The sequence below is a fragment of the Phyllobates terribilis genome, unplaced genomic scaffold, assembly GCF_046119375.1.
Source record: "Phyllobates terribilis strain yellow unplaced genomic scaffold, ASM4611937v1 Scaffold_1__5_contigs__length_1240528914, whole genome shotgun sequence".
In the NCBI taxonomy this organism is placed as follows: domain Eukaryota; kingdom Metazoa; phylum Chordata; class Amphibia; order Anura; family Dendrobatidae; genus Phyllobates; species Phyllobates terribilis.
In genome coordinates this window covers 314,125,373-314,242,649 of record NW_027362761.1, presented here as the reverse complement: position 1 = coordinate 314,242,649, position 117,277 = coordinate 314,125,373, and the positions used below count along the sequence as shown (strand labels likewise).

The 117,277-nt window shown below is 43.8% G+C and overlaps 1 protein-coding gene across 1 annotated transcript; it reads right to left on the bottom strand.

Annotated features, from left to right (window-relative positions):
* Nucleotides 1–827: 827 nt before the first annotated feature.
* Nucleotides 828–111,775, bottom strand: LOC141259249 (tRNA (32-2'-O)-methyltransferase regulator THADA-like). The gene is made up of 31 exons (XM_073674889.1): nucleotides 111,617–111,775; nucleotides 105,441–105,618; nucleotides 105,143–105,229; nucleotides 88,280–88,307; nucleotides 87,963–88,111; nucleotides 82,231–82,353; nucleotides 79,855–79,975; nucleotides 79,478–79,623; nucleotides 75,814–75,895; nucleotides 75,611–75,735; nucleotides 74,938–75,135; nucleotides 70,176–70,842; nucleotides 67,938–68,090; nucleotides 63,321–63,430; nucleotides 57,916–58,073; nucleotides 56,823–56,965; nucleotides 34,098–34,277; nucleotides 25,425–25,570; nucleotides 25,218–25,346; nucleotides 21,405–21,509; nucleotides 21,128–21,322; nucleotides 20,501–20,651; nucleotides 20,182–20,407; nucleotides 19,863–20,090; nucleotides 17,292–17,499; nucleotides 16,241–16,438; nucleotides 15,897–16,120; nucleotides 15,487–15,672; nucleotides 15,169–15,414; nucleotides 14,853–15,061; nucleotides 828–1,201 (listed from the first exon to the last, which is right to left on the bottom strand). Exons 1-31 carry the CDS (start codon nucleotides 111,709–111,711, stop codon nucleotides 918–920), a joined length of 5,478 nt encoding a protein of 1,825 aa, XP_073530990.1. The 5' UTR covers nucleotides 111,712–111,775; the 3' UTR covers nucleotides 828–917.
* Nucleotides 111,776–117,277: the final 5,502 nt, after the last annotated feature.

Sequence of the window (117,277 nt, the reverse complement as noted above, 5' to 3'; positions counted from 1 at the left end):
TCAGACCAAAGCACAGATTTCCACTGGTCTAATGTCCATTCCTTGTGTTCTTTAGCCCAAACAAGTCTCTTCTGCTTGTTGCCTATCCTTAGCAGTGGTTTCCTAGCAGCTATTTTACCATGAAGGCCTGCTGCACAAAGTCTCCTCTTAACAGTTGTTGTAGAGATGTGTCTGCTGCTATAACTCTGTGTGGCATTGACCTGGTCTCTAATCTGAGCTACTGTTAACCTGCGATTTCTGAGGCTGGTGACTCGGATAAACTTATCCTCAGAAGCAGAGGTGACTCTTGGGCTTCCTTTCCTGGGGCGATCCTCATGTGAGCCAGTTTCTTTATAGCGCTTGATGGTTTTTGCAACTGCACTTGGGGACACTTTCAAAGTTTGCCCAATTTTTCGGACTGACTGACCTTCATTTCTTAAAGTAATGATGGCCACTCGTTTCTCTTTACTTAGCTGCTTTTTTCTTGCCATAATACAAATTCTAACAGTCTATTCAGTAGGACTATCAGCTGTGTATCCACCAGACTTCTGCACAACACAACTGATGGTCCTAACCCCATTTATAAGGCAAGAAATCCCACTTATTAAACCTCACTGGGCACACCTGTGAAGTGAAAACCATTTCCGGTGACTACCTCTTGAAGCTCATCAAGAGAATGCCAAGAGTGTGCAAAGCAGTCATCAAAGCAAAAGGTGGCTACTTTGAAGAACCTAGAATATAAGACATATTTTCAGTTGTTTCACACTTTTTTGTTAAGTATATAATTCCACATGTGTTAATTCATAGTTTTGATGCCTTCAGTGTGAATGTACAATTTTCATAGTCATGAAAATACAGAATCTTTAAATGAGAAGGTGTGTCCAAACTTTTGGTCTGTACTGTATATTTCAGTATACATGGATAAAAACAAATCTTTGCTAAGACATGGAGTCTCCATTACACAGCAAAAGTTTCCTGTATAGACTTGTATTGGTCACTATATTAAAGAATCCCAGCTGATCAAGTGCAAGCTCTTTCTTTATCTGAGATATCTCCTTGGTCAGAGAGCCTGGAAACAGTTTTAAATGTGTGATCTGGATGTCAGGGTCTAGTAATATCTCCTTGGCCTTGAGGAGCAGATTAGTTCGAAATAACAAACTTAAGACAGCGGCATGTACATGGGAACAAGCAGAGGCTCTCAGTGATGGAAGCGATATGCATCCTAAAAGAAAAAAATGGTTGAACATTTTAGTAGAATTAAGCTATAGAGTTGTAGGTTATCAATATAAAAAAGTGAACATGAGAATAGATTTATGTAAGTGCTAAAATACATTTAACCTCCTTACACAATAGTTATATATAAATCTTATTGGTAGTTCACAACAAATGTCCTCTCTTTATACTGTGTAAGCTCAGAAACTGCTGAAGATTATAGAGATTGGGGAGTATTAATCTTGATAATGTACTTTATATACAGTGGGGAAAATAAGTATTGGATACACTGCTGATTTTGCAAGTTTTCCCACCTACAAAGAATGGAGAGGTCTGTAATTTTTATCGTAGGTACACTTCACTGTGAAAGACAGAATGTAAAAATAAAAACCCGAAAATCACATTGTATGATTTTTAAATAATCATTTTATTGCATGAAATAAGTATTTGATCACCTACCAACCAGCAAGAATTCTGTCTCCCACAGACCTGTTAGGTTTTCTTTAAAAAGCCCTCCTACTCTGCACTCATTACGTGTATTAATTGCAACTGTTTAAACTTGTTACCTGTATAAAAGACACCTGGTCCATACACTCAATCAATCACACTCCAACCTCTCCACCATGGCCAAGACCAAAGAGCTGTATAAGGACACCAGGGACAAAATTGTAGACCTGCACAAGGCTGGGATGGGTTATAGGACAATAGGAAAGCAGCTTGGTGATAGAGGTAATTCATAGGAAAGGTAGCGATATAGTCCGTATATATAAATATCGAAATTAATATATTCAGATAGGGTATTGGCTACCCATTATTGGACTCTAAATAGCCAATCGTCATATACATGAAGGAAACCAAAGCAAAAAGAGAAAGACGATCAAAAAGGCCACAAAGTTTGTACAATCCTAAAAAATTCTTTATTGACAATGATTAACAGGAAAAATGGGGTGGGGTGGGGTGGAGGAGTGCAAGTGTACAGGTAGCTATGTGAGCAATGGACACACAGTAGTGGAGCTACAATTCATTAAGATATTAGTAACACAGTATACAATATATCTGCATCTCTCAAATACCATAAATCCATAGTTGTATACATAGATATATTACCCCTATCAAGCACTCACTAATGTGCCACAAGATTATCATATAATCATATAAGTCATAAAGGTTTGTAAGGCACGTCTAGAAGTCTGGGCTGATGGCCTACACAGGTAAAGTCACATTGACATATAGAGCAAAGTCATGCCAGTTATACCGAAAATTCAATACCTGGGATGCAGCGGGGAGAGAGAGCACAGAGGACTTCACTAACAGCGCATTCGCCCCCACACGTTTCGGTCCTGTCTTCGTCAAGGGGAATATGAAGTGAACGGTGGTGGTATTTAAAAAGGGGCACCAAAACGTAATCACAGTCCGGAAGTGACGCAAGCGTCACTACTGCAACTGCGATGCCAGCCGGCCTCCGCGTCATGTGACGAATGACGTCAGGATCACATGGGGACCACATGTGACCTGACGTCAGTCGGCACATCAAGATACGGAAAGCTGGAGGGGCCCACCATTAGATAACTCAGTGCATATCCACATGGCCATGATAAGGACCAACATGGACCATACACAGTTTTAAGGGCACCCATATATATACATTGTCGTTGAATATAACAGCATCAATATAAGGGGAGTCAATAGGTATATTTAATTAAAGAGCGGCCATGCAATATCATTAAGGTTTCATAATGTATTAACTTCGTATTCTAACCGACATATTTCTTTAAGTGAATACTGCATGGTTGTTCGACAAGCAACCTGTACATAACAGCAGCAATATAATCCATATATAGTACTACTCATATACCCATTAGATCATCCCCTCCAAATCAACTGTATCTATACATGGACATACAGCATATACAGCACTAAAATTACATATGTCTACATCAAAAAAAGACAACAAGATTTAACCATACATATATGTACATATAAATCTTGACACCATAGGTGATGATTAATCCAATAAGGACAACTTATGGCCACAAATCCTAATAAGATACACATATGCGTCTACATAGGTGACTCCTGCAGCCACAGGGGTGCCACGGAACAGCAGATGACAGACCACAAAGCTTCCACTACGTACATGACGACATAATTGGAACCCTAATATAAAGGAAGATAAGGGGGTGACAGATTCCCTTTAAGAAATATGTCGGTTAGAATGCGAAGTTAATACATTATGAAACCTTAGTGATATCGCATGGCCGCTTTCCTTTGGCTTGGGTATGTCCTCTTTTGCTTATTTAATTAAAACGTACCTATTGACTCCCCTTATATTGATGCTATATTCAACAACAATGTATATATATGGGTGCCCTTGAAACTCTGTATGGTCCGTGTTGGACCCTATTATTGCCATGTGGATATGCAAAGAGTTACCTAATGTGGGCACATACAGATGTAGGTATAAACCTCTCCACATCAAATCTTTGCTGTATTTCATCCTGACCCCGCACGCATGCGTGCTGCGGCTCTGTGGTCCTCACTGGCTTTCCGTATCTTGATGTGCCAACTGAGGTCAGGTCACGTGTTCCTGACGTCATTCGTCACATGACGCGGACGTCGGCTGGCATGCGTCGCTTCCGGACCGTGATGACTTTTTGGCGCCCCTTTTTAAACACCACCACTGTTCACTTCATATGTCCCCTGACAATGGCAGGGCTGAAATGCGCATTGGGGGGGGACGCGCTGTTAGTGGAGTCCTCTGTGCTCTCTCTCCCCGCTGCATCCCAGGTATTGAATTTTTGGTATAACTGGCATGACTTTGCTCTATATTTCAATGTGACTTTACCTGTGTAGGCCATCAGCCCAGACTTATAGATGTGCCTTACAAACCTTTATGACTTAATATATCCATGTATACAACTATGGATTTATGGAATATGAGTAGTGATAAGCAAGCATGCTCGCTACTGCTCGGTGCTCACCCGAGCAGCTCACTGCTCGAGATGTTTGGCGCTCGCCGAGTATTTCCAGGGTTGCTTGGCGGGAGCTCGGGTCTTCTCTCTGCATGTTTGGCGCTCTTTAGAGCGCCAATCAACATGCAGGGATTGTCTGCCACACACTGTTATTCCGCAGCCATGTTGGTTGTGGCATTACAGTGATTGGCTGGCCGCACAGCGTCATCAGTTCTATATCAGACCTGACACCGCTGTGCTCGTCACAGTCACTCCGGAATCAGACAGTGTAGGGAGAGATTTGCTTGTTTCTAGTTAGTGTAGGTATACCAAACTATATTAGAGACACATATCCATCTCAACTAACAGTCCTTCTGAGGACTAATCCAGCTGCAGAGATATCAGTGCTAAGCAGGCAGGCAGGGTATATAGCAGACTGCAGCAAGAGGGTCCATTCCAGTTCTGTCTGCTGTTCGCTTTTACAGATATTTGTAGAAATAGGCCAAGGTATCAGGGGCCAGGAATATTTTTTTTTTTTATCTTAATCCTGATTATTTGCTTAAAAAGCAATCCAGAGAACACCGTGTATCTGCGCCATTTGCTTGTTGGCACTGCAGAATACAGACACTTCCTTTTCATATTATAGCGCTAAAAATCATGCGATTTAAAACTGTGGTTTGTCCGTCACACGGATCACATATAATTGCGCTGAAAATATTGCCATTTCTGGCCTCCATTAAAATTTTGTTTCAGTGTGTCAGTGAAGTTATTGACACCGGTTTGCTGTTAAAAATAGTTACCTACAGGCCAGCTATTTAAAACTATGGTTTGTCTGTCACACGGATCACATGTAAGTTCGCTCCAAATTCAGCCATTTGTAGGGAGTGTGGAAGATATTGTCCTCCATTTAAAATGGGCAAAGCAAGGGACGGGGAACTGGACGTGATGGTGCATGCAGAGACCGAGGCCATGGGCAAGCTGAAATTGTGCCACAACAAACACCACTATTGAACACAGAGCAGTGTGAAAACGTTATTGGTTGCATAGCAGATAATGCTTCCAGTCACTTAGCCACTAGCACTTAGTCTGGACCGCATATTCCTCACCCTGATCCTCCTTCCTCCCACCATGCAGAGTGCCCAGAGACAACTGATCCCACACTTGACACTCCGAAGAGCTGTTCACTTTTCCATTTATAGTTTCGGGCCTCTCGCCTGGTCCACTTGAAGCGGGGCAAGAGGAGATCACATGTAGCGATGCCCAAATATTTGAGCAGCCTCGGTCATACGAAGGCGACGGTGGGAAAATGTCAAAAAAGGTGGACAATGATGAGACACAATTGCCAGAAAGTCAGGAGGAGGACCAGTGTGCAGAAGTGAAAGACGAGGTGGTGGATGATACAGTAACTGACCCAACCTGGCAGGATATGCAGAGCGAGGACAGCAGCACACGGGGAGGGAGGCAGAGCACCCCAAGAGGCAGGAAGAAGCAGTGTGGTGGCTGCAAACAGAAGGCGGGCAACCATTCGCCGTAACACCAAACACAACGAACGTTGCCAGTACAACTGTTAGGTCTTCCCGAGTCTGGTTGTTTTTTAAAGACTCGGCCGATAACCCCCAAAAGGCCATTTGCACCACTTGCCAGCATCAGCAGGGGTAGCTGACCACCACCAGCATTGATCAGGCACATGGCAGCAAAGCACCCAACTTTGTGGGCCGTACCCCAAGGTCCAGGAACAGTGTCTGCGGGTGACGCCACTGCTTGTTTCGCTGTTGTGCGTGCAAGCCAATCCCCTGTCCATAGTGTATTCGAAGATGCCTCCTGCCCTGCACCTGTCGTTGCTCACTCTCAACTAGCACCATCAGCAAGCATGTCCTTGTCCCATCAGCAAGCGCGTTCAATTGTCCATACCCCAGTCCTTGGAACGCAAGCGCAAATACGCAGCCAACGCCCCACAGGCCACACTACTAAATTCCCACATTTCGCGACTGCTTGCACTTGAAATGTTGCCTTTTAGGCTCGTGGAGACAGAAGCTTTCCGCAACCTGATGGCAGAAGCTGTCCCTCGGTACTCGGTCCCCAGCCGCCACTATTTCTCCCGGTGTGCCATCCCCACATTACACAAGAACGTGTCCCATAACATTAGCTGTGCCCTCAACAATGCAGTTACAGGGAAAGTCCACCTAACCACGGACAAGTGCTTGTGGGCAGGGACGGTACATCTCGCTGACGGCACACTGGGTTAACATAGTGGAAGCCGGGACCCAGTCGGACCTTGGGGCGGAACACATCCTCCCGATGCCGAGAATTGCGGGCCCTAGGTCAATCAGGGTTGGCCCCACAGTCTACAGCTCCTGCACCTCAGCCTCCTCCTCCTCTTCAGACTCCATCTCCCAAATGACCACACCAGTCACAAGCTGGAAGCACTGCCTCGGCCAAGCGGCAACAGGCTGTGCTGAAGCGAATATGCTTAGGTGACAAACCGCACAATGTTGAAGAGTTGTGGACAGCTCAGAAAGAGCAGGCAGATCTGTGGCTGACACCGCTGAACCTACAGCTAGGCATGGTCGTGTGCGACAATGGCCGGAACCTGGTGGCGGCTCTGAGGCGAGGCGAGCTCACACACGTACCATGCCTGGCCCATGTGCTTAACCTCGTGGTTCAGCGGTTTTGCAAAAGCTACCCGGAGTTGCCGGATCTGCTTGCCAAAGTACACCGCCTGTGTGCCCATTTTAGAAAGTCAGCTACAGCTTCCGCCGCCCTTGCCGTGCTTCAGCAGCGTTTGCAGCTTCCGCTTCCGGCTCACCGACTGGTGTGTGATGTCCCTACGCGTTGGAATTCTACACTGCAGATGTTGGGAAGGACTACCAGCATCAACAAGGCAGTCGGTATTCAGCTCAGACTCCACACATAAGACCCCAGGAGTGGACATGGATGTCAGACATCTGTACCATCCTCCAAAACTTTGAGGACTCCAAGATGGTGAGCGGCGATGACGCCATAATTAGCGTCGCTTCTCTGTCTTCTGAAACGCTCTCTGCTCACAATCAAAGAGGATGCATTTCAGGCGGAGCACGATGAGATGGAGCAAGGAACCATACAGGGTGATTACACACAGCCCAGCCTCATCTCATCCCAACATGGATTGGGTGACAATGAGGAAGAACAGAAACTAATTTCATGTGCTGTAGACGGTACTACCTGCACAACTGTCATACCGTCTGTTCAGCGTGGATGGCCTGAGGACAGGGAGGAGGAGGAAGAGAGCATGGTCAGTCGTCCTCTTGGTGAGGACATGGAAGTCTTGCCTGTTGGCAGTCTGGCACGCATGGCTGAGTTTATGTTACGCTGCCTTTCTCGTGACCCTCGCGTTCTCAAAATTTTGGGTGATAGTCATTACTGGTTGGTGACACTTCTAGACCCACACTACAAGGAGACCTTTATATCTCTTATTCCTGAGGTGGACAGGTGTACAAAAATGGGGCAGTACCAGAAAGCCCTTGTTGCAGAACTATTAAAAAAATTCCCATCTAAAAACACTGGCGGCAGAGGTCATACTTCGTTGGACAACCAAGGAGTACAGCCGAGAGAGACACAACTCCAATCCAGCAGAGGCAAGGGAACACTGTCAAAGTTCTGGGAGAGTTTTCTCAGCCCCTCCCATCGCACAGTCCCTGAGGCGCGGGGTACTCTCACAAGGAGTGCAAAGTTTGGGAAGATGCTGAGGGAGTACCTTGCCGACCGTACCAACGTCCTCCGTGATTCCTCTGTGCCTTATAATTATTGGGTATCCAAGCTGGACATGTGGAATGAACTGTCTCTCTACGCCTTGGAGGTCCTGGACTACCCTGCCACTAGCGTTTTATCAGAGCAGATTTTTAGTGCCGTTGGTGGAATTATAATTGATAAGCGCATCCGCCTGTCAACTGAAAGTGCTGACAGGCTGACTCTTATAAAAATGAACAAGGGCTGGATTGGGCCAGACTTCTCAACACCACCGAATGATAGCAGTGTAACATAAACTCAAATCCAGTGTCTTTTTGGGGAGGTTTATTCCCATGCACCTTTTCACACCCACACATGGGTATAACGCTTCCTGATTTTGGCTATTTGCTTTTGTCCTCCTCCTCCATCACCATATCACCAGGGTGACAGTGGTCCGTGATGCAACACCCACATAATTTTTTTAAAGGGTGTTTATGATGCCTGTAAAAAAATTTTTAAATACAGTACGTTCATGTATACCCCCCAGGGGTAAATGTTTGTCAGCCCATACACTTAGTGCATGGGCATTACAAGTATAGGAGACCCACTCCTTTCTAATGGGAACATTTTTTTATGAGGCCCTCCACGTCTTTTCCAAGATGCACTGGAGTGCCTCCCAATTTTTGTCAGCCCCTGCATTCACTGCATAGGCCAACACTATCGGAGACCCACTTCCTAATAATGGGAACATGTTTTTTCAGGAGGCCCTCCTCTACGTCTCTTCCAAGGGGCATTGGAGTAGGTCCAAATTTTTGCCAGCCCTTGCATTCACTGCATAGGCAAACAGTATGGGAGACCCACTTCCTAATAATGGGAACATAGAGGAGGGCCTCCTGAAAACAAAGTCTCTTCAAAGGGGTATTGGGGTGCGTCCAAATTTTCAAAGGGGTATTGGGGTGTATCCAAATTTTGGGCAGACCTGCCACTCACTGCATACGCAATAACAGTATAGGAGACCCAATCTTTAGTAATGGGAACAACAAAGAATAGCCGGCTGATGGCTCTCTAAGAATAGCGAGGGCTGACTGCTGGCCCTTTAAGAATAGTAAAGGCCACCTGATGGCCCTATAAAAATAGGCTTTGTGACCATGTCTCACACACCACATGGCCAGATAAGGTTGTAAAATCTTAAAATGACATTTCCCGGTGAATGCATTTGTCATGGTTGAAAGCAACGCAAAAGTGCAAAAACACATCAAAAGCGCTACGTGTGAACATAGCCCAAGGTGTGGAGGAGTATTTTTCCTGTTAATCATTGTCAATAAAGAACTTTTTATAATTGTACAAACAGTGTTGCCTCTTTGATCGTCTTTCTCTTTTTTGCTGTGGTTTCCAAGCAGCTTGGTGAGAAGGCAACAACTGTTGGCACAATTATTAGAAAATGGAAGAAACAAAAGACGACTGTCAGTCTTCCTTGATCTGGGGCTGCATGTAAAATCTCGCCTTGTGGGGTAAGGAGGATTCTGATAAAGGTCAGGAATCAGCCCAGAACTACACGGCAGGATCAGGTCTATGACCTGAAGAGAGCTGGCACCATAGTCTCAAACATTACCGTTAGTAAAACAATACGCCGTCATGGATTAAAATCCTGAAGGGCACGCAAAGTCCTCCTGCTCACGCCAGCACACGTTCAGGCCCGCTTGAAGGTCACCAATGACCATCTGGATGATCCAGAGAAGGCATGGGAGAAGGTCATGTGGTCAGATGAGACCAAAAATAGAACTTTTTGGTATCAATTCCACTCACTGTGTTTGGAGGAAGAAGAAAGATGAGTACAACCCCAAGAACACCATCCCAACAGTGAAGCATGGTGGGAGAAAAATCATATTTTGGGGGTGCTTTTCTGCAAAGGGGACAGGATGACTGCACTATATTGAAGGGAGAATGAATGGGGTCATGTATTGCGAGATTTTGGCCAACAACCTCCTTCCCTCAGTAAGAGCATTGAAGATGGGTCGTAGCTGGGTCTTCCAGCATGACCCGAAACACACAGCCAGGGCAACTAAGGAGTGGCTCCGTAAGAAGCATTTCAAGGTCCTGGAGTGGCCTAGCCAGTCTCCAGACCTGAACACAATAGAAAATCTTTGGAGGGAGCTGAAGTCAATGTTGCCCATTAACAGCCCTGAAACCTGAAAAATCTGGGGAAGATCTGTATGAAGGAGTGGGCCAAAATCCCTGCTGCAGTGTGTGCAAACTTGGCCAAGAACTACAGGAAACGTCTGACCTCTGTAATTGCAAACAAAGGTTTCTGTACCAAACATTAAGTTCTGTTATTCTATTATGTCAAATAGTTATTTCGTGCAATAAAATGAAAATTAATTATTTAAAAATCATACAATGTCATTTTCTTGATTTTATTTTTAGATTCTGAAGTGTACCTATGATAAAAATGACTGACCTCTCGATTCTTTGTAGGTGGGAAAACTTGCAAAATCAGCAGTGTATCAAATACTTATTTTCCCAACTGTACACTGCTCCATAAAATTCAAAGGAACCCTTAATCATCACAGTATGGGCAGGTCTAGATGGTCTAGTTGCAGTGAGGCCGAAGCTCTGCCCACACTCAGCAGGCCAATGGTCACAAGATGGTGATACAAAATCATGCGGCAATAGGCAATTGCGGTAAGCAGACTTTCTGATGCAAGCAGCAGAACATACCAGTTGACCGTACCCTATAGCCCCAAGTCAACCAAGCTTCAGGGATATTAATATAACCAGATAAGATGAGGCCAGATGGAGCTGCCCGCCAAATGCGGATAAAACTGCCCACTGCCATTTCCATCTGTAAAACCAGATTCCACGACCATTGGACAGCCACAGGTTAGAGGAGCTTTGGGAATACAGTCTGGCCATATCCTTAGGTCGCATAAGCATTTCTGAATCACTCTCATTGGCTTTGATGGAAATGAAAGCGACAACAGGTGCACTGGAGAGGTAACAGCAAGACAATCCCCAAAATGAGAATGGTACAGATGTATGCCACAATTACACTCTCCTTATCCTTCCTGAAGGAGTCTTCTCTAGTTTTGCTCGTGTCCTTGTTATTTTTGGTAGAATGAATCCTATTCAGGTTGCATAGGTAGTCCAGCTTCTCCATATACATGCTGTCGCAAAAAGGATTGCAGTGTAGCACCAAAGACTGTACCGGAACTCACTGATGCTCTAAGCCAGATGTACTAAGCGAACCCCAAAGACACCACCCACCGTCTCACCTGGAGCATGCTCAGATGTTGTCACCAGTGCATACAGGCGGTGGGGGGTGCATATACTATACACTGTGAGCACAATTATTAGGCAATTGGTATTTTTAATGATACATTTTATTAATGAACAACTACATTGCTGTTGGTCAAGCCAAAAGGTTAATAAACCTGAGTATTTAAGAAAGTAAAAGTGAGATTTTGTCTTTCTTAGGAGAATATTTCGGTGTGCAGAATTATTGAGCAATTGTTTGTGTGCTGGATTTTTAGCCAACTAAATGAGAAACGTAAATTTTCCCTTCTCAATTGTTTATTTTCATTTGTTAAAGTGAGAATAATAATCAAATAATTCAATGTACAAAAATACATTTCTGACATCTCAAAGAAAAAAAATAACAGTTACCAATATAGCCCCTGTTCTTTCCAATAAGTCATAAGCCTTCCATTCATGGAGTCTGTCAGTTTCTTAATCTGTTGACGATCCACCAAAGCTTCCTAGACAATGTTCAGAGAGTTTTCCTTCACCATAAGGCTGAGTTCACACGATGCGTTTTTAATGCGTTTCCACGGCGTTTTTGCAGTTGCGTAAACGCCGCGGAAACGCATTAAAAACACATGGTAGAAGGGCAGCAATGTTCCCCAATTGAAATCTGCATGTGCTGTGCCCATGATGCGGATTTTTCCGCAGCGTAAACGCTGCGCTCAAAAATCCGCAGCATGTCAATTAATTTTGCGGAAACGCTGCTTTTTTGGCGCCATTGACTTGCATTAGACCGCATGGAATCCGCATCACTGTATATGTTGATGCGCTTTTCATGCGGTCTAATGTGCGGATGGTACCCGGGTGTGGATGAGAGGACTCTCATCCAGACCCAGGTACCATTAAAAAAAAAAGAATAAAATAAAAAATATATATATACTTACCTTCTGACGGCAGGCGCAGCGCTCCTGCTTGGTTCCCCGCACTTCGCGGTTGAATGAAGAAGGACCTTCGCTGAAGTCAGAGTCATGTGACGGGTCACGTGACGCTGACGTTGGCAGGTCCTTCAGTCTTCACTGCCGGTAGCCGGGACCGAGCGAAGCAGGACACCGGGGGCCATCAGAGGGTAAAGTATATATTTATTTTTTGACATTCACACACTATATAAATCCATGCCGGTTGCATGGATTTATATAGTGTGAAGTTGACAAGAACTTTCCAAGTGATGCTAAAATCGCTTGGGAAGCGCTTGTCAACCCGCATGCGGAAATGAAAGTGAAGACCGCTTCACTTCCGCAAGTCCCTGGCAGGAAACCGCATGTACAATCCGCATGCGTTTTTTCCTGCCAGGGAGATGCAGAAATGCTCAGGAAAAAATCCTGAGCATTTCTGCATCGTGTGCACATACCCTCAATCACCCGTTTACGTAAGGCCCACAAGTTCTCAGTAGTGTTTAGGTAAGATGAAGAAGGGGGCGGTGTAATTATTCTTTCATCTTTAAGGCCTTTACTGGCCAGCCAAGCAGTAGAATACTTTGATGCATGCCATGGAGCACTGTCCTGGATAAAAATCATAGTTTTCTTGAAAGCAGCAGACATTTTTCTGCAACACTTCTTGAAGAAAGTGTCTTCAAAAAATTGGCAGTTGGTTTGGGAGCTAATTTGGAGTCCATCTTCAACCTGAAAAGGTCCAACTATTCATGAAGGTCCGTGCCCATTACTGATCCAGCCACAGGCCCATCCATCTGATCTGTCAAGAGCCACTTTCATCTCATCAGTCCATAAAACGCTTGAAAAATCTGTATTCAGATATTTCTTGGCCCAGCCTTGACATTTCAACTTACGTTTCTTGTTCAGTGCTGGTCGGGTTTCAGCCTCCCTTACGTTGGCCATGTCTCTGAACAACTTTGAACTTCTGGGCACTACAGGGAGGTTGCAGTTCTGGAATATGAAAGCACTGGAGGATAATGGGTACCTGGTTGCTTCACGTTTGAATCTTCTCAAATCTTTGGAAGTTAACTCCTTCACCATCTTGGGCTTTTCAGTTTACGTTTTTTTCTCCCCTTCTTCCCAGAGTCATAACTTTTTTATTTTTCAGTCAATATGGCCATGTGAGGGCTTGTTTTTTGTGGGACTAGTAATACTTTTGAACAGTACCATTTGGTTTTACCATATAGTGTACAGGAAAACAGGAGAAACATTCCAAGTGCAGTGAAAGTGCAATTCCACAATAGATTTTTTTTTTTACCATGTTCACTAAATGCAAAAAACTGACCTGCCAATATGATTATCCAAGTCATTACGAGTTCATAGGTACCCAACATGTATAGGTTCTTTTTTATTTAAGTGATGAAAAAAATATCCAAAGTTTGTCGGGGAAAAAAAAATGGCGCCATTTTCTGAGACTCGTAGCGTCCCCATTTTTCAGGTTCTGGGGCTGGGTGAGGCCTTATTTTTTGTGCCTCGAGCTGTCATTTTTATTGATACCATTTTGGTGTAGATACAATGTTTTGATGGTCCGTTACTGCATTTTATTGCAATGTTGCAGCGACCCAAAAAATTCTGGCGTTTTGATTTTTTTTCTCGTTACGCCGTTTACCGATCAGATTAATTCTTTTTATATATTGACAGATCAGGCGATTCTGAACATGGTGACACAAAATATGAGTATTTTTTAATTGTTTTATTTTGAATGGGGCGAAAGGGGGGTGATTGTTTCTATATTCTCTATGGGAGACTAGAAGCTGCTATCATCTGATTGCCTGTTGCAGAAATGCTCATCTGCTTTGAGCGCCGACCAATGGGCGGCGCTCATAGCAGATTGGCTATGACAGCCACAGGGGTCTCCTGAAGATCCTGGGTTGTCATGCCAACCCCATGGCGCCCCGCGATCATGTGACGGGCGCGCCAATGGACAGGTCTTATGACCCGCTTCCGGCCATGTTAAATGCAGCTGTCGGAGTTTGACAGCGCCATTTAAAATGTTAACAGCAACGGGTGGATCGCGATTCCATTCGCGGCTGTTAGAGGCACACGACAGCTGATTAGATCAGCTGTCATGTGACAGAAAAGATGCGGTCTCATCGCTGGAACCCGCATCAAATAGGGGGAGGCGACCTTGGACGTATATATACATCCAAAGTCATAAAGAGGTTAATGTGCATCTTTTTTTCTCAACACATATTTTGCGATCCTGTTGGCCATTTGCAACAAAACTTTTGATGGTTCTGTGACCATGCTCCAATATCTCAGCAATTTCAAAAGTGCTGTATCCCTCTGTAAAACTTTTAAAATTGTTTGAGTTTTCATAGTCAGTTAAATATTGCTTTTGGTCCATTTTGCCCGGGGAAAACAAGCTGCCTAGTAATTCTGCACACCTTGATAAAGGATGATTACATCTTTAGGCCACATCCAATCTCATTTGACAAATACATATCACTTGATATTCTTCATCTAATAAGTATTCACATTTATACAGCTTGCAGTTGGAAAATATGCAGAAAAATGATGATATGGACAAAATACTCACTTGCCTAATAATTGTGGACATAGTCTATTGACTGTTGGAATATAAAAAAAAAAATTCTCAACGAATTCCACATTTTATAGCAGTAAAGATTTGTGATTTAAGCGTTCCTTTATATTTTTTTGAGCAATAAATATGTGTCTTTAAAAGATTACACAACTTAAAAGAAAATAAATAACCAAGAAACATTGAATTTATTGTATGTGTTATCATTCATTCTGTCATCATTTTGTTACTTACCCTGTTCCTTCACCCAGCTGTGCCATCTTTGTATCTGTTCTCTCACTTGAATGGCTGTACTTTCTGCCCATTGAACCACCACAGAGCATAGAGACGATTCCTGAACCATAAGATCCAGTAGCTCTAGCATCATTGGACATAGCAGGTTACAAAGAAAGTTAGAGTCTGAAAACACATTAGGCACATCCTCCTCATAAAGTGACATTGACCTGCAAAAACAAGGGCCATTTATATTTTAGATGGCAAAGAATAATATTTTTTACAGCTGATCTGATTCTATATATGCTGATGATAGAAGTAGTGTCCTTTAAATCACCTGTCAGGAAGAGAGGAAAGTGCAGCATGAAGATCATAAGGGGGAAGGCGAAATATGAGAGAATGAAAGGTCTCCTCAAAGCTCCAAAAATTAGCCTTCAAAAGATCCAGGAGACCAAAAATAGCCCAGTCACTGTGCAAAGATGTCCCAGCTGGCTGGTTCAGGGCAGAAACAGCAAATTTAGCAGCAATGTCCCTCACACCTCGGTCCTCATCTTGTAGCAAATCCACTCCACAGAGTATAACCCTGAAAAAAAAAGGTTTAAAAGAAAAGAAACGTGCAGTGAAATATGCCAAGACCTTAAGGGAGTTTTCTAACCTTACAGCCAATTGTGAGAGACCAGGTACAGAACATGAAAGTGCTAGTCTAACCAGGTCACCTCCAGAAAAGTGCAAAGCCTCCGCTGCAGCCAGTCTCAATTTCTCACATGATATTGCGGGGTCTGCACACACACAGAGAGCAGAGAGCCAACGGGTAGAAAGGGACAGATCATTCCAAATGCCACTGTCAAGATTAATTGAGAAAAACAAGAATTATTTCATAAATTCAAATTGCTCAAGTACACATTTCTTTCTGTAGGATAAATACATTTTCTAACTAGTTGACTTTATTCCAATAGTCATAATGAAATACAGACCTACTCTATGACCGATGTATTTCTCATATCACCAAATTTTTTTCTTGCCTATCTGAAATCCCCATGACATCAGCCTTAAGCTTTTAATTACCAATGTGTTAGTAGCAGGCTTAGTGTAGAAAGGGCATTGCCGCGGACTTGAGGACCTTCTTCCCTTGACTCCAGGAGGGACAGGAGACTGTCAACACACTGAGTAATATTAGGAAAGGAAGAACGATAAACTGCTAGATGTGGGCTAACTTTGTGCAGGTGAACAAAACCTTCCAAAAGGAGACACATAGAGGGATTCGTGGTCAGCTGTTTGCACAACATATCCTGGCACATAAAAAGAAAAAAGAACAATTAATACTAAACCGATCTATCCTAAAGTGACTATGAAGTTCAGATGACTAGAAAGATTTACATATTCTTGCTTAGTTTTAGATTTTATCATACCTGCAATACCTCTCTTAGTAACTCTCCCAATGCTCCAGGAATCTCTCCAAACTTCTTTTCAATTACCCAATGAAGTACAGCTGAATCTCCAGACTGAAGAAGCTGTGCCACTAGATGGTAGCCAGAGTGCCCCGAAAAACTGATGGCTTCACTGCAGATGTACCGGACACATGCTTCATGAAAAATGTCAGCACCAATCTGTGTATAATAAATGAATCTTAAAGTGAGACGCTCTGTACTCCTGGGACGTCTTTTTCAGGGATTAAATATATTTATCATAATTTACCAAACATGGAACTTCTTTCCTTAGAACTTTGCATTGCATTTGTATTGTATTTGCATTGCATCCTCTTAGAAATGTATACATAGATAACTTGGTGTTACCAGACATGCCTACATCCACTGCACAGTCTGACATTGTCCAGTAAGTGTTAGAGGGTTTAGGGACACACCCCTTTGGCAAGATGGGAAACACCCAATTTTCAATTTATTCACACATTTCAAAAAGGAACAATAGAGGCGCACATAGGGGAATAAAATAAAACTTCCTTCTCCCTGATCTCTGAAGATACAGCAGAGGGGAGTTATATATCATTACAAACCTTTTTGGATCTTAACTCACGGCAGTCAGTGAGGGAGAGGGTGACAGCTGACACCACCGTGGGATGAGATCTGACAGGGTTTGTAATGAAAAAAATAACTCAGCTCTGCTGTATCTCAACACAATAGATGCAGAGATCAGTGAGGAGGGCGTGGTCTTTTTTCCCCCTGCATGAGAAGGCCTGCTTATGATTGTTCAACCTCTTGCAGAGGAAGAAGTTCATGCCCCGAGAGAAAAATCTCTGGAAACAGCCAGTTGAACTATAACATAAATTATAACGTCAACTTTACAAGTTAATATCTTTGCAATGGAGAGGAGAAATTAAAAATTATGTTGAACTCAGCTCTGCATCCAACAATCTATGATATGGCCAATTTAACTTGCTCAAACTGGTGAAATGTCATCTTTAAATCATCATTTTATTGACAACTGCTCATTTGATGCTCTCACCTTTGACAGGAGATTTTCCTCAAAAATCATCTCCCGACAGACTGTCTCATGTACTTGACTTACGATGTCCCCTCCACCACTTGGCAGCAACAGGCAAAGAACTTCCAAAAAGGTACTTCTAACCAATGCACACTTTTGCACTGGTGATAGCAGCCAACGAAATGTTAGAAGCTGCTTTGCCACCTCCAGCTTGACATGTTCCGAAATACTAAAACGAAAAGACACAAATATAAAGAAAATAAAAGCAATGTAGATGGAAAATAGAAATGAAAACTGCTGTCACACATACAATAATAATTGTGGAGGTAAATGCCATTTGTAGGGATTCACACTCTGAAGGACAGAGTTCAAACAGGCACTGGATTCTTGTGTCATCTGCTGCTGAAACTGTTGCAGCTGCTGTAATTGCTGTTGCCGCAACACCGGGACCAACTGCTTAACAAGCTCCACCATGCTTCCAGACTGTGCTTGCAATGCTGTAGCTGCCTTTACTCAGGACACTCAGTTTTATATAGTAATCATCTGTGATCTTTGGGACTGTGCTCAGCATTCAAACAACAATTGTTGGCATTCACGCTCTGCAGTAGGCAGCATTCACACAGACACTGGATTCTTGTGTCCAAAACAATGTGACGTTTATTTCCACAGGTTGCACAGCACCAAAAACAAAACCATAAACACAAAATCACTAGTCTTGTTCAGGTGCTACCTAAACCAAAAGAGACCCTGGCTACTCATACACGCCTGAGCTAGTCCCAGTTCGGTCAAACACAACAGCTATTGTCCATAGCAACCCTTGATACTTGCAGTTTGGTGCACACAGCCTGTGCAGTCTCCTCTCAGAGAGATTCTGGCTTATCTCTCTGCAGCTCCACTCTGCTCAGCTCCCCCAGCTGAGTGAACAACAACTGAACACATGGCCTGGTTCTAGACATAGCTAGCCAGGCGCACGTAAACAGAACCTCCAGTGCTAGGATTTAACCCTGTCCTATTTGGCTTTCCTACACATTGTTAACAATAAGCCACAAACTACTACTTGAATCCTCTATCCTCCCCATTTATGGCCAAATATAATTTATGTGCATTAACTTGATAAAATATGTGAAAAAAAAAATGAAATGCTGCTATAATATGTTACACATAATGGTAACCTGTCAGCACTAATTAACCGTTTAAACTAGGCACATTGTGTTGGAGTCATCATATATAATTTGAGAATGAAACATTAATACCAAAAAGGTGTTCTCCAAAAATATAATAAAAAGGCTCCTGTCACATAATTCAAACTACATCCTGTCCAAGTCAAGTGTCAGAACGGGCTGCAGTCTGAGGAAAGACAGATCTCGAGACTTATATCTTAACTGACAAAAGAGCTGTATCGTAAGCACATATAACAGCACTGCTGGAGAAGTGCTATGACAGGAGTAAAAATAAGTCTTCTTCTTGGCTGACTGAGCAAAAAGGTTTTTTTTTTCAGACTCAGTCCTTTGTGCTCAGTCAGCCGAAAAGAAAATATATTTCTTCTCCTGTCATACCACTTCTCCAGCAGAGCTGATATGTGTGCTTACAATACAGCTCCACTGGCAGTTGAGACACAGGTCCCTAGAGCTGGGTTTCTTCAGACTGCAGCTCATCCTGACACATGACTAGGACTTGAAATACCCCTTTAATATGTGAATGTGAAGTTTTGTGTGCTGTGCACTAGCTTCCAAGAAGAGAACCTCCATTTTCTTTCATGAGAGTTATAGTAATAGTCATGTGCACTGCTATTACTGCAGATTATATATGTCACATTTTCACTGCAGGTATACTGACTTGGTGTTTTGTTCTCATACAGGATACAAGTGAGCAAGTGACAACATTACTGTGGTTAAATGAGTGAGGACTTACCCCATGTTCATAAAAAGCCAGACTTGCATACTTTTTGGTATGCCTGGCGGACACATTGGGATAGAATTAGAATTGATTACTGTATTAAAGTACACTATTGAAACATACGGCTATGCTTCTGTATGTATGGATGCATGCATTATTTAAAGCATTTTATCTTTAGAAAAATGAGAAGTCTTTACTTGAAGATAAAAATCCTTGATGGAGTTTGATGACAATGAAGGGGGTTTTCTACACCAGGGCAAATTTTCAGCAAGCTGTGCAGTGTGATGAATATAAACAGTGTGTAATGTAAACACTGTTAGGATACGGCTTTGAAAGCCGATCTGCATACTTGTGGTCATGTGCTGACTAGTTAATAATCTATTGAGAGTAGTAGCTGAGAAACTACTTGGCACAGGACTGTAAGAATGCCAAACGTATACTCATGGTCACATAACAACCACGTGAATCAAATAGCAGAGCAGAATCCTCACAGTGTGTACATTACACACATTATTTGGCAAACTGCTCTTAGACATTTTTTACCATCGGTGAGATAAGTACATGAGCCATATATAATAACTTTAGGGGAAAGCTATGAAAAATAATAAAAAATACAACTTGTTTCTGCAATCCTGTCAAGTGTCTTGACTATAGGCAAATACTAACATTGGTCCCACGCAATCAATGTATTCTCACCAGTTTTCCTTCATAGCTAGTGACAGCAAAGCAAAAATCTGCTGCAGTCGTCCATGTAAGGTATTGTGAGACACTCCATCCTTGGTATGAGGAAGGTCATTTATCAGTTCAACTATTAGTGCATGATAATCCATCACTTGGACAATAGGCACAAGAGCACGGGCAGCCATGACACGCACCGCATAAATGGGGTTCTCTCTCAAGTCCAACAGAGGCTCCATAAAACATCTGTATAAACAATAATAAAGATATTGCTTTATGATATAATTGCGTAAATCTAGCAATGCTCAGTAATAAATGCCTCCCAAAAGTTAATCACCTGGCTTCACTGTCTCCCCCGGGCTGTAGCTTGGAAAGCAGTGTAAGGATAGAATGCAAACTGGGATGCAGCATTTCTTTTGCCCGTGAAGCCCTTTGCAGTTCTTCCAGCAATACATCACTCAGTCCTGGGTATTTCCGCAGAAGAGCCCCAACATGCAGTGTGCTCTGCACAGAGCAATCTGTATCACTGCGAGACAATCCCAGCATGCCAACAGTGAGCGCAGCTTTACAAAATGTAAGAAAAAAAAAAGAGGATTCATTCATTGCATCAAGAATTCAATTAATGTCAGATACGTTTTTAGTGAGACAACACTTACTGAACAGCTGTAGAGCTGCATTACGCATAGCCCAGCAGGGAGAGCACAGACTACTGACTGCCAGGGACATCATGGGAACTGCATGGTTAAGTAGTGTAGAGCGAAGGCCAGCAGATCGGAGCATTGTCTGAAGAGCATGAACAGCAGATACCTAGAAACCAAAATATACAGAAATTAAGGGATATAATCTAATATCACAAAAAATGAAAACTTTATAAACCTAAAAATGCTTAAAGGTGTTGTCCTCTACTCGGATAAAACCATCTCTATCAGCATGTTAGCCCCCATTATGTCACGTGATACCTACACCTAATCAGTGCTGGCTTCACTCCCCCTGCCTTCATATGAATCAGACATTAAAAGCGGCCAGCCGCAGCTCTGACTTCCTCTTGATGTCTGATTTGTACGAAGGTGGGGAGAGTGAAGCCAGCACTGATTGGGTGCAGAGATTGCAAGACCTAACAATGTGACGCGATCCCCGGGAGAGCGCATGCCGACACAGCTGGAGCGGCGCCTGCACCAGAAGTGAGTATAAGTGTTGCTATTTTACTGGGGGCAAACATGCTGATTGAGATGGGGCTGTCAGAGTAATGGACAACCCCTTTAAGTTTAATCCAAGCTCTGTACCTGAGGAAGGTCGAGTGTGTGGTCCCAGTTAGAGGGCAGGGGCTCTTTAGCTAATGTGAGTAAGGACAGTACACCGGTTTCAAGAAGTGGGTGTTGAGGGCCCTCTGCAGATAAGATGCCCTGCAGGAGAACTGGAAAGCCTGCAGCTCTACGAGTAACAGAGAGAGAGTGCTGAGACTTAGTCAGCAACAAGGCCTGCAAAACACACAACACTGTAAGAGGAAATGCAGCACAGACAGGAACGCTTGATTTATAGTGTACACAATGTATATCACACCTGCTCCATCATCTTTCTTGGCAAGTCTCTCAAGTTTTGATCTTTATGGTGAAGTAGTGCAGAGCAAAGCCTGGTAAACCCTGTGCTGCATCCATCTACAGCTCCCTGCAGGATAAACAAGTGACATACAACTGTGAAAAAAGAAAACAGGGGTGCATTTTAAAGAAGCACTCCCATCAAAGATTGTATCCTCTTAGTTTATTGCAATCATCATATTATACAGCACTGTGTACTTACAATTGCTCATTTTGCCTTTTTACCCAGCTAATTCTTCTCTTTTCTCTGCTCTATGTAGAAACAGGAAGTCTCTTTTCCCTGCATTTATCATTCCCCTTTTCAACTCCTGACCTAGCTGCTCCGATCCTCCTCCCTATCAGGGACTTTTGCAGTGACTTATGACTCATACAGGGAAAATGGACTTCCTGTTTCTACATAGAATTTAGAAGGATTCAGCTAGTCAGTTTTTAATCACGTGATGTCATAGACCTAATGGAAAACAAAAGCGTTAACTGGGTAGAAGGGCAACATAAACAATTGTAAGGACACAGTGCTATATAATATGACTGCAATATTTTAAGAGAATAAAAACTTTGATGGGAGTGCTTCTTCAAGACCTTGTAAATTAGTTCACTACCGGAGGAAACAAAACTATCTCGCTAGTGCAATCCAATGAAGGTACAGTCCTGCTCATCGTTATTGTCACCCATGAAGTTTAAGTACATAATGTGGAATATCTCCTGAAAAACATGAATCAAGTGAAACTGTTTTTTTGTCATTTTTAAAACAAAAAACAATGGGATGGAAAAACAGTAAATACTAAAGATTGCTGTGTCACTGGTATTGGCACCCTTTACATTAAAGTAGTATGGAAACACATTTTGACTCGCCTGTGGTAAATCGCAAAAGAGATTCACCTGTAATTAATCGTCGGTGCCTCGGTGACATGAATTAGCCAATGAATGATGACTTCAGTGTTTTAAAAAGCCACATTCTAGGCCCTGTTCCTTTGTCACAATGGTGAAGATAAAGGAGCTGTCTGAGGACATCAGAAATACTATTATTAGCAAACACAAGACTTCCAAAGGGTATAAAGCCATCTCCAGAGACCTTGGTATCACGGTTTCACCAGTGCGCAATGTTATTAAGAAATTTGCCAAGCATGGAACCATCAAGAACCTCCCTGGACGTGGGGGAAAGAGGAAAATTGACAAAGGTTGGTGCGAATGATGGAAAAAACACATCAAACAACCAAAGACCTGAACGCCAACATGGAACAGTCTGGGGTCATGGATTCAACAAGTAGCATACGCTGCACAATAAACCAAGCAGAGCTTTATGGGCGAAGGCCAAGGAATAAACCATTGCTGAAGAAAAGATATAAAAAGGAAAGACTGATCTTTGCCAAAAAGAGTACCTTGACAAACCACAATCCTCCTGGGAAAATGTTCTGTAGACAAATGAAACAAAAAGAGCTTTTTTGCAATGCAAAGCAACAGTTTGTTTACAGACGGTGCAATGAAGCTTAAAAGAACACCTTACCAACAGTTAAGCATGATAGAGGATACATAATGGTGAGGGGTTGCTTTGTTGCATCTGGTACTGGAGGCTTTGACCGTATCACAGGAATCATGAAATCAGAAAATTACCAAGAGATTTTAGAGCGAAATGTCCTACCCAGTGTAAGAAAACTTGGTTTAAGTCCAATATCATGGGTCCTCCAGCAAGACAATGACCCAAAGAACACATCCAAAAGTACACAGGAAGAGTTGAACAATAAAAAATGGACTGTTTTAAAATGGCCAGCAATGAGTCCTGACCTCAATTCCACTGAAAATCTTAGCTGAAATCCGCCATTGGGAAAAAGAACCCTACAAACATTCAAGAGCTTGAATAAACTGCAAAGGAAGAGTGGGAGAAATTTCCAGCTGAGAAGTGCAAGAAGCTTATAGATGGCTACGAGAAACGTTTGGAGGCTGTCACCAATGCCAAAGGGTGTGCAACCAAGTATTAATTAGGGGTGCCTTTACGGTTGAACATGCAGTTAATTCTGTTTCTTCTTTGAAATTGCAACATGCAAGTTGAAAAACAATGTTTTCTTGTTGTATTACTTTTGACCATTAATGAAAAAATCCTACGGATATTACTTTGGTACATTTCCATTTATTTCTGACGATACTGTATAGTCTATGAAAAAAATGAAGGGGTGCCAATAATGGTGAGGAGCACTCTAGCTATCATATAAGTCAATATGAGATCCTTTAACGAGACTTAAAACATAACAAACCAGGTATCTTAGCCAAGGCACATGCCGATCTGCAGACAGCTGTTAAAAGGGTTTTCAAACGAACAAAAGTTCATTTTAATCAATAGATCTTGGAATAATAATAACTTCCACAATTGGATGTTTAAATAAAATGTTCCTGTGCTGATATAATCTTATAAAGGTGTAACTGCTGTGTACTGTGTAATGGCTGTGTCTGACCGTGCAAGAACATAGTCTGATCATACCACAGATCAGATCAAAGAGTATACAGACATTACAGCAGGGATCACAGCTGATTCTTTCTTTGAAGTAAAACATTGTTTAAAAACAGACAGGGAAATGTTTTACCTCACAAAAAGAATCAGCTGTGATCCCCTGCTGTAATGTCTGTATACTCTTTCTTCCTCCCCTGTGGTATGATCAGACCATGTTCCTGTACGGTCAGACACAGCCATTACACAGTACACAGCAGGGGCACATTTATAAGATTATCTCAGCACAGGAACATTTTATTTAAACAAATCCAATTTTAAAAGTTATTATTATTCCAAGATCTATTAACTAAAATGAACTTTCGTTCATGGGAAAACCCCTTTAAGGGTGAACCTTCCGCCTCACCAGTACACAGCAGAGTTTGGCTGTATGAATGTGTCGTCCCATATTGCAGCATTAGGACTGAGGGAACAGTCTCTCAATAAGGAAACCAGTGGTGTATGGAGTCTTATTGGCAATGCTCAATGAGGAAAAAAAATTCAATGAAGAACTTGTGAAAACATAGATATTTAAAAGGTCACTGCCATTCCAACAAACTTTGCCTAAATCGAAGGGGAGGAAAAAGCAGAAGTGCAAAAAAGAAAAATTGACCAGTTCTTAAGGGGTTAAATAGTAACTGTACAGTATATACCAATGCTGATGCTAATATTTGGTTAGAAGTAAGTGGGGAGGCCCACTAAAACTCTTCATTATGATCTGACAAGGAATAGGAGAGTCTGAAAAGTGTCACTTGTGGAGGCGGGGCTGGTGTCACTTGTTCTCTGATTACAATGCACACTGATAGTGTGCAATTTTGCTGGCTCATCACTTCACATCAGAACCGGCGAGGGAGCACATTGTCACTGTGCACAATGACAAGATTCTACTGAGCATATGTCAATTGACAACCACCACATGCTCAGTAGAGCAGGGACTAGCCCAGCCCCTGAAAAGGACATCACTGATGACGCTTCGTTTCAGGGTGAGGGCAGAGGCTGCAGCAGTGACCGCAGCCTCGGGCTCTCGATGACAACTCATTTCAGTATCCCAGCATGCACTGGGATTCTTAAACGAACAGTCATCAAACAGGAAGTAGTAAAAATAAAGAAGTTAGATAGAGTAGTGAGGGAACGTTAGGGAATTTTTAATTAAAGTATATTAGAAAAAAATATTAGATTATGACATTAAATAGACAGACATTTAGGATTAAAATACATTCTACAGTAGTATCCCGCCACCCAGTTAAGCCTGGATAACTCCTTTAAGTCTGTATATAAAAACTATACCATGAGACTTACCCAGTGACGACATCTCATGAATATATCATGATATGCTGCCATAGAAGCCTCTACTGCAGCATCAGAAATTATAGGCGTAGGAGTGGCAATCAACTTTTCTACGAGTGGCCCAAGAAACATTCCAATTTCCTGGCAAGGTCAAATAAGAAAATGAATTAAGAGAATGACTTTGTCAAGCAAACGTTTACTATCTGATTAAAGTCTCACCTTTAAGGACACCCAGCAACAAGTCATGATGAGGCTGTGCTCTTCTGAAATAAGAAGGTCTTCCTGCAATTCATCGAGGCCTCTATCATGTGCGATTAGGACACTGACAGCCTTCCCCATATCTTGAAAAGATGGTGCAGCTACTTCTGTGTAAGGTACGCAACTTTGTTAATGCCATGAATAAAACAGGCACATATATGGTTCACCTTGCAGAAAGTCTTACCCAAACAATAGCTAACCAATTTGATGCAAAAATACAACAAAAAAAAACCAAATTAGCCACTGAAGTAAAAGAATATAATATTGTACATATATGGGCAGCACGGTGGCTCAGGAGAATATGATGGTGCTTTATAAGCTAAGCATAAATAAATAAAGAATAATAATACACTGATCAAAAAATAAAGGGAGCACTCAAATAACACATCCTAGATCTGAATGAATGAAATATTCTCATTGAATACTTTGTTCTGTACAAATGAATGTGCTGACTACAAAATCACACAAAAATCATCAATGGAAATCAAATTTATTAACCAATGGAGGCCTGGATTTGGAGTCACCCCCAAAATTAAAGGGGAAAAACACACTACAGGCTGATCCAACTTTGATGTAATGTCCTTAAAACAAGTCAAAATGACTCTCAGTATTGTGTGTGGCCTCCACGTGCCTGTATGACCTCTCTACAACACCTGGGCATACTCCTGATGAGGTTGCGGATGGTCTCCTGTGGGATCTCCTCGCAGACCTGGACTAAAGCATCCGCCAACTCCTGGACAGTCTGTGGTGCAAAGTGACATTGGTGGATGGAGCGAAATATGATGTCCCAGATGTGCTCAATCGGATTCAGGTCTGGGGAACGGGCGGACCAGTCCATAGCTTCAATGCCTTCATCTTGCAGCAACTGCTGACACACTCCAGCCACATGAGGTCTGGCATTGTCCTGCATTAGGAGGAACCCAGGGCCAACCGCACCAGCATATGGTCTCACAAGGGGTCTGAGGATCTCATCTCGGTACCTAATGGCAGTCAGGCTACCTCTGGCGAGCACAAGGAGGGAAGTGCGACCCTCCAAAGAAATGCCACCCCACACCATTACTGACCCACTGCCAAACCGGTCATGCAGAAGGATGTTGCAGGCAGCAGATCGCTCTCCATGACGTCTCCAGACTCTGTCACGTCTGTCACATGTGCTCAGTGTGAACCTGCTTTCATCTGTGAAGAGCACAGGGCGCCAGTGGCGACTTTGCCACTCCTGGTGTTCTGTGGCAAATGCCAAGCGCCCTGCACGGTGTTGGGCTGTGAGCACAACCCCCATCTGTGGACGTCGGGCCCTCATACCACCCTCATGGAGTCGGTTTCAAACCGTTTGTGCAGACACATGCACATTTGTGGCCTGCTGGAGGTCATTTTGCAAGGCTCTGTCAGTGCTCCTCCTGTTCCTCCTTGCACAAAGGGGGAGGTAGTGGTCCTGCTGCTAGGTTGTTGCCCTCCTACGGCTCCCTCCACGTCTCCTGGTTACTGGCCTGTCTCCTGGTAGCGCCTCCAGCCTCCGGACACTACCCTGACAGACACAGCAAAACTTCTTGCCACAGCTCGCATTGATGTGCCATCCTGGATGAGCTGCACGACCTGAGCAACTTCTGTGGGTTGTAGAGTCCGTCTCACACTACCACGAGTGTGAAAGAACAACCAACATTCAAAAGTGACCAAAACATCAGCCAGAAAGCATTGGTACTGAGATGTGGTCTGTGGTTCCCACCTGCAGAACCACTCCTTTATTGAGTGTGTCTTGATAATTGCCAATAATTTCCATCTATTGTCTATTCCATTTGCACAACAGCATGTGAAATTGATTGTCAATCAGTGTTGCTTCCTAAGTGGACAGTTTGATTTCACAAAAGTTTAATTTACTTGGAGTTATATTCTGTTGTTTAAGTGTTCCCTTTATTTTTTTGAGCAGTGTATATATCAATCATAATTGTAAACACTCAGAAGCTAAAAAGGGAACCTTGTCACCTTGGAAAACGCTAATTACCTGTATTTGTAGAGCTAATCTGCAGCTAAATAGTGATACAAAAGCAGCACCAAAGAAATGAGCTGGAACCCATGTTGATATAAGTGTAACAAACATAACCTAGAATAAAAGCAAAACGAATAAATACCCTGCGATAAGTAAATGGTAATGGTACGTGTAAATAACATAGGGTACTTAGCTGGCACGGTTTTTATCAAAAAAGCATATAAGATATCCCTCCTGGGTCCTGCTCTGCTTGCATCTATTGATATCGGCTGGCACATAGAGAGGTTTTTACGTTAGAGATAGGACCTTCCTGGTTGGGTACACCTTGTCGCGGTGGGATGGCTTATACACTTTTTTGACCAAAACAGTATCAATTAAGTACCCCTTGTAATTTGCATATACTATTAGTATTTACTTACTGCAGGGTATTTCATAATTTTGTTTTTACTCTATATACTTTTACAATGCTGCCTGGTTGCCTTACTGAAAGTATAGCTACTAGGTCAAAATTAATTTATTTCTTCTTTTTACTCTTTTATTTCTCATCTCCGTTGTGGAGATATTAGTTTGTAAAGTTTAGACTGTAATTTCCTCTTCAAGCAATGAATCGTTAGCAGAGATTTTTCTCTGGGTGTGTTTACTTTTTCCACTGCATGACATTGACCTATCAAAAGCAGGAGGTGTCATGCAGGGGGAAAAAAAAGAACACACCCCCAGAGAATGGCAGACCCAGCTTTCTCTGTGTGAGACATGTCACGACACAGCCCTGCTCTCCTCACTGATTTCACTGCCGGCATCTACTGTGGTTACAAGCAGTGAAGGGGATTAGCGTTCATCCAAGGTCACTGCAAACTCTGCTCTTCTTGCTTGAAGAGGAAATTAGAATCTAAATTTTACAAGCCAATATCTCTACGATAGAAATCACAGTAAGACTCAAATTACTTGGTACCAACAATAGACAAGAGAGCTCACAGATTTGGTATCCTATACTTGCATATAAAATTTAACCTTTAATATATATCTCAAAATTAGACACCGTTCGATACCATAAAAACAACAAACCACATTATACATGCAAATGAAGAAAAGAAGGGGAGTGCCTTTCCCTATTATGGCACTATCTTACCCTACCTTGTTGCGGAGGTTGGCACCCTATATCCTGCGCAATGGCGCCCCGGCTCACCCTGCTTTCCCTATATCACCCTATAGTGACCAAAAATTAAAGTGCAAGGTGCAAACAATAGAATTATTTCCGAAACATTAGCAAATGGTAGGGTAAAACAATATACATAAGCTGCTCTGACGAGATGTCGTCAAAAAAGAGACTGAAGATATCTATGTTGGGAATGCTTTGCATCCCCAGTATATAACCAATGACAATTTCTTGTTATAGTGTTAAGTACAGATTCTCAGAAGAATAATATAAGAAATATGATCATCTAGACCCATAATAGGCAAATGCATAACAGAAATTTAAATGCCAACATATTCTTTGTTAGAATGTTAAATATCAACTCTCCATAGAAAAATTTAATACTTAGGGTAATGATAATCTGTACAGTGTCATAACAGATTTGGTTAATCAAAACATAATCAGTGTAGCCTAGTCTATACAAATACAGGCTCAATGTCATAACAGATCTGGATATTCAAAACAGGTAGCCTAATCAATACAAATGCCAACTCGACGCGTTTCTCCTTTTACAAGGTTCATCAGGAGTAATCAATTAGGCAGACTTCATAATCAAAAATTATAACTTATCTGGCTCCTTCAGTTTTTCAAACATAATTCAATAGGGACCCGGCCTCATGATAGGGCATCTTATTGGGGTCCGAGGTGAATCCCCTGCAGCCCCATATCCTTATGATGGGACAGCCTCTCTCATCAAACGACTCTTCTTAAATAAGCCAAAACAGAGCCATAGCGTGCGCCTCCCCTGCACGTGCTTTGCGTTCCGGACATAGCCGGCAATCACTGCGTGTCAGGAGTACCCGGAAATACGTCACCGGAAGTGCTTGTGCGCTCCAAGAGGCGGAATCACACCCCCGCTGCTGTCATAGCTAGATCACATGCCCGGAAAACAGTGTGCGTTCCACAGTATACCATCCCACCGGAACCACCACTGATCAAACACCGGTATTAGATCACGGTCCCCAAGTGTCCCATTATTTAGGCTATATGATATTCAATGACCATTTGCTATTTAACACCAGATTTAATTTGCATACTCAATGGGTCCGTTTACATGCATGATAATAATGCTAAAAAACAGATGCAAAACGCAGATGAGTGCAAATTGGTACATATACACAGAATAGTGGTAAATTGAATTCAATTATTTTAAAACCCAGTCAGGGCATTCTGTTCTAAATTAGACGACCCATTAGGGCCAGTTACACTGATCAGGTTTATATGGTCATGTTACAGTCATGTGTAATGCAAAGGGAGTGTTTAAATGTAACATCCAAAATGTAATTGTTCATTCAGCCCATCTGGCTGATAAGATCTAAGTTTATATATCCATTTTAGTTCTTTTTGCAGAATCTTTTTGTACCAGTTACCCTTTCTAATTGACGGTGTTATTACCTCAATAACCGAGAAAGAAAAAGAATTCAGGTTACCCTGATGTTTTTCCCTGATGTGTCTTGATATCGGCGTGTCCCTAGCATGCTTTATATCTCCAATATGGTCTCCTATCCTCCTCCTCAACTCTCTTTTCGTCTTACCAATATAATTTAAAGGGCAGGAACATTCAAACAGATACACAACTCCCGCCGTTTTACAATTAGCAAAATGTTTACTCTTGTAGCAGATCCCTGTCTTTATACTCTCAAAATTAACCCCTATTTTTATATATTTGCAGAAACTGCAACCCCCACACCTAAATGTGCCAAGGCTTCTATTCTCAAGCCATGTTGTCGTTTTCGGGGGGATATAGATGCTATGCACCAACTGATCTTTAATAGACCTGCCTCTTCTAAACGTAATGGCCGGTCTGGCTGGAAGAAAATCCACAATCTCACTATCAACAGTGAATATTCCAATGCTTCTCTAATATTCCTCTTATCTCGGTGGAACAGATATCAAAATTTCAAATAACGGTCAGGAGGGGGTCCCCACCACGATCACATCATGGACTTAGTAAGTCAGATCTATTCGATGTTACCGCATTCTTAAATGCCTCACTAAGTATCTTAGTGGGATAACCCCTTTCAAAAAATCTGTTTCTTAAATGTCTCGACTGAGTAAGAAACAACTCTGGAGTAGAGCAATTTCTCCTTACTCTTAGATATTGACCCTTGGGGATCCCCCTTCTGAGGGCGAAAGGATGATGACTGTTCCACCTGAGCAGATTATTTGTTGTCGTTGATTTCCGAAATATCCTTGTCTGTAAGTGACCAGCTCCATCCTTCTCAATGTTTACGTCCAAGAAATTAATGGACATTGGATGTATTTCCGACGTAAATCTGAGTCCAATAATGTTGTCATTCAATTCATTCACAAACCTATTAAAGGAAGCAGAGTCTCCTATCCAAAGTATAATAAGTACATCGTCGATGAAGCGACCCCAGAATAATATCTGGAGGCACCACCACGATGTCTCATCCCCAAAGACTATCCTATCCTCCCACCAGCCCAGGAGCAAATTGGCATATGTGGGGGCACAGGCGCTCCCCATCGCCGTGCCACTGAGCTAGTGGAAGAATTTACCATTTGTATTGATTAGGCTACATGTTTTGATTAACCAGATCTGTTATGACACTGAGCCTGTATTTGTATAGACTAGGCTACACTGTTATGACACAATACAGATTATCATTACCCTAAGAAGTATTAAATTTTTCTATGGAGAGTTGATATTTAACATTCTAACAAAGAATATGTTGGCATTTAAATTTCTGTTATGCATTTGCCTATTATGGGTCTAGATGATCACATTTCTTATATAATTCTTCTGAGAATCTGTACTTAACACTATAACAAGAAATTGTCATTGGTTATATACTGGGGATGCAAAGCATTCCCAACATAGATTTCATCAGATGGCATTTTTTTATCATTTTTTGTCTTTTCCACAAATTTTTAAAAGGATTTGCCAATAAAGATTGTTGAATTTTAATTAATTGCCCAGGATATAGGGTGCCAACCTCCGCAGCAAGGCAGGGTAAGATAGTGCCATAATAGGGAAAGGCACTCCCCTTCTTTTCTTCATTTGCACTGATAATGTGGTTTGTTGTTTTTATGGTATCTAACGGTGTCTAATTTTAAGATACATATTAAAGGTTAAATTTTATATGCAAGTATAGGATACCAAATCTGATATCTCTATGATAGAGATGAAAAGATAAAAAATAAAAATTACATTTTATACAGCTCTGCAGCCATTATTTCATGATGTGGCTAGTTTAAAACACCACTCCAGCAGTTTCTTTTTAATTTTACCACTGGAGTGGTGCCACTAATCTAAGTTTCCTGCACTTTGTCTCATACTTACCAGCCACCATCTTCATCTGTTATCAGAGCTGCTCTGGTCGTTCTCCAGCAGTTTGTGACCTGCTAAATTTCTCCAGTGTTTTCTGGGTGATCCGGAAGTCACAACTCAATGTAAGTCTATGAGAGCAAGAAGGAGGCCAGAAAGAGGATCGCATAGACTTACAATAAAAGCTTGTGACCGTTACCTCTGATTTCCGGTCAGTGAGAAGTAGCGGTCACAAGATGGTGGCACGAGACTGGAGCGGAGCTGGGAAGAGCTGAAGATGGCGGCTGATAAGTGTAATACTAGGGTCAGGAACTTTGAGTTGAAGGCACCACTCCAGAGCTGAAAAAAAGACCAATTGCAGTAGTGCTTTAACATGCTAAATCTGGTCAAAGTTCCTCTTTAAAGGGTATTTGTCACAAGGTTTTTGCCACCTAATCTAAGAGCAGCATAATGTAGATACAAAAGATCCTGGTATCAGCAATGTGTCAATCACTGGGCTGCTGGGTACAGTTTTGATAAAATCACTATTTTATTATTATATTTCTCTCAGATGTGGTAGCAAAAGCCTGGTGACGGAATCCCTTTACAAGGAGTATTATCAACTTGGAAATATGTTATATCTCTACAGGACATTCTAGAGAAGTCTGATGGATTCCACCCACAGAACCCAAAGCAAAATGGAAAATGGGTTCACCAATCTGTGAAAGCAGGCAGATACTGGAAGCTACACCTTCGTGGAGAATAAATGGAGAGGTGGACGTGTATGCATGCAGCTCTCTCCATTTTTTTCTAGGCAAGGTAGGCCTCATTCAGACGTTCATGGTTTTTCACGTACACAAAAAAAGGTCATCAGTGGTTTTTAATCCAATTTTCCTCAGTGTTTGGTCAGTATCAATTTTTTCCATCAGTCTTTCATCAATGATTTTCACACATCCATTACATTGTTCATCACGGACAGCACACGGGTGCCATCTGTGTGCTTTCTGCGATATTCATGAACCTCTAGACTTGCATCAATAATTTTAACCAGTGACTTGGATGAAAAATAGACATATTTCTGTGATTTTTTTGCGGACATGAGGTCTGCAAAAAAGCATGGACAGGAGAGCAGCCCCATAAATTACATGGTTACATGCTTTATCTGTGAAAAGCACAGATAGAACCCATGAGTGAAAAATAGTCATCTGAATGAGGCCTTATGTGAAAGGCTGAATACATTCCCCACAAAAGCAGAATGTCCCAGAGAAATAAATGTCTAAAATAGAGAAGATCCCTTTAAAGGAGTTCAGGAGGATTAGAAAAATGTGGCTGAATACTTCCAAAAAGAATGTCTCACCTATCACTGGGTTGTCTCCATTTCAGTAAAGAAGGTTGAGCTGCAATACCATGCAAAACCAATGGACAAGTGTGACACTGGTTTTGGAAGAAAGAAGCCATATTGTTCTAGTTTACAAGGATTTGTTTACTTTACTTCTTTTAACTCAAACACATGTTTGAGCACAAAGAAGGGTTCAGAAGAGAGAGGGAAATTCGACATTTGGAGCAATTTGGCAGCAATAGATTGCTTATGCCATGTGGCATTTCCAGAGCCAATAAGGTTCTAGAGCACACATGGCCAAAACTGGCCCGAAGGGTGGTTTTATTTGGCCCGCAAAACCAGAGCCATCACCTCTATGTGGGGCCATTATTCTGTATGGCGGACTATTTGGGGCCCATTATTCTGCATGGAAAACTATGTGGGGCCCATTATACTGTATGGAGCACTATGTGGAGCCCATTGTTCTGTATGGAGGACTATGTGGGCCATTATTCTGTATGGAGGAGTATGTGGTGCCCATTATTCTGTATGGAGCACTATGTGGGGCCATTATACCGTATGGAGGACTATATGGGGCCCATTATTCTGTATGGAAAACTAGGTGGGGCCCATTAAACTGTATGGATGACTATGTGGGGCCATTATTCTGTATGGAGGACTACGTGAAGCCATCATACTGTATGGAGGACTATGTGAGCCCCATTACTCTGTAGGAGGACTTTGTAGGGCCTATTATACTGTGTACACTGGTTGGCCCTCAACTTTGTACAAGTTTTTCATTTTGGCCCTCTGTGTGTTTGAGTTTGACCGTTCTAGAACAATTGCTAAGGATAATGGTATTAGTCTCTTACCTGAAGGCTCTTCCTTCCATGCTTTGTGCAGCATGCTGAGGAAGAATGATGCTATTTCTTGTAACAAGCTAACAATATTCTGCAGGAGACAATGCCAGCTGGTGGCCTGATCAGCTTGTAAGATGCAATGTGACAATGGAGAAACATCCAACAGGCATAACCTCAGAGCAGAAAGCACCCCTAAAAGGTGAAAGTAAGGGTGACAAAGATCATAATTGCATTTTTATAAAGGACATGCAATATGTTCTCAAGCTATACAGTCTATGGCCCAGTCAGCGCATACGTCCGAATCACGTTTTGAGGGGGGTTCGGACACATGCGCTGACGGAACCACCAAGCGGGTCCCTAAACGCAATGTGATAGCACTAGTGTTGAGCGAGCACTAAAATGCTCGGGTGCTCGAAGCTCGGGCCGAGCTCACCGTGATACTCGGGTGCTCGACCCGAGCAACGAGCCCAATGTTAGTCTATGGGAGTCCCTATCATTTTTGCAGCGGCACCCCCGGCAGTCTGTAGAAAGCCTAAAAAGTGCCCAGAAAGATAGTGACAGTGCTCAAATGACATGGGGACAGCATGGGGATCGCCCCAGGAAGCATTTCTGACCCCCAGGTCACTGCTGTCAACAACGTGGTCAGAGGTATTAAGCCATTTTTACGGGCTCACAAGAAAAAGTTCAAAAACAAAACTGAAAGTGCTTTCCTGTGAAATATGTTAAGGAACTTCCTTTCCAGGGTAAAGACTTGTGTATAAGGTAAAATAAATAACCAAAAACAAAAATACTCCTCCACACCTTGGGCTATGCTCACAAGTAGCATTTTTTATGCGTTTTTGCACTTTTGTATTGCTTTCAACCGTGAAAAATGCATTCACTGGGTAATTTCATTTTAACATTTTACAACCTTATCTGGCCATGTGCTGTGTGACACATGCATACAGTGCTGAAAAGACATTGGAATAGCATGTGGAAGACCCCTGGAAGCATCTCTGACACCCAGATCACTGCCTAAAAGTGTGCCCAGCAGAACTGATCCTAGCCGCATCAGAAGATGCAGACTTGCAACTATCCCAGTGCAAGTCCGTGTCCCAGTGCAGTGTTCAATTGTACCTCCCCCATTCCTTGCAATGCAAGCGCAAGTATGCAGCCTGCCACCCACCCACCCCCAGGCTGCAATACCATACTGCTTGCTTGCACTTGAAATTGGGCCTTTTAGGCATGTGGAGGCGGAATCTGGCCACCACGTCATGGCTGCATCGGTGGCCTGGTATCCATACTCAGTCTCCAGCCGCCCGGCGGCCGGGTGTCCACACTTGGTCCCCAGCCGCCAGGAGGCGGCCGGGTGTCCATACTAGGTCCCCAGCCTCCCCGCGGCCGGGTGCCCACACACGGTCCCCAGCCACCTGGGGGCGGCCGGGTGTCCATAAACGGTCCCCAGCTGCCCCTATTTGAAGGACAGCCTAACCACAAACACGTGGACAAGTGAATGTGGCCAGGGATGGGCCATCTCACTGGGTTAATATTGTGGAAGCCGGGACACAGTTGGACACTGGGATGCAACATGTTCTCCAGACATAGAGGATTGCGGGTCCTGGGTCAATCAGGCTTCAACACAAAGTTCAGAAGGTAGACAGCAGCAGTGGTCGGCCTCCTACACAACGAGTAAATTATTCATGATCATGAGGCCATCCATCTCCTTAGCTTTCTGTTCCTTGGAATGCAAGCACATGTATGTAGTAGCGGCGAGGCCTGAGGTGGTCAGCGTTTTGGCACATATCCTACCTCCTCCGAGGACTGATGGATTTTTTCCTGCTACTATCCCAGTGATGAATGATGGATGAGGTGGTGGCAAAGGACAAAGAGCAGGAGGAACAGGGACCATTCACATCAATATCAGGCCAGTCAACCAGATATGTCTTGTAGGATATGTTTCTGTAACAAAAGGAGCGGTTCGGCTACACAGTTATAGGGCATACAGTGAGTGCAATGCCTACCAAAAATTTCGAGGCACTCCAATGCCCCTTGGAAGTGACATGGAGGTCAAAGGGCCTTAACGAAACAGTAGTTTAACAAGATGGTTTTAATACCCCTTGGAAGAGTGGTGGAGGTCGCAGTAGCTTAACAAGACGGTTTTAATGCCCCTTGGAAGAGACGTGGACGTCACAGTAGCTTAACAAGACTATTTTAATGCCTCTTGGAAGAGACGTGGAGTTCAGAGTGGTTAAACAAGATGGTTTTAATGCCCCTTGGAAGAGACATGGAGGTCACAATAGCTTAACAATACAGTTTTAATGCCCCTTGGAAGAGTGGTGGAGGTCGCAGTGGAATAAAAAGACAATATAAATGCCCCTTGGAAGAGACGTTGAGGTCACAGTAGCTTAACAAGACGGTTTTAATGCCCCTTTGAAGAGCTGTGGAGTTCAGAGTGATTTAACAAGAAGGTTTTAATGCCCCTTGGAAGAGACGTGGAGGTCACAGTAGCTTAACAAGACGATTTTAATGCCCCTTGGAAGAGACGTGGAGGTCGCAGTAGCTTAACAAGACGGTTTTAATGCCCCTTGGAAGAGTGGTGGAGGTCGCAGTGGAATAAAGAGCGACCAGAATGGTGACTGGTCTGCAAACCATGTCCTATGAGGAACGGTTGCAGGATTTGGGAATGTTTAGCTTGCAAAAAAGAAGACTGAGAGGAGACTTAATAGCTGTCTACAAATATGTCAAGGGCTGTCACATTGTAGAAGGATCATCTTTATTCTCATTTGCACAAGGAAAGACTAGAAGCAATGGGATGAAACTAAATGGGAGGAGACACAGATTAGATATTAGAAAAACTTTTTGACAGTTAGGGTGATTAATGAGTGGAACAGGCTGCCACGAGAGGTGGTGAGTTCCCCTTCAATGGACGTCTTCAAACAGAGGCTGGACAGACATCTGTCTGAGATGATCTAGTGAATCCTGCTTTGAGCAGGGGGTTGGACCAGATGACCCAGGAGGTCCCTTCCAACTCTACCATTCTATGATTCTATGATTCTATGACAATATCAATGCCCCTTGGAAGAGTGGTGTAGGTCACAGTAGCTTAACAAGACGGTTTTAATGCCCCTTGGAAGAGCTGTGGAGTTCAGAGTGGTTTAACAAGACGGTTTTCATGCCCCTTCCAAGAGCCATGCAGTACAGCATATTCAAAACACTATTCCCATTATTGGGGAGTGGGTCTCCCATAGTCTTTGCCTATGACTTCCAAGCAAAAGCTGCCAAAAATTAGGACGGAGGAACTTGCAATGTTGGCAACAAGGACCACGGTACGGTCACCCTGGTGGTATAGTGGTGGTGGAGGCTGAGGATAAGGAGAAGAGCAAAAAAGAGCCGAAATGAGGAAGCGTATACCCATGTGTGTGTGTGAAGCGGTGCATGGGAATACATGACTTTATGTTGTCATTTGGTGGTGATGAGAAGTCTGGGCCAATCCAGCCCTTGTTCATTTTGATAAGGGTCAGCTTGTCAGTTGACAGGCGAGTGCGCTTATCAGTTATAATTCCCCCAGCGGCACTAAAAACACGCTCCGATAACACGCTAGTGGCAGGGCAGGCCAGGACCTCCAAGGCGTACACAGCGAGTTCATTCCAAGTGTCCAGCTTGGATACCCAATAATTAAAAGGCACAGAGGAATCACAGAGGACGCTGGTACGGTCGGCAAGGTACTCCCTCACCATCTTTTGAAACTTTCCACTCCTTGTGAGAGTACTCCGCGCCTCAGGGCCTGTAAGCAGGGCGGGTCTCAGAAAACTGTCCCAGAACGTTGACAGTGTTCCCCTGCCTCTGCTGGATTGGAGTTGCGTCTCTCTCGCCTGAACGCCTTGGTTGGACAACGAACTGTGACCTCTGCCGCTAGCGTGTTCAGATGGGAATTTTTTTTAACAGTTCTGTAGCAAGGGCCTTCTGGTACTGCCCCAGTTTTGTAGACCTCTCCACCTCAGGAATAAGAGAGTGAAAGTTCTCCTTGTAGCGGGGGTCTAAAAGTGTCACCAACCAGTAATGACTGTCACCCAACATTTTGACAACGCAAGGGTCACGGTTAAGGCAGCGTAACAAAGTCAGCCATGCGTGCCAGACTGATAACGGGCAAGACTTCCGTGTCCTCACCAAGATGACGACTGACAATGCTCTCCTCCCCCCCCCAGTCCTCAGGCCACCCACGCTGAACCGACGGTATGACAGTTGTACAGGTACTACCGTCTACAGCGCGCATGATACCAGCTCCTGTTCTTCCTCCTCCTCCTCTCCCTCATTGTCCCCCAATGCACGTTGGGATGAGATGAGGCTGGGCTGTGTGTAATCGCCCGTTACGGCTTCTTAATCCATCTCATCATACTCTGGCTGCATTGCCACCTCTTTAGTTCTCTGCAGAGAGAATTGCAAAAGACAGACAAGTGGGATGCTGACGCTAATAATGGCATCATCGCCACTCACCATCTTGGTGGACTCCTCAAAGTTTGTCAGGATGGTACATATGTCAGACATCCAGGTCCACTCCTGAGGTCTTATGTGTGGAGTCTGACCTGAATATCGACAGCCTTGTTGCAGCTGGTACTCCACAACTGCTCTCTTCTGCTCACAAATCCTTTGCAACATGTGGAGGGTAGAGTTCCAACGTGTAAGGACATCACACACCAGTCGGTGTGATGGAAGCTGCAAACGCTGCTGCAACACAGCAAGGGCGGCCGAAGCTGTAGCCGACTTCTGAAAATGAGCTGACAGGCGGCATACTTTGACGAGCAGATCTGGCAACTCGGGGTACGATTTAAGAAACCGCTGAACCACGAGGTTAAGCACATGAGCCAGGCATGGTACGTGTGTGATCTCGCCTCGCCTCAGAGCCGCCACCAGGTTACGGCCATTGTCACACACGTCCATGCCTGGATGTAGGTTCAGCGGTCTCAGCCACAGATCTGCCTGCTCTTTCACAGCTGTACACAACTCACAAGCAGTGTGAGGTTTATCACCTAAGCTTATGAGTTTCAGCATGCTGCTGCTTGGCTGAGGCAGTACTGCAGTGCTTCCAGCTTGTAACTGATGTGATGATATCTGAGATGGAGGCTGAACAGGAGGAGGAGGATGATGCGCAGGAGCTGTACACTGTAAGGGCAACTCTGACTGACATAGGGCCCGCAATCCTCGGTGTGGGGAGGATGTGTTCCGTGCCAAGGTCCGACTGGGTCCCGGCTTCCACTATGTTTACCCAGTGTGCCGTCAGGGAGATGTACCGTCCCTGGACACAAGCACTTGTCCATGTGTCCGTTGTCAGGTGGACTCTCCCAGTAACTGCGTTGTTGAGGGCACGGCAGATGTTTTGGGACACGTGCTTGTGTAGTGCGGGGATGGCACACCGGGCAAAATAGTGTCGGCTGGGGACCGAGTACCGAGGGACGGCCACCGCCATAAGGTTGCGGAAGGATTCCGTCTCCACCAGCCTAAAAGGCAGCATTTCCAACGCAAGCAGTCGTGAAATGTGCGAATTTAGGACTGTGGCCTGTGGGGCGTTGGCTGCAAATTTGCGCTTTCGTTCAAAGGTCTGGGATATGGACAATTGAACGCTGCTGTGGGACGTGGACGTTGATGCTGATTCTTGAGAAACTGCCAGACTGAGAGGAGGGGGCATCTTTGCATGCAGTATGGACAGGAGATTGCCTTGCACGCACAACAGGGGGTTCTCTTACACGCACAACAGCGGAAGAAGCAGTGGTGACACCCGCTGACACTGGTCGTGGACCCTGGGGTTCGCCCCACAAAGTCGGGTGCTTTGCTGACATGTGCCTGATCATGCTGGTGGTGGTCAGGCTGGTAGTTTTGTCACCCCTGCTGATGCTGGCATGGCAGGTGGTACAAATTGCCTTTTTGGGGTTATCAGCAGAGTCTTTAAAAAAAATTGCAGACTCTGGAAGACCTACCGCTTGTACTGGCAACGTCCCTCGTGTTGGTGTTACGGGGAACTGTTGCCCGCCTTCTGTGTGCGGCCACCACACTGCTTCTTCCTGCCTGTTGGGGTACTCTGCCTCCCTCACCCTGTGTGCTGCTGGCCTCGCTCTGCGTGTCTTCCTGCCATGTTGGGTCAGTTACTAGATCATCCACCACCTCCTCCTCTTCCACTTGCGCACCACGATCCTCCTCCTCACTTCGTGGCAATTGTGTCTCATCATCGTCCACCTCTTGTGACAAATTGCCAGCGTCGACTTCCTCTGGCTGTGGCTGTTCAAATATTTGGGCATCGCTACATAGGATCTCCTCTTCCACCACTTCAAGCGGAGCAGGCGAGGGGCACAAATATGGAAATTGACCAGTGAACAGCTCTTCAGAGTGTCCAACTGTGGGATCAGTTGCTGTCTGATGACACTCGGCTTGGTGGGAGGAAGGAGCATCAGGGTGAGGAGGAGTATGCGGTCGAGACTCACGGCTAATAAAACTTGCCCGTGTGGAAGACAGACCGGAGGTGGTGGTGCCCAGCTAACTGGAAGTATTATCTGCTATCCAATTAATAACCTGTTCACACTGATAAGTTCGCAATACTGGTGTTGAAGTGTGCTTCCCTAGTAATTCGGTCAAGAAGTGGGAGCGAGAAGATGTGGCTGTTGGTTGTGGCACATTTTCACCTTGGCTACGGCCCCGTCCTCTACACGCACCATCACCAGAACGTCCAGTTCCACGTCCCTTGCCCATTGTAAATGAAGTAAAATAGCTTACACTCGCATTATCAATGGAAAAAGGGTAATAAAAAGGAGATTAGAACCGTGGGAGAGGAAAACCACAGTTCTATTTCTCTGGCCTACACCAGAATCTTTTAAACAGATATATTTGTGCCTAAACACTGAGCGAGACACTCAAACAGTTTTTTTTTTTTACGGAAAAAAGGCCAAAAGCTGGATAATACAGAGATTTGAACCGTGGAACTGCAAAACCAAACTTCTAGTTATCTGGCCTACACCAGAATCTTTTAAACAGATATATTTGTGTCTGAACAGTCAGGGAGACACTATTACTGTTTTTTTTTACGGAAAAAGGGTCAAAAGCTGGATGGATAATACAGAGATTTGAACCGTGGAACTGAAAAACCAAACTTCTAGTTATCTGGCCTACACCAGAATATTTTAAACAGATATATTTGTGTCTGAACAGTCAGGGAGACACTATTACTGTTTTTTTTTTACGGAAAAAAGGCTAAAAGCTGGATAATACAGAGATTTGAAGGCCAAAAGCTGGATAATACAGAGATTTGAACCGTGGAACTGCAAATCCAAACTTCTAGTTATCTGGCCTACACCAGAATCTTTTAAACAGATATTTTTGTGTCGGAACAGTCAGGGAGACACTATTACTGTTTTTTTTTTTACGGAAAAAAGGCCAAAAGCTGGATAATACAGAGATTTGAACCGTGGAACTGAAAAACCAAACTTCTAGTTATCTGGCCTACACCAGAATATTTTAAACAGATATATTGGTGTCTGAACAGTCACAGACGCACTAAATTTTTTTTTTTGGGGGGGGGGGGGGGGGGGGGATACCAAAAGGTTAATAAGACGTGTATTTGTACAGTCTGACTGAGGAAAAAAAATAAATACAGGATTTAGATGAAAAAAAAAAGGATTTTTCCTGGCCCCTGAGACCGGGGGATAAGTCTAGCAATTTGACCAGCAGGAGCACACAGGACTGTAATGCACTGTTTGTTGGTATAACCACTGCGTCTCCTATTCAGCCTGCCTGATATCTGGGATGGATATTAGTCCTGAGAAGGACTGTTTGTTTGATTTGGCACCCTTTAGAGACCCTACACTAACTATTTCGCACTATATATCTCTCCCTAACTCAGCAGCACTCTCCCTACACTGTCTGATCCCGGGCGACTGTGTCCAAGATGGCGGCGCCCGGTTTTAAATACTCGAGGTGACGCTGTGCGGCCAGCCAATCACTGTAATGCCCACAAACAACATGGCTGCGGCATTACAGTGACTGGCTGGCAATCCCTGCATGTTCATTGGCTCTGTAAAGAACGCCAAACGTGCAGGGTGGAGACCTGAGCTCCCGCCCGAGTAACCCGGAAATGCTCGGTGCTCGCCGAACATCCTGAGTAGCGAGATGCTTGGGCGAGTACCGAGCAGTGTCGAGCATGCTCGCTCAACACTAGATAGCACCCTTTATAAGGTCATTCACTACTGTTTGGGCACACGTCAGGGCTCAGAAGAAAAGGAATGCCATTTCATTTCTGGCTGTGGACACCATTTTGTATTTGCAGAATTCCCTAGGTGCCTAAACATCATAACCCCCCCCAAAAGCAGCTCCATTTTGAGGCATAACTTTTTTCTATTCAAGGACAGGATATACCTTCAAGAGAGAGGCACTGCAATGGGGGCATTTTGTGCGCCCTCTTATGCGTGCCTCTTCCTTGGGTATTGAGAGCACAATATTATCTATCCAGCAGACGAGAATGGTGCGGTCCAGATGTGGGTGAGGTTCATTGATGACCTGTTTATTATATGGCAGGGGGAAGATGTACTTTTGGAGCAGTTTTTACAAAAACTTAACAACAATCAGTATAACATTCGACTTGCCAGTACTTCGAGCCCTGAGGAAATTGACTTCTTGGATTTAAAAATAAAAAAGGAAGAAGGAGGAATAATATCTACAGATATTTATAGAAAAAGTACAGCAGTTAATGCTATCCTGAGTGTAAAATCATCTCATCCACCTCAAGTCATTAGATCTATAAAGACTGGTGAGTTCCTTAGGGCTCGATGTATATGCTCTACCAACCAATTATTTGAAAAACAAGCAGCGGAATTGAAAAAACGTTTCAATGTCCATCATTACATTATTATAGGATTGATGTTATTCAGAAAGGGAATGGAATCAGAGAGGTAAGGAAATAACCAGAGATGAACTTTTAAAATCTAAGGATAAAAAACAGGATCAGAGGGAAAGACTCATCACCCCCTACCACGCTCAGTGGAGGGAGATGTATGAGATCATAAGTAGATTCAGGCCAATCCTTTGCTCTGATCTTGTTTTAAGACAGGTTATCCCATTAAAACCATCCATAACTCCAAAAAGATCAAAAACCTTTTAACGGATATCTTGGTGAGGAGCCATTAAATTCCCCCAAAACCTCAAAACATGTTAGCTGGTAATACAACTCAGAAACATGGTAGCTTTTCATGTGGATCTTGTGGTGCTTGTCCCCAAATTGACAGAGTGAAGGAATTCTTTGATTCATCAAGAAAAAGGATATATAAAATCTTTCACTTTATTAATTGTAGATCGACGGGGATAATATACTGGGCAACCTGTCCATGCAATCTAACCTACGTGGGACTTACATCCCATGAATTTCATGTAAGAATACTTGAACATATTAAGGATATAAAAAATGCAGCTAAATGTGAAAAACCTGAGGAATTGGCTACTCTAAAAAAATATTCCTAAGCACAGAATGTCATAACTATAACTGTAACTGGAGACTGTTGCGCTTTAGGGGAATTGATAAGGTTAACCTTGGAGCAAGAGGTGGAAATTTAAAAATAATGCTCAAACAAAAAGAAATAAAATGGATTATTACCTTGGACACGATTAAACCAAAAGGCTTAAATGACATGATAAGCTTTGCTCCATTTCTGGTATAGCTAGTGACACAAATGCTAGGGGCGACCTTATGTTATAGGGGGAATTATTGATCCGTATGACTTAAAATACCTTTTAATAATTTTAAAATTAGCAATCTGATATATGTGGTGGTAACTATTGGGGATATATATATATATATATATGGGGTTGCTGGCATTATGGAGTGGCATCAACTATATATGAATATTTAAATAAATATAACTAATCACAGATTTTCATTATACAGTTGTGTATCAATTATTCGGATATACATACAGGGAATAACTTTATATATAGTATACTTAAAGGGATAAATTATGGATAAATATCCGTTATACAGTTAGGTCCATATATATTTGGACAGAGACAACATTTTCCTAATTTTGGTTCTAGACATTACCAAAATGAATTTTGAACAAAACAATTCAGATGCAGTTGAAGTTCAGACTTTCAGCTTTCATTTGAGGGTATCCACATTAAAATTGGATGAAGGGTTTAGGAGTTTCAGCTCCTTAACATGTGCCACCCTGTTTTTAAAGGGACCAAAAGTAATTGGACAATTGACTCCAAGGCTATTTCATGGACAGGTGTGGGCCATCCTTATGCTGCAAAAACAGAAAAAACCCATCCGAGAAATTGCTACAATATTAGGAGTGGCAAAATTTACAGCTTGGTACATCCTGAGAAAGAAAGAAAGCACTGGTGAACTCATCAATGCAAAAAGACCTGGGCGCCCATGGAAGACAACAGTGGTGGATGATCGCAGAATAATCTCCATGGTGAAGAGAAACCATTTCACAACAGCCAACCAAGTGAACAACACTGTCCAGGAGGTAGGCGTTTCAATATCCAAATCTACCATGAAGAGAAGACTGCATGAAAGTAAATACAGAGGGTTCACTGCACGGTGCAAGCAACTCATAAGCATCAAGAATAAAAAGGCTAGACTGGACTTTGCTAAAAAAACATCTAAAAAAGCCAGCACAGTTCTGGAAGAACATTCTTTGGACAGATGAAACCAAGATCAACCTCTACCAGAATTATGGAAAGAGAAAAGTATGGTGAAGGCATGGTACAGCTCATGATCCAAAGCATAGCACATCATCTGTAAAACACGGCGGAGGCAGTGTGATGGCTTGGGCATGCATGGCTGCCAGTGGCACTGGGTCACTAGTATTTGTTGATGATGTGACACAGGACAGAAGCAGCCGAATGAATTCTGATGTATTCAGAGCCATACTGTGTGCTCAGATCCAGCCAAATGCAGCCAAACTGATTGGTCGTCGTTTCATACTACAGATGGACAATGACCCAAAACATAAAGCCAAAGCAACCCAGGAGTTTATTAAAGCAAAGAAGTGGAATATTCTTGAATGGCCAAGTCAGTCACCTGATCTCAACCAATTGAGCATGCATTTCACTTGTTAAAGACTAAACTTCAGACAGAAAGGCCCACAAACAAACAGCAACTGAAAACCACCGCAGTGAAGGCCTGGCAGAGCATCAAAAAGGAGGAAACACAGCGTCTGGTGATGTCCATGAGCTCAAGACTTCAGGCAGTCATTGCCAACAAAGGGTTTTCAACCAAGTACTAGAGATAAAGATTTTATTTACAATTATTTAATCTGTCCAATTACTTTTGGTCCCTTTAAAAACAGGGTGGCACATGTTAAGGAGCTGAAACTCCTAAACCCTTCATCCAATTTTAATGCGGATACCCTCAAATGAAAGCTGAAAGTCTGAACTTCAACTGCATCTGAATTGCTTTGTTTAAAATTCATTGTGGTAATGTCTAGAACCAAAATTAGAAAAATGTTGTCTCTGTCCAAATATATATGGACCTAACTGTATGTTATTGCATTATACATTCATTTTAATATGCTGCCTGCATTAACAATACATGAAGGTTTAAATGGATACACCTGATTATACAATTATGTATTAATAACCTCTTGTCTATAATGAAATTTTAGTGTTGTTTTAACTGTTATTAATTATGTATGGTATATTTAGAAGGGTAGACTATGGATAACTATTTGCTATATGACATTGTAGTATATATATATAAAAAAAAAAATGTAATGTGTTGTCTGTATCTTCTGTTCAGTTTAAACGCCATATGTAACATCTGCAACTTATATAAAAGCCACAAGAGGGAGACATGACTAAGACAATACTATCTCAAGATTCAAGCAGCAATATTGGAATTCATTATTATTCATGTATTTATACTCTTTGCAGCTGATCATATTATAATCATTTATGGCATAATCATGATATATATCTCTGCCAATTACCTTTGTGCAGAGCTACTGGCATGGTGTGCCCATTAATATGATGGTGTCCCAGAATTCATTATTACTGATTTATATTGTTAATTGTATTTTCTGATGTTGGTCATGCTATAAATACTATAATTATTGTGTTACAATCATGTTATGTCCATCATTAACTGTATTCCTGCATATTTTATTAACTATCTATTTGCAAAGCTACTGGCACGGTGTGCCCACTAACAAAATGGTGTCCTAATGCCAGTGATGTGCGAGCGCCTGTGCTGTGTTGTCGCACCTCCATCCATGAGCCTGGCGTCCAATCGGGTGGTAAGGAGCGCACGCATGCGCTGTCTGACTTCCGGGATGCCCTCGCAGCGAGCGACGCGTGACAAGCAGCATGGATGCGCCGTCTTATACATCAGACATGTGAAACATACTATGCAGACCTTCCTGGACTCCAGTAGGTAATTAGTTAAGTTTATTATTATTCATATAATCAAATCAATGATATACGATAGGGCACAATAATTGGCCCAACCACCTAGTACCACTACTTATAATCAGACTGCACATTGCCCCAAGTACCCCCCGAGGAAGCAACATATGCGAAACGTGCGTTGGGGTGCTTGGGTGGTGTGGAATTGCTACCATAGCATCTGGTTTGTATTTCAGCTGTAACTAATTTAGGTAAATATTAACTGGTTTATGCTGAACTTCATATGTGCTAATTGTATTGATGAATACTGAGTTAATCTGTGCAACATATTATTCTCTGCTTTATACCTCATGTCAATAGGATATTGGTGGACCACACCACCCATGGGTTTTTAATGGGATTTTTTAAGGGGCTGTTTTTTTTACTATCTTGCTTGCTGTGTTAAATAAAGTAATATAATGAAATAATATATGACTATTTCATATTATTGTGCTAATATAGTAAGAGGAGGAATTGTGTATATGCCATTTTGGAAATTAGACCCATTAAAGAAATTATCTAGGGGTGTGGTGAGCATTTTGAACTCACATGAGTTTCACAGAATTTTAAAGTAATGTGCCATAAAAATGAGGTCTAAGGGGTAACGTTTCTCCCTTTGAAGGGTCGATTGTAACTTGTAGGATTGCTGCTTCCAACAAGTGGCACTAGAGAGTTCAAGTTCTCTTCCTCTCTGAAGAGGCAATTTGCATATTACATTTCCCAGAGGAGCATTGTATGGCAAATAAGCCAGCCTTCTTACCTTGGCATGCCAGAGCCGGTATGTCACTCTCCACAAGGAGAAATGTTACCCCTTAGACCTCAGTTCAGAGCCTCTCATCTAGCCAAATCAGTTCTCATACTTTGAACTGACGAGGGCCAACAGCCCGAAACACCGTGTCTGCAAATTCAGATTCTGATTTGGCTTTTATCCTAAGTCATACTGCAAGGCTCGTTATAGGGTCGATTGTGACTTGTAGGATTGCTGCTTGCAACAGGGGGAGCTATAGAGTTCAAGTCCTCTTCTTCTCTGAAGAGGCAATTTCCACAAAAATGAAAAATTCTAATTTTTCCACTAAAACATTGTTTTAGACCATAAATTTTTATTTTCACAAGGGGTAATAGGAGAAAAGGAACCCACAATTTGTACGTCAAGACCGCCATCTGTTGTCTGCAAACCCTGTTTGGACCTATGGGAGAGCTTGGATGAGAAGGAATGCTTTTTTATTTTTGGAGCAATTTGACTTTAATAGATTGTGAACGCCTCATATTTGCAGCGACCATAAGGTACCAAATCAGCAAGTAACACAAGTGACCCTATTTTGGAAACTACACTCTTCAATGAATTCAACTTGGGGTACACTGAGAATTTTTAACCTACAGATGTTTCAGAATTCTATAACATTGGGCTGTAAAAATAAAAAATATATATATTTTTCTCACTAAAATGTTATTTTGGACCCATTTTTTTTCATTTTCACAAGGGAAACAGGAGAAAATTTACCCACAATTTGTTACGCAATTTCTCCCAACAGCTGTAATGCCCCATATATGGTTGAAAACGACTGTTTGAGCACACAGCAAGTCTTAAGGCCCCGTCACACTAAGCGATGCAGCAGCGATCCCGACAACGATATGACCTGTCAGGGATCGTTGCTGCATCGCTAATACATCGCTGGTGAGCTGTCAAACAGGCAGGCTCACCAGCGATGAGGGGAGCAGCGATATCGTGGAAAGAATCGTTCCACGATGTCCTGCTCCCGTTACCAGCCTGCTGCAAGCAGGAGCAGGCTGGTAACTATGGTAAACATCGGGTTACTAAGTGCGCGTGTGCCCCTAGTAACCTGCTGTTTACCATGGATACGACTCTGCTACGGTGTGCTGGAGCCTCCGCTCACCGTAGCAGAGTGGTATCTATGGTAAACAGCGGGTTACTAAGTGCGCGCGTGCCCCTAGTAACCCGATATTTACCATGGTTACCAGCCAGATCGTTGGTCCCGCTGGTCACACACAGCGATGTGTGCTGGCCAGCGGGAGGCCAACGACCAAAAAATGGTCCAGGACACTTTGCAACGATCAGCGACCTCACAGCAGGGGCCTGATCGTTGCAAAGTGTCACACATAGCGACATCGCTGGTGAGGTCGCTGGTGAGTCACCAAAACCGTGACACAGCAGCGATCTCGCTAGCGATATCGCTTAGTGTGACGGGGCCTTTAGAAGGCAAGAAGCATTACTTGGGGTCTTGGAGCTCAAATTTGGCTGAAATAGTTTTTCGTGCCATTTGCAAAGCCTCTAAGGTGCCAGAACAGCAGGAAACTTCCAAAAGAGATCCCGTTTTGCAAATTAAATGCCTCAATGAATTCATCTATGGGTTTACTAACTATTTTGTCCCCACAGGTGCTTTAAAGAAAATAGAAATCAGTGGGTAATGCAAAGAGAAAATCACAAATATGCCCTTTTAGTGTCCAATCCATCGCGCCTAGCTCGTGCTTCTAGAGACATGCACTCCGCAATTGTTAGAGGAATTGTTCAGGGTGTGTATTTTCATAGTGTGTCTTTTCGTTAAATACAACTTAAGACCTGAGCTCAATGACGACATTGGGGGGAGCTGCGAAAAAGTAGAGTCAAAATGAGTAGATGTACATGGGGAGGGATGGCAATAATGGAAAGCTGCTAATTTGAGTTTGTTACAAGCCGCCTAATAAAGCTGAACAGATAGAAGATAAAATGCTGCAATAAATGGAAAAGGCTGCAAACAATAATAGGGGCCTTATTACGGGGGATTTTAACTAGCCAGATATTCAATGGGACATAGAATTTTCTGGTTGTGCTACAAACTGCAAATTCTTATCCACACACAACTACCTCTCTCAGCTGATTAATGAACCAACTTAAGGAGATAATTTGCCGTATCTGGTCTTGTCAAGTAGACCAGATACAATATAGGATCTACAGGTCCCAGAGAATTTTGGTAGCAGAGATCACAATACGGTAAGTTTCAATGTAATATTCAATAAAACAAAGGGGAGATACAAAAATCAAGAATTTTAGAAAAGCTAAATTCACTCAGTTCACTAGACTGGGATCATGATCTGATAAGTGGGGATACCGAACATAAATGGGTTTCCCCCCCAAGTGTTTAAAAGTATACTACTAGAATCCTGTAGAAAGTTCATACCCTCTGGTAATAAAATGTCCAGGAATAAAAAGAAACCATAATTTTGAAATAAGGCAGAATAATGAGACAAAAACAAAGGACATTTTATACCTTGAAGGCTAAGAGGTCAGAAATAGCACTGCAGTAGTATAAAGATCTCAAGAGGAAAAGCAAAAAGGAAATCAAGCTAGCAAAGTTAGAAACAAATTGCCAAAGACATTAAAATAAATACCCCAATTTTTTTATAAAGATATTAATGCTAAAAATAAAAATTCTGATGGCATCAGCCCTTTAAAAAATAATTATAGCAATATAATTAGAGATGAAAACAAGAAGGCTGAGGTATATGCACTTTTCATCCGAGTTCACCAATAAACTGCCAGTGTCAGGCATCATTCAGCAAGACAGAAATCAAAGTACACAACCCAATATAACTAAATTAACATAAGAAGAAGTACGCCTGTGTCTGAGTGAATTTAATATTGACAAAGTCCCCAAGTCGAATGGCATTCATCTATAGATGTTGAGGGAGTTGAGTTCAGTAATTGATAGACATAGGTATGTCGCCTTCTTAGACTCTCTTGTAACAGGGTCAGTGACACAAGATTGGAGGATGGCTGGTGTGGTACCGATATTTAGGAAAGGTAACAAGGTAGATACAGGCAACTACTGTCCGGTAAGTCTGACATCAGTGATGTGCAAACTTTTTGTGGGCATTATAAGAGATGACCTGCAAAAATATATTGCAGAGAATAATATAACTGACAAGTAGCATGGAAAAAATAAGTCATGTCTAACCAACATGCTGGGTTTCTATGAGGAGGTAAGTGCAAATCTGGATGTTGGTAATGCAGCTGATGTGATTTATCTGGATTACCACAGAACATCCATGAATTGAAGCTCCAGAAGCAGCGACTAGGGGACACTATATGCACATGGGTAAAAAAACTAGTTAAAGAACATGAAACAAAGAGTCATTGTAAATGGTACATTCTCTAAATGGGATCAAGTCAGTAATGGGGACCACACGGATCAAACAGTAGGGCTCCACAAGGATCAGCAGTGGGGACCACAAGGTTCTGTGTTAGAACTAACTCTTTTTAACCTCTTTATTAATGACCTCATGGATGAAATTGAGAGTAAAGTGTTAACTTTTGCAGATGACACAAAACCATGTAGGACAATAAAAAAAGGAGCTTGATAGTATTAGATTACAAAACAATCTGGATAAGAAATTTACACGGTCAAACACATGCCAGATAAGGTTTAATGGTAATAAATGTAGAGTAATGGACCTAGGACAGAGTAATCCTATTGCTGCATATACATTAAGAGAAAATATACTAGGTACTACAGATCAGAAGTACTTGGGTATTCTGGTTACAAGTAAGCTGAGCAGCAGTACTCAATGTCAAGCAGCAGCAGCAAAAGCAAACAAGATTTTAAGATGTATAAAAAGAGAGAAAATTCTTTGATCCCAATGTATTTACCCCTCTATAAATCACTTGTGAGGTCACATCGAGAATATGGGATCCAGTTTTGGGCTCCACATTTTAAAAAGGATATTCAGAAGTTAAAGTCAGTTCAAAGGCGGGCAACTAGTTTATTACAAGGGATAGAAGGACTCTCATATGATGAGAGGTTGAAATAGTTTGGCCTGTTTAGCTTAGAAAAAGACGTCTCAGAGGAGATTTCATTTACGGTATATGTATAAATATGTGCGGTCAGTAAAAGGACTAGCGCATGACTTATTCCTTCCAAAGACCCTATAAAGGACCAGGGGGCACTCATTATATGAGGAGGAAAGGCAATTCCGGCAGCTAAATAGGACGAGGTTCTTTACAGTTAGAGCAGTAAGACTGAGGAATGACTAGGTAGTAATGGCAGATACTATAACAGCATTTAAAAAGGGGCTGGATGCTTTTCTCACGACAAATGGCATTGTGGGTTATAAATAATCTAATGAAAGAGAATGTGTAACTGGTGGAGAAAGGTTGAAGTTGATGGACCGAAGTCTTTTTTCAACCTATATAACTATGTAACAACTGATGACTTCGCTATAGGATAAATCATCCATGTTAGATTGGTGAGGTTCCGACACCCAGCACACCCGCCAATCAGCTAATAAAAGACTCCGGCAGCAGCCAGAACTACTCATAAGAAATGTGCAGGGTGGAACACAGCAGCTCCATACACTGCTCAGCGGCTGTTGCCAAGGAGTGCACTTTATCATCCATTCATGAGAGATATAGTGAAGTACTCGATAGTGGCCACTAAGCAATGTACGGGAATTGTTGTGGTTCACTTGTACATTGCTTCGTTCCAGCCACTGCTAGAGCAGTTTATAGCTAAACAATGGAGGTGGCAGGTGTTGGACTCCCACCAATCTCATGCTGATCATTAATACATGTTATGTCCTGGGAAGTGAATTCTCTCTTCTACAGCAATTCCATACATGTGGATATTAACTAAGTATTGGGTACTCTATGGGGCTCAGAATGATGGGGGCATATAGCTTTAGGATTGAGGATTTTCCTGAATGTTTTTTTGGGAACCATGTTGCTTACCCAGGGCCTTCTATTTAAGAGTAAAAGTGTGTTCACGAGTTTCTTTGCTGAGTTTTTGGTCAGAAATTTGGAGGAAATTTTTTGAGAAGTTTTGAGATTTTCAAGAGACTTTCATGAGTCTCCAGTTTCTGCTCCAAAAACTACTCAAAAGACCCAGTATGAACACACCCCAAGATGGAAAAACCCTATATTGACAGATGAGTGGGGGCTTGTTTTTAGCAGGATGAGTTGAAGTTAATTTTAAATTATGTAACATTTTTAATTGCTTTTTCTCACATTTGTGGGAGACAGATTGAACAAATAAACAGCAATTCGGGGATTGCTTTATTTTATTCTTTATGCAGTGTAAGTGATAAGACAATTGTATTCTTCTGGTCAGAATGATTACAGAGATGCCAGATTTATAGAGGTTTTTAGGTTTTGCTGCTTTTGCACGCTAAAGAAAGGATTTTTGGTAATTACCATAAAATCCCTTTCTTGTAGCCTTAATGGGGGGTCACAGGAAACCATGTCTGTATGCTGCTGCTGCTGCTGACACTAAGAATTACACTTAAAGCTCCTCACCAACAGCCTACTCCCACCCGCAAACACCGAACTAAACCAGATAGTGAGAAAGCAGTAGGAGAAGGTATACAATAATTAAGAACGTTACAATAGAACAGAGCAGGAAGTCATAGGCTACAATGGAACAATGGAAATAAAACATCTGGAAGAGCCATGAGGGTGGGGAGTTATGTTTCCCAATGAAAGCAACAAAAAAAAAAAAAGGGATTTTACGGTAAGTACCAAAAATCCTTTTTTCTCAATTGCTTATTTGGGGGACACAGGAAAACCATGGGAGGGAAGTCCCAAGGGTGGGAAACAGAAGTAAACCAGAACAAAGATAAAGGGTTAGTAAAGCAGATTCCTCAGTCTATAACCTGGGTGACTGCCCCTTGCAGTGCCCGTCTTGTAGAAGGCAGCTTCTACACAGACTTACAACATTTTTACAGTATGAACTCTGTAAAATGTTAAGAACGTGTGAATGAAGGATGAAGTCGTAGCCTTACAGAGCTGCAGAACATAAGCTTGATGGCGAATGTTCTAGCTGTAGACAGCTATTAAGTCTCCTCTCAGTCTTCTCTTTTGCAACCTAAACATTCCCATATCCTCTAACTGTTCCTCATAGGACATTGTTTGCAGACCGGTCACCATTCTGGTCACTCTTCTCTGAACTTGCTCCAGTTTTATGGTCTTTTTTAAAATGTGGTGCCGAGATCTGGACACAGTATTCCAGATGAGGTCTGACCAAAGAGGACTAGAGGGGGATAATTACTTCACGTGATCTAGCCTCTATGCTTCTGTTAATACAACACAGAATTGTGTTTGCTTTTTTTGCTTCTGCATCACACTGTTGACTCATGTGCAATCTGTGATCTATTAGTATACCCAAGTATTTTTCACATGTGCTGTTGCTTAGCCCTATTCCTCCCATTATGAATATTCCTTTTTCATTTTTCTTGCCCAGATGAAGGATTTTTCATTTCTCCCTGCTAAAAACCATTTTGTTATTTGCTGCCCACAATACCAGTTTGTTTAGATCTTTTTGAATCCTCTCTCTTCTAGTATTAGCTATCCCTCCTAGCTTTGTGTCATCAGCTAATTTAATCCATTTACCCTCAACTACTTCATCTAAATCATTGATAAAGATGTTGAACAGCAAAGCAATTTTGGTCCAGAGTGAATGGCATCAAGTCGACGTCTGGAGTACTCCATCTAATCTAAATTTGGAGGAAGATGTCTGGATGAAGAGACCACTTCCTTTTGTGGCTTAGGAAATTCGATGCACAGTATTCTATACTGTGGGTTTGACGGACATCTGTGATTACTGAAATTCTTCATTTTGCGGAGACAAAAACCACAGAAATCTCTGCCGCGGCTAGATGACTTGGCGTTCTGCACTATGGATGACGTAATGGCACAGTGGTGGCATTGTCGAACTGGATCGGAACGGGTAAACCTGACAGATTGTCCTGCCAATAGAGAAAGGACAGACGACTGGCCCTGAGCTCCAGGATGTAGATGCTCTGTGAGTCTTCCAGAGTCCCTGAACTTCTAGACTTCCAGAAGACTGCACACCTGAGAAAACTGGCGTGCGTCTGGCAGTGAATAGGAAAAAAAAGAGCTGCCGAGGTGAGGGAGGGGAAAGACCTACCACTCGGGTGGAGAACCGGATGATCCAGGGAGAATACAGTCTTGTCCCAAAGAAAGAGCAGTGAAAGCCGCAGGGCCATGGTAAAGAAATTGAACAAAGGGAATTGGCTCGACGGCAGTAACGATCTAGCCTAAGATGCTCATACAGAAGAAGAGGGATATTGCGAGGGACAATTCAAGGAACGGATGCTGTTTAGAGAAGTAGACATCTTGTTCTCTTGAAGGAAAACTTTTGCCTGGACTGTGTCGAGCAACAGAAAAGGTGAACGGATGGACTCTACATGCGTGGTTCCCACCGTGAAGCATGGAGGAGGATGTGTGATGGTGTGGGGGTGCTTTGCTGGTGATACTGTTGGGGATTTATTCAAAATTGATGGCATACTGAACCAGCATGGCTACCACAGCATCTTGCAGCGGCATGCTATTCCATCCGGTTTGCGTTTAGTTGGACCATCATTTATTTTTCAACAGGACAATGACCCCAAACACACCTCCAGGCTGTGTAAGGGCTATTTGACCAAGAAGGAGAGTGATGGGGTGCTACGCCAGATGACCTGGCCTCCACAGTCACCAGACCTGAACACAACTGAGATGGTTTGGGGTGAGCTGGACTGCAGAGTGAAGGCAAAAGGGCCAACAAGTGCTAAGCATCTCTGGGAACTCCTTCAAGATTGTTGGAAGACCATTTCCGGTGACTACCTCTTGAAGTTCATCAAGAGAATGCCAAGAGTGTGAAAAGCAGTCATTAAAGCAAAAGGTGGCTACTTTGAAGAATCTAGAATATAAGACATATTTTCAGTTGTTTCACACTTTTTTTTGTTAAGTATATAATTCCACATGTGTTAATTCATAGTTTTGATGCCTTCAGTGTGAATGTACAATTTTCATAGTCATGAAAATACAGAAAAATCTTTAAATGAGAAGGTGTGTCCAAACTTTTGGTCAGTACTATATACATATAATTTTTTGGGGTGAGAAAAAATGTTGCAAGAAAAAAACCCTACTGGGGTATCACTGCAGTGGAAAACGTGGTCCAAAGGAGCCAACGCAAAGTGGCAGGATGCGTGGAAGAGGCTATACTGGTCTGTCCTGAAGAAGGTTGATACTGTGGACCAAGTCTTCAGCTCGTTCTTCGCTCCAAGCAATGTGCCACACTTTGGTGGGCAGAAGATAAAAAGGCAAGGACCATCCGCACCAGTAACTGAACGCCGGCTGCATCAGTAAAGGGTCCTGCCATCCTTACGGAAGAGAATACCGCCTGCACAATTACAGATTGTGCTGTCCACTTTTTGTAAGGATTACAAAAAGGTCAAGATTAGCAGTAATAAAAAGAACACCATAAGTCTGACTCCTCTGTGACACTCACATAAACTGGTTTAGTCCAGTGTCTGCAGGTGTGTGTAGTCACTTTTTCTTTAAGTGTAATTCTTAGTGTCAGCCTCCTGGTGGCAGCAGCATACACCCATTGGTTTCCTGTGTCCCCCAATAAAGCAACCGAGAAACATTATTTTACAAAAATAGTGACTGAGTTGGCTGTCAGTCAGTGGCGGGGCATGATTACAGCCACCACTCAACATGTACTGAGAGATGACTGAAACCGTGTCAGTCGTGCCTCTCTGACTAAAAGCTGGAGGCTGCTGGGAGGGCACACGGCTTTAGAACACTATTCACCTACAGATTAACCTGTTAGTTCCAGATGTAACGATATCAATTAAGTTTACATGAAAATGGCAATTTTTGTAGCAAAACTTTTTTCCAGGATTTTTCCAACCTTCAGAACTTTTTTTTGTTTGTTTTTTTACAATTTCACAAATTTTATTGGACTTTTATTTTATTGTATTTATTTTTTAACTTAGTCTCACTATGGGACTTGCACTTTCAATGGTCTGATTGCTAGTCTAAGATACTACAATATTTCTTTATTGCACTACATTGAACCTGTTAATTTACAATGACTGGAGGCCTGTTCTGTTGGAGACTGATTAAAGCAAGGCCAAACAGGCCACAGTAACTGGCAGACCTGAAGACCATAGGTTGGCCTCAGGTTGCCACAGCAACCATTGGCATCCCGTGATCAGATCAACGGTGATGAGAGTGAAAGAGGGATTCCTCTCTCAAACATGAAGATGCTATGGTCACTACTGACCATCGCATATAGGGATTTAAACAGAGACAACTGGTACGAACAAAGCGGGCTCAGCTCCCGAGCCTGCTTTTATACCTGCTTCATGCATGTATGGCACTGTATGGGAACTACTTGCCCACTGCGTTGTACATGTACGATGGATGTTGGGAAGGTGTCAAAGTCTCCATACACTAAAACAAATGACACTGTAGTGTTATTCATACAGCATCTGTGAGCAATGAAAATTATTTCCCAAAACCAACCAGTATCTTTTCTTCACTACCAGGATGCTTACCATGGATGGGTTTCTTGCTAGCTCCCTGCAGGAGGTTTTCCTGTGCACAGCAATAATGATCCTTAAGCACATTGGTAAGATAGGTAACAAGTCCTAGTGCAGTCAGGGGGACACCGTCATCCAAGTAAATAGAATCATTTGGCCTTCATCAGTGTTCAAAATAAAATAAAAAAGGGGTAATAAACACATATTACTACTAAAAGTTTGCCAGGCTTTTACAAATATTGCAAATTATACCAATAGAACTTGAAATTATTTCTTTTGAATTAATCTCCAATAAAACACCTAGATCAACAATTGCCCTGTTAACTGAAGGCTGGCAGCCCTAAGTGTCTATAGCACGTAATAAATATGGAGCAAGTCATGAAAGAAAGGTTTTTGGTAAAAGCTTGATAAATTTCACCCAATGCGTTTTTCATAAAAACTATTTAGTAAAGAGAGGAATTACCGTAAATGTAAACAGTCTGTAATTTTCAGCTAACATTATGAATTTCTTAAACACTACTCATGAAATATCAAGGGCAGTGACATTATATTTTGCAGCACGCTTGTTGGTCCTGGTCAAAGCATTCTAATGGAAAAGAGTTAGGGACAGTGAATAATGCTCTAACAATGAATGGTAATTTTTAAAGAGGCATACCCATATTGTATATTTATGGCATAGCCACAAGATGTACATGCGGGTCCCACAAATGGAACTGGCACTTATCTCAAGAACAAGCCCCTGACACATGATGAGGTCAGTGAATAGGTGATCTTAATTTCCTTTTATTTGTATAAGAATTTCAACCACCTCTCCACTGAAAGCAGCATGTGAAGGGGTCCCATTCTCAAGACAGAGGTGGGTCCCATTCTCAAGACAGAGGTGGGTCCCATTCTCAAGACAGAGGTGGGTCCCATTCTCAAGACAGAGGTAGGTCCCATTCTCAAGACAGAGGTAGGTCCCATTCTCAAGACAGAGGTAGGTCCCATTGGTGGGACTCACATCTACTATACATTTATACCATATTATTTGGATATGCCATAAAGGTATGACATGGGAATACCCTAAAACGTAACCCTTCTATGGCTATATTCACAATATTGAAAGCACCTTTGCAGCAAAGTCTTCAATAGGATAGCTCCAGATTCTGCCATTGGTACACGAGGACTACAGAGAAGAGTCCGCCCTAGTTTAAATAGTGTGATAGTCAGCTCCTCGGAGGCTGGCAAAAAGAAACGGGCAAGCAGATCAGATGCCATCTCACGGATCTGTAAGGAATGAATGTTGCAATACATTAGAAGTCAAAACATTGATAAAAAAATGTCATAACACTTCATTATAGGGGTGGTCCGATACCTAAAATGTCCTTTATAAATATCTATTTTTACACCCTAAGCACTTTTGTCATTTGCTTTATTATAAAATACCCTATACTTCTCCCTATAAGGCTAATCTCTAAATGTGTTTTTTTATCTTCACTTCCTGTGATGTTTTGCTTGAGAAGTCATCAGTCATCAGGGGAGGCTAAGGCTGCATTCACGTCCCCTCAGTGTCTATTACCCTGCTTGAAAAAGGACATAATCGGGGGCGGCGCTGAAGTCACTTACCACAGTTTCTTTCATTGGCACCCTCTGAAGATGTCCTGAATCCATAACACTTATGGAGGGTAGGGGGCGAAGTGACCAAGTGCCAGCCCTGAATTTGTCCCCGTCAGCTTCTTATTGTGAAAGGAGATGTCATCAGGAGGCGATTCTAGAAGAAGGGTGAGTGACACTAGTGCTGCCCACAGCTTCTATCACTGCCCTCAAATGAATTATTATTAGGGGGGCGGTGGTAGAAACAGAGTGAGCGTCACCAACACTGCCCCTTGATGACAATTCGTTTAAGGAAACATTCGGCAACAGGACATCATCAGTTATGTCTGTTTCAGGAGCTGCTCTCTGCGTTCTCTTGTATTCAATGCGCACTGACAGTGTGCTCTCTTATCAACGTCTCTCAGCAAGGACGCACAATGACAGTGTGCATTAAAAGTAATATAGAGTAGGGAGAACATACTGAGCATGTGTCCGAATCGACAAGTAACGTATGGTCAGTTGAACAGGGACTTGTTTCAGGGTGGGGAAAGCAGCTGCAGCAGTGACTGCAGTCCGTGCCCCTTGATTACATCCCATCTGAGTATCACATTATGCAGTTGGGATTCTCAAACGAAATATCATCGAAATGGAAGAAAAAAAAATAGCAGGTAGAGCAGCTAGGGAATGGCAGGAAATGTTTAATTAAAGTATGTTAGAAAAGTAATTAGATCATTATATTAAATAAACATTTAGGTTTAAATTCAACTTTGGTGTTCGGACCACCCCTTTAAAAAAGCTTTGACATAATTGAAAGTAAATCAAAATACATAAAATATTACTTTGAAAGGTGTAACCAAACACCGTTGACACGATAGTTATAGCTACTAGAGTTGATTTATGTTTAATATTATGTTTAAAAGGCACCTGTTACCATGTCAAAAGTCAAAAGTGGCCAGTTTTTGCTCTTATTTTATTCCTACTGCTCCACTAAGCACAACCTACCCAGAGTCACATAAGTTATAAGGCACTTCCTTGTAAATTACAACAAGCTACAATTTCATGGAAATCAAAGACGACAAAGTATCTGAAAAATCACATATAAATCTTTATTGCCAAAATATTAAAACAAATTTTAAAATAAGGAAAAATACTAGTAGAAAAAAAATTCATGAACCAGTCATAACATGCTATGCCACTAGAGGGAGCTCAAGTTCCATAATGCAACCTTAAAGGGAACCTGTCAGGTCTTATCCACTATGTAAACTCCTCCCATTGCTTTGTTAGTGATGCAATGTGCATCACTAACACGTTTTTTTCATTAAAATTGGTGCAACTATAATGAGTATATAACATTTTATGTACTTATAATCCTACCTGCTCTTCAGTCATAGGGGTGTGATCCTCACATTCAGTCAGGGCTGGTGCTGCCCACGTATTTGAATTGTGCTCCGCACTGAAGTTATGGGGCGCATGCGCAGTATGACACGGCCAGGCAGTAAACCTTGCAGCACTGGGAGCCGTACATGGCTGTGCACTTTGCACTATATTAGGTTTTCTATTTAATATTTTAGTTGCATTTATTACATAATCTTTCTAGACATTTATTATGGGAATATGCACTTTCCATTATAATTTGCACTTCATGTCCTTAATATTGGTTGGATGTTTGAACTTTTTCTAATGTGGAGTAATTAATATGTTTTTTTTTCTAAAATGAACAGTCATATGTATGGACCATTACACCATTGAGGTTTTTTTATATATATATTATACTGGTTTAGATACATGCTCATATTTTATCTATCCTAGTTCTCATTTTCTACGTTGCATTTGCTGTAGATGAGAGTCTAAAGCGCAGCAGTCAGCAGGATTGTGCTCAGTAAACTACATACACTGTCAGGTGGGTGACATTACACTGATTAATATGATACCTTGGTTGATGAAATCCATCCTGTGGTTGTTGTGTAATCTTCACTTTCAGTTTACATGTTCATATTATATCTATCCTAGTTCTCATTTTCTACGTTGCACTTGCTGTAGATGAGAGTTTAACCCCTTTACCCCCGAGGGTGGTTTGCACGTTAATGACCAGGCCAATTTTTACAATTCTGACCACTGTCACTTTATGAGGTAATTACTCTGGAACGCTTCAACGTATTCCCCTGATTCTGAGACTGTTTTTTCGTGACATATTGTACTTCATGATTGTGGTAAAATTTCTTCAATATCACTTACGTTTATTTGTGAAAAAATCGGAAATTTGGTGAAAATTTAGCAATTTTCAAAATTTGAATTTTTATGCCCTTAAATCAGAGAGATATGTCACACAAAATAGTTAATAAATAACATTTCCCACATGTCTACTTTACATCAGCACAATTTTGGAACCAAAATTTTTTTTTGTTAGGGAGCTATAAGGGTTAAAAGTTGACCAGCAATTTCTCATTTTTCCAACAAAATTTACAAAACCATTTTTTTAGGGACCACATCACATTTGAAGTCACTTTGAGAGGTCTTTATGACAGAAAATACCCAAAAGTGACACCATTCTAAAAACTGCACCCCTCAAGGTGCTCAAAACCACATTCAAGAACTTTATTAACCCCTTCAGGTGCTTCACAGGAATTTTTGGAATGTGGAAGAAAAAACTGAACATTTAACTTTTTTCACAAAAATGTTACTTTAGACCCAATTTTTTTTTATTTTCGCAGGGGTAACAAGAAAAAATGGACCCCAAAATTTGTTGTGCAATTTCCCCTGGGCACGCAGATACCCCATATGTGGGGAAAAACCACTGTTTGGGCGTACGGCAGGGCTCGGAAGGGAAGGAGCGCCATTTGACTTTTTGATTGTAAAATTTGCTTGAATAATTAGTGGATGCATCTAGATAGGTGGCTTGGGGGGGTCTAGTTTCCAAAATGGGGTCACTTGTGGGGGAGCTCCAATGTTTAAGCACACAGGGGCTCTCCAAACGCAACATGGTGTCCGCTAACAAAATTGAATGGAAAATCGGCTCAAATTGTTAGCGGACACCATGTTGCGTTTGGAGAGCCCCTGTGTGCCTAAACATTGGAGCTCCCCCACAAGTGACCCCATCTTGGAAACTAGACCCCCAAGCCACCTATCTAGATGCATAGTGAGCACTTGGAACCCCTAGGTGCTTCACAAATTGATTCGCAAAAGTGAAAAAGTATTTTTTTTTCTACTTTTTCATTTTTACAAATCAATTTGTGAAGCACCTGGGGGTTCCAAGTGCTCACCATGCATCTAGATAGGTGCCTTGGGGGGGTCTAGTTTCCAAAATGGGGTCACTTGTGGGGGAGCTCCAATGTTTAGGCACACAGGGGCTCTCCAAAAGCAACATGGTGTCCGCTAACAAATTGAATGGAAAATCGGCTTGAATTGTTAGCAGACACCATGTTGCGTTTGGAGAGCCCCTGTGTGCCTAAACATTGGAGCTCCCCCACAAGTGACCTCATTTTGGAAACTAGACCCCCCAAGGCACCTATCTAGATGCATAGTGAGCACTTGGAACCCCTAGGTGCTTCACAAATTGATTTGTAAAAATGAAAAAGTATTTTTTTTTCCACTTTTTCATTTTTACAAATCAATTTGTGAAGCACCTGGGGGTTCCAAGTGCTCACTATGCATCTAGATAGGTGCCTTGGGGGTTCTAGTTTCCAAAATGGGGTCACTTGTGGGGGAGCTCCAATGTTTAGGCACACAGGGGCTCTCCAAACGCTCCCTGCACATAGCCCCGGGTGTCAGCTGTGACAATCAGCTGACACCCGGCGGCGATCGCCTGTGTGCGGACGAAATCGCCAGGGCGTATTAATACGTATCTGGTCCATAAGGCCCAGGGCACAGATACGTACTAATACGCCCTATGTCGTAAAGGGGTTAAAGCGCACCTGTCAGCAGGATTTTGCTCAGTAAACTACATACACTGTCAGATGAGCGACATTACACTGATTAATATGATACCTTGGTTGATGAAATCCATCCTGTGGTTGTTGTGTAATCTTTACTTTCAGTTTGGAGATAATGATATGCTCGTGCTCTGGGGCGGCCTGTGGGGGGGGGCTCTATCTGTTGCTCTTCTTACATATTCATCTGTATGTTCTTATGACAGCTCACTGAGCTGCCTCCTATTTTACCTAGCCCCGCACTACTAGATGCATTATGTAAAATAGGAGGCAGCTCAGTGAGCCGTCATAAGAACACAGAGATGCATATGTAAGCAGAGCACCAGATAGAGCCCCCCCAACAGGCTGCCCCAAAGCACGAGCATATCATTATCTCCAAACTGAAAGTAAAGATTACAAAGCAACCACCGGACGGATTTCATCAACCAAGGTATCATATTAATCAGTGTAATGTCGCCCACCTGACAGTGTATGTAGTTTACTAAGCGCAATCCTGCTTACAAGTGCGCTTTAAGGTTGTATTATGGAGCTTGAGATCCCTCTAGTGGCATAGCATGTTATGACGGGTCCATGAATTTTTTTCTACTAGTATTTTTCCCTATTTTTAAATTTGTTTTTAATATTTTGGCAATAAAGATTTATATGATTTTTCAGATACTTTGGTTTCTTTGACTGCCATGAAAAAGTAGGTTGCTGCTCCACTAAGCAGTTTTCTTTTTTTTTTCTAAATCCACTATACGGTTCCAGAGATATGGGACTTTTTATTTGGTGCTAATTTTTTTACTCTTTGTCAAGAGAGTGTGGCTCAGAAAATTCTCTGGGCGTGTGACTTTAGGCTGTTCTGCATTATTACCCTGTGAGACAAGCCCCCTTGAAAAAATCCTAAAAAAATTTCACTAAATAAAAAAGCCCATGTCTTTGGATTCATATGGCGGACTTTCAGGGGAAAGAAAATACAAGCGAAAACTGGTGAAATTTGAGCTGGTGACAGGTCCTCTTTGATATGATGGGTTACCTCATTAGTGCTATCTTGCACACATGCCAACAGTGCCTGCATGCTGCCAGCTGACAGGAAATCCCAGCATCCTTTCTGCTTCGCAGCGTCCAGTAGAAGAGACACATCTCCTGTAAATATAGCATGTAGGCAGACATTTGAAATTGCAGTCTTAGAAAACAAAAGGAATAGACTTTTGACACAATATAAAGAATTTATACCAGCATATAAATCACATACATTAATTAGAGAGCATAAGCTTAAAGGCTTACATACATGGTGAAATAATGATATGGCCTCACGGGTCAATTTTTTTTATCCATTATTTGCCAACAAACAGTTGGCTAGAAACAGATGGAGCTGTATTTTTTGATGCAATACATAAAGGCCAGAGCCTAGGGTGGCAGAACTGCGGGGATGGCACTTTAATGTTAATGGGTTTTTGTGCATATATAGGTGGATATTGCCAGATAGGCTTAATAATCTGCCTACAGCAGGGGTAGAAGGGCTGGGCTGAGACGTGGCAGAGAAGATCGTAAGTGGAGTGAAATAGTCATGCTACTGATTTTTTATTTTCAGTAACTCACTGAGTTAATGAACAGATCTTTGGTTTCAGCCAACTTGACTTTTAAAGCAGCCCACTGGTGCCCCCTTCTGCCCCTAATTCATTGGCTGCTAGCTGTATAGGTCAGGGGCACTAATGTTCTTCAAAGTAACCTAATGACACTTCTTCAATATGAGCTGTTCAGACACTTCCATAGCCTTGCATGCTGTTTAATTATGTGCCATTGGCTCTACGGACCGTCTTCCTGTTTAGTCCTTACCTTCCTTAGATCGTCAAGTGTTTCTTTCTTAGCCTCTTGATTTGCTGCAGGAACTGCTGCAATGTTACCATTCATCTGAATGGGGTTGCAGAAACATGTAGACGTAGTAGAAGTCAGTGATGTATAGTTGTGTGACACAGGTAGAAAGGTGTTTTCACCAAAATCAACATTTACAGCTATCCACAGGGTAAGTAATAACTGTCTAATCGCTGGGAGTTCCATCGTCTACAAGAATGAGTGTTCTCGGCCTGTTATTGGAACATATATGCATTGGTGTCTCATTAAAAGCCTATGGGACTAACAGAGGCAATCAAGTTGAGTGTTTGGCTTCCTCCATATGTCCTATAGACTTAAAACTTTTAGTTGGCAGAAGTTTTTCGACATGCTGCACCTTTAGTAGCCAGGACAATTTTCATATTTTTGATGTGTACAAATAAAATTCAAATTACAAAAACAAAGTTGATATTAAACCCCCATAGCTATATATTTTCTTAAAGTAGACATCTGGCACATTGTTAAATTGCCACTCAGCACTTCATACACTCAAGCATCTTCATGAAATTTTGAGTCACATGTATTTATTTTTTTACAAAATATGCAAAAAAAAAATTAAATTGGTGGCTAAAAGTGTGATCTTATCAAGAAGTAATGGAAAAAAAACAACCCACAATGTGCTACCCATTTTCTGCTGAAAACACATACTGCTTCGCAGGGAAGGATCATCATTTGGTTTTCAGAGTCCAAATTGTGCAGGATTGTTGTTTTTTTTGCTATATCGCAATGGCAAAGTCCATGAGTTAGTGCATACAAAACCTCCCAAAAGTTACCCCTTTTTGGAATGTATACCCTTCAAAGGAATCAATCAAGTAGTGTAATTAACATTTTCCCCCAAAAGTGATTCATTGATTTCTGTGAAAATGAAAAAAATATTTTTTTTTACAATATAATGTAGATTTAGTTTTCATTTTTAAATTTCTACAAAAGTAAATAAACAAAAACATAATTTATTGCTCAATCACTCCAAAGTATAGCAATACCTTAAATGTGGTTGTACGCTAATGTGTGGGCACTGGGCACATGGTGAGGCTGAGAAGGAGAGGAGCGTCATATGGAGCACAAATTTTGCTGGAATGACACTCCGGTGCATTATTGTATTTGCAAAGACCTTGAAGTATTAATGCAGAAGAAACCCACCCAAAAGTGACCCCATTTTGGAAACTATACCCCTCAAGGCATTAACTAAGGGGTGTAGTTACCATTTTAACACCAAAAATGTCTTTAAGAAATTAATGTGCAGCAAATAGCAAAAATTGCTCATTTTCTTCCCAACTTCGACTGTGTGGCATAAATGACATACTAAAGTAATTCTGAGGTTCAGTACGATTAACTAGATATCATTTTATATAGCTTTTTGCTGTACTATGTTTGCATAATAAAAAAACTAAATATTTGTGTATCACCATACTTTGGGAGATATAACCTTCTTACTTTTCTATTGCCGGTGTCCCATCCCCTGATGACGCCGTAAATACAGTCAGACATGTTGGGGGGACTTCTGCTATGAGCACAAATTGTCCTATTCTGCCCTATGAATGATGGCACTCCGGAGACTCACCAAGTGAATACATGAAAGTGTTTATTGCTATAATAATATTTAAAGCAGATTAGGGACACATTTTATACCCCTATACATTTTAATATGATTTATGAATAAAAGCCAAGTTTTATGGCTTGCTAGAGAGGGGGTTTCTTTGTTTTTTTTTTCCTTTTTGTAAATATATGACCTGTACCAGGGCTTATTTTTGGTAGGATGAGCTGTAGTTTTTATAGGTACCAAATTGGGGTATATGTGACTTTTTGGTCACATTAGATTTCATATTTTGTGATACAACGTGACATACAGAGGTGTGAAAAAGTGTTTGCCCCCTTCCTGATTTCTTATTCTATTCCATGTTTGTCACACTTAAATTTAAAACTGCATTTTGGGTTTACTTTTGTTATCTTTGTCTAATATTTACATTTGTTTTGTGATCTGAAACATTTAAGTGGGACAAACATCCAAAAGAGTAAGAAATCAGGAAGGGGGCAAATACTTTCACACCACTGTAAAAACAGATTCTGAATTTTTTTAAGGTGTTCTCTAAGTGGAATAAATAACATGCTCATTTTAGTCTGGGTCATTACATACAGGATGATACCAAATGTGTAAAGTTTATTTATATGTTATCGCTCTGTGTGTGCCACCAAGTTGTAAGAGGCGCAACTTTTTTTTATTTTTTTCATCAATGGAGCTGTGTCAGGCTTTTTTTTTTTTGCGTGGCGAACCTTTGTATTTAGTGTTACCATTTTGGGGTTCATGAGACTTTATCCGCTTTTCATTAAATTTTTTTAAAGAAATTATGAATTTTTTTTCTTTAAATGGGAGAGTTAAGCTTTATAGATCAGGTTATTACAGACAGAGTGATGCCAAATATGTGTAGTTTGTGTTTTTTTTCCCCTCAGTAAAGAACTTGAAAAAAAAGACTAAGTATTTTATCACAGATTTTTTTTTTCTTCAATTTTTTATTTAATTTGCAGGTCTGTTACATAAGGGCAGGAGATGACACCTCATCTCGGGCCTGTGCCTGCTTCTGCCAGCTCCTACTGCCCACTGGATGTAGGTGGGTAGAACATTTTAAAACGCTGTATATCAGCCTTGATTGCAGCTACAGACAGTCCAAAGCTCATCTTGATGCTGAGAATCTCATCTTCAAATCAATACAAGAATTACAACTATAATCACGACAAAGCCAGAGATCTCATGGGTTAAAGCATTCCCATTAACTTTTTTCTATAAACCCCTTGAAAATGGCCGTGTAGTATAGTGCCTGTGTATTTAAAGTATATACTCACTCATCGCCTCCAGTGACGTTCTGGTCCTCTTTTGAGTCAAGTGACAGCAATTCTAAATATTCAGATCACACTACACTCTGGGTGTAAGTATATGAAGCCTCATTCAGATGGCTTACATTGCAAAAGCCACTTCCAGGTCACAGACAGAGCGCACTGTGATCAGAGATGGGTGAGTACATTAACACACTGACACTACACTAACATTTACACAGTTCTAGGGGAAAAAAAAGTTAATAGAAGTGCTTCTGGTATCCGCAGCTCTAACTTCAACCCCTGATATCTCAGGCTAGACCACAAATATAGTGGTGAATCTGGTCTTGTTTTGGAGCAGAGAATCTCAGCTTCAAAATGAGCTTCTGCAACTGATCCAGACGAAGATTCAGCCATATAAAATCCTCCCTACTCCAGTGAGTAGTATGAAAGGGTGCGCTGTGGTGAAGTTAGCAGGCTGCAGAAGCAGGCACAGGGGAGAGGCGATAGGTGATCTCCTTCTGCCCCTGTTTTCCCCTTGATCACTTCTGTAGTTGTGATTCAGACTGGTATATAATCTTCTCATAAGTCCCATGGTGACTGAAGTGCCACCCTGTAAGGATATTCGAGATACGTCTGTGGCAGTGAAAATGTTATATCGGGGGAGGCAGAATGCAAAATTGATCACAGCTTCATTTAAATGGGGGAGACAGTAGCCCCATTGTCATGATCAGTGGTGCTTTCTGCAATATGATAATTATCACCTGGGGGTAGAAGATCAGTGGCAATTCTAACAAAACATCTTTAAAGCCTCCTACACATATTTTTTCCAGAACGCTAATGATGGATGGAGTTAGGACCATTAACACGAACACAGCACAAGCCACAGCAATTTTGCTTAGTTGACATGATGTTTGTTGTGAATAGTTTTCATCGGAAGAACAGCACTCACGTGGGGGTTGTCCTTTCTTCCTTTGGGGATTCCAATGGTCAGTAAAAACTTCCAGCAAGGAGCAGAGTGTGAGCAAAGCACAGCATCGCCGCTGATAATTGCCCGCAGGGGACAATGATGAAATACTCAGATGAAATATCCAATCAGTGAAATCTGATGCAGTAAAATGAACATAAGAAACATACATAATTAAACTTGACACATAATTGCAGTAAAAGCATCAATATTATCACAATCAGGTTAATCTAAAAGCATGTATATCAACAATGATACCAATGTTTACCAATTATTAATAAAATATTATTTTAACTAAATACATAACTAAACACTAAATGTGTTACCACCAAAAGGATATGATGGCATATTGCTAGGATATGTCATAACTCCCACATCAGTGGGTGTCTGAATGCTGCGACCACTATGACTCCTTTCAAAAATATTCCCTCTACAGTGATACACTTGACCATGTGCCATGAAGGGAACTACAAAACAGAGGCTTCATGTTACGTCCCCACTAATGAAAAGCTTCATGATGGGTCCCCACTAATGAGAAGCTTCATGTTGGGCCCCCACTAATGAGAAGCTTCATGTTGGGCCCCCACTAATGAGAAGCTTCATGTTGGGCCCCCACTAATGAGAGGTTTCATGTTGGGCCCCCACTAATGAGAGGTTTCATCTTGGGCCCCCACTATTGAGAGGCTTCATGTTGGGCTCCCACTAATGAGAGGCTTCATATTGGGCCCCCACTAATGAGAGGCTTCATGTTGGGCCCCCACTAATGAGAGGCTTCATGTTGGGCCCCCACTTGTGTGAACATTATGGCAAATACTAGCGATTTGCCATACTGTTCTAGAATAGGACTCCCACATTAAAGAGGTTTTCCCAAGAGTATAGATATACTGAACACCTGGGTTCCAATGATCCCAAGAGCAGAGCATTGTCTGAAACAGAAAAAAGTTTGAGCAGTCCCATAAATGAGTGGAGCAGAAATGAACATGCTCAACTTCTGCTCCATTCAGACTGGGTCCTGTGAAGCTCCATTCTCGAGATCGGAACCTTCACTGATTGGTAAAGTCCTATGCTATACATAGGAGATAATTTTTAATCTTGGGAAAAATCTTATAAGTACAGTGATTTTAAGACCAGGGTTTAAAGGGACTCTGAGCAGCGATGATCGAGAATGTTCTATTAACTCTTTCCGGCAAACATACTAGATCCATCCATAAAATATAATAATATTTATTAGAAAAATATTTAAAACTTTAACTTTAACACTACAGTCAAAATACAGGTACCAAAATATGTGCTAACCACTCATATATGTTGGGGTGGGGAGAGTTAATCATATCATGAAAATCTGTAAAGTGCTAGTGCTCAAATAATGAATAAGATATATACATACCAAATGTGTATATCTCAATTGCACAGACTATCAGTATATATGTATAAATAAACTGTATGTCAACCTGTGAGCAATACAATTTGTCATACATGAGCTAGTAAGTATTAGGCTGATGATACATTCAGTAAAAGGAAAACAATCCTATTTAACTCTTATCCATTTGTCACCCACGTGGAACAGCATGCCAACAGCCCCAACGCATGTTTTCTGTATGAATCTCAGTTTATGAGTGCCCACTGTGTACTTTTGCAGGCTCCCTTACTATACGGCATAGGGCCCTAGGTATTACTTTTCGACTATGAATTCTGTTTTGTGGATATTGTTTCAATTTAAAGGGACTGTCAGCACAGAATGACTGTTCAAACCAAGTACAGGCGCTCGGTGCACCTTTGGTGTGGCCAAACATTTAAGTACACTTTCTCAGCTGCTTGTTTTCCATCTATCTCTTATCTTCACTGGCTCTATGAAGTCAAAGCTGTCAATCAAAGAAGAGGGGGGTGGGGTGGAGAAAGAGGCAAAACAAGCAGTTGGGAAGGTGTAGTTAAATGTTTGGCCATGCCATGGTGCACCGAGGACCTGTACTTGGCTTGAAAAGTCATTCTGTGGAGACAGTCCCTTTAACAACCTCAACATCTATGAACCAACATTGTGGCCTTATTGATGGATATTTCCAGCTGAATAGTAGACATATTTCAATGTATATGTAAACATTCCAATAAATAAGTTTACCATGCACTATGCACGTGTTGTATAAGATCTAAATTGTAATTACATAAGGTCTTTGTGTAGAAGTCAATAGATAAACACTCTGTTCATAACGTATATACATTTCTCACCAATTGTCTGGGCCACAGTTTCCTCTTGTGTATGACCCTTGCGGAGGGCAGACATTGCTGCATCCCGAAGCCTCTCTAGAGCCCTGCGGAGCACGGCCTGTATTTGCTGACGAAAGCCTGGATTGTCCACCCCCAAATTGTAAGGTAGATACTTCTTCAGTAGTTTCAGCTCATCAGAGGAAGGGGGTTGGTTACTTCTAGGACAGTAGCAAATGAAACTCATTGCATCCAGGCGTACTCCATCGTCAGCGGATTTCAGACATAGCTGCAGCCTTTCTTCTGCTTCTACCACTTGACCTACAACTACTTTCTGTGCCCGTGCAAGGCTGATCCAGCCTCGGAGATGTGGAGTTTCTGTACCACACATTTGTTTTGCCAGTAATTTGAAAGAGCCACTAAATGTCCTCAGGGTACAGGGGAGAATATGAGTAGCTGCATTATTTTGTAGACTACATTGTGTGGAAGTTAGTGCATCAGAGAGAGGCACCAGCCAACTTTCTGCCCAATGTTTACCTAGCTGCCCTTCATCTATTGTGCCCTTCTGAGCCCATTCTTGTTTCTGCAAGCTAACAATTGTGCGGTAAGTCTCAGCAGCTGGAGGGCAGAGGTAGTTAGTCGCCAAACAGGAAAATAGATGGGATGGGAGCAAAGGGTAGAAAGTCAAAACCTGTAAACAAAACAGAATTGGTCAGCCCTTAACTATGTACTGGTTCCTCTTAATACAGATACATGGCCATAGCCTCTTTTTAAAAGGAATCTGTAATCAGGTTTCTACCAACTAATATGAGAGCAGCATAATATAAAGACAGAGTACCTGATTCCAGCAATGTGTCACTTACTGGGTGCTTGCTGTAGTTTTAAAATCACTGTACTATCAGAAAGGATATTATCATTAGAGGACTACTAAATCTGCTGCCAAGTAGTCCTCCATATTTATGAGCTCTCAATAACCTCGCCCCCACCAGTGATTGGCAGCTTTTTGCCTATGCACAGTGTACACAGAAAGTTGCCAATCAGTGGTGAGTGCAGGACTATCCAGAGGTCAGGATTCAGGAAACTGGTAGATTTGCAACAGATTTTTTTAAATCAAAGATTTTTTTTATTGTTAAACCTTTTTTCGTAACACAACAGTAAAACAAATAAAACAACCCAACCAAAGAAGGGACCCAGTCCCTATTCTATCCCTCCCCCCACAACACATCGCCCTTTCAAACAAAACATTTTGAGTTAAATGTTCCACAGTTCTGTCCACAGCAAATTAACAATCTTACAGTATAAATAGTCACAATTGTATTAAGGGGTATCTAACTCTTGCTTTGGAGCAGTTATATACATGTCTAAAGCAGTCCAATGTAGGATTTTGCACCTGTCAAGTAATCTATACACCAATCATAGCAGACCAAGTCGAAATCTATGCAGTTCTCTGGATGCTAGGCCGGAGCCATCAATCCATGGAGCCCATATTTTTTCAAATTTAGAGATGACCTTCCTTTTCAGATATATACTTTTTTCCAGATTTAATAACCAATTAATCTTATTTATAAATTCCGTCACCGTGGGCGCCTGCTCTGATAACCAATGTTGGGCTATTAGTTTCCTAGCCATGTATAACATGCATGCCACCGCTATTTTGCCATGTTCGTCAGTGCTCAGATCTTCTATATATCCCAGTATACATACTAATGGTGAGGGATCGAAATCGACTGAGTATGTTCTATCAATGATCGCTATTACATCCCTCCAGAAGTTTTCCAGAGCAGGGCAGGTCCACATCATATGAAGCATGTTAGCCGGGGATGTTTTACATCTAGCACATAGGGAGTCTGGTCGAAGCCCTATATCGTGGAGAAATTGGGGTACTCTATATGACTGGTGCAGCACCTGTAAGTGGGAGAATCTATGGGATTCACTCAGAGATAACTGGAGAACTCTTTCCAGTATTTCAGACCACAGCCCCTCTTCAACAGGGCCTATCAAGCCCTCCCATTTTTCTTTTGATCTTATGGGGTGTTTTGCTAATACCAGGTCCAGCAGACCCCTATAAAGCAATGAGATTAGCCCCCCAGAATTATGCGAGCTAGCCATTCTCTGTATTATAGCATTTTGAGGAACTCCATTATTAAGCACAAGACCCTCTGCCTGATATGCATGTCGTAACTGAAGGTACTTATAAAATTCGGTGTTGGGCAGTCCATATTCATTTTGTATCTGTGAAAACTCCTTGAGTGAATCTCCCGTTAAAACATGAGTGAATCTTTCTAGTCCTTTTAGACTCCAATTTTTAAACCCTTCCAACTTATATAGGTTAGGGAGCCATGGCGTTTCCCACAGTGATGTAAATTGTGAGATCCCTTGTATCCCCTGTAATTTCCTCACTGCCCACCAACGTTTGTGTATTAACAGCGTAGTTGGGGTTCTACAAGAGGGTGTCTTAAATTTGTGAGCCTCCAATGCTTCATAGAGTCTGAGTGATTAAAAATGTGATTGGAGTAGAAGACGTTGAGCCCCCCCCTCCCCCTCCAGGGTCGTCCCACCCACGAATTTGCTGGAGCTGAGCTGCCATATAATAAACCCACGGATTTGGTACAGTAAGGCCACCCATTGTTTTATCTCTTTGCAAAGTTTCCAGTTTAATTCTTGGAGTTTGTTTTCCCCAGATTAAGTCCCTGAACATGCTGTTTACCTTAAGGAAATATCTCTGGGGAATCCATATTGGAGAATTATGCAATACATATAGCAATTGTGGCATCCAGATCATCTTGACTAAGTTAGTGCGGTCCACCACTGACAGTGGCAATTTAGACCACGTGTCCAGTTTACACTTGAATCTGGCCAGTATTGGGTTGAGGTTTAGTTTCTCATAGTCAGTGACTTTAGATGTTACATTAATACCCAAATATTTAAATTCATTGACCACTTGTAAGCCCGAGTCAGTATAGGGAGGTGCATTAATGTTCCCATTATCTATTGGAAGCAATACTGACTTAGTCCAATTAATCGCCAAACCCGAAAATTTCCCAAACTTCTCGATTGTCTCCATAGCTACAGATAATGTTTTGGAGGATTCCGCTAAAAATAGTAGTGCATCGTCAGCATAAAGCGCAATTTTCTCCTCTATATTCCCTCTGCGAAATCCCATTATGCCAGGGTGCATCTTGATAGCCGCAGCTAGTAGTTCAATGACCAGTGCGAACAGTAAAGGGGACAACGGGCAGCCCTGCCGGGTACCCCTCCTCAGTTCAAAGGCTGAAGTAAGACGCCCATTTACCCTTAATCGTGCCAATGGCCTCTCATATAGTAGCTTGATCCATGAAATAAATCCAGCGCCCATACCAAATTTCTCCAAAACTACCCATAGATATTCCCATTCAACAGAGTCAAATGCTTTAGCAGCGTCTAGCGAGCAAATAACCCTGTCTCCTGCATTGTCCACTGGCAGCTGAAGATTAAGAAATAGTCTACGGATATTAACGACTGTAGACCTAGCTGGCATAAAGCCCGATTGATCACTATGTATAACATTAGATATTATGTTATTTAACCTGGAGGCCAGAACTTTTGCTATAATTTTAATGTCCGTAGGTAGCAGGGATATAGGCCTATAGGATTCGGGAAGCAATGGATCCTTACCCGGTTTGGATATCACTACGATAACTGCTTCTCTCATTGAGAGGGGCAGAATGCCTTCCCTTGCTGCCTCCTGGAAGGTGCACAGCAATTGAGGTAGTAATATATCCCCAAATTTTTTGTATATTTCCATAGGGAACCCGTCCAACCCTGGTGATTTATTATTGGCCATTGAAGCTGTGGCCATTTGTAACTCCTCTAATTGCAGGGGACTATTTAAGTATTTTTTTATCTGCTTCAGAGATAGCTGGAAGATCAATCCCTTCCAAATAAGTCAGGATTTGTTCTCTGCTAAATCGTGTTTTGGTTCTGTATAAGTCCTGATAAAATTCTCTGAAAGTATTTGATATTTGATCTGGCTGATTAACCATTGCACCTTCCTTATTTTTTAAAGCGCCTATAAAGGATGTCCCTATTTGAGCCCTTGCAATCACAGCCAGTAAATGCCCTGCCTTTTCCCCTTCTTCATAAAAATGTGTTTGGGAAAATAGTCGAAATTTGCAACAGATTTAACAGTGATTTTATCAAAACTACAACAAGCAGCCCAGGAAATGATAAAGTGCTGCAATCAAGGTCTTTGTCTCTACATCAAGCTGCTCCTAGATGAAGTAGCAGAAACCTTTAAAGGGTTTGTAAGTTAGCCCCTATCAATAGGTTAGTATATAATTTACTAATCCCTGGTGGTACGACTGCTAGGACCCCCAGAGTTCCAAAGAACCAGGCTCTAAAGAATGTAGTTTGAAAAGAAAGGAGGTCGAGCATTTGCACTTCCCCTCCATTCATTGTTAGAGAGACTGCCGGAAATAGCCAAGTGCTGCGCTCAGTTATTACCGGCAGTCCCAAAGAAGATGAAGCAGAGCTCGACCTCCGCTGCATTCAACTGGCCTTCCTCAGATCCCTGTTCTCAGGATCGCTGGGGGTCTGGCCACCGGGACCCCCAGCAATCAATAAGTCATCCTCTATCCTACTGATGCGATAACTTTTTAACTTAGTACATACCCTTTAAGTATGCATGTTATGTACTAAACTACAAAGCAGATGATAACTGATAATATACAGCGCAATGAAAATAGTATTGTTTAAATTAAAAATGTCAAAACCGAAAGAAAAAAATGAGTGAAAACTGAATTCTGACCTTGCTAGACCCCAGAAATGGCAGTAGAGCACAGAGTACAGTATATCTCGACCGAGCTTGCCATGAAATTTCTCTGATTTTTTGCAGCAAATTCTGGAGTGTGGTCTCTTCTGAACTTGCCAGGAGCTCACACTCCTTACGGTGAATGCGCAAATAGTGCTGGAAACAGCTGAGCACCAAAGCAGTCATACCATCAACCTGTGCATAAATTAGGGTATAACACACCCATGTTATATTATAAACATAGTTCAAATAAGACAGAGGCTTAAAAGGGGGCTGACTGGGATTGTCAATCAGTAGCCCAACCACAAATAATGTTATGCTATATTAAAAAAAAAAAACATTACTTGAAGCTAACCACTGGCTTTGGGGTCATAATTGTATGCATGGAATACAGCGCTGAGGTCAGTGATAAGTAATAGTGGTCATGCTCCCCAATTGACATAACATCATTGCTGCAGGATAAATAGATCGAAAGAACTGGAGTAGAGCGCAATTAAATGGCTAAGTAATGCTTCTTTTACTGTTTTATATCAATTCCGGCTGTTGGAAAACTTTTCGAGAATAACGAAGAACCCATTTAAAACAATAACAAAGGAGTAGCAACATTACAGATCAAGACAGTCCGAATGGTAGGCTCCTACCAAAGAACAAAAAAGAAATAAATTCTTACCTGCATTTCAGCCCCAATCCACAGAAGATTCATTACACGAGAGTTATCTGTCAAGGGCAAAGCCCCTTGGATAATTAGCAGCACAGACAGGTGCTCCCGTACACGCTGCAACCAGAGGCAGAGCACTACATAGATGGGACAATAATCACACTTTTATTTTGTATGAAATCTTAAGTGAAAAATATTTATCTCTGTATATTCACCTTGAAAACTGTAGTACGGCTCTATTTGCTGCTCACACAGGCAGGCCACAGCGGGAAACAGACTCTCCAGCAAGGTCGTACTCTGAGGACAGACAAAGCTATACAGTAGGAATACTAGTGATAATCACGTCTGCACACACTCTCTGCAGTACATCCTTTATTAGTCTGTAGTCAATTTAAAGCATGATACATCTAGATTCAGGGTTATATAAAATTATATATACTGTATATATATATATATATATATATATATATATATATATATTTATATTTATATATATATATATAAGATTATGTAGCAATGTGATCATGTGCCTCTGATTTCTTACCCAAGGATAGAAGAATTCCATCCTCAGCTCCATGCCAGAGAAAAATAAATATTTCTCCCATGGTTTAAGTGTAGCTATAGGTAAGTGCATGGCGATATTTCCTGGCAGAAGTTTGGAGAAGAGGGTGGTCTAAGGACGAAGGCAAAGCCAAAAGATGCTCCTCATCATGAAGTACTCATTAACATGTTATAATTAGTGTTGAGCGATACCTTCCTATATCGGGAAATATCGGATCGGATTGGATCGGACCGATACACAAAAAGTATCGGATATCGCCGATTCCGATACCGGAAACCAATGCAAGTCAATGGGACACAAATATCGGAATACAAATAAACCCTTTCTTTCCTTGTAGGTTAATTCTACATGAAGGAAAACAACTAAGAATAATGTAGAATGACATGAAAAGCCGGCAATTCAGCAGCGGCATACACCGGTACCCGACAATTTAGAACAGAAAGAATAGAGCATCACACATAGATTAGATAGATAAAAACATGTCAGTCACATATATATGAAGTACAGTGACAGTGTTGCTTACTGTACTTGTCATTTAGTGTAAAGGATTTATTAAAAAAAATATTAGTGTTTTCTTGCACCGTCTCTTTAAAAAAGCTGGCGGCAATTCAGCATCGGTATCCGACAATTTAGAATAGAAAGAATAGAGAATCACACATAGATTAGATAGATAGAAACATGTCAGTCACATATATGAAGTACAGTGACAGTGTTGATTACTGTACTTGTCATTTAGTGTTAAAATAAAGGATTTATTAAAAAAAAAAAATGGCGTGGGGTTCCCCGTAATTTTAGGCTCTAGCGGAGGTTAAGCAGACAGCTGGGGCAGATGTTTGAAGCCTGGGAAGGGGGTAATACCCACGGAGCTTCCCAGGCTACTAATATCAGCCCCCAGCTAAATACCTAGCCTTTACTAGCTATTAAAATGGGGGACCCCAGAAAAAATGACGTGGGGTCCCCCCTATTTTAATAGCTAGCAAAGGCTAGGCAGACAGCTGGGGGCTGATATTAATAGCCCAGGAAGGGTGCCATGAATATGGGCCCCTTCCCAGGCTAGAAACACCAGCCGTCAGCCGCCCCAGAAATGGCACATCCATAGGATGTGCCAATTCTGGCACTTAGCCTCGCTCTTCCCACTGCCCTGTAGCGGTGGCAGTGGGGTAATAGGGCTGGGGTTGATGTCAGCTTATAATGCCAGCTGACATCAAGCCCAGGTTAGTAATGGAGAGGCGTCTATAAGACACCCCCATTACTAACCCCATAGTCAAAGTTAAAAAAAACACAAACACCCAGAATAAAGTCCTTTAATTGAAATAAAGACACAATTCTTTATTGTTCTAAATTAAACCATACTTACCATCACGCCCATTCCAGCTGAAGCCAACGATCTCCTGCAATAAAAGTAAAATAATAAAGCAACCTCATCCTTACCTTTCCATGGTTCCCAGGATGGCTCCAGCTCTGCTACATTCACATGACAGGCTGGATCGCAGCCGAAAGCTGCCATCCAGCTTGCGATGCAGCTTGCCATGCCGCAGAGACTGAGAAGCGCAGGCATGCTTGCGCTCCTCAGTGTCTCGCTGTGACGGCATCCAGATGAGCCGAGTTCATGTCCAATGAACTCAGCTCACCTCATGCACGTCACTGACAGCGTGGGAAAATTCTCCTGCGCTCAGCGCTTGAGCAGGAGAATTTTCCCACGCTGTCAGTGACGTGCATGAGGTGAGCTGAGTTCATTGGACATGAACTCGGCTCATCTGGATGCCGTCACAGCCAGACACTGAGGAGCGTAAGCATGCCTACGCTTCTCAGTGTCTGCGGCATGGCAAGCTGGATGGCAGCGTTCTGTTGCGATCCAGCCTGTCATGTCAATGTAGCAGATCTGAAGCTGTCGTGGGCACCATGGAAAGGTAAGGATGATGTTGCTTTATTATTTTACTTTTATTTCAGAAGACATTGGCTTCAGCTGGAATGGGCGTGATGGTAAGTATGGTTTAATTTAGAACATTAAAAAATTGTGTGTTTATTTCAATTAAAGGACTTTATTCTGGGTGTTTGTGGTTTTTTTTTTAACTTTGGCTATGGGGTTAGTAATGGGGGTGTCTTATAGACGCCTCTCCATTACTAACCTGGGCTTGATGTCAGCTGGCATTATAAGCTCACATCAACCCCAGCCCTATTACCCCACTGCCACCGCTACAGGGCAGTGGGAAGAGCGAGGCTAAGTGCCAGAATTGGCGCATCCTATGGATGCGCCATTTCTGGGGCGGCTGACGGCTGGTGTTTCTAGCCTGGGAGGGGGCCAATATTCATGGCACCCTTCCTGGGCTATTAATATCAGCCCCCAGCTGTCTGCCTAGCCTTTGCTAGCTATTAAAATAGGGGGGACCCCACGTCATTTTAGGTATTTAGGTATTCAGCTGGGGGCTGATATTAGTAGCCTGGGAAGCTCCGTGGGTATTACCCCCTTCCCAGGCTTCAAACATCTGCCCCAGCCGTCTGCTTAACCTCCGCTAGAGCCTAAAATTACGGGGAACCCCACGCCAATTTTTTTTTTTTATAAATCCTTTATTTTAACACTAAATGACAACAAGTACAGTAATCAACACTATCACTGTACTTCTTATATATGTGACTGACATGTTTCTATCTATCTAATCTATGTGTGATGCTCTATTCTTTCTATTCTAAATTGTCGGGTACCGCTGCTGAATTGCCGGCCGGCTTTTTTAAAGAGACGGTGCATGAAAACATTGTTATTTTTTTTAATAAATCCTTTACACTAAATGACAAGTACAGTAACCAACACTGTCACTGTACTTCTTATATATGTGACTGACATGTTTCTATCTATCTAATCTATGTGTGATGCTCTATTCTTTCTGTTGTAAATTGTCGGGTACCGGTGTATGCCGCTGCTGAATTGCCGGCCGGCTTTTTTAAAGAGCCGGTGCATGAAAACACTATTATTTTTTTTAATAAATCCTTTAACACTAAATGACAAGTACAGTAAGCTGAGCGCTGCCATCCAGCTTGTCATCCTTCAGAGACGCTGCAGAGCACAGGCATTATGGGAACTTCCGATTCCGGTATTCGATATTCTAAAAGTATCGGAACTCAGTATCGGAACTCCGATACCGCGAATATCGGTCGATAACCGATATTTCAGTATCGGAATGCTCAACACTAGTTATAATACATGTACATTTATTATTCCCAGTTCCAGGCTTCATTTCACATCATTATAAAGTTATTATAGAGAAGATTACCTACATTCATTCCTATTATAGCAGGTTTGCATTATATCATGATGTTACCTGGCCTGTAGAATGTAATTTACAGGTCAGAAGATCCTCACGACCACAGGTTAGCAGCCCTCGTAACACTGATAGCAATCCTACTTCATTGGTTCTCCGAATAGGGTTCATCAGACATAATTTTCCAAATTGTAGTTCACCAGACGCTGCAAAGAAAAAAATATATATGAAATTGTCCTTGAAACATGCAAAAGAAAGTGGTCTTGGGTGCCAGGTGTTGCTGTTAATTTAGCAATGGATGCTAAATGGTGTTAATGTGTGTTCCGAACTACAAGAAATAAATCATCATTAATCGTCTAAGATAGTATAAATTAAAATAAATAAATAAATACAGTACCTTGTAAAATATAATCAGAATACTGAGTCTAGTTCCTCACCAATTTCACACTGCTGTACAAGGTTCATAGCAGCTTGAGATGCTGACTCCATTACTGGTCCTGTATTTGCCAGGGCGGCCACAGCTGTCCCAGCTAATAATCGGGCATCACGACTGAAGTTCTTAAAAATAAAATAATAAAAAAACAAAATGTGATAACATGCATATACTATACAAGTATTGTCTGTGTATTAGACATGCCTAAACAGTCAAAGAGAGCCAGGCATACTAGAGAACACAGGCACATTTTCACATTAAATTCTATAAGCTTAATTATTAACAAACCAACTCCAAAAGATAATAGAAAATAGTTCAACAAATCACACAGAACTGAACACACGTACACTATTAAGCTGAAAAGGAGTTGTTCACTTGAGGAAAAAAATGTCTTAGAATGTGTTTACAAGGAACCTGTCACCATGAAAATGACGTCCAATCTGTAGGCCCCATGTTATAGAGGAAGAGGAGCTGAACAGAATTATACATTGGTGAGAAAAGATTCAGCATTACTTGTGTTTTCATCATTTAATCCTCTTTTCTTTCTGGAATTTTTGGTCCAGTGGGAGGTCCTATCAGTGACTGACAGCTACTTCTGTATGCACTTTTATACAAAGGAAGCTGTCAGTCTCTCATAGGCCCGACCACTGGACCCAAAATCCCAGAAAGAGAAGAGGATTAAATGATGAAATCACAGGTTACATTGATTCTTTTTTTTTACAAAACTATATAAAAATCTGCTCAGCTCCTGCTCTATAACATGATGCCTGCAGATTGCACTGCATTTTCGTGGTGACAGGTAACAGAAATATATGTAAAGAATATACTGGAATTAAAAAAGACTGCCAGTGCGAAAATTTCAGCACCAGTTCCAGCACCTCCAGTTCTGGCCTAGGTGCAACAAAGGGAAAAAAACTTGCTGTGTTGACAGCTGTCTGGCTCACTTTTTTTTAAATCAGATAATTTTTCTAAAAATATACAGCAGCACAAAACCAATAAAGAGAGCACAAACTCTCTTGCATTCCCCCAGCCCAAGCCCAAATATGAAAATTCAAAAATAAAAATATAACAGAACACAGATTAAGATGATCAATATCAATTTTTACGAAAATGACTCCGCCTTGAACCTCTGACGCTGTCTGGCTCATTTTAATAGCTGTGTCAGCCTCTTTCTCCATCACAACCAATGCACAGACAGAGAAGGAGGTTGCTTGAGTTACTCAAATGAGCCGGGATGGTATATATATATATATATATATATATATATATATATATATATATATATATACACACATATATATATATATATATATATATATATATATATATATATATATATATATACACACACACATATAACCTATCTAGAGATATTTTCTCCAGGTGGGCAACCCCTTTAACATTCATGTTCTTTGCTGGAAAAAAATGTAGCTTCTTTTAGCAGCGTATGATAGTATTATGTTATGTTGTTGGCATCACAAATATATCCACCCTAAAGGGAACCTGTAAGCAGTTTCATGCAGCCAGCATCAGAGGCAGCATTAATCAGATTCTCATGCGCTTATTGAAGCTGTGTATGTGTTACTCTGAATCACTAAGGCATTCAAGCGAAAACACATTTTGATTGACCTGTCTCTTCCTATACAGGAATCCTGGCGGATATAAGTTGCCGTAAACTTTCCTTGGACTAGTCAACATTTTCCCAGGTCGATGTTTCAAAGTGTGTTTTCTCTGAAATGCCAGTATGACGCTGAGTCACTGCTCAAGGTCAATGGGAGGCAGGGTAGTCAAAAGGTAAGGTACCAAGAGAGCTTGTCATAAACAGATGGGTGAGACAGAGGCGTAGTCAGGTCACAGTCCGGGGTCAGAATTCCAAGAAGGTAGTGGATTAAGACAAAGGGGCTAGACAAATGGATGGTCAAAGGCAAAGTCGGGCAACAAAGATCATAAAACATGGAATTAGAGCACAGAGCAAATATACACCACTTGAGCTAAGCTACAACTGGCAAGGTCTGATAATAGCTAGCTAGTTAAATAGCCAGGTAATCACTGGATACCTAAGGTCCTGCGATGCCTGCACATGAGGAAAGAGATAGCGAATCAGAAAAAATATACTACATTTCTAATTGGAGATATTAGCTAATATTATTATTATACCTACTACATATAGGGATAGGATCTTGGAGACGGGAATACTCCTTTAATTCCTCCATATCTTCACTATAACTGAAAAGTTTACCAATTCAGATGTGGTTGGGTGCATTTCTACTGAATGTTGACAAAAGCATGTACCTAAATGTACTATGAACAGAATGACACATACCAGAGCAAACTAAAAAATAAATAATGGATCAGATGGAAGTATTAAAAAACATAATACCTGATGTGTAATTATTTGAAGGAGAGATCCCAGTATGCTTTCCATAGGGTTTGCAGTACCAGCAGATTCCCACACCAGTGGGCTAATACTGTCAGCAAGCTCTCTAAACAGTTGAAGGCACAACTAGGGAGAACATAATGATAACCTTCTCTATTAAAACAAATTAAAGAAAATAATTTACACAAAACACGCAATAAATACAACAGTACAATAAATTCAATAATGAGCTGCACATAAAGCACAAGTTTAATACAATATAAGGGCTCACTCACACGAGCGTATAACACGATCAAGTGCTATTCGATGCTTTATCAGACAGCACTCGGCCCAATGTTATACTATGGAGCAATGCAGTTTTTTTCTCTTGCTGATTTGGCATGAGAAAACAATCACAGCATGCTGCGAGTGCATCTGATAATCAGATCGCACGTACCTATTCAAGTCTATGGGTGTGTGTGAAACATCGGACTGCACTCGGATGTAATTCGAGTGCAGTTCAATGTATGGCCACAGAGACAATTGAGAAGATGGAGAAATTAAGCTGCGATTTTCTCATGTGAGAGAATCGGCTCACACTCCGATGACACTCGGCTGAAACTTGGACAGAGATTGAGCTGAGTGTCATTAGCATAATTGGCCCTATTCTCTTGCATTAGAGAATCGACAGCTGTGTGACCCTGGCATTATAGTTAAAGGGGTTCTTCCTTCTCTTTACAATCATGGTTATGTAGCACCCCGAGGGCTCGGCTGCTACAGGGGTATTGCACCTCGAACCAGAGGTGTGGTATTCCACTCCCGGGTAAGGATGGAGTGTGGACTGGAACTCTGTTAGCTGCATGCACCACATACATCCCATTTCCGGGGGACAGATCAACGGTACTCCCACCCGATAGATGTGCAGGTACGACAGCGTCTGTCCCTGGCTGGAGTGGGAGGGAGGAATAGCCCAGTGGTGCAGGAGCAGAGAGGGGAGGGACTCTGGGCATAGGAAGGAGCCCATTGGTGGCTAGTCACCTGGGCTCGGGTGTCAGAGGGAGTATAAAAAGGTGGGCACCATCTTAGGGGGAGTTCAGTTAGACAGAAGAAGAGGAGAAGAGTAGTGACAGGGAGCAGCAGCCCTGTCTGGGTGCTGCTCCTGAAGGGAGCAAGAGAGAGAAAGACAAGAGGAAAGGAACAAGGAACAAGGAAGGAATGGAACCTGGAGAAAGGCATAGAGACATGAAGGAAGAGGGAACCCTGAGATCCCACGAGTGAGCTAAAACGGGTGAAGGGTTGGCAGATCAGGGTACCGGATCCCGAACTGGTGGAGGCCACTTATCCTCAGCCAGGAACCGGAGGTCGTGGCCACGTCTTGGCGAGACCACTCACTACACTCACCATGAAGGCACGCCACATAGGGTCAGGGAAACCGGAGATAGGTTTCGCCACCAGAAGGCCCGAGGAAGCTGGACATGGGTGGGTCCCTAGTGGGGACGGCCAGAGAAAGGAACGGAGAAAGGAGTTCAAGGTCACACTCTGGAACTGCCTGGGGGTTGGTCGAGCCCCGTACCTGGTGGACGCAGCACGGCTCGGGTCGTCATCACCTGCAGGACTGACACTGATAACATCTGTGAGTAAAGCATTGAAAACTGCCATCAGTCTCTGTGTTCCATCGTACTACCAGCACTAAAGGTACCGGGACGCCCTTTCTATCACTTCCTTCACCCGCACCAGCTGCCCTGAGGCCATACCTCTCCCGTTGGGGGTTATGCCACCATTGCTGCACACATACCACCGGCCTCGGCGGACTGTTCTGCAGCGGCGGCCTTGCGGCCGCAAATCAACGGGTGGCGTAGTCGACACTTAAACAACATCTACAAAGACTGCCACACACTTAGTTTGACCACCCTGGGCACGGACCGGGTCCCCGCCACTCGGAGACTACTACCCCCATCGGATCCGGCTCCGGGTATTCCCCCGCGCACACGTGCGCCGCACTACAGCACTGGACCAGGGGGCGCGTCAACTTTGGCGTAGTCGGCAGGATTCAGACCAGCCCGCCACAAACGGGTATTGCGTGCCTGAAGAGAACTTTGAACGAACCAAAAAAAAAAAAAAAAAGAAGATTCCTACCATCATCCATCGGTTCCCGCCATCCCCAGCCATTTCCCGCCGTTCGGAGCAGATTCCCGCCATTGGATGCCATCTTGGACTGTTTCCCGCCATCTTCATCGACCTTTCCCGCCTTGGCAGAGCGGACGCCATGATGGGCGTGCCAGAGGACGGCAAGAGGCCACCTCCCATCGTGGGCCAGGTTCCAGAGTGGCGCCAAAAGCAAGGTCCACCCTCGAGAGTGATGAAGACGACCGTGGAACTGTCCGTCAAGGTGGGGGGACTGCCCCTAAGGGTGATTGTCACCCAGACACCTCAATATCACCCACCATGGGGGCGGAGAGCAAAGAAAACTGCGGGGCAGGGTGCGGTCTGGATGAGTCCGGACCGTCCGCACCCGGGAATGGAGGAGGAACGAAGTACCGGACCGCGGGCGCGAGGCCTGCTGCAGGTGGAGCCGCCATACCAAATTGCAGAGCTGCTAGCGGTGCTCCAGAAGGAAGAACCGGAGTACGCGCAGGCCGCGTTGGAAGAACTGAACAAGAGGATGATCCGGGCGCAACGAGACGTGCTCGCCGGGTGGAAGGAGGAGTTGACCCGGCGCACGCTGACCTGCCAACCGGAGGTGCAGCCACCATCCAGCACCGCGTCCATCCCGAGAGGCAGCAGAAGCGGATCGGAGGCCAAGGACGACGCCGCGGGGGAGGCCGCAACGACAAGTAAGGGGAACGCCGTTACTCCGGGCCCTGAGGCCGCGGACCTGCTCCTACCTCCCGCCGCGGAACCCGAAGCTCTGGGTGCCGCGCCGCCCGCCGTGCCTCCATCACCAGCAGTCAGCCCTCCAGCAGCAAGCTCTGCAGCGGAGCCTCGCCCTGGACCGTGCTCCCCAACACCGGGCACGATCAGAAAGTCACCGGCCTGGTTAAAAGGCCGAGTGCCCGCGGGCGCTGCACCCCAGCCGGGGCCCCCAGTCGTGCCGCCATTGGGGAAAGACCTGTATGAGCAGCACACCTGCCCGGATGGGACACCATTCGTCTGGCCGCCTGGGTACACCAACCCCCGCTCCAGGAAGAGTCACCCCGTAGGAGTGGCTCCACATTAAAAACGTGGAGCAAAAGACAAGGGCCCGCCAGGACCCCCCCCGTACAGCTCACTGTCCCCGAGTCACCGGGACTGTTGTTAAGTTTCACATGGCATGTGGCTGGGGCATCATTCAAGACCCGAAGACCATAGGCCAGGTGTTTGTAAACAGGAGCGACGTAGAGTCCCACCTACCGGAGGGGCACAGTGGACGGGTCTGAACCTGAGGAAGAGAAAGGAGCGTGTGGAGCACACCGTTAATCGTAAACAGTAAAAGAGGAGATGTGAATAGTTACCCGACCGGGTATAAGGACTGTTGTGGGACTGTTTCCACTAAGAGTGTGGTCCCCGTTGGGACAGAAAGAGAACTGTTGCCTATTTTTGCCCTAATCCCTAACCTGACCGAGGACTGAGAGCGGCCAGATCCCAAGAACCCGAGAATTCAAGAATGTTTTATTTGAGAATGCCTTAATGTGAAATTTAATATGATGCCAAAGTTTTACATAGTGTTTTTGTAAAAGAGTTCCGGTGGCATTAGCCAGCTGTTGAGAAAACCTCCCATAAAGGGATGGATGAAAGTTGATGTGTTTTATGTGTACGTACACTTTAAAAATTGTTTTACTCTATTTCAGCCCGAGGACGTGCTGTGGTTTACCAGGGGGGAATGTAGCACCCCGAGGGCTCGGCTGCTACAGGGGTATTGCACCTCGAACCAGAGGTGTGGTATTCCACTCCCGGGTAAGGATGGAGTGTGGACTGGAACTCTGTTAGCTGCATGCACCACATACATCCCATTTCCGGGGGACAGATCAACGGTACTCCCACCAGATAGATGTGCAGGTAAGACAGCGTCTGTCCCTGGCTGGAGTGGGAGGGGGGGAGGAATAGCCCAGTGGTGCAGGAGCAGAAAGGGGAGGGACTCTGGGCATAGGAAGGAGCCCATTGGTGGCTAGTCACCTGGGCTCGGGTGTCAGAGGGAGTATAAAAAGGTGGGCACCATCTTAGGGGGAGTTCAGTTAGACAGAAGAAGAGGAGAAGAGTAGTGACAGGGAGCAGCAGCCCTGTCTGGGTGCTGCTCCTGAAGGGAGCAAGAGAGAGAAAGACAAGAGGAAAGGAACAAGGAACAAGGAAGGAATGGAACCTGGAGAAAGGCCCAGAGACATGAAGGAAGAGGGAACCCTGAGATCCCACGAGTGAGCTAAAACGGGTGAAGGGTTGGCAGATCAGGGTACCGGATCCCGAACTGGTGGAGGCCACTTATCCTCAGCCAGGAACCGGAGGTCGTGGCCACGTCTTGGCGCGACCACTCACTACACTCACCACGAAGGCACGCCACATAGGGTCAGGGAAACCGGAGATAGGTTTCGCCACCAGAAGGCCCGAGGAAGCTGGACATGGGTGGGTCCCTAGTGGGGACGGCCAGAGAAAGGAACGGAGAAAGGAGTTCAAGGTCACACTCTGGAACTGCCTGGGGGTTGGTCGAGCCCCGTACCTGGTGGACGCAGCACGGCTCGGGTCGTCATCACCTGCAGGACTGACACTGATAACATCTGTGAGTAAAGCATTGAAAACTGCCATCAGTCTCTGTGTTCCATCGTACTACCAGCACTAAAGGTACCGGGACGCCCTTTCTATCACTTCCTTCACCCGCACCAGCTGCCCTGAGGCCATACCTCTCCCGTTGGGGGTTATGCCACCATTGCTGCACACATACCACCGGCCTCGGCGGACTGTTCTGCAGCGGCGGCCTTGCGGCCGCAAATCAACGGGTGGCGTAGTCGACACTTAAACAACATCTACAAAGACTGCCACACACTTAGTTTGACCACCCTGGGCACGGACCGGGTCCCCGCCACTCGGAGACTACTACCCCCATCGGATCCGGCTCCGGGTATTCCCCCGCGCACACGTGCGCCGCACTACAGCACTGGCCCAGGGGGCGCGTCAGTTACATACTGTGTGACCCATGTTAGCATTAGGATATATTCACATATAAAGTTTTTGTGCTGCATTTTTTTATGCAAATTAAAAGCTGTTTTTTTAGTATCAGCAAAGGATATGAGATTTCAGAGATCACATGCACACTATTGTATTTTTTTTCTTGAATGAATTTGAGAACTGCAGCATTTTTTAAATCTGCAGCATGTCAATTCTTTAAGCGTTTTTGCAGCATTTTTTCACCCATAGAAAGCAATAAGTGAAAAAACGCTGTAAGTAACGAAACAGCGATTTTGATGCAGTTTTGGTGAATAACGCTAACTTTATTAAACATGTACTGTACATAAAGCACACATGTAATCTGCACCCAAAAAGCGCTGCAAAAAACGAGACAAAAAAGCAGCAAAACAGCTGTAAAAAAGAAGTATTGAACTAGTTTCTTACCAAGAGAGCAAGTTTTGGCTGAAGAAAAAAAACACAGCAAAAATGCTGCGAGTGAACATAGCCTTACTCTGCTGTAATGTGTGACCCGTAAATATTCAGTTCTCTGACTTCCACACAATCACAACTGTGGCTGTAAAAATACAGTTTAGTACAACAATCAAAACAGATTTTCACCTTACTTTAACACAGAGATGACAGTAATCAGCACTGTGAGCAAATTCTCCACGTAACATTGAAGAAAAAGTTAAAGACATTTTTGAAAGTAAAGCTTGTAGATTTTTCGCAAAATATGTCCGTCCAGAGGGGCTTCCTTCCAAACACATACATACTACAATGATAAGATAAAAAATGTGCAGTCTGCAATTACTACATACATGGCAATGAAATAAAAATTAGAATAAGCAAAAAATATTAATAATTATTAAATATTGTTTTTATTGTGCATCAATAAAAAGAAAGAAAAAAAACCCTCAAAATACAAACATGTTATTATTACCTGTTTGCAGTTCCATGAGCTGAAACACCTATGATAAAAAATAAATAAAATAAGAGGGATATATGACTATCTGCATCAGGTGGGGACACTTGACAGTCCTATGCAGGGTTTGTATCTGCCCCCTTATCAGTCCCCACATGCATATTTATTTATATATCATCATAACCACTTCGCGCCAGAGCCTGTTTTCGCCTTCGTGACCTGGCCAATTTTTTCAATTCTGACCACTGTCACTTTATGAAGTAATTACTCTGGAACGCTTCAACGGATCCCACTGATTCTGAGACTGCTTTTTCGTGACATATTGTACTTCATGATAGTGGTAACATTTCTTCGATATCACTTGCGTTTATTTGTGAAAAAATCGGAAATTTGGCGAAAATTTTGAAAATTTTGCAATTTTCAAACTTTGAATTTTCATGCCCTTAAATCAGAGAGATATATCACACAAAATAGTTAATAAATAACATTTCCCACATGTCTACTTTACATCAGCACATTTTTGGAACCAACATTTTTTTTTTGTTAGGGAGCTATAAGGGTTAAAAGTTGACCAGTGATTTCTCATTTTCAACAAAATTTACAAAAACATTTTTTTAGGGACCACATCTTATTTGAAGTGACTTTGAGGGGCCTTTATGACAGAAAATACCCAGAAGTGACACCATTCTAAAAACTGCATCCCTCAAGGTGCTCAAAACCACATTCAAGAAGTTTATTAACACTTCAGGTGCTTCACGGTAATTTTTGGAATGTGGAAGAAAACAATGAACATTGAACTTTTTTCACAAAAATGTTACTTTAGACTTCATTTTTTTATTTTCACAAGGGTAACAGGAAAAAATGGACTAAACAATTTGTAGTGCAATTTCTTATGAGCGCGCTGATACCCCATATGTGAGGGAAAACCACTGTTTGGGCGCATTGCAGGGTTCGGAAGGGAAGGAGCGCCATTAGACTTTTTGAATGTAAAATTTGTTTGAATAATTAGCAGACGCCATGTTGCATTTGGGGAGCCCCTGATGTGCCTAAACAGTAGAAACCCCCCACAAGTGACACCATTTTGGAAACTAGACCCCTTAGGGAACTTATCTAGATGTGTGGTGAGCACCTTGCACCCCCAGGTGCTTCACAGAAGTTTATAATATTGAGCCATAAAAATAAAATTTTCACTTTTTTCCCACAAAAAATGTTTTTCATCCCTTAATTTTGCATTATCATAAGGGTAATAGGATAAATTGCACCATGAAATTTGTTGTGCAATTTCTCCTGAGTACGCAGATACCCCATATGTGGGGGAAAACCACTGCTTTGGTGTACGGCAGGGTTCGGAAGAGAAAGGAGCGCTATGTTGGCTGGGATAGGTTGCAGACACCATGTCACATTTGAAGAGTCGCTGACATGCCGAAACAGCAGAAACCCCCACAAGTGACCCCATTTTGTAAACTACACCTCTCAAGGAATTCATCTAGGGAAGTAGTGAGTATTTTTTACTGCGATCTTTGGGAGACATAATAAACAAATCAGTAGCAGGTGAAGAATTGGTTTTATTTATTATTTACGCCGTTCCTCGTGCGGTATAAGTGATGAGATTACTTTATTCTTCAGGTCGTTGCGATTACAGAGATACCAGATTCATATCGGGTTTTTATGATTGACAGCTGTCACACTAAAAGACGCTTTTTTTTTGCAAAATCTAGTTTTTGCATCGCCATATTTTGAGAGCTATAATTTTTCCATATTTCGGCCGACAGAGTCATGTGACAGCTTGTTTTTTTGCGGGACGAGATGACATTTTTATTGGTACCATTTTTGGGTACGTGACATTTTTTGATCGCTTTCTATTCCGTTTTTTGGGAGGTAAAATGAACAAAAACCACCAATTCAGGAATTGTTTTTTGAGGGTTTTTTTTATGCCGCTCTGCGTGTGGTAAAAGTGATAAGGCAGCGTTAATCTTTGGGTCAGTACATTTACAGCGATACTACACTTACCGTATATTTTTTTTTTATCTTTTGGCGCTTTTACACAAAACAATTTTATAGAAAAAATATTTTTTTTTACATCGCTTTATTCTGAGAGCTATAACTTTTTCATTTTTCGGCTGATGGAGCTGTATGGCGGCTTTTTTTTTGCGGAACAAGATGACGTTTTCTGCGGTACCATTTTTATTTCCATTTCGCTTTTTGATCACTTTTTATATTTTTTGTTTGGCGATATGATGAAAAAGCATAGTTTTTTGCTCCGTTTTTTATTTAATTTTTTTACGGTGTGCACAGAAGGAGTTAATTAGTGTGACAGTTTTAAAGATCGGGTTGTTTCGGACGCGACGATACCAAATATGTGTACTTTTTTTGTTTTTGCATAAATATACGGATTTATTAGTTTAATATTTTATTTATTTTGTGATTTTTTTTAACAGTTTGAAAACATTTTTTAGACTTTTTTTTACATTTTTACTTAGTCCCTGTATGGGACATTAATTTTTATTTTTATAATCACTGTTCTCATGCAATGCAATAGACATGTATTGCATTGCATGAGAGCTCTGCTAACAGTGTAAAACTGTCATTATCTCCTGCTAGACTCAGCTGCAGGCTGAACCTAGCAGGACTCCGTACATGGCAGACCCGGAGGCGGTCATGTGACCTCCGGCTGCCATGACAACGGCAGGTCCTCTCAGACATCAGGGGGCCGTCCAGAGGTAAGTGGACGACCCCCTGTCCTCTATCTTCTAAATGCCGCGATCACTATAGATCGCGGCATCTAGAAGATAGCAAAGGGTTAACATCATTGGGACCTGATCCAATCAGGTCCCGATGATGTCCCCTGTCAGAGCTGTCGCTCTGCACCTCACCCGCAGCACTTGCAGGACCCTGGGGGTCCTGAACGCTGCGGGACCACCGACCGTTTATAAACGTCAGCGCTGCACAGAGCCCAGGCAGCGCCGACGTTTATGTACAGTGGGCGGTCGGGAAGCGGTTAAAGAGGTTATCTGCTACTTTAACATTGATGGCCTATCCTGGCCTATACCAGACACCCCCGCCGATCAGCTGTTGTTGGTGTTGGCCGGAACTGACCAGTTACGGAGTGGCACAGCGCAGCTCCGTCTACTGAATATTGGCCACAGCCGGGTACTGCACATCCGCCCTCTAATGATTTGGATAGGGGGCAGATGTGCAGTACCCGTCCATAGCCACTATACAGTTGACGGAGCTGCGCTGTGCAGCTCCGTATCTGGTCAGATGTGGCCGCCGCCGACACCAAGAACAGCTGATTGGCGAGGATGCCGAGTGTCAAGGATAGGCCATCATGGTTAAAGTAGTGGACACCCTCTTTAAATATACAAATTATTTCTCTAGAATGGAAGGGGATTTGAACGCTAGTGCCACCTATTTAAAGTTGCAATCCTAAAAGTCAATATCAACCCTTTAACGAGACTTGCCCCATCGCTTAGGATCAAAGCCAAAACCAGACACACTATTTCACACTAGGCACCAGGGCTGTGGAGTCGGTAAGCCAAACCTCCGATTTCTCAATTTCCATGACACCGACTCCAACTCCATCTCCCTCATACATGGCTCATGTTTAAGTGATAAATTTACTGTAGCACAGATTCATCTCAGCTAAAAGTCTAGACCAGTGATGGCGAACCTTTTACAGTCCAAGTGCCCAAACTGCAATCCAAAACCCACTTATTTATCGCCAAGTGCCAACACGGCAAATGAACCTGAATACTGAGGTTTTAGTTTAGAAAAAACAACTCGTACAGAGAGCAGACAAGGGTAGCATAGAGCAGCCAGAGGAAGGAGCAGAGGTATGAGACTGCAGAAATAAAGAATGTGCTCACCCCCATCTTGTTATATGCCCCCATTCATATATATATGGCTGCCCCCCCCAATTCATGGATATATATGCCCTTTCCCTCCCACCCCCCACCCCCATTCTATTGACATATATGCCCTTTCCCTCCCGCCCCCTCCATTCCATGTAGATATATGCCCTTTCCCTCCCGCCCCCCCATTCCATGTATATATATATATGCCATTTCCCTCCCGCCCCCCCCATTCCATGTGTATATATATGCCCTTTCCCTCCTATCCCCCCCATTCCATGTATATACAGTACAGACCAAAAGTTTGGACACACCTTCTCATTTAAAGATTTTTCTGTATTTTCATGACTTTGAAAATTGTACATTCACACTGAAGGCATCAAAACTATGAATTAACACATGTGGAATTATATACATATATACAAAAAAAAGTGTGAAACAACTGAAAATATATCTTATATTCTAGGTTCTTCAAAGTAGCTACCTTTTGTTTTGATGACTGCTGTGCACACTCTTGGCATTCTCTTGATGAGCTTCAAGAGGTAGTCACCGGAAATGGTTTTCACTTCACAGGTGCGCCCTGTCAGGTTTAATAAGTGGGATTTCTTGCCTTATAAATGGGGTTGGGACCATCAGTTGTGTTGTGCAGAAGTCTGGTGGATACACCTACTGAATAGACTGTTAGAATTTGTATTATGGCAAGAAAAAAAGCAGCTAAGTAAAGAAAAACGAGTGGCCATCATTACTTTAAGAAATGAAGGTCAGTCAGTGTAAAAAAATGGGAAAACTTTGAAAGAGTCCCCAAGTGCAGTTGCAAAAACCATCAAGCGCTACAAAGAAACTGGCTCACATGAGGACCGCCCCAGAAAAGGAAGACCAAGAGTCACCTCTGCTTCTGAGGATAAGTTTATCAGAGTCACCAGCCTCAGAAATCGCAGGTTAACAGCATCTCAGATTAGAGACCAGGTCAATGCCATACAGAGTTCTAGCAGCAGACACATCTCTACAACAACTGTTAAGAGGAGACTTTGTGCAGCAGGCCTTCATGGTAAAATAGCTGCTAGGAAACCACTGCTAAGGACAGGCAACAAGCAGAAGAGACTTTTTTGGGCTAAAGAACACAAGGAATGGACATTAGACCAGTGGAAATCTGTGCTTTGGGCTGATGAGTCCAAATTTGAGATCTTTGGTTCCAACCACCGTGTCTTTGTGCGACGCAGAAAAGGTGAACGGATGGACTCTACATGCCTGGTTCCCACCGTGAAGCATGGAGGAGGAGGTGTGATGGTGCTTTGCTGGTGACACTGTTGGGGATTTATTCAAAATTGAAGGCATACTGAACCAGCATGGCTACCACAGCATCTTGCAGCGCCATGCTATTCCATCCGGTTTGCGTTTAGTTGGACCATCATTTATTTTTCAACAGGACAATGACCCCAAACACACCTCCAGGCTGTGTAAGGGCTATTTGACCAAGAGGGAGAGTGATAGGGTGCTACGCCAGATGACCTGACCTCCACAGTCACCAATCGAGATGGTTTGGGGTGAGCTGGACCGCAGAGTGAAGGCAAAAGGGCCAACAAGTGCTAAGCATCTCTGGGAACTCCTTCAAGATTGTTGGAAGACCATTTCCGGTGACTACCTCTTGAAGCTCATCAAGAGAATGCCAAGAGTGTGCAAAGCAGTCATCAAAGCAAAAGGTGGCTACTTTGAAGAACCTAGAATAGAAGACATATTTTCAGTTGTTTCACACTTTTTGGTTAACTATATAATTCCATGTATGTTAATTTATAGTTTTGATGCCTTCAGTGTGAATATACAATTTTCATAGTCATGAAAAATCTTTAAATGAGAAGGTGTGTCCAAACTTTTGGACTGTACCGTATATGCCCTTTCCCTCCCGCCCCCCTATTCCATGTATATATATGCTCTGTAACATACCTGGTGGCGGGCTTGCATGGTGCTCCATCTCTCACTATGCAAGATGGCAAACTTGATCTTCTGTCCAGTCTGCTAGCCTGGCTTCTATTCATGCTGTCTGTTTGTCTCTGTTCTGACTGCTTAGGGCGGCGGCCCGGTTACTTCCTGTTTCTTGTAGCTGCTGTGGGCACACCCCTAATGCATCCTCAGCCTATTGCAGTCTGTCACTGGATATTTAAACCAGCTTCACCTGGAAGCTAGTGCCTGAGCAACTCGTTCCTTTAGTGGGCTTCTTCCCTCTGATGTACCAGGTCCTGTCTGAACTATCTCCTAGCCTGTTGTCTGTCCGCCTTCCTGGAGGCTTTATTTCCAGGCCAGTCTGAACACGCTCCTAGCCTGTTCGTCCCGCCTTCTAAGGGCCGCATACCTAGATCTGTTATCTGTGTTTTCTTGCCTGTCTGTCCGCCTTCCTGGAGGCTGTATTTCCAGGCCAGTCTGAACACGCTCCTTGCCTGTTCGTCCCGCCATTCTGGGGTCCACTTACCCAGACTCGCTCCTGTTTCTCGCTGCAGTGTCAGTTCCTGTCTGAACACTCAGTTCCTGTCTGAACACTCTCCTAGCCTGTTACATGTTTTTCTCTATGTCCGTACCTTCCCTTTTCCTGCAGAGTCTGAACCCGCACCTAACTCCTACTCCTTGTCACTGTACTTCCGTTTGTGAGTTTAGAGTCCACTCGCTACTTCTTTGCATGTACCTTGTGTGTATCTGGTTCTGCCTTTCCCTTTCAGTCTGTTCCGTGTGAACTGAGCCCTGTCTCCTCTGCTCTGCCATTGCTCACCGCTCCGGCGGTTTCTCTCTGCTCTGCCTTGCTCACCGCTTCGGCGGTTTCTGGCCACTCTGCCTTGCTCACCGCTCCGGCGGTTTCTGCCCGCTCTACCTTGTTCACCGCTCCGGCGGTTTCCCGCTCTGCCCTGCTCACCGCTCCGGCGGCTCCTGCCTGCTCTGCCTTGCTCACCGCTCCGACGGCTCCTGCCTGCTCTGCCTTGCTCACCGCTCCGGCGGTTCCTGCCTGCTCTACCTTGCTCACCGCTCCGTCGGTATCTCTCTGCTCTGCCTTGCTCACCGCTCCGGCGGTTTCGCCCTGCCCTGCCTTGCTCACCGCCCCGGCGGTTTCGCCCTGCTCTGACTTGCTCACCGCTCTGGCGGTTCCTGCCTGCCTCTGCCTTGTTCACCGCTCCGGCGGTTTCTGGCCGCTTTGCCTTGCTCACCGCTCCGGCGGTTTCTGCCCGCTCTACCTTGTTCACCGCTCCGGCGGTTTCCCGCTCTGCCTTGCTCACCGCTCCGGCGGCTCCTGCCTGCTCTGCCTTGCTCACCGCTCCGGCGGTTCCTGCCTGCTCTGCCTTGCTCACCGCTCCGGCGGTATCTCTCTGCTCTGCCTTGCTCACCGCTCCGGCGGTATCTCTCTGCTCTGCCTTGCTCACCGCTCCGGCGGTGTCGCTCTGCCCTGCCTTGCTCACCGCCCCAGCGGTTTCGCCCTGCTATGACTTACTCACCGCTCCGGCGGTATCTCTCTGCTCTGTCTTGCCCACCGCTCCGGCGGTTCCTCTCTGCTCTGCTTGTCTACCGCATCTGCGGTTCTGTTCCTGAGTCCCAGTCTGTACTGGACCCTATCCCGTCTGCACTCCAGCCGTGCTTGCCAGTACCTCCCCGTCTGTATGTCAGCCATGCCTACCAATACCCACCAGTCTGTGTGCCAGCCTAACCTGCCTGTTCCTGTATTCCCCGGTGTGGGTCAACAGCCATGTCCGGGGTCTGACCTGGAGTAGCACCTGGTCCCTCTGCTCGGTTCCTCCCTGGTGCACTGGCGTCGTTAGCCGTGGTGCGACCTGGGTCGGATCGGGTTGATACTTAGTTACGCCCCTCCCGGCATTCTCCGGTTTATGGCACAGTGGAATCACTAAATCACGCACATGCCAGTCAGTCCGGGCGTGTGCATAACATGCTCTTTCCCGGTCGCCCCCCCCATTCCATGTATATATATATGCCCTTTCCCTCCCGCCCCCCCCCATTCCATGTGTATATATGCCCTTTCCCTCCCGCCCCCCCATTCCATGTATATATATGCCCTTTCCCTCCCGCCCCCCCATTCCATGTATATATATGCCCTTTCCCTCCCTCCCCCCCATTCCATGTATATATATGCCCTTTCCCTCCCCCCCAATCCATGTGTGTATATATATGCCCTTTTCCTCCCGCCCCCCCATTCCATGTATATATATGCACTTTCCCTCCCACCCCCCATTCCATGTATATATATGCCCTTTAAATCCCGCCCCCCATTCCATGTATATATAAGCACTTTCCCTCCCACCCCCCCATTCCATGTATATATATGCCCTTTCCCTCCCGCCCCCCCATTCCATGTATATATATATATATATGCCCTTTCCCTCCCGCCTCCCCATTCCATGTATATATATATATATATGCCCTTTCCCTCCCGCCCCCCATTCCAGGTATATATATGCGCTTTCCCTCCCGCCCCCCCCATTCCATGTATATATATGCCCTTTCCCTCCCGTCCCCCCCAACTCCATGTATATATATACCCTTTCCCTCCCGCCCCCCCCCATTCCATGTATATATATGCCCTTTCCCTCCCGCCCCCCCCATTCCATGTATATATATGCCCTTTCCCTCCCGCCCCCCCATTCCCTGTATATATATGCCCTTTCCCTCCCGCCCCCCCATTCCATGTATATATATGCCCTTTCCCTCCCCCCCCATTCCATGTGTATATATGCCCTTTCCCTCCCGCCCCCCCATTCCATGTATATATATGCCCTTTCGCTCCCGCTCCCCCATTCCATGTATATATGCTCTTTCCCTCCCGCCCCCCCATTCCATGTGTATATTGCTGTCCCGCCACCCATTCCATCCTGCTGGCACCACTGTTCATATAAAAAGAAAACTTAATAAACACTCCTACTCACCTTCCTTCCTCTCCCGCGCCGCATCCTCTCCTGTAGCCGGCAGCTGATTACAACGTCCTATCGACGGGGGCGCATGACGTTACTGCCATGCGCCCGGTCGCGTGTACGCTGACATCAGCTGCTGGCCTCTGATTGGCCAGCAGCGTGTATTGCGGCGCACGGGCTTGGCAACTCGTGCGCTGCAATACACTTCAGCTAGATGTGTGTCAGAGAACGCACATCTAGCGGAAATGGGGACTGGCGTCGGCGGGCTCCGAGTACTCACCCGCCGGGCCAGGTCCTGGTCCAGGAGCGCTAGTGCTGCGGAAATGGTGCACGTGCCCTTAGGGAGAGCTCTGCGTGCCCACTCTGGCACGCGTGCCATAGATTCGCCAGCACTGGTCTAGACCCTTAGATGAGGAATGTGACAGACATTTATAGGACATTTCATAACTTTCCCAAATTCTTATGAAAAAAATATTCCCCACAAACTGCATTGAACTACTGAACCCAATTTATTATATACTAGCTGGTGGCCCGATTCTAACGCATCGGGTATTCTAGAATATGTATGTGGCCGTCCGGACGCAATCAGCAGAGCAGTGTTTAAATTTGGCGCCAAAATTGCTGATTGGTCGCAGCCGGCGGTTGCAACCAATCAGCAGAGCGGTGTTTATCCCCTTTACAGCTCATGACGTATTAATACGCGTCAGTGCCCTGGCTTTAAGAGCCTGACCAGTATTAGTATATCATCGCGATCGCGCAAAAAACAAGCCGCCATACAGCTCCATCATCCGAAAAATCAAAAAGTTACAGCTCTCAGAATAAAGCAATGCAAAAAAATAATTTTTTCTATAAAATAGATTTTATTGTGTAAAAGTGCCAAAACATAAAAAAAACGATATAAATGTGGTACTGCTGTAAAGGTACTGACCCGAAGAATAAAGCTACCTTATCAATTTTACCACACCCGGAGCAGAATAAAAAAATGTAAAAAAACACAATTCCTGAATTGTTGGTTTTTGTTTATTCAGCCTCCCAAAAGCTGGAATAGAAAGCGATCCAAAAATGTCACATGCCTGAAAATGGCACCAATAAAAACGTCAACTCATCCCGCAAAAAACAAGCCGTCACATGACTCTGTCGGCCAAAATATGGCGATGCAAAAACTAGATTTTACAAAATATGTGTTTTTTAGTGTGTGACAGCTGTCAATCATAAAAACCCGATATGATTCTGGTATCGCTGTAATCGCACCGACCCGAAGAATAAAGTAATCTCATCACTTATACCGCACGAGGAACGCCATAAAAAATAAATGCTAGGGCTGGGGTTGTGCTAATGTTAGGGTTGTTTTTTTTCAAAAGTAAAAAAAAAAAAAAAGATGACGATATGGCAACAAGTGTTGAATGCAAGTGCTCGCTACTTGAGTTTGCATCGGGTGCTCGGGTATGCACTGAGTATCGCGGGTGCTCGAGTCTCCGCCCCATATGCTTCGTGGCCAAAAAAAACCTTGCGGGGATTACCTGCCATGCAAGAGCGATCCCCGCATGTTTTTTTTGGGGTGTCTAATAACCGTGAAACATGCGGGCGGGGACTCGAGCATTTCACTTGACCACCCGTGATACATGATGCATACCTGAGTACCCGATGCAAACTCAAGTAGCGAGCACTTGCGCTCAAGAGTAATGACAACTTATTCAATATGATGCCTAATGTTATCAAATTCTGTGTCGTACCTCTGGGTTCAAAATGTTCACTATACCCCTTAATAAAATCCTTGAGGGGTATAGTTTCCAAAATGGGGTCACTTGTGGGGGAGCTCCACTGTTTAGGCACATCAGGGGCTCTCCAAACGTGACATGGTGTCCGCTAACAAATTGAACAGAAAATTGGCTCAAATTGTTAGCGTTTGGAGAGCCCCTGTGTGCCTAAACATTGGAGCTCCCCCACAAGTGACCCCATTTTGGAAACTAGACCACCCAAGGCACCTATCTAGATGCATAGTGAGCACTTGGAACCCCCAGGTGCTTCACAAATTGATTCGTAAAAATGAAAAAGTGGAAAAAAAATACTTTTTCATTTTTACAAATCAATTTGTGAAGCACCTAGGGGTTCTAAGTTCTCACTATGCATCTAGATAGGTGCCTTGGGGGGTCTAGTTTCCAAAATGGGGTCACTTGTGGGGGGTTTCCACTGTTTAGGCACATCAGGGGCTCTCCAAACACAACATGGCGTCCGCTAATTATTCAAGCAAATTTTACAATCAAAAAGTCAAATGGCGCTCCTTCCCTTCCGTGCGCCCAAACAGTGGTTTTTCCCCACATATGGGGTATCTGCGTGCCCAGGGGAAATTGCACAACAAATTTTGGGGTCCATTTTTTTCTTGTTACCCCTGCGAAAATAAAAAAAATTGGGTCTAAAGTAACATTTTTGTGAAAAAAGTTACATGTTCATTTTTTTCATTCACATTCCAAAAATTCCTGTGAAGCACCTGAAGGGTTAATAAAGTTCTTGAATGTGGTTTTGAGCACCTTGAGGGGTGCAGTTTTTAGAATGGTGTCACTTTTGGGTATTTTCTGTCATAATACCCCTCAAAGTGACTTCAAATGTGATGTGGTCCCTAAAAAAATGGTTTTGTAAATTTTGTTGGAAAAATGAGAAATCGCTGGTCAACTTTTAACCCTTATAGCTCCCTAACAAAAAAAAATTTTGGTTCCAAAATTGTGCTGATGTAAAGTAGACATGTGGGAAATGTTATTTATTAACTGTTTTCTGTGACATATCTCTCCGATTTAAGGGCATAAAAATTCAAATTTTGAAAATTGCAAAATTTTCAACATTTTCGCCAAAATTCACATTTTTTTCACAAATAAACGCAAGTGATATCGAAGAAATTTTACCACAATCATGAAGTACAATATGTCAAGAAAAAACATTCTCAGAATCAGGGGGATCCGTTGAAGCGTTCCAGAGTAATTACCTCATAAAGTGACAGTGGTCAGAATTGTAAAAATTGGCCTGGTCATTACCCTCGGGGGTAAAGGGGTTAAATTTGGCGCCAAAATCGCTGATTGGTCGCGGACGGCGGCCGCGACCAATCAGCGAATAGTATTAGTGAGGACCGGGGAGAAGCGCTGCCTGTGCGGGTACTTCCGCTGCGAGCAGCCAGGAGAAGACTGGCTGCTCGCAGCAGAAGTATCCGGACCGGCGGAGCCGCTCACCGGTCCTCCCTTCACACTTGCCGTCGGGAGATCAGCGGCCCTAGCCCTGATCTCCCGACGGTAGCCGCATGGAGGTCAGCGGCGCCGCCGGTCGGGGTCCTTCTGCTGCGAGCAGCCGGGAGATGACCGGCTAGCGCTGGTCATCTCCCGGCTGCATCGCCGCTGACCTCCGTGCGGCAGATGAGCCGCTAACGGCCGCCATCTTTTTCTGAAATCCCGCGTCGCTGATTGGCCGTGGCCGGACCAATCAGCGACGCGGGATTTCCTGGACAGAAGGACAGACAGACGGGATAAGACGATGATATATATTAGATTTTAGGAGTCGGAGTTGGTCCACTTTTTACTGACTCCGACTCCACAGCCCTGCTAGGCACACATATATGAAATATGTCCAGGCTAATAAATCACACACATATAAATATACAAACATGCACACAAGCATATATAAAATGTGTACATACAAATACACACACGAACATAGAACTTTGAATGAGCAAAAAAAATGTAACAACCATAACATTTTTATTTCGTCATCTTCACTATAAGAAGTCTTGTTATTTTGCAAGACAAGATGCAAATTTTTTTTTTCATTTAAATACCCTTTTATTAACCCCTTTACCCCAGAGGGTGGTTTGCAGGTTAATGACCGGGCCAATTTTTACAATTCTGACCACTGCCACTTTATGAGGTAATAACTCTGGAACGCTTCAAAGAATCCCCCTGAGACAGTTTCTTTGTGACATATTGTACTTCATGCTAGTGGTAAAATATCTTCGATATTTATTTATGGGCACAATATATTTTTATTTTTTTGGATTATTTTTTAAAATATTTTTACAATTTTTTTTCTATTTTTTTTTTCACATTCTGATTCTTTTTTTTACTTTTACACCTTGTCCCGCTATGGGACTTTCACATTTTATTTCACATTTCAGATCGCCTGTATAGCATAGAGAGCAGCAGCAGCTCCCTGTGCTATACAGGCTATCACTGCTGCAGAGGGAGAAGATACTTTGGTCATGCACTGCGCCTGACCAAAGTATTTTCCTGCTATCTGGTGACCCGGATGTTGTCATGACGATATCGGGTCTTCATGGCACCATCCGGGAGCCGCGGCAGACAGCGTTGGACGCCTGCAGCAGAGGTGAGTATCGGCGATCACCTCCCCTTGCCCCCGCAATGCTGCGATCGGCTTCGATCGCAGCATTGAGGGGGTTAATGTGCAGGGAACGGTGCAGGACTGCTCCCTGCACATAGTACCGGGTGTCAGCTGTGACAATCAGCTGACACCAGGCGGCGATCTCCCCGCACCGCTTGTGTGCGGGTGCAATCGCCATATGACCTAATACTATTAGGTCACACGTCAGAAAGGGGTTAAACAAGTATGTAATCGTTAGATTTGTATTTACTTTTTTTAACGGGTTGATGGAGATGAAAGAAAGACTACATTATTTACGTGATTTACCAGTCACTGATCAATGTTTTGTTACAATTCAAGGAATTCTGAAAATGTCCTTATTTACCGACTTGTGACATTTATTTTTAAAAGAGATATATATATATATATATATATATATATATATACACATATACACAGTACAGACCAAAAGTTTGGATACACCTTCTCATTTAAAGATTTTTCTGTATTTTCATGACTATGAAAATTGTACATTCACACTGAAGGCATCAAAACTATGAATTAACTCATGTGGAATTATATACTTAACAAAAAAGTGTGAAACAACTGAAAATATGTCTTTTATTCTAGGTTTTTCAAAGTAGACACCTTTTGCTTTGATGACTGCTTTGCACACTCTTGGCATTCTCTTGTTGAGCTTCAAGAGGTAGTCACCGGAAATGGTCTTCCAACAATCTTGAAGGAGTGCCCAGAGATGCTTAGCACTTGTTGGCCCTTTTGCCTTCACTTCTGCGGTCCAGCTCACCCCAAACCATCTCGATTGGGTTCAGGTCTGGTGACTGTGGAGGCCAGGTCATCTGGCGTAGCACCCTATCACTCTTCTTCTTGGTCAAATAGCCCTTACACAGCCTGGAGGTATGTTTGGGGTCATTGTCCTGTTGAAAAATAAATGATAGTCCAACTAAACACAAACCGGATGGAATAGCATGCGGCTGCAAGATGCTGTGGTAGCCATGCTGGTTCAGTATGCCTTCAATTTTTAATAAATCCCCAACAGTGTCACAAGCAAAGCACCCCCACACCATCACACCTCCTCCTCCATGCTTCACGGTGGGAAACAGGCATGTAGAGTCCATCCGTTCACCTTTTCTGCGTCGCACAAAGACACGGTGGTTGGAACCAAAGATCTCAAATTTGGACTCATCAGACCAAAGCACAGATTTCCACTGGTCTAATGTCCATTCCTTGTGTTCTTTAGCCCAAACAAGTCTCCTCTGCTTGTTGCCTGTCCTTAGCAGTGGTTTCCTAGCAGCTATTTTACCATGAAGACCTGCTGCACAAAGTCTCCTCTTAACAGTTGCTGTAGAGCTGTGTCTGCTGCTAGAACTCTGTGTGGCATTGACAGCAGCTCAGATTAGAGACCAGGTCAACCTGCGATTTCTGAGGCTGGTGACTCAGATAAACTTATCCTCAGAAGCAGAGGTGACTCTTGGTCTTCCTTTCCTGGGGCGCTCCTCATGTGAGCCAGTTTCTTTGTAGCGCTTGATGGTTTTTGCAACTGCACTTGGGGACACTTTCAAAGTTTTCCCAATTTTTCGGACTGACCTTCATTTCTTAAAGTAATGATGGCCACTCGTTTTTCTTTACTTAGCTGCTTTTTTCTTGCCATAATACAAATTCTAACAGTCTATTCAGTAGGACTATCAGCTGTGTATCCACCTGACTTCTGCACAACACAACTGATGGTCCCAACCCCATTTATAAGGCAAGAAATCCCACTTATTAAACCTGACAGGGCACACCTGTGAAGTGAAAACCATTTCCGGTGACTACCACTTGAAGCTCAGCAAGAGAATGCCAAGAGTGTGCAAAGCAGTCATCAAAGCAAAAGGTGGCTACTTTGAAGAACCTAGAATATAAGACATATTTTCAGTTGTTTCACACTTTTTTGTTAAGTATATAATTCCCCATGTGTTAATTCATAGTTTTGATGCCTTCAGTGTGAAAAATCTTTAAATGAGAAGGTGTGTCCAAACTTTTGGTCTGTACTGTATATAAAAATGTGATTATTTTAATGTTTTTCAACATTTTTTAGTATTTATTTACTGTTTATATTGAAATTTTACAAATTACAAGGAACATAAAATATTGACAAAATTATGGAATGAAAATGCATTCAAATATAATCATTACGTGTAATTCAGAAAATATAAAATCAATAAAGAATAGGGTTACATAAGTATCAGGATTACACTACCAACTTTATAATATATCTTATTTATAAGTAAAAGATCATATAGTATGCGGAAAAGAATGTACCGATCCACACTATCTGAATAGAAATGGAAAATACAAATAAGACAAGGGAGACAAGAGTGGGTAATATGAGGGGGAAAAACATTAGGGGGAGGTCATCTACTTCTCTGATGTAGTTGTTAAAGTCTCATATGGAACAATATTTGTTTAAACTAACGGAAATAGCAAGTTAAAGATTGTTTCCAAGAATACATCCCCAGGGTAACCATACCACAGTAAACCTATCTTACTGGTTATTAGTTGAGGCAGCAAGCAATTCCATACACCTAACGTCCCTTAGTCCTTGACATGAACTCTCTCCGGGTTGGAGCTAGGGTGTTTTTCCAGTGTTTTTTAGTAATTTTAAAGGTAAAAAAACCTCTGACCTTTATGTCACCCCTAACATACAGATATATGGAGATATATTGGTATATAGAAATGAATCTCTATATACAAGTACAATATGCCTGTAAAAAAGAAGAATACTATTTAGATATTTAAGCAGAGAAAATCATCCTATACTTAGCGGTACAGCCTGTTCCTCACTGCTACAGTTTCTACCAGCCATGCTACAGCTTGTGAGTTTAAAACCCGGGAAAGATCACACTTCATGAAGAACCAAATGATTAATAAACTATGTATGAAGACATCTAATGAGCACTAACAGATCCTGGGGTGCCCCTCCCCATTGCCAGAAAAGGTATATGTGCCCCGGATCTGTATATTATAATATACGTTACAGGGAATGTATCCCAAGAACATAATTTAAAACAAATGCATCCATCTAAATAAGAAAACCCTTATGGGTGTGAGTAGAACACATAGTTGGCTGACGCTGACATATTCTATTTTCTACAGCTAAGTATTGATTAGTCAGCATGGTCATCTTATTATCATTAGAGGGCTGAAAGATTTTTTTAGGACTGGAAAAAGGGGTCTGCTGTCTTTTCAGAAACAGTGCCGCATCAGTCGAGGTGCTGTGTCAGGTAATGCAGCTCATCACTATTCAAGAGAAAAGAGCTCAAGTGCAAAAATAGGTCCAGCACATGGACAGTTCAAGTGCTGTTTCTTTAAATAACAGATCCAATATATTACAGCAAGCACCAGGATATCATCTCCCCTGTCACTTCATTTTTTGTAGTAGGGTCTTACCTACCTGTGGTTGTATTAGACCGGTTTCACTTGTCCATGAAACAGGGACTGGGATTCGACTGGAAGACATGGCCTGACTGCCGAGTCTCCGGATCGGAGATAACTGGTTCATATATGCCTGGTGGGCACCAGGTGTCAGGTCTTCTGATCTGAGCATGGTTCATGTTTTATGCAAGTGTGGAACCGGCCTTAGTCTACTGACATTTTTCTGTTCATTAACTCCCATTCACTGTAACTGCCATAAAGCAGCAACACATTACAAAAGTAACAAAGTGCAATCTTTACCCTGAGAAATATGAACATACATGCATTAGGGATGCTTTTCTCACCTCTTTACCCTGTAACAGGCTAGACAAAAAACATTCACGGTGCTGTGCCACAAGATCTGGTCTAAGCTGAGAAATCATTGCCAATACCTGAGAAAAACAGAAGAGGTGAAATCAGATACACCCAGACAATACTGCAATTCTTTAACAAATGAACAATCATTTATTTTGCAGACAATAGTATAGGAAGATCTAATATAATTCTGTAAACTCCAACAGATATATACTTTATAGTAATGTAAAAAAAGGGTTAAAGAGCAGGAAACCTATAAATAGTGTGCACACTGTTCACTAAATTCACCTTTTCAAGCTTCAGGAAAAAACTAGAAGAGCTGCTACAAGCCATCTGAGTGGTGAGGATATAATGGAGTAAAGGAAGAAATTCATCATCAGGAAGGTTTTCCAAAACCTGCACTGCTGCTTTTAAAGCCAGTACAGCCTCCTCTAGATGCTTCTCTTTACATCGCTTTACTGATGACCTGTATGATGGAAAGAAGTAGAGAAGGTGACATAGGCAGAAGACATCTGATTGAGAAACTGATTATGTCTGGACGACACAGACAGATAGAAACTGAAAATAAATCATAATCTCTGGTTGAAGTAGGAACAAATCATGGTTTGCATGAGCCAAAGGTAATCTGTGGTATCCAAGTGATATATACTTCATGCCAAAGGGTACACATTTTGTTGATATCCTTCTTTCTGAGGGCAATTTTGTTCTATCTAACTGATGCAACTTGGGCCTTTAAAAGAATTTATATTTGACCTATGAGAATACATACTATGTGTATCAGTCATGTGTATCAGTCATGTTATTGTTCATAGGAGAACCTTGTGCCAGTATACCGGTGTGACATAGATGGAGACTTTACACGACAGTGGCTGCATACCACCCTGGTCAATCTTTTCGTTTTCTATGTGAATTTCTGTTGTATCACAGCGTTCTGAGAGCCAAATGTAATGGTTTCATCAATATTTGAGGCGGCTTACACTTTAAAGGGAACTTGTCAGAAGGATTTCTCCCCCCAAACTATTTATATGCACATGTAGCTCTTTCAAAGACAAGTCCAGCAATACCTTTACTTAGCCAGTCTGTTACTCCATTACTGAGAAATCAGTGTTTGAACTGAAATTCAAATGAGACTGAAGATCTATGTGTAGATCTGAAGCCTCTGTCACTCCAGCTCTATTCTACACCCACTGCCACCATCCCCTGCTTGAATGACAGCCCCTTTGACTGAAGTCACACAGAATTGAGGCTGTCAGCCAAACACGAGGAGGCAACACTATGCAGAGAATAGATCTGGAGTGACAGAGGCTTCAGATCTACAGATAGCTCTTCAGCCTCATTTGCATGTTAATTCAAACGCTGATTTCTCAGTAACAGAGGAACGGACAGGTCATGTAAAAGTATTGGACTTGTCTCTGAAAGAACTACATGCACATATAAATAGTTTATGGGGTAACATCCTGACAGATTCACTTCAGAATAAAAAAAATGAGCACTAGCTCCTTGTCTCTTCTGCTGCTCCCTGAAGTATTTTGTTTACAGGTCGGCGGTGGTTGCATCCTGTCTACACCGCATGACCACTGAAGCCAATCACTGGGCTCGGTGATGATGCCGAGGTCAACAGTACGGTGATTGGCTGCAGAGCTCATCTGTTGTAGAAGTGATATCACCGCTGCAGCCCTCTAAACAAAGGCCATCGGGGGGAAGTGGGCTTGTAATGTTGGAGTTACATAGGCTTTAGAATGTAATACTTATTTTATTTGAAAGGACAAGCAGTGTTGGGTCCATAATATATATATATATATATATATATATATATATATATATAAACATATACAACCTTTTTGAGGCAAAAAAAATGTTTTCACGTCATATTAAAAGTTTTCCACTACCGGGCCACCCTAGCTTAATCAATTCAGGACCCTAATCATAGTAAAAAGTGTATATTCACCTCCAGCAGTGGCACTGCTGTTCTCGGAGAGTGACGTGACTCGTGTCATGTGCAGAACGCAGTTCATCAAAATTTCATCAGGGTAAAAGTCCGTTCTTCGTAAATAGTGACACGTGCAGCCGGCAGGTGACAAGTCATGTCGCTCTCCGAGAACAGCGGCGTTGACATCACTAAAATGGTGCCGCTGTGGAAGGGGAGAATACATTGTGTCTGGGGAGAATACATTGCGTCTGGGGAGCGTACATTGCGTCTGGGGAGCGTACATTGCCTCTGGGGAGGGTACATTGCCTCTGGGGAGGGTACATTGCGTCTGGGGAGCATACATTGAATCTGGGGAGCGTACACTGTGTCTGGGGAGCGTACATTGCGTTCAAGAAATGTACATTGTGTCTGGGGAGCGTACACTGTGTCTGGAGAGCGTACATTGCGTTCAAGAAGCATCCATTGTGTCTGGGGAGCGTACACTGCGTCTGGGGAGCGTACATTGCGTTCAAGAAGCGTACACTGTGTCTGGAGAGCGTACACTGCGTCTGGAGAGCGTACACATTGAATCTGGAGAGCGTACACTGTGTCTGGGGAGCGTACATTGTGTCTGGAGAGCGTACATTGCATTCAAGAAGCGTCCATTGTGTCTGGGGAGCGTACACTGTGTCTGAGGAGCGTACATTGCGTTCAAGAAGCGTACATTGTGTCTGGGGAGCGTACACACTGCGTCTGGGGAGCGTACACTGCATCTGGGGAGCGTACACTGCATCTGGGGAGCGTACACTGCTTCTGGGGAGCGTACACACTGCGTCTGGGGAGCGTACACTGCGTCTGGGGAGCGTACACTGCGTCTGGGGAGCGTACACTGCGTCTGGGGAGCGTACACTGCGTCTGGAGAGCGTACACTGCGTCTGGAGAGCGTACACACTGCGTCTGGAGAGCGTACACACTGCGTCTGGAGAGCGTACACACTGCGTCTGGGGAGCGTACACTGCGTCTGGGGAGCGTACACTGCGTCTGGGGAGCGTACACTGCGTCTGGAGAGCGTACACACTGCGTCTGGGGAGCGTACACTGCGTCTGGAGAGCGTACACACTGCGTCTGGAGAGCGTACACACTGCGTCTGGGGAGCGTACACTGCCTCTGGAGAGCGTACACACTGCGTCTGGGGAGCGTACACTGCGTCTGGGGAGCGTACACACTGCGTCTGGGGAGCGTACACACTGCGTCTGGGGAGCGTACACACTGCGTCTGGGGAGCGTACACACTGCGTCTGGGGAGCGTACACACTGCGTCTGGGGAGCGTACACACTGCGTCTGGAGAGCGTACACTGCGTCTGGGGAGCGTACACTGCGTCTGGGGAGCGTACACTGCGTCTGGAGAGCGTACACTGCGTCTGGAGAGCGTACACTGCGTCTGGGGAGCGCACACACTGCGTCTGGGGAGCGTACACTGCGTCTGGGGAGCGTACACTGCGTCTGGGGAGCGTACACTGCGTCTGGGGAGCGTACACTGCGTCTGGAGAGCATACACTGCGTCTGGAGAGCATACACACTGCGTCTGGAGAGCGTACACTGCGTCTGGAGAGCGTACACACTGCGTCTGGGGAGCGTACACACTGCGTCTGGGGAGCGTACACACTGCGTCTGGGGAGCGTACACACTGCGTCTGGGGAGCGTACACACTGCGTCTGGGGAGCGTACACACTGCGTCTGGGGAGCGTACACACTGCGTCTGGGGAGCGTACACACTGCGTCTGGAGAGCGTACACTGCGTCTGGGGAGCGTACACTGCGTCTGGAGAGCGTACACTGCGTCTGGGGAGCGTACACTGCGTCTGGAGAGCGTACACACTGCGTCTGGAGAGCGTACACTGCGTCTGGGGAGCGTACACTGCGTCTGGAGAGCGTACACTGCGTCTGGAGAGCGTACACTGCGTCTGGAGAGCGTACACACTGCGTCTGGAGAGCGTACACACTGCGTCTGGGGAGCGTACACTGCGTCTGGAGAGCGTACACTGCGTCTGGAGAGCGTACACACTGCGTCTGGAGAGCGTACACACTGCGTCTGGAGAGCGTACACACTGCGTCTGGAGAGCGTACACACTGCGTCTGGGGAGCGTACACACTGCGTCTGGGGAGCGTACACACTGCGTCTGGGGAGCGTACACTGCGTCTGGGGAGCGTACACTGCGTCTGGGGAGCGTACACTGCGTCTGGGGAGCGTACACTGCGTCTGGGGAGCGTACACTGCGTCTGGGGAGCGTACACTGCATCTGGGGAGCGTACACTGCGTCTGGGGAGCGTACACTGCGTCTGGAGAGCGTACACTGCGTCTGGAGAGCGTACACTGCGTCTGGAGAGCGTACACACTGCGTCTGGGGAGCGTACACTGCATCTGGAGAGCGTACACACTGCGTCTGGGGAGCGTACACACTGCGTCTGGAGAGCGTACACACTGCGTCTGGGGAGCGTACACACTGCGTCTGGGGAGCGTACACACTGCGTCTGGGGAGCGTACACACTGCGTCTGGGGAGCGTACACACTGCGTCTGGGGAGCGTACACACTGCGTCTGGAGAGCGTACACTGCGTCTGGAGAGCGTACACTGCGTCTGGGGAGCGTACACTGCGTCTGGAGAGCGTACACTGCGTCTGGAGAGCGTACACACTGCGCCTGGGGAGCGTACACACTGCGTCTGGGGAGCGTACACTGCGTCTGGGGAGCGTACACTGCGTCTGGAGAGCGTACACTGCGTCTGGAGAGCGTACACACTGCGTCTGGAGAGCGTACACACTGCGTCTGGGGAGCGTACACTGCCTCTGGGGAGCGTACACTGCCTCTGGGGAGCGTACACTGCCTCTGGAGAGCGTACACACTGCGTCTGGAGAGCGTACACACTGCCTCTGGAGAGCGTACACACTGCGTCTGGAGAGCGTACACACTGCGTCTGGAGAGCGTACACACTGCGTCTGGAGAGCGTACACTGCGTCTGGGGAGCGTACACACTGCGTCTGGGGAGCGTACACACTGCGTCTGGGGAGCGTACACACTGCGTCTGGGGAGCGTACACACTGCGTCTGGGGAGCGTACACACTGCGTCTGGGGAGCGTACACACTGCGTCTGGGGAGCGTACACACTGCGTCTGGGGAGCGTACACACTGCGTCTGGGGAGCGTACACACTGCGTCTGGGGAGCGTACACACTGCGTCTGGGGAGCGTACACTGCGTCTGGGGAGCGTACACTGCGTCTGGAGAGCGTACACTGCGTCTGGGGAGCGTACACACTGCGTCTGGAGAGCGTACACTGCGTCTGGGGAGCGTACACACTGCGTCTGGGGAGCGTACACTGCGTCTGGGGAGCGTACACTGCGTCTGGGGAGCGTACACTGCGTCTGGGGAGCGTACACTGCGTCTGGGGAGCGTACACACTGCGTCTGGGGAGCGTACACTGCGTCTGGGGAGCGTACACTGCGTCTGGGGAGCGTACACTGCGTCTGGGGAGCGTACACTGCGTCTGCGGAGCGTACACTGCGTCTGGGGAGCGTACACTGCGTCTGCGGAGCGTACACTGCGTCTGGGGAGCGTACACTGCGTCTGCGGAGCGTACACTGCGTCTGCGGAGCGTACACTGCGTCTGGAGAGCATACACACTGCGTCTGGGGAGCGTACACTGCGTCTGGGGAGCGTACACTGCGTCTGGGGAGCGTACACTGCGTCTGGGGAGCGTACACTGCGTCTGGGGAGCGTACACACTGCGTCTGGGGAGCGTACACACTGCGTCTGGGGAGCGTACACACTGCGTCTGGGGAGCGTACACACTGCGTCTGGGGAGCGTACACACTGCGTCTGGGGAGCGTACACACTGCGTCTGGGGAGCGTACACACTGCGTCTGGGGAGCGTACACACTGCGTCTGGGGAGCGTACACACTGCGTCTGGGGAGCGTACACACTGCGTCTGGGGAGCGTACACTGCGTCTGGGGAGCGTACACTGCGTCTGGGGAGCGTACACTGCGTCTGGGGAGCGTACACTGCGTCTGGGGAGCGTACACTGCGTCTGGGGAGCGTACACTGCGTCTGCGGAGCGTACACTGCGTCTGGGGAGCGTACACTGCGTCTGCGGAGCGTACACTGCGTCTGCGGAGCGTACACATTGCGTCTATTTTAATTAGGGTCCTGAATTGATTAATGAGAAGGTGTCTAGCAGTGGACAACTGCTACAAATATCAATGTGAGAGAAGGCTGAGGGGACTGATGCCATGATCTCTGGTGGAAAGCGGACATGTACATCACATAGAAGATAGAAGAGGAGATTGAGAAGACATTTCTAGCACAGCTCATACAGAAGCTAATGATGGACAACACAGGCGCACTGCAGTAGGCTGGTGCCACATTGCCACAGGGCAGCTGCAGCAGCCATTTCTCAGAGTATGGAGTCACTAGAGACGTCACATGGTAGTAATGTCCGTGCAGTGCACTAGACAAACACTGCCTGCTGTATGAGAGGAAACATGGACGGTGACACTCACTCCGTGAACTGCCTGAGCGCCAGAGTCACTGCACCCAGTGAATGGAGGCCCCGCTCCTGATAGAAATGTACACAGAGCCCGGGCTCCTGCGGCATCCTGTAGGCAGGGGAGACGGTAGAATGTATGGGCTCCTTCCAGGTATGTCGTCACTTCCGGGGCGTGTCCTGACGGTACATTATGGGCGTGCTCTAGTTTAGCACCAGACGCCATAGTGTGTCATGGTTGCGTCTAGATCGGCGGTGATTTTTTGTGCTCCTCACTTCAGCCCCTCCGGTCTAGACTCTTCACTGCTGAGGAGACTAGATCGGAGTTGTTGGAGTGAGGGCCTCAAAAAATCCCCTCCGATGTAGACAGTTCAGTACTGACACCACTAGATGGAGCTGTTCCAGGATGCTCATGCTCACTGCTCTCTAGTGGCCTCTTCTGGCTTTTTATTGTTTTTTTTATGGAATTGCTCCTGTTTTTAATGGAGCGAACATCACAGGTCAGACAGGATGTTTTTACACTATTATATATTTTATGGATTTTTACGTTGTTATACTTTATGTATTTGGGGAAAAAATTTTTTTTTCACAGATTAATAAAACTTGGATATATACCATACGGTCAAGCTGCTCCCACAACAGCTCAATGGGGTTGAGATCTGGTGACTGCGCTGGCCACTCCATTACAGATAGAATACCAGCTGCCTGCTTCTTCCCTAAATAGTTCCATGCATAATTTGGAGGTGTGCTTTGGGTCATTGTCCTGTTGTAGGATGAAATTGGCTCCAATCAAGCGCTGTCCACAGGGTATGGCATGGCGTTGTAAAATGGAGTGGTAGCCTTCCTTATTCAAAATCCCATTTACCTTGTACAAATCTCCCACTTTACCAGCACCAAAGCAACCCCAGACCATCACATTACCTCCACCATGCTTGACAGATGGCGTCAGGCACTCTCCCAGCATCTTTTCAGTTGTTCAGCTTCTCACAAATCTTCTCCTGTGTGATCCAAACACCTCAAACTTTGATTTGTCTGTCCATAAAACTTTTTTCCAATCTTCCTCTGTCCAATGTCTGTTCTTTTGCCCATATTAATCTTTTCCTTTTATTAGCCAGTCTCAGATATGGCTTTTTCTTTGCCACTTTGCCCTGAAGGCCAGCATCCCGGAGTCGTCTCTTCACTGTAGATGTTGACACTGGCATTTTTCTTGTACTATTTAGTGAAGCTGCCAGTTGAGGAGCTGTGAGGCATTGATTTCTCAAACTAGAGACTCTAATGTACTTGTCTTGTTGCTCAGTTGTGCAGCAGGGCCTCCCACTTCTCTTTCTACTCTGGTTAGAGCCTGTTTGTGCTCTCCTCTGAAGGGAGTACTACACACCGTTGTAGGAAATCTTCAGTTTCTTGGCAATTTCTCGCATGGAATAGCCTTCATTTCTAAGAGCAAGAATAGACTGTCGAGTTTCACATGAAAGTTCTCTTTTTCTGGTAATTTTGAGAGTTTCATAGAACAAACAAATGTAATGCTCTAGATTCTCAACTAGCTCAAAGGAAGGTCAATTTTATAGCTTCTCAAATCAGCCAAACCGTTTTAAGCTGGGCTAACATACTTGTCCAAGGGTTTTCTACGGTTTTCTAAACATCAATTAGCCTTCTTACACAGTTAGCAAGCACAATGTGCCATTAAAACACTGGAGTGGTGATTGTTGGAAATGGGCCTCTATACACCTATGTAGATATTGCAATAAAAACAAGACGTTTGCAGCTAGAATAGTAATTTACCACATTAACAATGTATAGAGTGTATTTCTGATTCATTTAATGTTAGCTTCATTGAAAAAAAAAGTGCCTTTCTTTCAAAAATAATGACATTTCTAAATGACCCCAAGCTTTTGAACGGTAGTGTACATGAATGTCCGGGGTCACGGGAGGACACTGCTGGTAATATATATATACTCTGGTAGATCGCTCACTCGGCTGCACACGGAGGTAGACACAGGTACGCCGTCTCTTTAAATCTTTGGTTGATTTATTGTAATGCTGCATAAACCAACCTTTAGTCCATAAAAATAAACACAGCCCGCTGGGCAAAACAGGAAAACAAAGCAAAAATGGTAACACATAGAACACAGTTCTTGGAGTAGCAGGGATTCACCTGCTGAGATTTCAGCAACTCCACATGGTTCAAACACAAGCTCCCTTCTGGAGCTTACTTCTCCAGACATTGAACTCTGAATGCCTCAGCTGGCCAAGTATTTAAACCTCCCCCAGACCACACCCTGGGGAGGAGATATGGAGAACAACCTCTCACCCGCTATATGGTCGTTCTCATAAAAACACTCCCTTTGGAAATATAGACTTCACCCCTCCTTGCACATAACATGCTGGAGGAAACTTAACGGTTTCAATTCACTGACGCCCATAGCCGCAGGGAAACATATCTCCCCTCCACCATTTTAACAGTGACTTTGTAACATATCCCCCTCCCCTGCCCAAAGCCGGGGGTTTTGGCACCTTCACTCGCTAAACAGGGAAATCTGGACAGGGCGTCTGCGTTTCCATGTAGTTTCCCGGGCCTGTGCTCTACATGAAAATTAAAATCTTGGATTTCTAGGAACCACCTAGTTATCCGGGCATTGTTCCCCTTCCTTTCCCTCATCCATCTCAGGGGTGCATAGTCTGACACTAGCCTGAACTTTCGGCCTAACAGGCAGTATCTTAGTGTCTCAACTGCCCATTTGATGGCCAAGCACTCCTTCTCTACGATGGCATAGTTTTTTTCACAGGAGGTGAGTTTCCTACTCAGGAATAGGACTGGACATTCATCCCCATCTATTTCCTGGGACAACACAGCTCCCAAACCGACCTCAGAGGCGTCAGTCTGCACCACGAATTCCTTAGTGAAGTCAGGCGCGACTAAGGCCGGCTGTCCACATAGGGCGAGCTTCAACTCCTGGAATGCCATCTCCGCTTCCGAGAACCATTTTGCCATTGATGTCTTCGTGCCCTTAAGAAGATCAGTCAGGGGAGCGGCTATCATGGCGAAATTTGGAATAAATAGCCGATAATAGCCCACAATTCCCAGAAACGCACGAACTTGCTTCTTGGAGTTTGGTTGCGGCCAGTTTCAGATAGCCTCCACATTCTTTACTTGCGGCTTTATTTTGCCCCTTCCGACGACGTAGCCCAAGTACTTTGCCTCTTCTTTCCCGATGACACACTTCTTTGGGTTTATCGTAAACCCTGCCTTCCTTAGCGCATCCAGTACCACCTGGACCTTCTGTAAATGACTGAATATTACGATGTCATCCAGGTAAGCCGCGGCGTACTTCTTGTGAGAGGCTAGTATCCGATCCATGGCCATCTGGAAGGTAGCTGTTGCTCCCTGCAGACCGAATGGCATCCTGGTGTACTGGAAGCACCCGTCAGGAGTAGAGAAGGCCATCTTCTCCTTGGCACTTGGGGACAAGAGAATCTGCCAGTACCCTTTCGTTAGGTCCAGGGTGGTGATATATCTGGCTGACCCTAGCCTCTCAATAAGCTCATTAACACAGAGCATCGGATATGCGTCAAATTTTGATACTTCATTCTGCTTCCGGTAGTCATTACAGAACCGCCATTCTCCATCCGGCTTCGGCACCAGGACAATGGGGCTAGACCAGACCCTTTTTGACTCCTCGATGACACCGAGGCTCAACATTCTCCTCACCTCCTTGGAGATCACCTCGCGGTGGGCTTCCGGAATCCGATAAGGCCTTTGAATCACCCTCACATGTGGCTCTGTCAAGATTTCGTGTTCAACCACCTGCGTACAACCTGGCAGCTCTGAAAACAGGTCACGGTTCCGCTGAAGCAGCTCTCGGCACTGTTGCTTTTGAGCCGGTGACAGTGTCTCTGCCACTGTGACATCCTCGATACGGGCTTCAGGCTGGGCCTCCAGGCACGTAGCCACCATCGGCTCCCTGTCTCGCCAAGGTTTGAGCAGGTTAACGTGATATACCTGATTCAGCTTTCTTCTTCCTGGTTGGTGGACCATGTAGTTGACGTCACTCAACTATTCGACCACCTCATATGGCCCTTGCCACTTAGCCAGGAATTTACTCTCCACTGTTGGGATCAACATCAACACCCGGTCTCCAGGACTGAACTGTCTCAGTCTTGCAGATCGATTGTAGACTCTTGCCTGGGCCTCTTGGGCTTGAAGGAGGCTCTCTCTTACAATCGGCATCACCCTCGCGATCTGGTCTTGCATCTGGGCCACATGCTCGATGACGCACCGGTGGGGTGTCACCTCGGCTTCCCAGGTCTCCTTCGCAATGTCCAGCAGTCCCCGAGTGTGCCACCCGTAAAGCAGCTCGAAGGGTGAGAACCCCGTAGAGGCCTGGGGAACTTCCCTAATGGAGAATAGCAGGTAGGGAAGTAGCCAATCCCAGTCTCAGCCATCCTTCTCCACGACCTTTTTTAGCATAGACTTTAGGGTCTTGTTGAATCTCTCAACCAGGTCGTCCGTCTGCGGATGGTACACAGACGTCCGGAGTTGGGTAATTTGCAGAGCTTTACACAACTCCCTCATCACTCTTGACATGAGCGGAGTCCCTTGGTCTGTCAGGATCTCCTTTGGCGGGCCTGTTCAGGAGAAAATATGGACTAGTTCACGCGCTATAATCCGGGTAGAGGAGTTTCTCAATGGTACCGCCTCCGGGTATCATGTGGCGTAGTCCAGCACCACCAGGATGTATTGGTGACCTCTGGCAGACTTAACTAAGGGCCCTACCAGGTCCATAGCAATGCGGTCAAATGGAACCTCTATAATGGGTAATGGGACCAGGGGACTACGGAAGTAGGACACGGGAGCAGTTAGCTGGCACGTAGGACAGGATTGACAGTAACTAACAACCTCCCAGTGACACCCAGGCCAGTAAAACCTCTGAAGGACCCGCTCTTGGGTTTTGTCTATGCCCAGATGCCCCCCCAAGACACGAGAATGGGCTAGGTCTAGCACCCTACTCCTATAGGGTCCTGGTACCAACAGCTGCTCTAACACTTCCCCTCTCTGTTTAGTGACCCGATATAGCAAATCCTCATTGACTGCAAAATAAGGCAACCTGGTGTCAGCCCCCAGCTCTTGGGCGACCCCATTTATCACAGTCACATTGTCCCATGCACCTTTTAATGTAAGGTCCTCGATTTGAGCAGTCCCAAAATTCCCCCTAGAAACCCCCAATTCTGGAATCTCATCCTCATGGGTCACGGTCTCGTCCTCGTCACCAGCTAGGACACACAAGGGAAACTCTTCCGCCTCTGACTGCAAAGAGGATTCTTCACGGACGAACTGGCTCTTACCTGAGTTAGTGGGTACCCCCACCTTTCCCCACAAATGCCAGAACAGTCTGAAGTCCCGCCCTATTATTACCGGGTGCAGCAGGCCCTCCACCACCCCAACCTCATGAGTCTCAGTCCCACACTTAGTTTTTATTGTTACTCGGGCAATGGGGTAGTCCTTGGCGTCCCCGTGGATACAGTGTGTGTGTGTACGGCATATACAGTGTGTGTGTGGGGTGCGTACGGCGTATAAAGTGTGTGTGTGTGTGTGTGTGTGTGTGTGTGGTGTGTACGGCGTATACAGTGTGTGTGTATGTGGTGCGTACGGCGTATACAGTGTGTCTGTATGTGGTGCGTA

Coding starts and splice junctions, on each gene's coding strand:
- LOC141259249 (XM_073674889.1), bottom strand. CDS start 111,711: ATGCCGCAGGAGCCCGGGCTCTGTGTACATTTCTATCAGGAGCGGGGC. Junction 56,966..57,915: donor TTGAAGACTTTGCTGCAAAG/GTGCTTTCAATA, acceptor ACACTGATGAAG/GCCAAATGATTCTATTTACT. Junction 25,571..34,097: donor ATGGAAGGAAGAGCCTTCAG/GTAAGAGACTAA, acceptor TACCTTACACAG/AAGTAGCTGCACCATCTTTT.